This window comes from Phaseolus vulgaris, chromosome 6 (assembly GCF_000499845.2).
Source record: "Phaseolus vulgaris cultivar G19833 chromosome 6, P. vulgaris v2.0, whole genome shotgun sequence".
In the NCBI taxonomy this organism is placed as follows: Eukaryota; Viridiplantae; Streptophyta; class Magnoliopsida; order Fabales; family Fabaceae; genus Phaseolus; species Phaseolus vulgaris.
Window position 1 is genome coordinate 26,809,116 of NC_023754.2, and position 143,435 is coordinate 26,952,550.

The 143,435-nt window shown below is 31.1% G+C and overlaps 15 protein-coding genes across 28 annotated transcripts; 6 read left to right on the top strand and 9 right to left on the bottom strand.

Annotated features, from left to right (window-relative positions):
* Positions 1-5,508: 5,508 nt before the first annotated feature.
* LOC137832378 (glucan endo-1,3-beta-glucosidase 14-like) lies at positions 5,509-8,061 on the bottom strand. The gene is made up of 3 exons (XM_068640518.1): positions 7,626-8,061; positions 6,462-7,522; positions 5,509-6,087 (listed from the first exon to the last, which is right to left on the bottom strand). Exons 1-3 carry the CDS (start codon positions 7,687-7,689, stop codon positions 6,010-6,012), a joined length of 1,203 nt encoding a protein of 400 aa, XP_068496619.1. The 5' UTR covers positions 7,690-8,061; the 3' UTR covers positions 5,509-6,009.
* A 22,019-nt stretch (positions 8,062-30,080) lies between these two features.
* On the top strand, positions 30,081-44,848 carry LOC137832380 (cullin-4). The gene is made up of 17 exons (XM_068640520.1): positions 30,081-30,542; positions 31,554-31,669; positions 31,790-32,136; positions 34,387-34,567; positions 34,759-34,881; positions 34,969-35,256; positions 39,106-39,231; positions 39,381-39,482; positions 39,578-39,631; positions 42,745-42,851; positions 42,943-43,003; positions 43,105-43,236; positions 43,344-43,481; positions 43,588-43,668; positions 43,817-43,897; positions 44,404-44,484; positions 44,578-44,848. Exons 1-17 carry the CDS (start codon positions 30,311-30,313, stop codon positions 44,689-44,691), a joined length of 2,364 nt encoding a protein of 787 aa, XP_068496621.1. The 5' UTR covers positions 30,081-30,310; the 3' UTR covers positions 44,692-44,848.
* Positions 44,849-46,447: 1,599 nt separating this feature from the next.
* Positions 46,448-46,997, bottom strand: LOC137832382 (outer envelope membrane protein 7). The gene has a single exon (XM_068640521.1). The coding sequence runs from the start codon at positions 46,917-46,919 to the stop codon at positions 46,701-46,703; it is 219 nt and encodes a 72-aa protein (XP_068496622.1). The 5' UTR covers positions 46,920-46,997; the 3' UTR covers positions 46,448-46,700.
* A 979-nt stretch (positions 46,998-47,976) lies between these two features.
* Positions 47,977-50,230, bottom strand: LOC137832383 (F-box/kelch-repeat protein At1g30090). The gene has a single exon (XM_068640522.1). It carries the CDS (start codon positions 49,422-49,424, stop codon positions 48,207-48,209), a length of 1,218 nt encoding a protein of 405 aa, XP_068496623.1. The 5' UTR covers positions 49,425-50,230; the 3' UTR covers positions 47,977-48,206.
* Positions 50,231-56,608: 6,378 nt separating this feature from the next.
* Positions 56,609-59,569, bottom strand: LOC137832393 (pyruvate dehydrogenase E1 component subunit beta-3, chloroplastic-like). The gene is made up of 4 exons (XM_068640538.1): positions 59,219-59,569; positions 59,005-59,114; positions 58,855-58,889; positions 56,609-57,939 (listed from the first exon to the last, which is right to left on the bottom strand). The coding sequence occupies exons 1-4, from the start codon at positions 59,292-59,294 to the stop codon at positions 56,967-56,969; spliced, it is 1,194 nt and encodes a 397-aa protein (XP_068496639.1). The 5' UTR covers positions 59,295-59,569; the 3' UTR covers positions 56,609-56,966.
* Positions 59,570-63,730: 4,161 nt separating this feature from the next.
* On the top strand, positions 63,731-68,489 carry LOC137832384 (uncharacterized). 2 transcript variants are annotated; one of them, XM_068640524.1, is made up of 5 exons: positions 63,731-64,127; positions 64,527-64,638; positions 65,090-65,182; positions 66,470-66,670; positions 68,121-68,489. In XM_068640524.1, the coding sequence occupies exons 1-5, from the start codon at positions 63,811-63,813 to the stop codon at positions 68,346-68,348; spliced, it is 951 nt and encodes a 316-aa protein (XP_068496625.1). In that variant the 5' UTR covers positions 63,731-63,810; the 3' UTR covers positions 68,349-68,489. The 2 variants fall into 2 exon arrangements, with proteins under 2 accessions (XP_068496625.1, XP_068496626.1); XM_068640525.1 differs by lacking the exon at positions 65,090-65,182 and having other exon boundaries at positions 63,774-64,127.
* A 5,021-nt stretch (positions 68,490-73,510) lies between these two features.
* On the top strand, positions 73,511-75,100 carry LOC137832387 (protein TIFY 5A). The gene is made up of 3 exons (XM_068640528.1): positions 73,511-73,751; positions 73,847-73,964; positions 74,775-75,100. The coding sequence occupies exons 1-3, from the start codon at positions 73,681-73,683 to the stop codon at positions 74,967-74,969; spliced, it is 384 nt and encodes a 127-aa protein (XP_068496629.1). The 5' UTR covers positions 73,511-73,680; the 3' UTR covers positions 74,970-75,100.
* A 3,373-nt stretch (positions 75,101-78,473) lies between these two features.
* On the bottom strand, positions 78,474-80,414 carry LOC137832385 (receptor like protein 29). Its single transcript, XM_068640526.1, has one exon. The coding sequence runs from the start codon at positions 80,104-80,106 to the stop codon at positions 78,550-78,552; it is 1,557 nt and encodes a 518-aa protein (XP_068496627.1). The 5' UTR covers positions 80,107-80,414; the 3' UTR covers positions 78,474-78,549.
* Positions 80,415-85,696: 5,282 nt separating this feature from the next.
* LOC137832386 (uncharacterized) lies at positions 85,697-86,708 on the top strand. Its single transcript, XM_068640527.1, has one exon. It carries the CDS (start codon positions 85,753-85,755, stop codon positions 86,512-86,514), a length of 762 nt encoding a protein of 253 aa, XP_068496628.1. The 5' UTR covers positions 85,697-85,752; the 3' UTR covers positions 86,515-86,708.
* Positions 86,709-89,819: 3,111 nt separating this feature from the next.
* Positions 89,820-94,140, top strand: LOC137832388 (protease Do-like 5, chloroplastic). Of its 2 annotated transcripts, XM_068640529.1 has the most exons (8): positions 89,820-90,103; positions 90,225-90,374; positions 90,748-90,810; positions 90,953-91,042; positions 91,783-91,905; positions 92,188-92,275; positions 93,010-93,084; positions 93,922-94,140. In XM_068640529.1, the coding sequence occupies exons 1-8, from the start codon at positions 89,876-89,878 to the stop codon at positions 94,026-94,028; spliced, it is 924 nt and encodes a 307-aa protein (XP_068496630.1). In that variant the 5' UTR covers positions 89,820-89,875; the 3' UTR covers positions 94,029-94,140. The 2 variants fall into 2 exon arrangements, with proteins under 2 accessions (XP_068496630.1, XP_068496631.1); XM_068640530.1 differs by lacking the exon at positions 91,783-91,905.
* A 1,302-nt stretch (positions 94,141-95,442) lies between these two features.
* On the bottom strand, positions 95,443-96,610 carry LOC137832389 (uncharacterized). Of its 2 annotated transcripts, none has more exons than XR_011084570.1 (2): positions 96,457-96,610; positions 95,443-96,332 (listed from the first exon to the last, which is right to left on the bottom strand). XR_011084570.1 is itself a non-coding variant. In XM_068640531.1 (2 exons), the coding sequence occupies exon 2, from the start codon at positions 96,110-96,112 to the stop codon at positions 95,762-95,764; it is 351 nt and encodes a 116-aa protein (XP_068496632.1). In that variant the 5' UTR covers positions 96,113-96,188; positions 96,457-96,556; the 3' UTR covers positions 95,443-95,761. The 2 variants fall into 2 exon arrangements, 1 of the variants encoding a protein (XP_068496632.1); XM_068640531.1 differs by having other exon boundaries at positions 95,443-96,188; positions 96,457-96,556.
* A 1,415-nt stretch (positions 96,611-98,025) lies between these two features.
* LOC137832390 (uncharacterized) lies at positions 98,026-103,244 on the bottom strand. 3 transcript variants are annotated; one of them, XR_011084571.1, is made up of 9 exons: positions 103,010-103,244; positions 102,892-102,932; positions 102,735-102,798; positions 102,031-102,219; positions 100,360-100,431; positions 99,591-99,955; positions 98,611-98,789; positions 98,404-98,522; positions 98,026-98,250 (listed from the first exon to the last, which is right to left on the bottom strand). XR_011084571.1 is itself a non-coding variant. In XM_068640533.1 (8 exons), the coding sequence occupies exons 1-7, from the start codon at positions 103,172-103,174 to the stop codon at positions 98,405-98,407; spliced, it is 828 nt and encodes a 275-aa protein (XP_068496634.1). In that variant the 5' UTR covers positions 103,175-103,244; the 3' UTR covers positions 98,026-98,250; position 98,404. The 3 variants fall into 3 exon arrangements, 1 of the variants encoding a protein (XP_068496634.1); XR_011084572.1 differs by having other exon boundaries at positions 99,591-99,960; XM_068640533.1 differs by lacking the exon at positions 99,591-99,955.
* Positions 103,245-105,078: 1,834 nt separating this feature from the next.
* Positions 105,079-110,857, bottom strand: LOC137832392 (phosphatidylinositol N-acetylglucosaminyltransferase subunit P). Of its 2 annotated transcripts, XM_068640536.1 has the most exons (6): positions 110,414-110,857; positions 108,005-108,081; positions 106,412-106,607; positions 106,152-106,224; positions 105,575-105,693; positions 105,079-105,382 (listed from the first exon to the last, which is right to left on the bottom strand). In XM_068640536.1, the coding sequence occupies exons 1-6, from the start codon at positions 110,559-110,561 to the stop codon at positions 105,261-105,263; spliced, it is 735 nt and encodes a 244-aa protein (XP_068496637.1). In that variant the 5' UTR covers positions 110,562-110,857; the 3' UTR covers positions 105,079-105,260. The 2 variants fall into 2 exon arrangements, with proteins under 2 accessions (XP_068496637.1, XP_068496638.1); XM_068640537.1 differs by lacking the exon at positions 108,005-108,081.
* A 6,623-nt stretch (positions 110,858-117,480) lies between these two features.
* Positions 117,481-120,328, top strand: LOC137832391 (F-box protein At5g46170). Its single transcript, XM_068640534.1, has 2 exons — positions 117,481-119,048; positions 119,862-120,328. Exon 1 carries the CDS (start codon positions 117,899-117,901, stop codon positions 119,036-119,038), a length of 1,140 nt encoding a protein of 379 aa, XP_068496635.1. The 5' UTR covers positions 117,481-117,898; the 3' UTR covers positions 119,039-119,048; positions 119,862-120,328.
* Positions 120,329-126,878: 6,550 nt separating this feature from the next.
* LOC137832394 (transcription factor TCP2) lies at positions 126,879-137,945 on the bottom strand. Of its 8 annotated transcripts, none has more exons than XM_068640539.1 (7): positions 137,722-137,945; positions 137,472-137,572; positions 137,311-137,375; positions 136,969-137,080; positions 136,722-136,843; positions 134,463-136,395; positions 126,879-127,128 (listed from the first exon to the last, which is right to left on the bottom strand). In XM_068640539.1, the coding sequence occupies exon 6, from the start codon at positions 136,030-136,032 to the stop codon at positions 134,497-134,499; it is 1,536 nt and encodes a 511-aa protein (XP_068496640.1). In that variant the 5' UTR covers positions 136,033-136,395; positions 136,722-136,843; positions 136,969-137,080; positions 137,311-137,375; positions 137,472-137,572; positions 137,722-137,945; the 3' UTR covers positions 126,879-127,128; positions 134,463-134,496. The 8 variants fall into 8 exon arrangements, with proteins under 8 accessions (XP_068496640.1, XP_068496644.1, XP_068496646.1 ...); XM_068640543.1 differs by having other exon boundaries at positions 126,879-127,103; positions 136,722-136,848; positions 137,722-137,927; XM_068640545.1 differs by having other exon boundaries at positions 126,879-127,097; positions 136,722-136,848; positions 137,722-137,924.
* Between the last annotated feature and the right edge of the window lie 5,490 nt (positions 137,946-143,435).

The following is a 143,435-nucleotide window of genomic DNA, read 5'->3' on the forward strand; positions in this document are numbered from 1 at the left end:
TATTTTCTTGTGTATTAGAATATATATATATATATATATATATATAAACTAAAACATAATTAAAATAGAAAAGAAAAATTATATCAAATCAACAAATTTCAATAACTTAAAACAGAAAAATTAAATAGGTTAACATTGTTCTATTAATACCAAATTCAATCCTCTCAAATAAATCATCACATTTATGTTTTGTGGTTAAAAAATCATTATATTATTAATTTATAACATTGTGGAGCATTATTGATATACAACGTTGTCCAGTCAAAGATTCTTGTGGACAAGTCTGAAAAAAAAACTGAATCCAAGAAGAAGAAGAGCAGAACAAATGGAATTGAAAGAGATCCTTAGAATTTATCTATTGCCCAACCAAACCCAATAACAACACTGCAAAAGTCTTTCGGCAAAGTGAGTTATGAATCGTAATCTTCAAGAAATGGTCGGTTTGTTAGTTTCAAGGACAAAATCTTTGGCATGTTTCACTCAAAATTGGTAATTAAGCCCTTACTTTCTATAGCCCATCGAATTGAGACCGACCAAATGATGCCACCAAGAGTTGTTGCAGAGTCAAGAATTTTATCCATTCTTTCCCTGTCTGTAATTTTATCCAAATTGTTCCACTACTTTTCTCATGCATCATTTCATCATACCAAGTTCATTGAATTCTCGACTCACTCACACACAATCTTGCACCGCTTCACAAATCTTACCGTATTAAAAATCTTCAACGTTTCTTTATTAGTTCACACTTTGTTGGACAAGAAAAATAAAATAAAGGAATAACAAGGTTGAAGAAGTGGTAGATGATGTAAAAAATAAATGTTACGCACAGCATGACATATACAGTGTTTACTGAAAAAACTTTAAATAATCTATTTTAAAATAAAAGAGCATTTATAATTAATATCTCCTCACCTCTACTTATTTTTATTTTATAATTTATTAGTGTGGTGGAGAGTTGTGTGCTGTGATAGATAAGATCTAATTAATTTAAAACGTATATTAATAAGATGAATATTCAATTTGAGTATAAACTTAACAAATAAGCATTAAATAGAGTTATTCCGGTTTTTTTCCCTCTTGTTAAATAGCTTAAACACAAGATATTGATTTTCAATATATAATTAACAATTAATATTGAAAAAAAGACTTAAAAGAGAAGAGAGGGTGGAAGCATATAGATTATAAAATAAGTATAAGATAAAAAAAATAGAACATAAACTTGACTAAAAAAAATTTGTTTATGACTTGAACTAAATATTCTAGTTAAGATTTATCCTTTTATTAGAACAATTATATATATTTATTTAGTTATTAATATTTATGATTGCGGTTTTATATTCTAAAATATACTATATTGAAAGAGTTAAATTTATGAAAATAATAATAATGTTATATAAAGATTGTATTATGTTGAAAAAAACTCTCATAAAATATTGATTTCGAAGGAAGACAATTAGATTCAACTCTAATAAAGTTTCACAAAAATACTACAAGTGTGAATACCATACTTTGTCGTGTATCTTTTATGACTATTTAAAAGGAATAATAAATAGTAATAATTCTTTAAAATAACTTGCTGATGTGAATCCTAGCCTCGAGTTGTGTTTTTGTTCTTCTTTAATATAAGTTGTTTTTATGCTTTCTTAATTACCCTAACCTTTTGGATCTATTTGTCTGGGAGACACCGAGTTGGGTTAAGTTTATGTACTGAAGTCCAATTTACTTTCCTTAGTTTGAATTAGCCCATCAAAGGTTTTTTAGTTGATATTTACACTGATTTTGGGTCATTTGTTACTACCATTTAGTTTAGAATGGGCTGCATAATGATGAGACGAACCTTGACCTAGCCCATCGGCCCATCGGCCCAACTGCTTATAATTGAACCTTGGCTGTTTATGCACCTTCATAGCTTCTTGTAGCACCCCAGACATCTTAAATTATCAAAAATAATCTTTATTCTATTGATGTTTTTATTTTAGAATGGATAATCCAGAAAATTTCCAGATTATAGAATTTTGGAAAATATTTTTAAATTGAAATTACCTTCTGTATTCTATAATTTAGAATGAAATTCTTTAAAAAAAACAGAAATCTAGAAGATATTTTCAGAACTGGGAATACCTTATGAATTATGTAATCGGGAATGTATTTCTAAAATAATTTCGGAATGTATTTCTAAAAGAAAAAAATCCAGTTTGTGAATTCCAGAAGCCAGATCATACAATCTGGAAGGTGTAAATAGAAAAAAATAGATATATAGATTGTGAAATCTGAAATGTATTTTTTAACAATAAAATGGTTTTTCACCTTACTTATGGGGTACAATAGAAGTTATGGAGGTGCTGGAAGAAACACCTTGAACCTTGTGGGTTTTGGAACATTTTTGTCTTCATTTAATATTTTTGGATATTTGCTTTGGGTTATGTAATAGGGTTTAGAAAATAATTATTTGGACTTTTATTTTTGGGGCATGATATACATCATAACCAAATACATAAAAACAAAATATAGAAACGTTAATAAAAACAAATACTTATAAAAATAATTGTAACCTTAAAGCTTTCAATGTTCTCTCTAATAGTCTATTTATTATGTGGAGGCTTGTAATTAAATGATTTATGTACTACAAGTTAACATTGATTTTAAACCTAACACATGCAAAAAAAAAAAAAACCGAACAAGGTTGAGAAATAGAAAAACACTCATTCATGAGAGTCTATCAAATTATAAAACTCAATATATATGACATTTGTAAAACACGTGATCAAATGTCTAATTCAAAAAATATTTAATGAATTTTTAACAATTTTAATACGAATTTAACACAATTTTAAAAAATAAATTTTATTAATTCATTTCGATTAATAAATTCATCAAAAAGATTTCGTGCATCTTCAATTTTGTGACAAACACTAAAAATACAAAAGAGCATTGTTCACATCAACAAAGTCCCTAATCCCAGACTTGACTGTAACCCCCATGGATCCCTTGACCAACCTAAACCTTCGAAACTGGACCATAAGCCTTGAGCATAGTGATGAAAGAGAATTGATCCAACCCAATTCAATGATTATTGAGATCACTGAAAAGGGGCAAAGCTTTGTGGGAGCAATTGCTGATAGAGTAGCCTCTGAGCATTATGGTGAACATGAAAAGATTTGGGGTTTGAATGTAACTGAAAAGGGTAGCTGCAAGGAGCTTGATCAGAGTGAAAGGGACGTTGTCAAAACCGGTGTTGACCATGTGGCCATGATTTTGACAGATTTTGAAAGTGGTTTTGAATGATTTTATTTAGTGCGGGAGTGAGGTTCTGATAGAACGTGGGTGCATCCAAAGATAAAGTTTTTGCAGTGTTCTTTAGCCATAATGACCTCATTAATAACCATTCACTAGAAGCAGAACAGGTGAGCCAGGCTCACGAATCTAGGGTGTTTCTTCCATATTTTCGAATGATTTTTTGTCTTCTAAATTTGCTATTCCGAAAACATTCTTTACTTACAGAATCTTAGAAATACTTTTTGTTTACTGGAACTCTTAAGATTAATTTAATATATCCTAATGTAAATTCCATGCTATGGTATTTTAGTAAGTAGTTCATTGTTGCAAACATATTTTATTATGCTGAAAAATGAACATACTGTAAAGGTAAAATTTCACCTTGGATGAAGACAAACAAAGTTAAAGTAATATAAAAAGGAGATAAACACAAACTGCATGATGATTTCATATTTTAGATTGAATATGGAGTGAAATTCAAATATATTTGTAACCTATTGTGGGTAGGCTAAGTGGTGTAAATTTATGTAAACAGTTAAGTTTACTTTATGTTAATGAATTATAATCAAGGAGTGTCTGTAATTAATGAGTTCAGGATCTGTGGGTATCTATTGGAGACATTTGAAATATATATTAAAGGTGTTTGGGATGCTGAAAACCTGGTTATTTGTAAAAAAATGATAAGGAAGAGAAAAGGAAAAAGTTTGCACATTATCCATATTTTTCTAAGTCAATGTTGAAAGCTACTACACATTACAAGTTTTTAAATGAATATGACATTTATGAGCATTGCCTCCTGAAATTTGAGCACTGCCATGTTAAAGTTGTAACAAAAAGGTGATAGATTGATCTAGGGTTGTATAAAACTACAGTTGAAGAGATGAGAAAGAATAGAAAAACATATCCCGAAACATAGAAAATAGACAAAAATGATTTGATTATTGTTGAGTATAATTGAGCTATGAGTGGATGGGTTAGCAATCTGGCAAAAGAAAGAGACTCTGAAATAGCATAGCCTTAAGAATACAAGGATCACATTTTTTTCAGGTCCATAATAGACGAGCACTTCACATGCTCAAGTTTTATTCCATGGGACCCCTGTTTGGGGACACGTCTAATTATACTTTAATCATTTCACCCATCACATGTCTTTGGGATAAGTTTCAAATAAGAATGTTCAACTCCATAATACTAGAACACAAATATTCTTGCTGGATTCTTTGAAAATTCCCCTTTTTCTATGCCTCAAATGAAAAACAATAAATACTCAATGGCTTCATATGCACCATGTTAGCTGATGTCAAAGATCTACACCAATCTCCATCACTTTCTCATATGACTGAGGTTTGATTAATCTCTCTTTAAGACAAGGAAAATAGAAGGTCCAAAGAGAGAAGAAAACTAATCAAACAATAAATAAACCACTGATAAAGGCACCTTTGGGAAAGGGGCTGCAATGACCCTATGATGAGGCTTATTTAGCAGAGGGAATAAAGCTGGACCGCCCCACTGTCCTCCAGAAGATAATAGAAACAAACAAAGCCTTATCTTTGTGTATTATTATATAAGGTTTTCAACAGATTTCTTTTACTAAACTTTATATTAGAGCATACTCAAGATCGCAAAAGTGGCAATGAGAAGGAATCATAATCTTACGACATGTTAATCTTAAAAAAATGTACCTCTTTTAAAAATGTACCCCAGAAAATATATTCTTAGGACATGTTATAATTTCTTTATGTAAACACTCAAGGGTCCTGGATTCCACGTCCGAAATGCAGAGCTTTTCTTAGCAACCAATAAGGGTAGCCTCTGCGGTTTCTCGTCAAGGACTAGTTCTTTATTCATCTTTTCAGTAAAGAAATAAAAAAGTTGGAAGTTTAAACTTTTGGTTATGTATACTAAGCTCACAAGGGGATAAAGTTGGAAACTAACATAGTATTTAGCTTTTTATGCAGGTACATTAAAGAATATTACACTGTTTAATGGCTAAAAATAAAACTATGATAGAGTTGTTTCTCTTTAAGTCTCGATTAGAAAATTTGTTTCGTGAATAATTAAATCTTACATTATTTTAAAAAGGGTTTTAAAACCACAAAACTCTTTATAGAATAAAATGCATCCTATCAAATAATAATGATGTTATAGGACTTGATGAAGTTGGAATAGTTTTAAATTTTAAAGAAGATGAAACCTTATGATGTTGTGATGTTGAAGGAATATAGTCGTATCTAGTAAGCAAACAGAAGTGAAATTATAGAAATATATTTCGTATTTGATAATCAAAGCAACTAAACTGAAGCTAGAATTTATTCTTCTGCAACATCTTGCATAGAAAGAATGAGATGGCTTTTGTCCATTGTCTACCTAAAATAAGTTCAGTTTCTCGTCACGGCCACATGCATGCTAGTTGCTAGAATGTGACTAGTGACTAATGGTGGGGTAAGTGGACGTAAGCATAGCCACCTGGTTAAGCGTTGGGTAATATACCATTTTCTTCACCACTTCCATTCCTTTCCTCCTCTGTTCTATTGCTGGTTTTGCTGCCCAATTGTTTGGAAAGTCTGTTGCTCGGTCTCTATTTTCTGCAAAATAGTACCTTAACGTTCGAACTTGAGATTCCATAATGCCTTTGTTTAGGGGTGGATCTCTTTGGTCACTTCAAGGGAGTAAAATCCCAACTCTTCTTAATGAGGATATTGACATGAAGAATTCACACCATAGGGATATTCTTCATCCATAAAGCCTTGAAATCAGTACATATACAAATATCAAGTTCACCAAGCTTTTGCATTCCCATGGTGCTGCTACCTGTTTCATGGTTGAACAAAAAATATCAATACAAATATTATGTTGAAATTGGTTAATACGTGCTAACAATATAATCATGCACTGCAATCAAAATTCAAGTATGGTAGTTATGGTATAAAGTTCATTGAACTTTTATTGTACAGGATGATGTCTGATAGATTGTTATTGTAAAAATCATTTTAGATTATTAGTGCATGTATTATTTACGCCAATAAAATACTTTAGAAAATATATGCTTTAGTTGTAAATTTTACATATATCCCTCTTTACATTGATATGCATGTTCTATGGCTGTCGTGAAAGTTATGCATTATAAGCTAAGTAACTAATAATATGATGAAAACAAAGTTCATAATCCATGGTTTTAGTTTTACCTTAACCCTAGCGGCAGAGGAAGCAAGAGAAATTGAAGAGGAGGAGGAAGTTGATGCTGATGAGGTTGCAAGAGCAGACAAGCCAACATTGTACGTCATGGATTCATCGGGTCGAAAGAGACCGTAGTTTCTTTCTGAGGTTGGTCCAGGCTTCAAGTCTTCATTGAACAACGCAAACAAGTACACTTCCAACCTCATTCTAGGATTCAAAGGTGTCCCTTCACCTGCCATTTGCCTTCTCAACAAATTCCTGTTGTAAGTTGCTGCATTCATTGGCGTGGCACCAACCTCATCAGCGTCTCCCTTTGATGGCCAACCTGTCTCAGAGACCCTAACCTCTATCCCCTTGAAGCCCATTTTAGCGATGGCAAATGAAACAGCATCCGCCATAGCATAAAGCATGTTATCATAGCGGAGATTGGTGTAAGGGTCAACCATTCCTGCATTTGGATTGAACAGCACGTAGTTCAAAGGAATCCCATTAGGACTATCCTTGTAAGCAAAGTAGGGGTAGGCATTGATCCAAAAGGGGGACTTGGAGGTTGACAAGAAGTTCAAAAACTGGTACATGATCCCTGATATTTCACTTTTGAAACTACCAGCTGAAGGAGGGTATGACGCAGAAAGCACTGCCAACGAACTAGGTGTTGAAACTTTGATGTTTGAGTAGCCTAACTGAGCTAGAGCATTGTGAATGTTCACCACTGCTGGCACAAGGTGCTGAATAAGAGTGGTATCATCATCAGTGAAGACCTCATTCCCAACCTGAACCCCTGTGATCTTTGTCTCGGGTAGGTACGGTATGATGTGGCTGTTCACCCATTGAGCTGCTTGTTGAGGATCATCCAACTGGCTTAGTATTTCATTTTCCACAGTCACAATTATTTCAATGTTTGAGTTTGCAAAAGAACTCAAAATCTGAGGATTAGTATCATAGATTCTTGTTTTTGTGAGGTTAAGGGTGCTCAACAATTCAAGGACTTTGTCTGGTGGTGGCAAATTGTTAGCCACTTGACCATAGTTGATTCCAAAAGACTCAACACCTTGAAAAAGTCCAATACCTGTGATGGTACAAGTTATTAGCTAAGTATGATAATCAGAAATACATGAAGGGTAGGAGGCAAAAACAAAAAGTTGTATAGAAAAACAGAAGAAACAGGGTACCTGGTGAGAGAAAAACTGCAAGAAAAGCATAGCTGATAGCTAAATTTGGGATAAACGTTGCCATTATGAGTAAGGAAAAGAGTGTAGGATGGTGGAAGAGATATAGAGGTATTATTATACTGGGGAGGAATTCCTTTCTTTTCTTGTTTGAATATTTTGGAGGAAGAGAGAGACAAGGTAAATGAGAGGATTTGTGTTTGGTTCAGTTAGCTTGCCTTAGTAGTATTGCTATTACCCCTGGGAGCTTTTTTTGATTTGGCTTGGTTTCCTTATTTATATATTCTTAACGCTGCATTCTTTTGGACTGGGTTGTCTCTTTCCAACCCACGCCAACTTCCATTTTCCCTTTGACCTCAATAACTTTCTTCAGACAAAAGCAAAGGCAAATCCCACTGCTTGGTTAAATATTAGAGCCTTTCTGGCAAGTCATTGCAGAATCCCAAAAATTCAGGTAATGTGAAATTTAGAGGACCTTAATCATCACAGATTCCGTTTTAAACAAATGTGTGTATCTGTTCGGTGTGGGACTGAGGAGGCGTGTAGATTAGATATAATAGGTCTGCTGGAACTCATCCCTTTTGACTTGGACATGACTTCCATAATCAACATTTTTACCATTTTTATGCATTTTACTCCTTTTCTCCTCACTATACAATCACCTATCCCTGTAAATCTATCATTTTCAGAACAAAAGCATACATGGTGTACCTCTGACTTCACAATTCCATTTGCTCTTTAACTTTAATCATGCTTCTCATATCTTATGTATTATTAATAAATATTAATCCACATCATTCAAATGCTCGATACAAATTTAATGCTGATGAAAGTTTATTGTTTTAATCATTTTTTTATGGACCAAAACAAGAAAAAATATAAATTATTAGCAATCCCTTTTTGGTGGACTAAATGAGAATTGGGGTAAAACAGATTTTATGCATTCAATTTATTATAAATAAATTTTTTTATGAGTTTTATGAATATTTATAATATTATTATTCATAGTTTTATTATTTATAATATTATCCATTATGAAATTGAAGTATTTTTCTATTTTTTTACTGCATAATATTGATACATTATTTCATATAAACTAATGTTTTATTTTCTATTTATTATTTATGAAATATTTAAGATATTGTTGATTACAAGGTGTAACATTCTTTTTTTTTTCTTTTTTTTTTCAGCAATGTTATATAGAGTGTAATAGCTTGATAAATAGATAAATAATTACTTTTCAAAATTAGAGTTTTCTATGATTATAAAGAAAAATTTTAAAATATATAAATGGAGAAAAATGATGGATTTTTTTTTAATTTGTGTTAGAATGGTTTTCTTGTTCTTGGAATGTGTTGATGTGATTCTTCATAAACCTCGATTCTTGGTTGAAATATAGAAAATACTTACAAACTAATATTCAACACTTAAGTGTAATAAATACCTACCTTAATATGATACTAATAAACTTATTTATCCGAATGAATTTAAGTGATATGTAAGTGATTTGTATTAACAAAACTTTCTTTTTTTGTATTATTTTTAATTTTTCTTTAATTTATTATTAAGATGTTTAATTGTATACGACATAGAAAGTCTCAACCTCTATAACAAATACTTAATCTCTATAACAAATACTTAGTTTATATGGTCAGGATCACATTAACTTTTTATAAATAAATCATAGTAAATAGAACTAAATAAACATTAATTAAAGAAATATATTTATTTTGAAAATTTATTTTAGCACGGATAAACTTTGAATAATTAAAGTAAAAACAATAGTTTAATAGAATTAGGTGGTGAAAGGAAAAGAGAGAGGTCGGTTATTCGATTTTATCCATTTTTAATTTTAATTATTTTTATTAAATAAAAAATGTCAAGTCCAAGATATATAGAGTAAAGTTTAATTATTTTTTTTATCAATGCAAATAGATATCAGTTTTCATTTAAATTTAAAAAGTATTATCTGTCTCATCAAAGTCTTTTATCTAGCACATAAAGCTACTATCAACAGTTACATTATCTGTTTGGATTTTCTTTTACGCAAGCAGCATTGTATGTGTTTATTTAGCGTAATGTTGCATTTTATAAGTATTTAAACTTATCATAGTATGCATATCATAAGCATTCAAAACACATTTATATTGCATTGTGCTTGTTTTTATTTTTTCTGCAAAGAATATTCCAATTATATACATTCTCTATCCAACTGATGAAATATGAAGAAAAGAAGAAAAGACAACTACTACTCTTCAACGCATCTATGACCAAACCACACTTGGCACAAATAATAGTAAAGTGATAGTTGCAAAGAAAAAGAAGAAAAATATGCAACTCAACAAAACTACTTAATCAAATATATTTAATGCACCATTAAAAGCACGCATTTAATATTAATAATAAATAGTTTAATATTCGTCATAACAAATATGAAAAATAAAATAAATAAGAGGTATGCTGAGTTTGAAGTCATGATCAATTGGGTTGAACTGACTAAACCCCATGTGTCTAGTGAGTGAGCTTAATTATTATTAGTTATTATGTTCCCTTTCTAATATCTATTTAAAGAGATCATTGTACTGATAATTTGGGATGCAACAGAAAATAAATAAAACCTAATAGTTGTCCGTGTAGGTGTAAGTTGTAGTTGACGACCGAACCACATTAAATCTTGTGTCGTTTATTTTCTGACGTTGTTTCGTGATTATGTGTCATTTTCGCGTAAGTTTTTTTCATTAAGGTAATGAAGATCACAATTATTGAAAATTCTCTCAACATAAAAGGAAAAGAAAAAGAGATAAAAAAAATTATAAAACAAAACCCATTACAAATTTTTTTTTGCAATATTCTATCCCTTTCTATATTCCTCATAACATTAGACGTATTGAGCAAATCCATTTGTCCTTTGCAACGCAAACTTCTTAAGTCCATGTTAAGTATAATCTTGTTTTTCCTTTGTAAACACATACTAGTTAAGTAATTGCTTTAAAAAAAATAGTTATGTAAAAACTTGGTTAACTTGAAAAATTAATGAATAATATTCGCTTCATTAGTTAAAATTGAACTTTAATAATATTCGTGTCAATGAAACTTAACTAATTTTAGTCTAAAAATTGAAGGTAGGGGTAGTCTCACGTTTAGAAGTTTAAATAATCTTCTTCCGCAGCAATTTGAGTTTTCAAAATACAAATAAGTTTTTGCAAGAAAAAAAATACAATTCAATTTTGTGTGTGTTTTATGTGATTTACTACTAGAGAAAAAGTTATTTATTTTTAATTACAAATGGGTTTAAGTTATGAAAAAATATCATAAAATCTAAACTTGTATAATTTTAGTTATTGAAAGTACATACATGGAAAGTAATATAATTATTTACCTATTATTAATTTTATAGATAATTCTATCTTAATGTTGTATTTTAAGTATTTTTTCCAACAACAATTTTTAGATTGAAAGTATCTTTTACCATAACTAATTTTTAGTTATTTTTATTAATTGAATTTTTTGTAATTTGGAGGAAATTAAGCATTTACAATTACAAAATTTATTAATTGTTTTTCTATTCTATTGGTGTTTGAAACCTTCGGCGTGCATGATGATGGTTTCTTGAAGTTTTTACATGTTAGTTTGGTTAGTGCTTTCATCAGTTAAGTAGCGCGGTTCTAGGTAGAAATTGGTTACGGTGAGATATTGTGAAAGGTTGAATCATCCCTAAAGTGATTCTCATTTAATTATTGTTTATTACTGATAAAAAAACAATTACAAAATTTAAAATTTATTTTAAAAAATGTAAAAAATTCAAATTTGTGTATTTTTTTATAATAATATGAACTTCTCATATGTAACGAGATGTTATACATAAACAATACATATACCACCGAAGTCTTCATAATTGACTCCGAAGATTCATGTCAGACAAACAACCTCGGATCTCTAATATATACACAGGATCGATACCAAATATATTTTATTGAGAAAGGGATTAGATCCTTAATTTGTAAGTGATCACATGCAGAAAACTTGGACTATATATGTCGACAAGAATGATAATTATTTAACATTAGCAATGCTTTCAGTGAATTGGTATTATTTATGAAATGATATATACATTCCAAAAAACTTTGAGCTGAAAAGGAGGGGGACAGAATGAGAAGTATACCTGTATATATGAGGTGGAAGGTAAATTATTTTTTTTCTGGTTGAAGTGTCATAATATGTTAGATCTAAATCAGCAGAAAGTAGTGGGAAATGTGCGTGTCATTGCTTAGAAAAACATTGTCTGGTCGGTAGGTTGTTTGGGACTTTTCTGGGTTCATCCATAGATTTCTGTAACATGCATTTATAATGCTTTAGGGGTCATGGTCAGAGAGCCCTCCTTCTGTTTTTCATTGAATGAGTTCGATTTCGACAAAATATAGGTGGTCAAATTAATGGAATCTAAACAAGTGTTCATGTTCTCTTCCACACAAAAAATCTTGTTCGGATCAGACAACCACTCTAGCATAAAGTGTTTTGCCCCATCTATTGTGGATGTGCTTCGTTCGTTTCCTGTTCCATGCAAACGAAAGGACACAGTAAACCAATACAGACTCACAGTGTATAGATTACAATACTTTTCCCTTTACTGCATAAGATGTTACATACTCATGTATATATGCATGAGTTTCGCTATCAGATACTATTAATAACAGAAAAAATGAACTCTTAGACAGGTCATACAATTTTGTTATTTTTCTATACTTTCAAATAATGAAATATTAAATAGTGTGTTTTTAGTATTTTTCAAATATATGGTTGTAAAAACCTAAGCAAGTTAAACTTGAATATATGATAAAATAATTGCACATGTATGCAGTTATGTGTAGTTTTGTAATTTGGATGAAGTCTCCTAATCCTAGTTACAGCTTTTGTCTATATAAAAAATTGCTTAGATTTTTTTGTATAAAAGATTGGTATGACATGACATTATAAACTTAAACCATTCTCATTAGCCTAGGTACGTAAAGCAAAGTATATTCTAATCATTGGACTTATTAACTTCTTTCCTTTTTATATATCTATAAAGAGAGAGAGAGAGAGAGAGAAGCAATACTCCATTCAATTAAATTTCTGTGCTCAACAAAAAGAAAGGGAAGGAAAAAAATCACCAAATTTTGTGATGTAATTAGCAAGAATTCATTTGAAATTATTTGGAGGTTATTTGCTTATTTTCGAACATTTTTGCATATTCCTGTTTTGGATGAATTTTGAAAAGCTTTCCAAGGTGTTAATTAGGTTGAGTTAAACACGTTTCGAAATTCTATGTTACAAACCTAAAATTAAATTGTTCCCTGATACGTGTAAGATATACTAAGGATAAGTGTAGTTTATGAGGAAAGTAATGAAGAGATTTAAGTATATTGTGAATTATGGTATCCCCATAAATAAGTTTTGGTTATTTGGCAAACGGATTTGATCAAGTGTCAAGATCAATTAAAGCTCAGAGACAAAACATAACAACAACGTCAGGAAATGCAAAGAGAATTTACGAATGATTAGATATAAAGCTTCTGAAATCCACGTGCAATGGCCATCGATTATGATTTCTCCCAAACTAGACTAATGAGGGAAAATTCTTTAAGAGTAAGTTACCTCCATATCCTAAAAAAACACGTCATTATAATTTACTTACTTAATTATATATATATATATATATGGTTTCTTTTTTCATCTTAAATTTCTAACAATTTCTCTTTTAGGTTTGGTGTAAGTCTCTTCTATATTTGTTGAGAAGAAAAAAGAGAAAAGAAAAAATGCATTAATTTAAAATAGTGAAGCGTGAAAATGTGGAACAATTCAACAAATAATCCATGATATATACAATATATATATCCACCACCAGACATGCTCCTAAACTTAAAACATCTCGTCTCAATTCTCTTAAAATGCATACTTTTCACTGTTTATCTCTATCCTATATCCAAATTATTAGATAATATATATTTCAAGCAGTTAGAGACGATTTTAGGTGAAAACTATAAGAATTAAATTATTAAAATCACGATAAAATCCACTGAAAATCTCAAAATGAACGCAGAATTCATCCTTTCTAAACTCCAACCAAAACTATAACAAAATAAGTGTAAAAAATGCAAGTGAGAGTTTAATTACATCTTTCTATTAAAACAACTCTCCTTATATCTTATAATTAAAGTGCTAAATTAAAAAACAATGTAATATTAGAAAATTAAAATATTCTCTGTATCAAGGAATATTATTCTGATAATTAATTTTTTCTATTAATTTTTTCTGTTAATTTTTTTTCATTTTAACTCTTTGATGTCAATAATTTGTATTCAATGATGACGTGATTAATAGAAGTTAAAACGATAAAGTAACAAGAACTAAACTAAAAGTCTTCCAATATATGAAGAATATTATAGCTTTAGGGGATGTTGGAGATTAAAATATTATTATTATTATTAGATGGTAAATTTAATTTCATATGAATATTTAGTTTATGTAATGGATTGTTCTCAATATCTAAGGAATAATCTATAGTCAATAATGTTTAGAGAGAATATGTTATTTAGTATCACATTGTTTTATCATACAATGCACATCTTAAATAAGAGGAAGGAATGAAAATGAGTTTAATGAACTTGCATTATAATTGTTATAATTTTTAAGTTTAATTAAATTTTAATTTTTTCGTAAATTTAGATTTTTGTAATTTAATGTTTATAATTTTTGTTCTGTTTAACTTAAATCTTAAATCTTAAATCAAATGCTTACCATATATCAAATAACCACATATACTAAATTCAAAATATAAAAAAAAATAGATATTCAATAGAACAAATTTTTTTAATACAAACTAAATTACAAATATTTCTAAAATTTATGAGATATTTAAAATTTTAATGTAAAGATATCTAAAGGACAATGATATAAAATACGAGTTAAAATTATTTCAATTACATCCTAAAATAATTTTGCGTTGTGTCTAATCCAAGGTAAGTGGCAAAACTTTTTTTCTTTTTAGTGGTATCAAGTGGATACCATTTGTAGTTTAATCAGCCTAACCATATCCTTATCATCATCACATACAATTGGGCAATCTTCAAGTTTTGCATTTTCCTTCGTTAATTGGTTCAACTGTCAAATACCATTAATAACAGATAACTTTAGAACGTAAACCCTCGTAAATATCTTATCGATTAGCTTGCATGAATAGTTTGTTATTCTGTTTATATATGCTCGTTTGATTAATACATGGCTTGTAATAAAACTTGCATGCATGTATATGCTTGTTAGGTACTATACAATTCTCTCTCATTCTTACATATTTCTATCAACACATTCATAAAAAATTTAAATATTTCAAAACAACTAAAGCTAAAGATATTTTATGAATGTAAATCAATTTTATAAAATTGAGTTGGTCTTAAATTTTATTTTTTAATATGATATTAGAGTTTTTTAAAGTCTATTATAATCATAGTTTGTTGGTCTTATCCAACCATATATTATCGAACTACTATAAATATATATATCAATTAAAAATTAAAAAAAATTCATAATATATAAATGAGGACAAATCTTACTATATAAATTGATATATAGAATTAAGTTATACTTAAAATCTATTTTTTAATAAAAATAATATTTATTTTCTTCATATGCGTTATTGATTTTACATTCAATATCTCTACATACAAGAGGATCTGATTAGATTATATCATTGATTTCTTTGCTATTAAATATATTCAGCATGACAGTTTAAAATTGATAACTTATCACAATTTAACTTTGTGGTTGAAAGAACTTTTGACAAATACTCAACTGAGCCGTTATAGTGTAAGAAAAGAGTTATGCGTTCCTATGACAGTGAAAGTGTTTGCTTGTATTAAGAATTGTGTAGATTGGTGGTATTAGAAAATTGATGAGTTATGAGAATTATGAATTGGTGTGTCAATAATACATACTGGTACTGATTGGTTTTGTCCACCACAGACTTTACTTTGTATATTCACTACTGATCCTGAAGAGTGGAAAAGTTGGTGTGAAAAATCACTTTACTTACGAATGGCATCACCCCAACCACTAGCCATGACTTGCATTGCATGTGATCTCACTGTTACAAAAAGATAAAAAAAAAAAAAAAGGCTTACGTACCCTAAAGCTCCTTTCATATAAAGCACCTGCATTGTCTTTATCCGTAACAAAATTAACTAAATTTTCCTGGATACTTGATGTTTAAGGTTTTCTAAATTAATCTAAAAAAAATGTCAACACTCTCTCACCCTCATCGAACTACTCTCCATTTAGAACTGTCACAGTTTATTGGAACTCTTTCAAAAATATATTCTATGTGTTTGTGCAAAATTACGTAACTTGGTAAATAACTTTCTATTATTAAAAAATATAAATTAATATATTAGAGAAAGTATATTCAAGGAGAAGTAGTGTTTTTTTTATCAGTAATAAAAAATAAATAAATAAAAAAAAATTTAGGAACGATTAATCTATGTACAAAATCGCATAAAATAACATCTTTTCATTCTTGAACTTTGTCACTAACTTCTTATTAGAACAAATACAGTCTGACCAATCTAAATAAATTATTTATTTCTAATTGAATATATACAAATCAAGGGATTTATAACCATTCAGAAAATGAAAAACAAGTATAAGGAACTTCAGAGGTTATCCAGTAGTTGAACCATGAAGAAAAATTTAGAATGATCAATCACTCTACATTTGAAGATATGTTTATTTTTATGTCTCTAAATCTCACTTACCACCGCAATCCAGACATTTCCCAAAATTAAATTAACAGAAGTAACTGCTTCATATATTGTTGGAGATCTCACATCGACTAAGGATAAGGACAATTCATTGTATATAAGTGGGTGCAAACCTCACTCCATGAGCCGGATTTATGGGGTTGAGTTAGGCTTAAAATTCACTTTATAATAGGTTGACCTTATTAGGTCACCCGCTATCGAACCATTATCGGACCACCCATAATATGTTATCTCATACATGAGCTATCACTCTCGGTGTGAGGAGGATATGAGATAGAAGTGTGATGTACAACCGAGTTGAGCCCTTACCACTCGAAGTAGTGTTGTGTATTAAATAATTTGTTTATTTGTTGATCATGAGTGCTACTTTTTTTTCTCCCCTTGATGCATCCAATGGAATATGAATATGCATGTGTAAGAGAATATTTGAAAGTGGTTATTTTTTTTATAAAGGGCATGCTTTTTTGTTGAAAGACAGTTTAATATTTGTTGCAAAGATAGAGGGTATGGTAGGTAGGCTATACTCATACTAAAAAGATCATTTTAACGCACATCACATGTTTGTGTTTGCACAAAGACAACTTAAGTCACGCCCTATGTTACAAAAGCCATTCATTTCAATTTATTATCCCTTAATCTAGGGAAAAAGCTTCAGTGCCATATTTTAGATTTTTTTTTGCGTTACTTTTTTAAAAATAATAATTTTCTTAATAATCTGCGTAATGAAGTAACAACATTAAAAATACTGCACCAAGTTTTATTCTTAAATTAAAGCTTCATTAAATAAAACAAAAGTTTATAAAAAAAAGTTGATGATTACAGATGTTTGGCAGCAATTGCAAGCACGAAAATGAGGGAGTAAAGTATTCTAAAATTATATACTTTGTTTTGTATATTATTAAGGATTAGGAGAATGACAAACAAAACAACTGACATAGAAAAAAAAATGTAATTTCCGTATTCTTTTCAAATGCATAAGATATGGTGGATAAAATTTCATATAAATGAATCTAAATTTTATTTATGAATCATTTTATATAATTAATTTAGGTTTATAGTTTATTTATTAATATAATATTAGAGTTATTTTGAGTATGTAAAAAAGTTTTTCATAATTTTTGTATTACATTACATCTCACACAAAATAGATAATTATATTTTTTTAAGAAAAAAAATATTATACTGAATCTGTTTTTTATTCAATGAAGCAAAAGAGAAAGAACTCAAGATTCCATACATCCCTTTGGTTGGATGCAGTCTATATCATTGAATTCATCACCATTTGAATAATGCGTTTGACAATTTAAAAGATGACAAAAATCTACAATATTCTTGTGAAAAGGCATAAATATAAAATACATATAAAAAAAAAAACCTTCATGAATTTAATGCAGAGTTTATAGTGTTGTGGACCTTGGTAAAGGTGGAGACATCAAGAAATCATATTATTAGTTACAAATAATGATCTTGTTATGTATTATCAGATTCAAATATTACGTGATATTAGTGGATTTTTTTTTTCCAATTAGCACAAAAGTCAATAAAAAGTCTCCCACATAATTATCCATATTTACCACAATAACACGATTTATTGTGCAAAAATCAGGATTTTGTTACTGAAAAATCAAATTTCTAACATTGTTTTTCTAATACAACACGTTTTGTTGTTACTTATTAAGAGGGGTCAGAATTCACTTTCCTGATAACGGAATTTAAAGTTCCAATTTCTTATTATTATTATTATTATTATTATTGAATTTTATGTTACATTTATATTTGTTGATGAAATAAAGTATTTTATTAAATAGTAAAAAAAATATTGATTAAAAATGACATAAAAAAATAGTTTGAAAAACATTTACCATTTTTATATAATAGTATAAATCAATAGATAAAAATAGGAATATTTTGGTAAAAAAAACAGGTATATATATATAAAAAAAAAAAAAAAAACTTCCTCTAACTTTATTTAGTTCTTCCTTCTTCCTTTTTTTTTCACATCCAATTATCCCAATTCCAAACGTATGTAGCGTTAAAGTCACCAATAGCTTAGGACTGCCCTTCATATTTTATATGTTTTTCTCTTATCTCTATAAATTTTTTATTTCCAAAAATATTCTTTTATATTTTGGATTATGTTATTTAAAAGTCTTTTTTTTAAATTCATAATTAGCTTTCGGATTATACAATTTAGAAGTTTTTTTTCAATACATGATTAGTTTCCATATTACATAATCTGAAAGTCTTTTTTAATTTTTGAATTACATAATTCAAAAGTCTTCTTTCAAATGCGTGTCTGGATCACATAATTTATAAATTATTTTATAAAAATGGCACAAGAAAAATAAAAAAATATTTTCACGTTTTGTATGAAGGTGAGAAAAGAACATATGGAACTCATAGCTTAGTCCGAAATTAATGCAGTTGCTGGACCCTTGCATTTGGGCTCATAATCAAATTACCGTTTAATAAATTCTTCATGCACCACCGTGCCTTCTTCTCGCACTTCCATAGAAGAAACGAAGTGATAATTTTATTCTCTTCTTCATCTTTTCCATTAAGGACACATATTTTCCTTTTAAGTCACAGCAGCCCACTTTCAAGATCTACCATCACAGCAACTCAGCAGCTCCACCAGTGTCACCGTCGCAACAACTCCCTACCTCCAACGTCACTGAGTAGTCCACACCTCTAACATTATTGTCACCACACCTTCTACGTTCAGTGTCACCGCAACCCCTCACCTTCACCATTTAAGCATTTTTTTTTAATTGTACAAATTAAAATACAAATTAATAGATTTAATATACAAAATTTATATTTTGAATTTTACATTTTAGAATATAATGTTTTCGAATTCTAAAATTCATAATATCTATTTAGAATTCTAAAACAGTACATTATATTCTTAGAATATATTGTATTTTGAATTATAGAATGTATAATACAAACCAAAATTTATATTTTGAATTGTATAATTCAAAATACAAATTTCTATTATGAAGTGTACCATTAAGAATGCAAATTTTGTATTGTTAATTCTACCATCGATAATATAAAATTATAAAAAAAATTGTATTTTAGATTGTAGAATTTGAAATAAAAAAAAATTATTCTAAATTATACAATTCGAATAAACAATTTTGGTATTTTTGAAAATATGAAGATGTTAAAAGAAAGTATAGAGGTGTAGGAAGAATTTGCCCCGTTTTGTTCTGCAGTAAGATTTGGGCCCCTTGACTTGATTAAAATGAGGCAGTTTCTTCTTGCACCCCTACATTTTTCTTCCTGTATCCTCACAATTTTTTAAATTTCGAAGTTGACCCCCACAATTTCGGGATCTGGGAGTGTGCTACGGATTTATCAATCCGGAAGTGAATCATGTTGCATTCTGGATGAGGGGGTGTTCCAGAAGCAAAGTTTGCATAAATTATTAATTTCCAGATTACTGAATCTGGAAGCCTAATTTCTATTACGGATTGGTGGATCCGGAATGATTTTTTTCAATTATGGATTTCTGAATTCGGAATGCATATTTTGAATTATGGATTGGCGGATCCGGAATGGTTTTTTCAATTATAGATGTTTTGCATTTTTTTATTTTGGATTAACACTATCATTCATGTACTACCGGAAGCATCAATCCAGGAGATTACCGGATGCGCCAATCCAAAAATTTACCAGAAACACCAATCCAAAAATTTACCGGATTTCATAATCCGGAATACAAAAAAAAATGTAGAGTTTATATAGGGACAGTTTTGTCTTTGCGCAACCTTGTGGGGGTGTAGGAAGAAAAATGTAGGGGTGCAGAAAAAAACTCCTGCCTTAAAAGGATTATTGAGCCCAGCAAATAGACCCAGTGGAGCTTGACCTTGAGTCGGCACTCACTGGAAAGTTTTTTCTCACCCCTATCCCATTTTTCTTAAGTTCACCTCCTTACTTATTTTTTATGAAAATGTTGCTAAATAAACATGTTTACATTAAGTGTTTACAATGAAATTGTATTTCCAATAAGGTGTGATTTTCCAATATAAATAAAAGATATGTTTTAGCTATTGAAAAATTGAAACGCCTTTTTTCCCATATGATAAATATCATGGATACTAACACCTATATGAGCCTAAAACAATATCATTGTCATTCTCGATAAATATAAATAATACATTAAGAATACATGTGCAAGTATAAAATAAATCATAATAAAAATCTAACATGGAATGAGTCTAAGCTAACATACACAGTACATAATTCATAATAACTCTAAAATCCATAAAATCAATGTTGTCAAGTATTTTTTTTTTAATAGGTACACCAGTACAAGTATTTGAGTATGCAAGCGTCAATAATTGAGTAAACCACCAAAATGGTTGAAAATTACAGATTTATGTACATTTTTTAAAAAAATTGTATAAATGACTAAGTTGTACTCTAAGGTTTTGTTTGAATTTGAATGTAGAGTTGAATGAGAGGAAAATCATGAATTTAAAGGGGAAAAAGATTGGAAACTAATATAATTTTTATAAAAGTTTGTGAATGATAACTTTTTTAAATTGATAAAATCATAAGATATTTTTTTTATTGTTATTAAAATTAATTTTAAATAAAATATGATTTACATGAAATTCACTTGTCATTAAAACATTAATCCTACTACAATATGTGAACTTTGTTGAAAAAAAAAATCTAATATGATGGATACATACAAAATTGTTAAAAGTGAAATTTGTTAAAATTAAATGAAATTAGAATATAAATAATTGTAAAAACTTTAAGTGAAATTGTAAATTTTATAAAACTTCAACACCTATTTAATATTAAACATAGAGTCGTACACTACAATATGATTAAAAAAATAATTAAATTATATATAGTTAAAGCATTATTCTAGTACGATTAGTCAACTCAATTGAAAAAAAATACAAACTATCCAACATTATTAATATATCTAAAAATAGTAAAAGAAATTTTAAATTAATTTAAAATTAAATTAATATTATTATTATAATTGTTTAACTAATAATTATTTTATAATTTTATTATTATTATGATTATTATTATTTTATAATTTCATTATTTTTACTATTACAATTATTACTAATTATTTAATTATCATTTTATATTTAAATTATTATTTTATATATTTTTTTTATTTGTTAAAAAAATATATTCTAGAAATTTGTTTTAATTATCATTACTTTTATTCCAAACCAAATCAACCATATTCTTATTATATTTTTAACATTAATTTTAATTAAAAACATAAATAATTAAATATGTTTATAATAATAATAACGATCTTTTTCGCGACTATGAAAGTCACTATTTGTACCCAACAAAAACACATTTTCAAACCACCACATGCAACACAAAAACAAACAATAAAAAAAATCAGACAAATCAGGCTCGCATAAAAAATCAACACATATCAATTACTCATCATAATCAATTAATCCTCATAAAAAAAATCTCATAATTGATTATCTCTAAAAAAAAATCTATAACCAACTATTTCTTACTTCATAATCAATTATCACTTAAAATAAAACTCATTTTTTTCTTCCTCCATCAACCACCACCATTTCCTGTTGATGTTCTGTAGTGTTCCGATGGTAGCCATGAAAACTCTTCATGCATCAACTCCATGTTGTTGTTTCCTCTCCATAGCAATTTCAGCAATGTGCATGGAAGTTGGTTCTCCAACAAGAGAACATCCTGCAACACTAAAATCAGTTGCTCAAACTTTACATTCATTTTTTTTATTTTTTAAGTTCGTGTGTTCCAGGATTTGTAACAAGGCATAATCATCCACAAACAACATCAACTTATTCTTTCATTATCCAAGTCTTCTAAGCAGTTGGGAGCACCGTAATGGATGTAACCAACGATATGAGTTTTGAGAAAAAAGTACTTCTCATAACGCATTCTATCTCCCACAAAACGATGTGTACTCGTTGTATCTTAGGATTCAAAGCTATTTTTAATATTTGTAAGACGTTTTGGAGCTGCTTACTCTTTTTTGAATTCTTAGCCATTAAGGATTCATAGTGAGATGTTATATAATAAAACTTTAATTTACTTAAGCAGTGTGATGTTATATAATAAACTTTAATTTGTTTAAGAAGTGAATTCATTCTTGAGTGCATTTGCAACGCACCCGACATAAAAATGAAAAAAAAAATGACTTATATTCATTTATTTAATTTAAAAAAAAGTCATATAAGTAATTTTAAGTAAATTTGTTATTTTGATGGGTTGGCCTCAATAATTAAAGTACAAAACCGGAAAAATGGACCAACATGGATTATAATTGACTTCTCAAGTGTAAACGCTTATTTTAATCAAATTTAAATAGTGATATTATCTACCTGCATGATAAATTAATTTGAATACATCATAATTTTATACCAATAAAAAATTAAATAAATAACAAGCAATGTATGCATTTATTTCTGCTAACTACTGCATAACATCATCTGCAATTGATTTTTTTTATTAATCACAATAATTCTATCTAACTTGATCTTGATTGCTTATGAAAAATAGGTAGAATCGGTTAAAAGAACTCTGCAATATACCTACTTGTAAACACAACAGTAAGAGAGGAGAAGAAGATAAAAAAAACCAGAATCTACTTACACACACAGACATGTATAGAAAAGCACTGACCAATGTTTTCCGATTATGAAATAAAACACCTCATGCAGTTATATTGAATAAATATTACATGAATTGGATTCTGTGATGATAACAAAAAGGCCAAAAGAATGGTGATAATATGCTAATCGTTTTGTGATGCTAGGCATATGAGTATGACCATGGCATCGTCTCTATGGGAGGCAACACGAATCCATCAAAGTCTTTGAAGGAGACGTTGTTGTTCATCTGCGTTGAAGAAGGAAAAGAAGGAGGTGACAGAGTTTCATTTGTTGCAGCAGTTGCAGCAGCAGCTCCTATGTCCTTTGGCTCAGGGACTCCTCCTTCTGAACATGATTGAGCAGCATATTTAACATTTTGCCCTATCCAATCCGTGGAGGAGTTCTTCCCCGTGAGGCTCTGAACCACATCTCTGAAGTTGACAGCATCGGTTTGCACGTACCTGGTTTCGATTTGCACTATCTTGGGAGCTTGACCCATCAGAAGAAGAGTCTTGTTAATTTGCAGCACTGTGGTTTGAGTGAGAAGTAGTGTGGATTGGGTGTTACATATAGTAGTGATGTGTGGTCGTAAACGTAGGAGGGTGGGGCCTAATTTGACACTTCGAAAAGGGTTGTTTGAAATGTATGCAGAGCCATAGATAAAAGGACAGAAATGCAGTCTAAAGAGACTTGTGAGTTGAAACTTTCGGGGTCTAAGTCAAATAGCACGCAATTTGGAAAAGGAAAATCATCAAGTTGATTATTATGAAAATTAATACATGCAGTAACTAGGAAAGAGACTTTCATGCAAACAAAAACAGATTATTCCTGTCTCCTGCATTCCTCTCTAACCTCCCACCAATTTATAATTTATAATAACTTCAATAATTACTTAGGTTGACACATTTTCAAGAACAAAACATTCTAAATTTTAAAGCAATTAAACACTTTTTTTTAAGTTGGATTTTTGTCATATAAGATAAAAAATTTGTTTTGAGAATGTTTTCGAATGGAATTGGGATCAGAAAACTATTGAGAGGATTCTTTTTCTACCTTTGATGAGTCAGATTGCACTTCAACTTCCTTCTTCGTTAGCTCTTAACTCTTTTTTATTCAATCCACCTCTCGGTCTTCTCGTAGCTCATACTCTAATGGTACCTCTGCAGAAGACACTCCGACGTTCAAGTCAGTAAAGATATTCGACGCTCGGTTGTCAGAGCATTGTAGATGATGACGTACTTGAATCTTGGAATGTATTATTTATATTACTTTAATGAGTCTTTCTTATTGGGTCATATTAAGGAGTTTGACCATGTTTATAGATACATTACATAACTCTTAATCGTTGATTAATTTCACTGACTCTATTAAATCGTGATTGGATTTGTGTTTCCGGTCGGTCGACCATTGATGTGGGTCATATCGATCGATCCAGTAATGGAGACCGAGACATGACATAATTCGTACTACTATCACGAGTAAAAAAAATACTCTACAATTTTTAAGTTGTCAAAATAATAAGGATTTTTAAATGTTTTTTACACTATGTTGATTTTGAAATTTTTCACAATCGAAGCAAATACTTGCTAAAACTAATAAATAACAATAAGGGGTGACTTAGGAGATGACGAAAGCAAAAGTGATAAAATTTTAGAAACTTTGTTCGATTATATATAAGCTCTAATTGGATGATTTTTCAGGTGAAAAAATTAGCATTTTTGTAAATTAATATTAATTTATACATGTATTAAAAATTAAAAAAGTCATGTGAGGACATTTTTTACAAATTAAATTATTTACATGAATTAATTTTAAATTATAAAAACGCTAATTTTAATACATGAAAAAAAAAATATTTTTCCATGTTTTTTGGGAAATTTTGTAAAAACATTTAAATAAGAAGCATTTGTGATTGACGATTTATAGAACTAATTATTAATTATGGTTGAAATTTCGCTGACCGAAAAGTAGTACATACGTGGTCCTTTCTACGACAGTGACAAAAATAAATAAAAAATAATTAAAAATATAATGAGTGAAAAAAGTATTAGAAATTGAATGTCGTATAGTATTTAAAAAACTGAGAGTTAAATTTGTAATCCAAAATTTATTTTCTGAAAGTTCAAATTTGTAATCTATATTTTCTTTTCTGTATTCTGAAATACATACCTAACATTTTGATTTTTGCTTTTCGAAATATTTTTTATTTTAAAATTATTTTTAGATTTTCATTTCTGAAAAACAAAATATACAGATGCTTCTAGATTGTTTATTCTACAAGATCTTTCTAAAATCTAATATTTAGAACCCAATTTCATACTTATAAAAAAAATTGTACAGTGCAGTGTCAAGTATGGCCCATTTTGGTGGACTAAGACGGGTTTTTTTAAGAGGCTAAAAATCTTAACCCATTCTTTTTATATGATGGGTAGGAAAACTATCTTGTTAATTTATATTTTTATTAAATTTTACTCTTTTTTTAATTTTATTTTTTCATTTTAACACACATACATATATATATATATATATATATATTAAAATACATTTAATTATATAAATATTTTTAACTAATTATCTATTATTAGTATATTAAGAAGATCTTTAATAACGAAATTATATAAAGTTCTGAATTTTAAAGTATAAAATATCTTAATTAGACATTTTCCTTAAGTTGGATTTTCATCTCATAAGATAAAATTTGTTTTGAAAAATACTCGCAATTTTTATCTCATAATATCAAACCATAAATTATTAATCTTTTTTTTTAATTCTAAAATACATAACTAACATTTTGAATTTTGCTTTTCGAAATATACTTTTTATTTTAAAATTATTTTTTAGATTTCTATTTTTGAAAACTAAAATATACAAATGCTTTTAGATTGTTTATTCTACAAGATCTTTCTAATATCTAATTTTTAGAAACTTCATACTTTTTATAAAAAAAAAATGTACAGTGCGGTGTCAAGTATGAGACGGTTTTCTTTTTGGCAATTTCTCCCTCTTCCATATATTTTTTTTTATGTGTATCCAACATAATTTTTAAAATCTCATTTTTTTCTTGTTTTCTTTGTTTTGGAAAAAAGGTGTAGATGAGTTTGGTGTCTCTTTGAGGTACGGAGGAGGTATTGTTAGTGTGGTGATGGAGGAAATGTTTTACTTTTAGTTGTTGTTCACATTGTTATGAGGTAAGACAACATATGCATCTTCATTTTTTAGTTTTTTGAGTTGAGATGTTCTCGGATCACGATATTCAGAAGCCTATATATAAACTTATAAATGCATGAGTCTGAAAGGCAATGTCAGTAACTACGAATATAGAAATCTGTAAGTTAGTTTAATTTTCAGTTTAGGGTTCTGAATGCTCATGTCCGAAACTGTAATTTGAGTTCTAGATACCTATATCCGAAAGGAGTATTTGACTTATGGATATGAGTATCCAAAATTGTATTTTGGGGTCCGAATTTCTTCATGCAAGAGGTTATTTTGAGGCTTACAGATATTAATATCCAAAAGGTAACTTTGATGTTGTTGTTTTTTCAGTATTGCCAATTGATACATTATACTCATACGTGAGAAATTCATGGGAGATTGATGTGTGGGATGGATTTAACATCCATATCCATTTTAACTAGATTAAATTTATATTGGAATTTTTTTAATCCATTTAAAATAAATTAAATCTAAATTGAATTTACTTTATCAATTAGATTAAATTTATTTTGATCTGGACACAGGTTGACTCAACTTGATATGGGCACGACCTGACTCAACTCAACATGGGCTCAGGCCCACTCGGTTAGATTTGGGCCTGGACCAATTCGACTCGAAATAGGTATGAGTCTAATCAACTCAACATGGGTCTGAGCCCAATCAACTCAACATGGGCTTAAACAGACTCGACTCGACCTGGGCCTAGGTCGACTCAACTTGATATGGACTCATGCCGACTTGGCCCAGATCTACTCGGGTGGAATTGGGTCTAGGCCCAATCGGCTCGACATGAGCCTGTGCCGACTCTATTCAATATGGGTTTAGGCCACCTCAACTCGACATGAACCCAAACCGACTTGGCTCAACCTGGGTTTGGACTAACTTGGTTTGACTTGGTTTCAGTGCTAACTCGACTTAATATTAGACTGAATAAGCTCAATCTGGGTCTGAGCTAACTCAACTCAACATGGACTCGGGTTAACGCAACTCGACATGGCCTCAGGCACACTCGAATCAACATGGACCCAGACTGACTCAACTCGACATGGACTCGGAACGACTTAGCTTGACGTAGGCCCAAGTCAACTCAAAATCCAACCCAAAATCTATTTTGGATAATCCAAAAATATATCCAATCTATACCTAATTTATATCCAGTTAAATGGATTGAACTTAAAATCCAAAATATATAATTTTAAATTTAAGATAAATCCGTTTAAATAAACTTAAAATAATATGAATTTGAATAATTATGAATTGAATTTTGAAATTTATATTTTTTTTTCCACTCTTCCAATTTATTGTTTAATTTGATTAGCATTGGTAATCAACTTTTAATTGAATTGATGTGATGTGGTATAGTATATATATTGATAATATGAATAATCAATGTGGTTCCCAACCGTCCTCTCGCATGTATCACGTGTATTTTTTGTGTAATCAATATAATAAATGGATACTACATCAATTTAAACAAGACTCAATGTAAAAAAGTGTTTAAAAAATTATAAAAATGCGACTAAGGGTGGTGAATAAACCCATCTCCGTGTATATTGTCCATACTTGTTTTGATTTTAACGGGAACTCTGCATTAATCGGGTAGAGTAATACCTACATTTTTAAATCAGGGATAATGACAAGGTTGGGTATTTACGTATCCATCTTCTTCCCCCACAGTACTTATTTTTATTTTAAATTATTTAAACACTTATAACTCATTAAGTACTTTTTTTATTGTTCTATTTGATTATTAGTTTCATTTATTTCAAAAATTAATATTTCTTTCTTTCGCTTCATAAATTATTGTTATCTTCTTAAAATTATTCGACTTGTTCAATATCTACAATGTTCACTTAGATTCTCACTACTTTCTCTTTTATTACACATTTTGTTATTCTTTTGTGTGATTTTTGTTCAAATGATGTATGGTGTCTTTACAAACATAAACCTTAATTTTATTAAATCAAATCATTTTTAAGATACAATTTTATTATTTTTACTCATTTTTAATATTTTTATTTATTTTTTATATGGAAATGTATGACTCTCAACTTCAAATATTTAATCGTGTAAACTCTTAATTTATGGGTAACAGCAAAACTTATATTCTTTGTTTTTTTATCATAAGTTTCATTTCACTTGATAAAATTTTATTTCACTTTTTTTTTCCATTATTTTCTCATATATCCAAAATAATTTTTCTCTCACCAAACCTTTGACTATTATTTTTTTTATGAGATTTTATTCAAATAATTTATTGCATTTTAAAAAATCAATCTTCAATTTCATCAAATCAAATTATTTTTACGACACATATTTAATTATTTTCACTTCATATTTTTATTGGTTTACCTTTATTATGTAAAATTGTATGACTCTTAATTTCTAGCTACTATAATAAAATTGAATTGTCTATGGTTTATATGGCTCACCTTGAACCATCTCAACTTTTATATAATTATTTTCTCCTTTGCTTAGATTATGTAAAGGATAACTTCAATTTTTTTTCCTAATCCTTTCTCATAAATGTAGCTTTATCATGGATGGAATAAAAATGTTTATTTATTATAGTATAAAAATTTATTATCATGAATATTTTTTTATTAGATGTATATTTAAGTTCAAATAAATGCATATTTAAATTCAAAAAATAAATTTATTTCTAGATTATAATTATTATTATTTGTTCGATTTGATTTGATCTAAATGATATGTTATATTTATTAGTGTAAATGAAGAGTGAGGGAACGAGTACAAACAGATATTCAAATTAATGTATACGCGTTAAAAATGATGATGTAACACAAATTTAATAATCATTGAATACAAATATGAGAATGAAGATATGTATATTATCAATATCACTATACAATAAGATTATTAAATAGAAACAAATTTTATAGATAAAAAATAATTAGTTGTTATATTAACTAAAATTAAATACTATCTTAGAGAATGAAAAACATGTTAGTATGTAAATTATTTTCTATTATTGATAAATTTATCAATAATAGAAACTAATTTAGATATCTATAATTGTTTTAGTATTTAATTTAGTCAATATAATAATTCATTATTTTTTATTATTTTTAAAATTATTATTTATTTAATAATTTTTTAGTATTGTAATTTGTGTATAATTTTTTTTAAAATTAGTATGTTCCAAACATTTTTTCTTATTTTCATTCTTATTTTTTTTAAAAAAAAACTTTTTAGTTTTTTTTAACAATGGAAAACCAAAAACACAAAAACAAGTACTTAATTTTCTTACTTTTATTGTTTAAAAAAAGAAACAAGAATAAGTTTCCAAACAATACAATTTTTTATAATTATAAGAGTCAACAATAATTTTGTCCCTATTATGAGTTAAAATTGTTAGGACATTATAAAATAATAATTGAGATTTATTAAATAACAAACAAAAATCTCAAACATGTGTAAGTCATAAAAATTTGGTCCATAATATAAATATGTTCAAAACAATAAGTTAAAAGAATATGTCACGATCATTTCTCTTCCAAAATATATTTTAAATTTTGTAAGTAAATTCTTTTATCTCCATACTCTTAATCCACAAAACTAAAAGTTCTTTTATCCTTAACTCTTAAAAAGTTTTTTTTTTGTTCAACTTTGTTTAAAGAAATACCATTATGTTGTAGGAGAAATGAATTTCCAATTTCCCCTCAAAACTTTCTTCATTGAATTAGAGAAGAACTACATGTTAATTATTAAAACATTAATTTCAATTTCGTTCCCAAAATATTAGTTAAAATTAAGGAGAATAAAGAAAAACAAGATTAAAATATGACCTAATAAAAAAAAAATGAAAATGAAAAGGATATGCTTTGTGTGTAACCTATGGCATGAGAAGGGTGCAGGCTTCTCGCAAGCGAAGCTTTTAGCTTGGTGCGTGTGTTTGTTTGTTTATTTTCCCTTTCCCTTGCTCTCCTCTATAGTTTGGGTGACAACACAAACACAAACGCAAATAAACACAATGGTGTGTTGATCACTCTCTCTCTCTTCTCTCTTCCTCTCTCTCCATTTGATGTCTCTCCCCACCAAACGGTCGGGCACCGCTGGTTCCTCCCCGTCGCCGCCACCCCCTATGAAAAAGGCCAAGTCGCTTCTCCTCCGCGCCCCCTCCGACGACGCCGTTTTGGACTCTTCCCCCATGCCTCTCGACGACGATCTCCCCAATGCCCGCGCCGCCAATCTCTCCCGCAAGAAAGCCACCCCGCCCCAGCCCGCCAAGAAGCTCCTCATCAAGCTCCACAAAGGTCCCTTCCGATTCATTCCACTTCGCTTTTAACCCTTCCTCATCTTTTCTCGAGGGTTTCTCTCTCTCCGATTCCCCAATAACGCCCCTTTTCCTCTTCTCCAATTCTTCCTCGCTTCATTTCTGCTACTTAATTTTAGGTTTTTGCACTTAATTATTGCTTTTGATCTGTAATTGTTCTCGAACTGCTTCTCAAGATTCTACATTCGTTCTGTTCCAGCTTTCATTTCTGCCTCTATTTAGCTTTCTTTTGCTTTGTTCTAGCTTCTTGTCGTCGTATTGGAGTCTAGAGTGCCGTAGATTAGTAACCTTAGCGAGTATGAGTTTCAAACCCTTAGCGGAAGTAAAAACAGTTCTTGTTGTAAGATAATGGCCCTGTGCGGATGAATTTCCCAATAAACACTTATACGGGAAGGAGACAGGAAGCTGAACTTAACTTCTGCACTTCAGCGTTGCGAGAAGTTAGACAAGGGAACTTTAATCAATTGTATATGTGTTTTGTATTTATCGTGGATAATACTGTTTTATAGATGCTGCTGTGGAAAGCTCGGCTGTAAGAAATTACGGGAATCTGGATCGAGCTAGTGGATGTTGATGATATCCATTGTCTGCCTTTTTCTGACATGTTCTCCTAGTGGTTTTGAGTTTTGTTGGCACGATAGCATGCTGCCATTTCCAAGATAGTGATTGTAGCTTGGGTTACGGACTTACCGTTAGACTGTTATATCATGTTGTTTATTTAATTTTGAGTGATCTTTTGATCACATTTCTCTCTAGATTCCTGGTCTGAAACTCTTAAGTGCCTCGTGCCTGTCTTGTGATTATGTTGGATAGGCCTGTTAACTTGGCTGTGCTTTGAGTTTGTTTTTATTTAGCATATATTTCTATCTTCATTCTCTTCTGTTGAAAATTCATTGACGTTGTTGTATATATAAATAATATCTAATTTGTAGCTTATGAATAGGATGGCTTCTAAATTTCTATCTAATTTTTTTCTGTTCTTCTTTTGTAGCTAAGCCAACATTGCCCACGAATTTTGAGGAGGATACATGGGCAAAACTAAAGTCTGCCATTTGTGCTATATTTTTGAAGCAACCAAACTCTTGTGACTTGGAGAAGCTTTATCAGGTAATAATGGAATTTCTGTAATTATTATTATTATTTTTGCTATCGCGGTTGATTTAGACATGTGAATATTCATCTTTGACCAGCTGATTGGTATTTCATGTGAACTTATAATCTCCGTAGGCTGTGAATGATCTATGCCTTTATAAAATGGGTGGAAATCTTTATCAAAGAATAGAAAAGGAGTGTGAATCACATATATCTGCAGCGCTGCAGTCTTTGGTTGGCCAAAGCCCAGATTTGGTTGTTTTCCTGTCTCTAGTTGAGAGATGTTGGCAGGATCTTTGTGACCAAATGTTGATGATTCGTGGTATAGCCTTGTATCTGGATAGGACGTATGTGAAACAAACGGCAAATGTCCGGTCATTATGGGACATGGGCTTACAACTTTTCCGCAAACATCTTTCATTGTCTCCTGAAGTAGAACACAAAACTGTTACTGGTCTTCTTCGAATGATTGAAAGTGAAAGGTTAGTCCATTTTTGCAATCTCAATTTTGTAAAGACTGGAAAACTGTCATATACATGCTGCCTAATGTTTAAATGTTCCATATTTCTATCCATGTATGTATGGGTGAGGTGGGGTGGAGGTTTTGTTGGCTCTTCTCTCTCTCTCTCTCTCTCTCTCTATGTTTGTGCCTGCCTCCATTCCTTTAATTTTTTGTATGCAATTAATTGCATACATGCTGAATACACTTGCCAATAGTGATATCACTGATCACAAAATATCATTCTCCAAACTACAATTACTAATTTGATTTCTATTTAAGTTCACGACTAAACACATTCCTCTACCCTTATCTTTCTTAAGATTTTTGCTCTTGATATTAATTGGGCATGTTTTGCTAGTGGGTTTGGATATTCAAATGTGTATATAGTTCTAGGGGAGTGGCCATTTAAATTTTAGGTTAGCAAAATGACCTAGGATGGTTGCTTTTTATTCCCAAAAAGTGAGGGATAATACCCAGCCTCACCAGGTCTCTTCCTTTTGTGATGTAGTAGAGAAATTAGAGAAGTTCTTAATAGATATAACTAGTAATTATTTTACTTTTGGAATTGTCTCCTCATGAATTGAGATCTTCTCATGATCCTCCAACATTAGGTCAACACAATGTGCAACAAAAGGTGTCCATAATAGCCTTTTCCTCTTTGCCATCAACATTTGACCAACAACTTTGTAGTTTGCTACATTATCGGTCGCAACATGAATGACATTGTCTTCTCCCACATTTCCTTCTTCACTTCATCAGTAACATCCATGCAAGCTCCAACATCCTTTTGAGTACTACCAACCAAGTGATGCTTCAACCAATAAACTTCCCTTGTTATTGCCTTTTGACAGTATTTGCATTGAAGTTTCCTAGTATCCTGAGCACCTGAGATAAAATGCTTCCAAGATATATCATTCCTATTTCCTAGAGCATTTTGGGAGCAACGGGTATAAAGGAGTTTGAAGTTGGATTTGAAGTTATTTTAATGATTGAGGGTGCAGAATTGCGGTGCAATGGAATAAATAGAGGGAGCAAAATGGATTGTACTACACCTTGGGTGTAGTGCAATTTGATTTAAAAACAGTGTTGTACTGTGGTGGGATGGAAAAGAACAGAGGAAGTGTAATTGGACTCCATTTTGGTTTATTATAAACTGAAGAACAAAGTGGTACGGTGCGGTGGAAAAAAAGCAAAAAAAGCAAAGGGAGAAAGATGGATTGGAATGAGTGAGTGGAGTTTGAAAGTGAAAGTAAATAGTTGAAGAAAAAGAGGATTTTTTTATGTTTTAGGGAGAGGAGAGTCGTAGTCATCACATATTTTAACCAAGGGAGATCGGTAGTTGTTCAATGGAGCATGGCTCGTGGTTTCTTGATTTGTCTAGGCAATGACAGTTTTTCACTTATGGAAGAGAGGGAGTCACATTTTGTACCTCCCATACTTTATGGAAGAGAGCAATGCCATGATGCAATTGGGCTTTGAAAGTACAAATTGGGTCAAGCATCCCAACCCAATAAAATCCTAGATACTCACTGAAGAGATGCCATGAAGAAGTGTCACATGCATGGTGCAACGAGGAGCGTCGTCGAGGCTGCGAGAGGAGCTGCCATTGCAAGGTATGATGAGGCCGCGAGAGGCGCCACCGCAAGGTATGTCGAGGCTGCAAGAGGTTTTGTCGTGAGTAACATTAACGTTATTAGAAGCATTGCCATGAGGTATGTCGAGTCTACAAAAGGCGCTACTGCTGTGAGGAAGATTGCCACAAAGTGTCGAGCTCGAGAGAGGTGCCGTTGTGAGAGGGATTGCATCGCAAGACTCGCCGCTCCCACGCGAGTTGCAATTTACAATGTTGATCCCACACGATACACTGAAATCGCAACTTCTAGGTGATGCGAGATCGGAGAGGGAGAAGAAGATCGTAGAGTCGTATGATCTTATGGTTTGAATGAATCACGTTTTTGACTACCGGGGTAGTGACCTATGTAATCACTTCAATTGGGCATCCAATCAAAATATATTGGAATGTCAACTATTATTTATTTTATTTAAATCTATTGCAACTTTTGTATGTGGAATATGCAAACGGTTGGGTTTTATTAACATATGGGATCTTTGCATAAAATATAAGACTTCATTTTCTTATTACAATTATACTTTCTTATTGAGTTTCAGAAAGTTAGCTGGAAGATCCTTTTGTGCCGTGTGTTACATATTTTTTCTTTTGTCTTCTCAGAAAAGGTGAAGCAGTGGATAGAACCCTTCTAAACCATCTTTTAAAGATGTTTACTGCTCTGGGAATTTATGCAGAAAGCTTTGAGAAGCCATTCCTTGAATGCACATCTGAATTTTATGCTGCTGAAGGTGTAAAATACATGCAGCAATCAGATGTTCCAGATTATTTGAAGCATGTGGAGGTGTTTTCTTTTCCTTAACCCATTGTATTATTTTATTGGCTTTAGTTATTTGTCTAATTCTTTAATAAATGGATTATGTCAATCGATATTAGAGTTTTATCTACTAATAAAAGTTATCTTTCATTGTCAGTTCTTCCCTTGTCCACGTTGTGTACTTACTGCTGGTATGTTTTTGGCTGGACCTTTTGCAGATAAGATTGCAAGAAGAACATGAAAGATGTTTGATCTACTTGGATGCAAGTACTAGGAAGCCATTGATAGCAACAGCAGAAAAACAACTTCTTGAACGTCATATACCTGCCATTCTTGATAAGGTTTTGATTAACGTCAACTACTGGAGTTTGAGCTGGTAATTTTTTTTTTCTTTCCATTGCTTAAATGTTATTTTGTGTTTTATATAGGGCTTCGCAATGCTTATGGATGGGAATCGTATTGAAGACCTTCAGAGAATGTATTCACTCTTTTTAAGGGTCAATGCCCTTGAGTCACTGAGGCAGGCAATTAGTTCATACATCAGGAGAACTGGTCAGGGCATTGTTATGGACGAGGAGAAAGATAAAGATATGGTTTCATCCCTTTTGGAATTTAAGGCTTCTCTTGACACAACATGGGAAGAAAGTTTTTCCAAGAATGAAGCATTCTGTAACACCATCAAAGATTCATTTGAGTATCTCATCAATCTTCGTCAGGTACTTCTCATTTTGTGGTGTTAGTTTCCATTTAATAAATATCCCAACCCAAGATAGAAAGCCCCAGTCAACCTTCTGGAAATATCTCAACCTAATATGAGCATAAATAAGAATTCTTATCTGCTATATATTATGTGTAAGTGACTGGCAATCCTAATAGCGCAAAATGATGGCTGTAAAAGATAGTTGACTTGATTTTTCTGTTTTTATAATTTATTCAAAGCTAAGTTATTTTTTTGTTCAAACTTCCAAGTTTGTAGCTTTACTGCTTACACTGACTTCAATAACAGAATCTGTGAACTGTAAGATAGTAGTTTTAGAACGAGGCCTCTACCTAATTATACCTTCTATAGCTTTATAAAACCGGAATCTGCTAGTGATAGATGCCATTGCTGCATAGATCAATAAAGCTATTATCCTTTTCAGGCCATTGAACTCCTTTCATTCCTTTCCTTCTTTCCTATATGTTATAGCAGTGTAGCAGTCACCTTCATATATTTTTCAATGAAAAAAATATATTAATAGGAAGGAGAACATGTACATCAGTGCTTAGTATAAATCCTCCTAAAAAGATAAAGTAGAGTCATTAATTGAGTGGAATGAGAAAGAGAAATTCCCCTAAAAGAGAAGATCCAGACTAAATGTTTGAAGGAATTACAGAGCAGTCCTATTTCTTTGCACATTAGCAATTGAATTTCTAGTGATCTAGCCTTTACAAATTCTCCAGTTCTTGTCATGCCTCATTTGCATCATCACTGAACATTAGGATTTCTTTGCCACCAGGGCAATAACTTTCATGTGATAATACTGAGTATTGCTATCCCTACTTCTTATCCATTGGGTTCTGGCTTTCTGATGCCATGTTAATTCTTCTTGATTCAAAGTTCCTTGAAATTCATTTGTTGAATCCTTTTCCAGCTTTTCTAGGAATAGGTTCCTTGTGTTTAGGTTAGCCTGTTTCCTCTTAATACCCCCATTAACCTTGGGTCATCTATTCTTATATCACTGAACGTAAATTTATTCCATTTCCTCATGTCCATGTTCCTCAGTTCGACATTGATTCCTCCATTGGCTCTCCAACCTTTCTCGACCGTCTATGTATGCCTTATGTACCACCCAAGCCCTCTCAAATTGAAGAGGGTTTGTATATATGGGTCTTCTATAATAATCTATTCCCATCTTGCACAGGTTAGGTTTGTGGTATGAGAACTGAACCATGGGAAGAACCTCAAGAAATCTCCCTACACTACATTTGTTGTAGCTTTTACGGGATTGCATCCAGTTGGGATTTCAAAATATTTTAAGAGACTAGTGGTATTCAATCAAGATTTTTAAACTTTAAAAAAATCTTACGGTGTTCAATCAAAGACTATTAGGATTGTTTTAGAAGGCAACATAATCTAGTGGTATTCAGTTAATATTTTAAAAGACTAAAAAAAAATCATCTGGCATACAAAATCATACAAATTTCAATGGATTATTTTCTTTATTGGATTTTGTGATTTTTGCGACTTTTATTTGTACATAAAATACCATTCCTATGAAGCAAGCTCATCCAAATATGAGACTTTCTACTCTCATTCAGACTTTTGTCAATCTCAATAGTTACAACAATTGTAGAGTTCTCTCTGTCAGTTTTATATGTTTTTCTACATCCAAGTAATTGTTTTCTATTATTATTCGGGTTTATTGCTTCCTACAATCAATTTCTGGGTTACGACCATTACTATTATTATATATAATTTTTCAATCAATGAGAATAAGCTCTTTCATTTCTTAGTTGACTTTTATACATTATGTTGTTCTATGACTTACCGAGTCCTTAAAATTTTCCATTACCATAGCACTGAAATGCACTTTGATTCACGAAATTTTGCAAAATAGGATGATAGGTATAGATGTATTTCACTGTGAAAAGGTAAAAATATGAAGTTCTTATCATTTATTTTTTTAAATACTTGAAATAGTTTAAATTTTTTGTAAATCCATAGAATCCTTTCAGATCTTATGATTTCATATTTTATAAATTTTTTAGAATCAAAATTTCAAAATCCTAATCATAAAAGATTTTTTTAAAAATCTTCAAAAATTCATTACATTCTTACAAAATCTTTTAAAATCTACATGACTTTTTTTTATGTAAAAAAATATATTGAAATCCCAATTGAATGCACCCCCCTTAGTCTTTGTAAAGTCTTTCCAAATCTAGAGGGGGTGCTGCTGCTGTATGTATCCGGTTCCCACGGTCTAAGCCCACTGCTCTATATGCTTTCTCTTATAAATTTATATCTTTTTACAAATATTATTCCTCATACCTCTTTCCTGATTCATCAGCTATAGTATTTATTTTAGGTTTTCTGCCACCATCCAAGCCTTCCTTGTTTGCCCTGAGATGCTCTTCACCCTTTCTCAGAGACCTTTCTCCAACACTTTCTGGGATTGGTGTATATGGGTACATAGTAACCTTGATTCTCATTCCCATACATGACTTACACATGAATGAATTGAAAGACCTTCTCTAGTACCACCACGCCCACAGTATGAGACTTCCAGGATGAAATATTCAACTTTAAAAGAAAAGCCTCTTGTGTAGCTATAAAGCAAAAATATCCTCTCATATGTCATTTGTCTCCAACCAACTGTGAGAGAATTGCTGTAAAGTGCACTGCTATAGAAACACTTCCTTCTTTTTTCTGCTAAAGCCTTTTGAGTTTAACAGAAGAATATACTCAAGGGGAGAGAGTACATATCCTATCCACTGTTACATAATAATCTCAAACATGGTGGTGAAATTCCTCAATAGACTTTATTTAGTAAATACTGGGCCAAGGCTCGTCCAGAGCATAAAGCTCCTGCAGAATGCTTTACTTTACAAGAGACTTCCAGCCTAAATTTCAGAATACTATACACACCAAATCTGATTCCCTGCTTCTTCCCTGTAAACCATCCTAAAGTTCTAACATAATTGCCTCACATTAGTTATTGCACTCTACATTATGAAAAGACTGTCTGTAAAACTGCCACACTTCTTACAACAACTGCCTCATGCATGGTAATTGCACTCTATGCTCACCTCCTGAGTAAATGAACTGTATATTGTATTAAACATATCAAGATAGAGAGAGGTATGTTAGGTCTATGAATCTGGAACATTTCAGTGTACTATCACTGAGCAGAGATGAAAAGTGACTTGTGAATGGACCTCAAGAAAAAGGATGAAGTGGCATAAGGGTGCCTAAATTAAGTTCTCCCAGGGCTCAAGTCAATTTAGCCATTGGCCCTGTTTGGTGGGGGTGTTAACAGAAACCAACAATGGGAATTCTTCATTGTCTTTGCAAGCTTACCATTTACTGAGGAAACATAGAAAAAAAAAACCCATTAAGGAACACCCACATACTGTATAGATCATACTCTATATTCATAATTCTATAACTAATGGGTTTTAGTGTAACATTCATGTACATAATACTTTTATAGTCATGTAAAACCACTACAACCTAGGAAAACATTATTACTGTATAATTCCTTGAATTTTTAATATATACATATATAATGCTAAGCAAATTCATTGTGCTGTTTGTTTCTCACCTTGCGGATAGCTTGATTTTTGGCATACCTTTTACCTCGTGGCCTAAACTTCAAAATTCCAATTTTGGCCATTCTCATTCCTGTGATTGAGTATCTGTGCAAGCTGTTGATTAATAATACTATCTTTTGTCCATTAGAGGGCTTGTGAAGATGTGCTTTCTGGTGTTCGGCTTAGGTCTTTATTTTTTACATTTATGTGGGATTTATTTTACAAGTGATTTGCAATCAACTAACTGCTTTCCTATTTTTTTCCCTCACCAGAACCGACCTGCCGAGTTGATTGCCAAGTTTTTAGATGAGAAACTCCGTGCAGGTAACAAGGGAACTTCAGAAGAAGAGTTAGAGGGCACACTTGATAAAGTCCTGGTTTTATTCAGGTTCATACAGGTATGTTGGATGTTTCATTGGTGGAGTAGCTAACAACACCTTATTCCCTGTATTTTTTTGTTTATGCTCATGATGCTATCATGCACTTCTACAGATCTTTCTTTTCCATACTGATATTGGCAAGATTTCTTGGCATTTTGTTGTTACAGGGCAAGGATGTGTTTGAGGCATTTTATAAGAAAGATCTTGCAAAAAGACTGCTGTTAGGAAAGAGTGCTTCTATTGATGCCGAGAAATCTATGATCTCCAAGGTTAGGGATTTTCTTCCTTATTTATTTTCTGAAATAATCAAATGGTTTCTCATACAAGTTTTAGTAATATCAACAGTTTTCTTTTGTTAATACAGTTGAAGACTGAGTGTGGCAGCCAGTTCACTAACAAACTAGAAGGGATGTTTAAGGTACACATCTTTGAATTAAACCTCATTTTTGGCCAAAAATTTCATTGAGAATTTGAACATGGTTAGAATTTTTTGGTTACATTTTATATTCAACAGTACGGTTGAACTTGGATTTCGATTTTGTAAATTCCTTTTTAATCATGAGATTGTTGATTATTTAAACTATAGGCTGTTTCCTTATTATTATTCGTCTTGATCATTAGATGATTTATTATAATGTTTAGCTTTCCTAGTTTCTGTAATTAGGACAATGGTTTAAGCTTTCCTAGTTATTTTGATATAGGATCAATTCAAATTTGTTATAGCCTTTTTATCTAGAATTTAGTTGTATAAAAACATGTACATAGATTTGTGAATACCAATGGAAACTATTCATTTCACTAAACTGAAATCCTATTGCTTATTAAATTTATTGTAATTCTCATTTGAAAAGGCAATAAACTATATTTGACACTAAAAAAGGTTCAGAAAATTACTCTTCTCGCAAACTGTACTATTTTGCATGTATAAAATCTACAGCGTTGCAATAGTATGCATAAATTATTTAGTAGATTTCATTCGTCAATAAGCGTTTACCACCCACGTGACACATCAAATGACCCATCACTCATTTAAATGTATTTTTGAACTCTCTGAAATAGACAAAGATTTAGTATCTTTCTTTATGAAAGTCCATATATTAGGTTTTGGTTGGGTTTTGTTGAGTACTATGATATTGGTGAAATGCTATTGAGTAACTGAACACTTGGCAAATTATGAATTTATATAAACATTCTAGAACTAATTATGATTAAAAATATTAATGAGCAGTAGATGAAAAATCTCTAACTGATACATGAATCTGAACGTTCATGTATCCTGAACATTACAGTTAATAGCTAATTTGCTTCCAATCCATCAGGCTTGGTAGTTGGAATGAATTTGGGCCCTTAAGTATAAATTCACGTATATGGATCTGGGTCCTTAAGTGATTTTGTCAAGATCTCTGCAAGTTGATCATTTTAGTTTACTGACTCAATAATGATTTCTTTTGGCAGAATCTTCTCATTAACTTACTCACAGTTAATTTCCATGTTTGGTCCGTTTTTGAAATATTAGATTAGACGCAATGTGAAGGCTGCTTGATTATCGTAAAACAAAATCATTGTTTAATGTTATAAGACTTCAATTTTTGAAATAGTCCAAGCAAGTCTGCATGTAACAAGCCGTAACCCTATATTATGGGCTAGATCAAGCAGCATATTTTTTTTACTTTCCTGTGAGAGAATATCCACATAGTACCCCACAGTAGAGTGTATATCAATAATCTATTTAAGACCATGCCCAATCTGCATCATAGTGCCCAGCTATCTTCATCTATCATTCCCTTTGAAGTAGCCTTTTTGATGTACCTGAGAATAGAAACCAATGCATCCTAGTGGTCAGATGGGGGGATTGCATAAATTGATTCGTCACAAGTAGAAAAGAAATTTCAGGTCTAATAATTATAAGATAAATGAGTTTTTCAACCAGTCTTTGGTTTCTTTTTTTGATCTAAATATGGTTCTCCTTGTTTGGGCAACACCTTTTTATTAAGATCCGTGGGACTGAAATGGGTCTTTAAATGTGGTTCTCCTATATCATTGGCTAGATCCAAGCAACATTTTTTTCGTTGTACTTTTATGTGAGAGAATATCCACCAATTGACACATAGTACCGCAGTAGAGTTTATATCAATAACCTATTTTAGACCATGCCCAATCTGCATCATAGTACCCATTATCTGACATTATCTTTGAAGTAGCCTTTTTGATGTACCTGAGAATACAAACCACTGCATCCTAGTGGTCAGTATGGGGGGATTGCATAAATTGATTCGCTACAACTACAAAAGAAATTTCAGGTATAATAATTATAAGATAAATGAGTTTTTCAACCAGTCTTTAATTATTATTTTTTTGGATCTAAATGATATGCTTTATTGTGCTTTAGCCCAAATTTTTGCACAAAAAACGTAAGTGTCCAAATCAAACTCTTGGAGGTTGTTCAAGTCCATAAAGATATAGATTAAATCTGCAAACCAAGCTAGACTCCCTTTGAGCTACAAACCCAAGAGGCTGCTACATATAGATTTCCTCTTCTAGCTCTCCATGGAGATAGCATTTATAATGTCCAATTGATGATGTGGTAAGTGACAAATTGAAGCCATTGCAAGAAAGAGAATAACTAATCATCTTGGCCATGTGGGAGGTGTCATTGTGGTCAAGAACATATATCGTTTGTTGATTGAGTGGTACAAATTTATTTTAAGCCTTGAATATATCCAATAAAAACATTTGATGGATTGAACAAAGAACTTGTCTAATTCTGGAGACATTATGAACAAAATAAGTACACCGAAAAACGAGGAGGAATATAATAAGGAAATACATATAAAAACATTTGAGTTGACAGCTTGAACAAAGAACTTGTCTAATTCTGGAGACATTATGAACAAAATAAGTACGCCGAAAAACGAGGAGGAATATAATAAGGAACTTTATTATAAAGAGATGTAGAATACACACAATTTATTAGAAAACCAATACTTAAAACTTCTTCACCCCACTGATGATCAAGAACATTTGCCTAGAGTGTTACAAAAGCAAGAGGTACTTCCTAGCAAATGTGTATTTTTTCTTTTTCTTTTTGTTATTCCAATGTGTTGAAGTTTATGGGAACAAGCATAGTGTGAACAGTAAAAACAGCTTGAATCAGTGATTTATAGTGGACGATCCAGCTTTCAGGACTTGGATGAGTATGCATCGTGACATTGGAGAGCTCTGGGAAATTGAGCAGCATCGAACCTGTAGTGTTACGAAGTGGTAAATGCTCGAATAAAGAAGCACCCCACAGATTGTGTATTTATACACATTCCAGAGTTGATTATAATTAAAATCCTTACAGAGCAGTAAATAAAAAACTATAACTGATACATGGATCTGGATAATCATGTATCTTCAACATTAAAAGCTAATAACTAATGATCACATAGTTTTGTACATCTACTCTATGATGATCTGACAAACTTCATGCATCAATATAGCTTTTCTATCCATTGTTTTTTATAACTTATGTTTTTTTTTCTGATTCAGGACATTGAATTATCAAAAGAAATAAACGAGTCCTTCAAACAGTCATCCCAGGCTAGGACAAAACTCCCATCAGGGATTGAAATGAGTGTTCATGTCTTGACAACTGGGTAAACTGTGTTTTCCCTTTCTTTTCATTTATAATTCTTATGTGCTTCTGTTTTTTCAGTGAATCTAATTGGAATTATTGGATGAGTGTAGGTACTGGCCAACATATCCACCCATGGATGTTAGACTTCCTCATGAATTGAACGTTTACCAGGTTCAGCATACACCATAAATGTTCTTTTAAATGTTGGCGTCCTTGATACTTTAAGTGACTTTCTTTACACGGTTCTTTCCTTTCCATTATTCTTTCTTCAGGATATTTTCAAAGAGTTCTATCTAAGCAAATACAGTGGAAGACGCCTGATGTGGCAAAATTCATTAGGTCACTGTGTCTTAAAGGCAGAGTTTCCTAAAGGGAAAAAAGAGCTGGCTGTCTCCCTATTTCAGGTTGGCCTCTTAAAAACCATTATTTAATATGTTTTCATTTATAGTAGTCTATCTTGTGTTGCACACATTTTTCTCTTATTAATTCTGTATGTCTGGGTGTGCTTCAGACTGTTGTTCTGATGTTATTCAATGATGCTGAGAAACTAAGTTTTCAAGATATAAAGGACTCTACTAGTATTGAGGACAAGGAACTTAGAAGGACTCTGCAATCACTTGCCTGTGGGAAAGTTCGTGTCCTACAAAAGGTGTGTTTGTAATCATTTGCAGAATAACCAGTTTATGATTTTGTTTTTACAGTTATAAGTTATTTTTAATTTCTAATTTTGATTCCTTTTGTTGCACATGCAACAGTTGCCAAAGGGTAGAGATGTGGAGGATGATGACTCATTTGTTTTTAATGAAGGATTTGCAGCTCCTCTGTACCGTATAAAGGTACCATATCCAATACTTAGGAGCATTAATTAGTGAATCTCAAAATTTCATTTACGTTTTCTGGTTTCAGTTACCATAGTTTTTAGCCCTCCTCTAACTAATGATTATGAAATGCTTTTCCTAACTAATATGGTATTGGGGAGTGCAGGTGAATGCAATTCAGTTGAAGGAGACGGTGGAGGAGAACACAAGCACCACTGAAAGAGTTTTCCAAGACCGTCAGTATCAGGTCAATTTTCTTTTCTCAAAATCCCTCCACTCTTTGCTCAGATAACAGAGCACTAATGCACAAAGGAATATGACGGCCTTAAATCCATAAGAAACTTGTATGCGTGGTCGTACTGGATATTTTCATGAATGGCCATGTCTACACTTGGAATGAACATTAAACCTCCGAAGCATAACCTTTTAATGAGAAAAACATGTTAAAGTTTTTAATTTTTTGATATCATTAAAAGTCATAAAGTTAATTGTGATATAAATATAATATTTGATTTTTGGTTATGTTCACAAAATTGGGAAATGATAATTTAGATATCGGAAGTTGTATATCTAATTTTACTGACTGACCCATCGAAGGAAGATGCCTTGGTTGGGCATCGTATTATAGACACTCAATGTTTTCCTATATGTCCAGGTATCCAAGCTACCTAGGTGTTGCTACTGCCTATGTACTAGACATGTAATGATAATTACGATGTAACATATTTTCGTTGCTGGCTCGGTTCACTGCAGGTTGATGCTGCTATTGTGAGGATAATGAAGACTAGGAAAGTGCTTAGTCATACCCTTCTTATTACCGAACTCTTTCAACAGGTGACGCCATTTCCTTTCGGTTATTTAATTCAAGTGTTGTCTGTGAATTCCCCATTACTGATTTGAGGAAGTGATTTGTTTTTGTGGACACAGCTAAAATTTCCAATAAAACCAGCGGACTTGAAGAAAAGGATCGAAAGCCTGATTGACAGGGAGTATCTGGAGAGGGACAAGAACAATCCTCAAATATACAATTATCTGGCATAGTTTATTTTACTTCATTTCACATTTTGAAGTTTCTTTTGTTTAATGACCCTTGTCATATATGTACAGTAACGACGGATTCTCTCCACTCCTCTATTTTTCTTTCCCTTCATTTATGGACAACTGTACTTTAATTGTAAAGCATATTCTACCCCTTGAATTTCTTTTCATTTAGATCAAAATTCAAAATTCTTCCAGGAAATGATACAGAAATTCAAAAGAATTGGTCATTAACAACCTTCATTGACCGAGATCATACTTTTTCCCCGAGACATTGCCTTTTTTGTTTACACCTTTACTGGGATACATTATTCGTTAATCAACCATTTAAGAATTGAAACATAATTAAATGTTGAACAACAATTTTCTTGTACACCAAATTATTTGCTCAGCCGCAGGAACGGTGACAAAATTGTGCTGTTTGTACTGTTTTTATTTATTTGTTGTTGGTCATTTTTTCCTGAAAAGATTGATCAAAACAATGATCAAGAGCTTCCTCTTTCCTGTTAGAATTTTTTTTTTCTGAATTTTTATGTTTGATTTAAGACTGAGATGCTTATCAAAGTGGTTTAAAATCTTTGCTTTCCATTTCAGCTACATTTTATTTATTTAGGAATTCTTCAATTACTTTTAGCGGACAAGAAAATTGCCCGAGTTTAATTACTTGCGTGCTCCTAAACGGAAGAAGGAAATCAAATTACGATTCAGAAAGTAAAATAAACAATAATATATTGATGCTATAAAGTTTTCCTTATATCTATTTAATTACAATGTAATGTGTTGTCTTTTATAATTTTTTACTTGTATTAATTATTTTTTATTTTCTCATTAAAGGATTATTTCTAATTAATGACGGTGCAATAATTTGATATCTATTAAATCCTCTCCGGTTTCTGTCCATTTTCCTTTAAGTCAGTTATTCCAAGTGTAAATTGTGTTTTATGATCTAAATACGTAATCATTATAACTTCGAAACATTGTCAGATAAAATTGTTTTTTATGAAAACTTATGTGCTTCAATATTATAAATTGAACTCCTACTCTTGAAACAGCATTTCTAAGTTAATTTTTTTCCTCATTATGCCAAGATTTTTCTTGTATTATCTAATTCATTTATTTATAATTTTATTTTTTTCAAATACATTGCTTAATCTTACGTTAATTTAAATCATTTTAAACTAAGACAGTATGCTAATTTGACGATATCTCTCATTTGATTTACTACATTTGAATTTTTTTAATTAATTATAATTATAATTTTAAAAACTAAAATTTTAATACATTTCATCAATAAGTATGAACTCTTTATTTTCTAAAGCTTGAATCAGTTGTATTAGGGTTTTTACAGCTCAAACAAAATTTAAAGGAAATATGATACCTAGTATAATAACTATAGATTTTAAAAACTTTGAAAAGAAAAACAAACTGAAACTAAAAATGTCATCCATCTTTGACAATCTGAATATGATAGGTTAGTATCACCCTCTCCACAACTATTGAGAAGGTCCATCTGTATCTGTGCTAACAGGAGATAAATGCTGAGTTTCAGATCCAGTGAAAGGGGTACTTCAACATTGCCATTAATATAACTTAATTCTGCTTCTTAAGATGCTCCTTACACTATTATATCACCATTTTATTTCTCCCAACAAAATGAAGCTGGTTGGCAGTAGAACTAAAATAGTTTTATAAACCAACCATTTAATTTCAATTCTCACCAATTTATCCGATTCTGATCCCATTTAACAGTTGTATGCAATTTACACAATCAAAAGAAAACATTCACAGCCACGATGGTTGAGGTAAATTACAACATCCACAGTCTATTATTCAGTAACATCAAACCGAGTTAATACCCCAAACTCGCCATTTCATTCTCATATAAACTACACAGATCCACCCCAGATAAAAAAAAACAGTCTTTTCATTTACTGCTGTCAAAGAAGAAGAAAAAAACACTTTGGGTACAGATATTGAATACCAGGCCAGAAGATGAGAAGCGTCATCAAATTTCAAACGGCTTTGACGGTGGCGGAGGAAGCAACGGCGGGGGGATTAAGGGGGGCGCGAATGGCGGTGTCTTCATCTTCGTCGGGATCGAAATCTGGATTGAGACTTCGATCGATGGCTTGGCGACCCTTTTCAAGACAAGGTTTACACGCTATCTCTATTGTGATCCACCCCAAAATCACTCCCACCACTGCTATCACCGCGCTCGTTATCGCACCCATCTCCTTTCACTCTTATTCTCTCTTTTTCTCAAACTTCTTCTTTTTACACAGATTAATCATCATCATCAACTTCCCAAATGAAACTAAACTACCAAGTAAGGCATAATTGTTCTGCGGGTTCTTATTGGGCCACTACTTCGGCCCATTATGTTTCTTTTTCTTCCTGCATCTCTACAATTTCTAATTGCACTTTAATAAAAAAAAAATTATAAAAGCTTTCATGTAATTGCACTTTAATAATTTTTAAAATGATCATTATGATTTCTGGATTATTATGCAAAGAAAGTCCCTCAAAACAAGCAATTTTCTCCATTTTTCACAGTCCCTTAAATGTTGCATTGGAAGAAAGTTCATTGCATAGCATTAAGAATTTGGCCACCTAATTCAAATGAAGCTTTGCGTGCATCTCACTTACTCACAATGTTCACACACTGGTTACAGGTGCACCACTCCTTCCACTTGCACACCATTTGCAATGGATCAACTTCTTGTACATCAAGAATCATATTTTCCAACCTTTGACAGTGACTACCATCAAGAGAAGCGAGGTGATAAAGATAGACTGTGTTTTGAAATAGAAGATTGATATGAAACAAACAACTAAAATCTTTGTAAGGGACAGAATGAGGAAAGGTAACCACAGTGCACATACACAACGTTGGAACAGATACCAAAATTCACTTGAAAGTGACATCACATGTGTAGAACTATGTCTAGGTTAACAGAACAAGCCAATATGTGAAGATGTTAACACATCTTCTCTAATATCAGTGTCTTCAAGTCAATTCGGCCATCAATTTGGTCTCCACTTTTTAATTACCTGATATTAACATGTTGCAGAACAACACTTTGATTGAACATTTATCTTTGGATAAATTTCTATACAAACATAAGTAGGAGGAGAACATAAAATCGAAAATAAAACAATTTTTCATAAGATAAAATTAGCTTATGTAAAAATTAATTAGCTTATACAGAGTAAGTATTACCTGCTTTTATCCTTTGAAAGATTGCATGATACGATTTTGGAAACAAATAAAATTAGAATTACTGACAATGAAATGAAACTATAGAAACATCCATTAAGGAGAAAATAATGTAAATATTGATGTACAACTAGCACTGCCCAAGCAACAATAACAAGATACTATCACTGATATACAATTCAAAAAACTGATTAAACTGTTGCTTCACACAGCTATTTCAACGTTTAAACCTATAATAGTTTTAGTAGTTACATTTTATTCATACAACACTCGTAGCATAATATTACAGGGTAATGAAAAACTAAGCAAACAGCAGATGAGAGCTTGAAGGAGTCAGATCAGACAAATATTCTGGCGCATTAATTACATGCCATCGAACACCGAAGTTCCATTTTTCTTTACAACTTTCTTTTGGTTTCAGTCTAGAGATATGGCCAACAACAACCAGAAGATTTCGACCCACAACATAAATATGACTATCACAAGAACTCACAGCAAATGGCTTGCATATTTGCTCAGGCAGAGGAGAACCTTCTATTGCTTCCCAGGAATCGGTTTCAGGCTCATATACCTTTAGCTTCATTCTTTCAAGCTCAGAAACAACAAACAAGTGGCCGTAAACAACGACACTGGAGCCTGTCCACCCTTCTCTGAGTCCAACAGCCATATTTTCCCATTTATTAGTTCTAGGATCATAGACCTGGCCCCTTGGAGAGACATAAAAAGGCCACAACCACCCTTCAGTCACAAGAAGTTTCTCATTGAGAACAGCAGCGTCATAAGATGCCATATTTGTTCCCATGTTGGCAATAGGGCGCCAACTCCCATTGAGAGGATCCAGCACCTCAGCAGAATCTAGCTCATGAAGATCAGTACTATTTCCCCCAGCTATATAAATCATCCCATCGATCACTCCACTAGCAAAAAAGGACCTAGCAGTGATCATCCTATTCTTCACACTCCACCTATTCTTATGCATCTCATATTTCAACACCAAGTCAAGAGGGCAATCCACATCAGAGACCATGCCACCACAAACATACAGCGTACCATCACGGGGGATCGAAACACACCGAAAACCATGAGGGTAAACCCTGTCTCTACAAGGCATTGTAGGGATAGTATGCCAAGAAAAGTGTTTGAGGTCAAGGACCTGGCACTGGATCTTCCCAGTGCACTTATGGTAGGCAAATACAAAAAGCCAAGGGTCTTTCAAACCAAATTGCTTCTTGTTGGTGAAAAACCTCTCTTTGTTACCAAGTAGCATATGCCACCTCTTGCAGACAGCTCTACAAGATGAGTGGCTTTGAACTGGAATTCGGAGAAGACAATTGAGAGCAACATCATCAGGAAGGCTAGGAATTAAGGGTTCCTCTCTTAGAGAAAGCTCTAACTCAGGTGATGGATTTGCCAAAGAAGATTGGACCACCGCTAACCTAAACTTGGGAGATAATGTCATTTGAGGATTCCCTAGCTTGTGTACTGGTGCCTGTTGAGATGAAAATCTAACACGCTGCATCTTTAAATGTCAAATATACAGCTAAAACCCCCTGATAAATACTAAAACTTTTACCTTCTGTGACTGATTAGCAAACTTCTAGTTCATGCTTTTGTATTCTCAAATGGGTTGGAACAACAATATCCAACCAAATAGTGACACCCAATTTTCAATCTGGAGGTTAAGAATCTATTCCAAAGTTACTTGAAGTGATTCCCCTCGTAGATTTTTGGGACAAATAAAAGGAATCCCCCAAATCAAATCCACAATAAAGAAAAGAAGCACCAATTCCTCCACCACAATGATCTAAAAGCTGATGTAGGATGCAACTAAAACAAAAATCTACTCCTTAAAATTCCCAACTTTACAAAAGTACTTCACACATCACAAATACGTGGACATGCCCTCTTAATCAAAAGCCAACACCTTTACCAAATGAGATTCATCAAGATGTTAACTTTAGGTGACCCCAAAATTCTTAATTTACACCAACAACAAATTTCCCTATTCAAGGCCCACCAGAAACAACACCTCAGAGACAGCAGATAAAAATCTCAACAATATATGAAATTCCAGTGCAGAAGAATACTAAAGATAGCGATTACCCTTAAAATCTCTTACTAAGATAAAGACAACCCGTAATTTATGAAGGTGGTAACAAACACTGGAGACAAATAAACAGAGATAACACAACAAACAAGGGAAAAATGAAGTGGACAAAGAGAGATGAGATTGAGGGGGCACACTGTGATTTTTAGCACAAGAATATAGGGACAAGAGAAGAGGATGACCCGTTCGTGATGATTGCGTGATCAAACAAAGATTCGAGCATGTAAAATGATAATTTCACAACTTATATAGTGTATGGATTTTTTATGTTATTATTTTAGATAAATTTAAAATTAAATAATATAAAAAATATTAAAATAATAATATTTAGAATTGTAATATGATTGAATAAAAAATATGGATTGTAAATCGGACACGTAGTGTAGATTCATAGAGACAAAACCACGCGCTTTTGGTGTTGCTGGTTTCACACGCCATTTAAAAAAATGCAGAGCCACTACAATAACAACATGGAATGGCAGTGGTCACCACGCTCTACTGTTTCATCTAAACCTGAATTGCTTCAACTTACTCACAATGTATCAAACAAAATATAAAGCTTCCCAACCCATGTTCTTCTAGTCTAGTTAAGAAATTAATAACTACAATGTTTTAATCAAAAGTTATAGTGGATATGAATTGATAATTAAAAATTAAACTTTATAAAAAAATATTCTCTTTCCTGAAAAAAATTAATTCAGTTATCTTAAATTGGAAGAAATTAGGTTCAATTGGATAAATTTAGATACTACACTCTTTTCTTTAATTTCTTAACTTACTAGATTTTCCAAACAACAAGAATTAAATTATGTTCAATCGGAAGGTAATTTTCAACTAATTACGTTTTCAATGTTGGGAATTAAATGACACTTGGAATTGAAAACTGAAAAACCTTTATTAGAGAAACGGTGTGTTATATGATGTACACAAATGAACATAAATGCACACCTATTTATACACTCTTCTATTTAGCTTATTCCAACACTCTTCCTTAAGCTAAATTCTGCAACACTTCTAACTCCTAACCACTCTCTTAGTTCTTCAAATCTGTCTAGTCTAAGTGGTTTGGTGAAAATATCAGCCACTTGCTCCTTGGTGTTGCAATGCTTCACTTCTAACTTTCCTTTTCCAACTTGTTCCCTTAAGAAATGGAACTTGGTCTCTATGTGTTTACTCCTCCCATGTGAGATTGGATTCTTTGCAAGATTGATGGCTGATTGGTTGTCCACACAAAGTTGCACAGGCTTGACATGATCCAGTTTTAAATCATTAAGCACAGATTCAAGCCAAACACATTGACAAGCTGCCTCTGCTGCAGCTATATACTCTGCCTCACAAGATGAGAGAGCAACTACAGTTTGCTTCTTAGAACACCAAGAAATTGGTGCTTTCAAATATTTGAAAAAATATCCATAGGTGCTCTTCCTTCCCACTTTATCACCACACCAGTCTGAATCACTCCAAGCCTCCAAACAGTCTTCAGATTTATTCAAGCTTACTGGAAACAGTACCCTGTTGTCTCCTTAAGATACCTCAATATGTGCTTTGCTGCTGCCATGTGAGAGACTCTTGGATTACACATGAATCTACTTATTAGTCCAACTGCATAGCTTATGTCAGGCCTGCTGTTGCAGATGAACCTCAAACTTCCAACAATCTGTTTAAACAAAGTACTATCTACTGCAATCTCCTCCAAGGCTTCTGTCAGTTTCAAATTTCCAGCAGCAGGCACCCTAGCTCCATTGCATTGATTCATATTGAATCTGTTGAGCACTTCATTAATGTACTTCCTTTGATGCAGGATAATACCTTGATCTGTGTATACAAATTCCATTCCCATAAAATAGCTAAGCATTCCCAAATCTGTCATTTCAAAATCAGCCTTCAATCTATTTTTGAATTGCTCAATCTCTGTCATTGAACTCCCTGTGATTAACAAATCATCCACATATAGACATACATAGATTAAGCTTTGACTTTGTGACTCTCTTACATACACTCCATATTCTACTGAACACTTTGTGAAGCCTAGCTTGAGCAAAAACGAATCTATCAGTTTATTCCACACTCTAGGAGCTTGTTTGAGTCCATAAAGTGCTTTCTTAAGTTTGAACACTTTGTGGTTGGCATCCTTTGCTTCAAAACCTGGTGGCTGAGTCACATAAACCTCCTCTTCTAAAATTCCATTCAAGAATGCAGATTTAACATCCATTTGATAGATTTTCCAGTTTCTAGAACTGGCCACAGCAATCACCAATCTAATGGTTTCCAATCTGGCCACTGGTGCATAGACTTCAGTGTAGTCTATTCCATATTTCTGCAGAAAACCCTTAGCAACTAATCTTGCTTTATGCTTGGCTATGCTGCCATCAGACTTGAGTTTTATCTTGAAAACCCATTTGACATCAATTGGTCTTTTTCCCTTTGGCAAAGCCACTAATTCCCAGGTTTCATTTCTCTCCAGTGATTCCAGCTCTTCAATCATTGCACTCTTCCACTTTCTATCAACTATTGCTTCCTTCCAAGTGATTGGCTCAATGTCTGCCACAAATGCTAAGTGAACCAACTCTCCTTCATCAGTGATCAAATTATCCCTGTAAACTTCATGACCTGTTAATCTGGAAGAAGGAAATCTTTGCCTTTGTGATCTTCTAGATTCTGGCTCAACAGTATTTTCATGTTCTTCGTTTTGTTGTTGTCCACTGTCTTCTAAAAAACAATGAATCTGTTTTACAGATTTACTCCAATTCCAGGATGCATTCTCATCTACAACAACATCTCTGCTGATGAGAATTTGCTGGTTTACTGGGTTGAACAACCTGTAAGCACCTGTTGGATGATATCCAATTAAGATAAGAGCTTCACTCTTATCTTCCAACTTCTTCCTCTTCTCATATGGAATATGCCTATAGCACAAGGAACCAAAAATTTTCAAATGACTAACAGTTGGTTTAAGTCCAGACCAAATTGTTTCTGGTACAACTGCCTCCAATTTTTTTGTAGGACACCTATTGAGAATATAGGCTGCAGTGGTGACATCCTCTCCCCAAAAGCTATGAGGCAGCCCTTTGCCTTTAAGCATGCACCTTGCCATATCAAGCAAAGTTCTATTTCTTCTCTCTGCAATTCCATTATGTTGTGGAGTGTAAGGAGCTGTAACTTCATGTTCAATTCCTTTTGCAGCACAAAATTCTTCCATCTCTTTGGAATTGAATTCTCCACCTCCATCAGTTCTGAAAATGGTTAAGGCATAGCCTGATTGCCTTTCAACCTTAGCACAAAATTTTACAAATCTTCCAAACACCTCACCTTTCTTCTTTAATAGGTAGATCCAGATTTTTCTGGTGAATTCATCCACAAAAGTAAGAAAATACCTATTACCTCCAAGTGAATTGCTATCAAGAGGGCCACATACATCTGAGTATACAACCTCCAAAGGCTTCTTTGCTCTTTGCAGTACAGAGTTCTTAAAATTCTTTCTTGATTGCTTCCCAAATAGGCAACCTTCACAAGTCTTATGAGATAGGTTGATTGGTGGCAACCCTGTGACCATTTGTTTACTGCTCAGTTGGTTCAAACTCTTGAAATTCAAATGGCCAAATCTGTAGTGCCACACCAGATTTGTTTCCTCCTTATTCCCAATTGAAGACAAGCATTGTGCAGTTGATGTATTAAGATTAGTCTTAAAAGTCCTATTTTTAGACAAAGGTGCCTTAAGAACCAACCTTGATTTCTGATCATAGATCTTGATAGAATTCTGCTCCATTGACATTTTGAATCCCTTTTCCAGTAGTTGGCCTAAGCTGAGAAGATTATTCTTCATTGATGGCACATATAGGACATCATTCATACAACCAACTCTTCCATCTTTACAAGTGAATCTGACCTTGCCAATTCCTTCAGCAAAGATCATACTATTATCTGCAAATCTCACACTGTTTTTGACATTAGAATCAAAATCAATAATCCACTCCCTGTTTCCAGTCATATGATTGGAACAGCCTGTGTCTAAGTACCAACTTGAAGCATCTTCATCTTGATCTGTAGTGGCCATCAATAATACTTGATCTAAATCAGAATCTTCATCTTCTTGAGCTAGATGTGCTTCATCTTTCTTGGAAAATTTTCCAGTGTTGTTACTGTTATCAGCTCCCCAACATTCAGCTGCAAAATGACCATACTTTCCACAATTATAACACTGCAGTTTTCTTTTATCTTGGAATTTCTTGGATCCATGATCTTGACTCCCTCTACCAGCAGCCAATTTCTGCTTCTGCACACTATTTTGGCTCTGGTTCTGACTGCTTGAAGCAGGCCAGTCACTTGATTGACCTCCTCTTCCTCTTCCTCTTCCTTTCTTTTTCCAGCCACTTCTTCCTCTGCCTCTGCCAGCAGTTTGAGCCTGGAAAACTTGCTCTGCCACCTTTTCTTTACCTTTTCTTGAAAGTAACCGCTGCTCATGTGCTTCAAGAGAATTCTGGAGTTCTTCTACTGTCATTTCATCAAGATCCTTGGATTCTTCAATTGCCACAACAATGTGATCAAAAGCAGGAGTCAAAGTTCTAAGAATCTTCTCAACCACCTTTGAATCAGGCAGCTGCTCATCACAGCCTCGCATGGAATTTGCAATTGCTTGGATTTTACCAAAGTAATCACACACTGATTCTTGATCAGTCATGGACAGCAACTCAAATTGTCTTCTGAGTGATTGCAACCTCACCTTCTTAACCCTACCAGTATTTCCATAGGTTTGTTCTAGTATGTCCCAAATATGCTTGGCAGATTCAGCTTTTGAGATTTTCTGGAAAATGGCCGCTGAGACACACTGATGCAGTAACATCCGTACCTTGCAATCAATCTTTTTATTTTCTTTTGATTGCTTCTCAGACTTTTTCTTCTGCTCCTCTGTTTCAAGCTTGACAGCTTCTTCTAATTCTTGAAAACCAAGAATGGCTTCCATCTTCACAATCCAATCATCATAATCTTTCCCATCAAACACTGGAAGACTCCCTAGAACCACACCAAATGCAGCCATGACAGCTATCACCTACAGCAGTCAACCTTCAATTCTTGGCTTGCAAACCAGCAGATCCTCCTCTGCTCAAAGTTCCAGCAAGAGTCTTACCCTCACTGCCAGGAAACCACACAAGTCCCCTCCCTATGCTCTGGATACCACTTTGTTGGGAATTAAATGACAGTTGGAATTGAAAACTGAAAAACCTTTATTAGAGAAACTGTGTGTTATATGATGTACACAAATGAACATAAATGCACACCTATTTATACACTCTTCTATTTAGCTTATTCCAACATTCAAGAGAGAGAATCAGTTTCTTTTAAGTGGACATGAAATATTCTTTATGGTTGTTAATAATTTTGTTACTTTATTAATCACACTATACAATTTTGATTTTTTATTTCAATTGTCATAATTAAATTTTAAAATTAGAATAGCTTGTACGCATGTTATTTTAGCAAACAATTTTAGGGATTTGTGTTTACTCTTAAGAAGAAGGAGAAGTTCTTTTAATACATAGTTTCTTATTGAATTGTTTAACTATTTGTACATTAAATATTTCACATGCTTAGATCATCTTTTAATTGGGTCCTTATAAAAGACAAGATGTATCAAACCTACTTCAATACTTTTGTATTTTCTAGATTAAAACAGTAATTGGCAAAGCTATGTCAAAAACTACTGTTACCACTATTTTCGCTATATGTACGGGATTTTTAACATTTAGGTACATTTTCATAAAATAATTATTAAAATAAATAAAATTTTAAAAAATCACTAAAATAGGCAAATCGTGTTAAAATAGAACAATTTCTGTTAAAAATTGATTATATTAACAAATTTATCCAATTTCTGTTAAAATTTGATTGCACTAACAAATTTATCCATTTTTTATAAAAAATGATTTTTTGACACCCATTTTTCCTTTGCTCCAAATTACACCTTCGTGTTGAATTACTTATGTGATAGAGATATTTTTGTAAAATAATAGACATGAGATGGATGTAATTTGGAACATTGGTGTCAAATTGTCACTACTCTTTTTATAATTAAGATTAAGATATGAAATTGATAGGAAAAAATAGAGTGGTGATATGCTATAAACAGTAAAAAACATTGACTTTACACACCAATAAAATAATCTTTAATTTATTTTTTAATTTTTAATATTATTATAATGTGGTGTCAGTATATAGTTTTCCTGTATATGATGTGAGAATTTTTTTCCGTAAAAATATCATCATGTGCCATCTTCATTATTATCATTTCTATTATTCTCACATCATGGTTGTCATTGTTACCAACTCTCTTAAAAACCATCATCACCAATAGAAAAAACGAATGACAGAGTGGATAATCATTCTTATGGTTTAAGTTCAAAATTTGATAAATTTAGTTTTCTGAAAAACTTACAAACCTTAACATTGACGTGGCATTTGCAGTCATATGTTTTCTATATCATCTACAAACTTTGTTTAAATTCACAACCATGAAAACAAACCACCCATACAAGTGGTTTCAAAATGAGAACTGATAGTTGTAGTCTAACAGAGAGACGTGTGTGAGAAGATAGGTAATGTGATGAACAAAGATAGTGAGAGAAATATCATAAAAGTATGCTGTATAAATAATATCACTCTTACAAAATAGGCCTACGATAAGAATTTGAGGTGGGTTCAACGCATACTACAAATACGAGAGTTGATGGCCTAACAAGATCGTAGCCACTACAAGATGCAGATACCTCAGATTGGGTGATAATTGTAAATGTTTTATGAAAAAAAATGCAAAAGGTTATCCAAAAATAAATAAAAAGGTTTAGGTCATGGGGGGACTTGGAAGAGAAAGAAAAAGAAGGAAATGGGAAACTTGTAAAGCAGGTTCTAGCTATAGCTTTACCAGAACCATATCCTTATTGGGACTGGTTTTTTCATCAATTACTGGCAGAGCTGCTCGACTGCTGCGACAATCTGAGCAGGTTGAACCACAGTCCATTCCTCCAATGTTCCTGCATATGGCGTTGGCACATCCTGAGAGGATAAACATATAATAGGAGCATCCAAATAATCATTGAAATTTTCAGTAATAGAAGCTGTCAGGCTAGCACCAATTCCACCTGTCCGCATACACTCTTCAACAATTAACACGCGATGAGTTTTCTTCACTGAATTTCCAATTGTGTAAAGGTCAAATGGTTTCAAAGATCTTATGTCAATTACTTCAGGATCATACCCTTTGTTCACCAATGTCTTGGCAGCTTGCATGACATGATACCTCATTCTGGAATAGGTTAAAATTGTGACATGCTCCCCAGGCCTAACCATCTCAGCTTCTTCAAGTGATAATACATACTCCTCATCAGGAATTCTCTCCTTGAGGTTATAAAGCAACACATGCTCAAAAAGGATCACAGGGTTCTCACTTCGGATAGCAGCTTTCATCAAGCCCTTGGCATTGTAAGGAGTTGAGCAGGCAACCATCTGGATTCCAGGGATTGACTGAAAATATGACTCAAGTCGCTGTGAGTGCTCAGCCCCTAGTTGCCGCCCAACTCCACCAGGTCCACGGATAACAATTGGTATTTTAAACTGGCCTCCAGACGTGTAATGGAGCATGCCACAGTTGTTGGAGATCTGGTTGAATGCCAGAAGTAGAAAACCCATGTTCATGCCCTCAACAATTGGCCTCAGACCAGTCATGGCAGCTCCAATGCCCATGCCTGTGAAGGCATTCTCAGCAATAGGGGTGTCCAAAACCCTGAGGTCCCCAAACTTAGGTGCTAGGCCCTTGGTCACTTTGTAAGATCCACCATAATGACCCACATCCTCACCCATGACACATACACGAGGATCCCTCTCCATTTCTTCTTCCAAACCTTCTCGTAGGGCCTCAAAGAGGAGAAGTTCATGCCTGAGAGTCAAGTGCATACCTGGTCAATTTCATCATTATTTGGCACCTTCTCATCCTATTTCTACAACTAACACAGGCAATAAGAGCATACAACATATGCCAAAGCATGCTTTTAGAAAGTTCAACCAATACTCTGTTAACTACGATTCAAGATTAACTGTCACGTAAATATTACTTGCCAGCCAACCTTTATCATAGTTCCGAACTTATACTTTGGTTTTACGACTGCATTTCATCAGACTAAAAAAGTACAGAACAATGCAAAAAAGATTATTTTTGCATTAAAATCAAACACCAAAAACAATGAAGTAGCTACTAAATAAACACCCTTTTAAGTGCTCTAAAATCAACTACAAAATCAAATAAAATTACCATAAGTATGGGGTTGCGTAGTAGTTGTGGTACAGTATAGATGAATGCGAACACTTGCATTTTCAATGCAAAATGCACACCTATAACACATTTCATGTACAAGGAAAAAACATTTTATTTGAAAAACATGACACTAACAAAAACAGCCAACATAAAATTATTATCTGTTCCTAAAAAAACAGCCGCGTAAAATTAATATCTATTCCTAAAAGATGATTAGTAAACATGTAACAGCGCTCTGCCTTTTTACTGGTGGCTAAATAAACCCAAAATCATTTTGAAAGTGACAAGTAAGTCAATTTATTTAAGAAATGGGTCTTATGCAAACTGAATTAGACTGTCCTAATTATGATAGCATTAGCACCAGGATAATTAAATAAAGAGGTAAATTTACCAGCCAAAAAAGGATAAACATATCAACTTAGTCTCATCACATAACACACTGCATACGGTGTTGTAAGACACTACTAGTTTAAAACATTAAATAAATATAAAAAAAAAACATTTAAGAGTGACAGAAAGTGATAGCAGAAAGAAACTTACCCGGTTTGTGATGATGTAGAACTATCTGCCTTAGTCTGCAAACAACCCAGAAGCTAATCAACAGCATTATAACAAACACCTTGCACACTACATCTCATGAATCCTAAATTTAACTAAAAACAAATTAAGGGATAGTCACAAACAACTTACGGCAACTGCATTAGTAAGCAGCTTCTGAGTCCGAGACTTCTGAGCTCCTCTTGAGAGGAGGTGGTTCATCCGCGCATCAGATCTGACAACAAAAAACTCTCCTTTCCTCGCTGAACCATCAAAAAACAGAAAGATAAAACATTTCAGTGAGGAAAAGTAAAATAGTGAATAAAAAGAAAAGAGGGAGATTGAAAAATTGATAATTGGAAGAAACCTGAGATGGGTGATGGAAAGTGGAGTTTGTTGGAGGCGGAAAATGCGGTGAGAGGAGGGTTGAAAAGGGTGGCCATGGAGATATGGAGTGAATGAAGGAATGAAAGAGCGAATAGATCGAAGTTGGAGAAAGTGAGTGAGGGACGGAAGCGTTGGAATGAATCGAAAAATATAAATAAGAAGAGTTAGAAAGAGTGGGAGGAAGAAAGAGAAGGAAGAAGTGGCGGAGAAACCGAGAAAAAAAGGTTTGGTTTGTGTGTTGTGTGTTTTAACGTTGCTGTGGTACCCTTCACCCAAGCAACTTTTTTCGTCTATTTAGTTCTCCTACCAACACCTATCTCTCCAACACCTCATTTTATACTTCCATCTACTTCATAATTTGTGATGGTGTTTGCTAAAAGATACTATTACTATTTTCACTGCATTTTCTAGATGTATTATTTAGTATTACAAAGACAATGATTAATTAAAGAAGAAAATTGGAGTAGTGGTAATATTTTTTTACACAAAGAAAGGCTATATAAATTCTATTAAAACTGAAAATTAGAAGGAATATATTTTTAATGTTATGTAATGACATTTGAAAAAATATTGTGCTTTTTTTAAATAGAGGAAGAAACCATTAACCTCAGACAGAAAACAACTTAATTTTAGTGTTAAAAACGAAGAAATAAGGCAATTAACCATTGGTTATCTAGTAATATAGAACGATCAATTTAATTTAATGACCAAAATTTTAGAAACTAATTTTAGCTGTCAATAAATTTAGAGATGAATTTATGCACTTAACAAAAATTAAAATCCAATTTTAGATTCTGTTAAAGACGCAGTCGCTATTTCATTCATTACTGGCCCTCTTAAAGAGATTTTTATTTGATTAATTATTTTTTACCTGATGTAATATTTTCTGTTTATATAATACAAAGTATATGAAAAAATTATCGTTTCTTGATAACATAAAAAGTGCATATATCAATTTACAATATCATGTAAAAAAAATACAGACCATATTTTCGTAGTTAGCATTTAATATAAAAGTCCTATCCAATATAATTAAAAAATGGTTTATTTGGTAAGTAATATAATGTTAGATAAATTCAAGATCGAAGACATCTTATTCTCATCTTTGGCTTCTTCTACGGTTTATCATTCCATCCGCTGTTTTCTAGAAAAAAGGTATTATAGTTAGTTAGATTGGGAAATGAATTTCAAGTATATACTCAATTTTTTTTTATAGTCAATTGTTTTTTATATCATATTTATATTATTTTATATAATAGTTTTTTATTATAGTTTAAGATTTATTATTAGTATAGATTATAATAATAGAACATTTTAATGTCCATTATTTTTTTATCATACAATTATTTTGAAAAGGGATAATAATAATAATAATATTCAAAAAAGTTAATAGATGTATTGTTGAATACCTCTTCAATGTTTTGTAATAGGTGAAATACTTGTTTTAACTATGATGAAAAAATCAAGATTCAGAGTTTGAAAGGAATGTATTTGCTAATAAGTTTGTTAACTTTGACTTTATTCAAATAAAGTATTTTCATTGATATAATAAGCTTTTATCTAGTATTTTTTTATAGTTCTTTATTAATAGGTATAAATTACTTATGTACCATTTTTGTTAATGTATACTCTTCCTGTATATTTTTGTATTTTTTTTTTAATAATATATTTTTTTTTTCATGTGGTGGCAAATGATTGTTATTACTTAGATGTATTGTTGAAATGTAAGTTTTATAGTGATGTATAATACAAAAGCTTTTATGAAAAAACATATAAATAAATATATTTTGCTAATTGTTATTATCATTTGAATATAATCAATTATTTGACTTAAATAATTTTTTTAATAAGTAAATATTTACTTTAATATGATATTGTAATTTTAGTTAATACGTTATTTGTTATATTTTAATATTATATACGTTATCGAATGAATATTGAATATAGTTATATACTTATGTAATTAATGATTATTTAATAAAATATTCATAAATTATAATAATGAGTCTGTGTTTATAATAAAATTAAAACTTATGAAAAAAAAATGTTTTTGTTAAATTATAATGATTTAATAAAATGTGATATTTATTTTATATTTTAAAATTAATTCATACTGATAAATGATAGAAAATAAATATTGCATTGTTTTTTCTAATAGTTAGTGAAACTATAATAATATTATTTCATGTTATCTTAATATAAAGATACTACTAGATGTTTACCTTAATTAATTTATTAATTTAATCAAATATTATTACATATTAATTATAATTAAAATATAATTAATAAAAAGAAAATATTTTGTTTAAAAAATTTATTAAACTCTACAAACACTAAATAATATATATATATATATATATATGTGTGTGTGTTAAGTTGATCAACAAGTATGCATCTTTACTATCCATTATTCCTTTTATTTTATAAATTTAAATATAAAATAAATTATTTATTTTTTGCTGTCATGATTATCAATTAGTATCAGAATTATGGATATTTTATATTTAAATTGATTTTTGTCTGTTTTACTGTAAATGAGTTTTTTTTTTGGTTAAGTTTTACTGGTTAAACAAATTGTGTGTTGCCAATTGTTTTTATTTGGATGTACTATTCTATAAAAACAACTTATTCAAAACAAAAATCACTTCGATATGTTATATGGTTGTTTTTTAACTTTACATTATTAATTATATAAATTAAAGTGATATTTGTATATTTGATATGAAGTATTAAGAATGTTTATTGGGTTGGGTTGCCCTAAAATTCAATCCAATTAGATTAAATAGTGTTTCTTTTATGATTTAGTTAAATTTAATCTAATTTCAAAATTGAGTCACTCTTATATGAGTTTTATAATGGATTTAGTATCGATAATCTAACATTACACTCATCTTATTCTCGTTATATATATAAATATAATATATATATATATATATATATATATATTATTTTAAATTATTTTAATAGATTTATTATAACTTGATTTATTGATTTATTTAAAATCTTAATTTATTTTTTTATAAAAATAATGTTAATTTTGTATTAGGCTAATACTTAAAAATTACAAAATTTTAATATTTTTTTCAAGATCTTATCCAACTTTATCAAGAATGAGTTGAATTGGATTGCATTTCTGTAATTTTTATTTTAAATTCAACCCAACTCAATTTGTTTTTAGTGGATTTGTTGAAATCATATATAACTTAATCATACATAACTTAACCTGCCAACACCCTCCATCATATATTTATATATTGATATCTACAAATGAAAGTGTTTCTAATATTACTTTTAATATTTAAAATTTTACTTTTATAATAGATACGTATATAGTTGACTATGTTAGATAGGATTAAATTTAATTAGATGTAAATAGATTCACCTCACAACCTAAAAAAAAAGTGTTGTGACATCTAATATTAAAAGTTAATTACTTTTTTTAAGTTATTTCAATTAATGATGATACGATATTAAAATCACCTTTAAAAAAAAGACTATTTCCAATTACTTTTTTATTTTTAATACTAAGTTCCAATTAAGGATATTTTACAATAAAAAATTTATTCTTAAAATAATAAAGAAAAAGGAACAAGAAATGTAATAATGAAATAAATATAATTCACTTAAAAATTTGATAAAAGTATTTCATCTATGTTTAATAATGTAACTTATTTTAATAACTTTCATTTGTTTTAATAAATTTATTCATATTATATGACCTGTATGAACTTATATTTTATTACCTTAATTTTTAAATAATAATAAAAACACTAAGGCCCAATTCTTAATTATAATAATAATTTTTTAAATATTGTTTAAGTGATATTATATTTATATTTTGACAAATTTCTTTTTCATAATAGTTATATAGTTATTAAGTGATTGTATAAGTAACAGTGGTTCTCAGTATATCTAAGTTATATTGTGTTCTTGTTACAGTTTATTGATTTAAGGTTAAACGTGTTTACTGTTATTTTAATTATTTAACATTTTTTTAATTTTTAATAAAAAATTCAATTATTAAGAAAACCTAACTATTTTAAATTACAATAGATATTAAAGTTTACATATATATATATATATATATATATATTACTTTAAATTTAATTTATATAAAAAACAATTATAAAAAACTTAAAATAAATAAATAACTATATATATATATATATATTATTTTGGTATAAATATTTTGTATGTCCTGTTTATCTTTATAATTACCGTTATTATGCTTTCCTTACAATTTTATTTACACTTCGTCTACTATTTATTATATAATATAACTATGATTAGTATTTTTCTTTTTATTAAGTAGAAAGACCTTATTATTTTTTTCTTTTTTTAAAATAGAGAATAGAGTCTCCATTTTTTCACTAGCAATTACAAAAAACATAACTATTTAATATTAAAATTTGATTTATCAATTATATTTTTATTTATATTCTACATTTATTTTTTAAAAATTAACCAATTGTTTGGCTTTCAATTTTACATTACAATTTTTAAATATACTTTCTATTTATCTGTTCTTTGACAGAAGAAACTTCTCAAAGAAAAGTTGGAAAAAAAGTGGTAATGGAAATATTTTATCTTCTTTACTCTATCCTGTCCACATTCCTCACCTCTCTTATTCTATCCCTTATCCTTCCCTTTAAGGCGCTACTCCGGCGGCGGGAATCCGCACGCGCCGCTTCTTCCTTCTCCAGAGATGAAGTCGATTCTGTTTCTCTATACGAAGGCACAGTGTGGCACCAACGTCGTCACCCCATAAAACATTCCTTCCAATATCGGGTTCGCTACGCATTCATTGACCTTGACTGTGCATCTCATGCGCCTCGCGACCATCTTTCTCCCGACGAAGCTCGCCAAATTACCGATACCAATGGCCCCATGTAATTCATCTTCTTTATATCTAAATTTTTGGCCATTGGGTTTTGCCAGAGCCATGCAAAATTTCACATTCACGTTTCGATTTGTTTTTAGTGACTTTTAGCTTATGGCTATAACTTACGACTTTTTTGTTTGGATAAACTTGCATAAAAAGAAGAGATGAATTGAGCTTTTCTTAAAATCAGCTTATCTGCTCAAGCTTTTGCAGAAATTAGATAAGAGAGTTTCTAAAATAGTTAATTGCAATTTTAACTTATAAAAAATGTCAATTTATTTTATTTTGTTGTTATTGTTTTCGAATAAGTGGTTAGGAGGAAATTTATCTCTAAAGGGAACTAAGATGATTTATTTTTCTATGTTGTGAATTTTTGGTTTATAATTGCTTCAACCCAATTCTGCAGTTTGCTATTGACAATTCCCCCTAGTGTGGGTTATGAGCAGAATCCTTTGAGTGTGTATTATTGCTACGCTGTTGAAGGCTCTACTAAACGGTTGAAGAAGTGCATTGCTGAGGTGAGAAATATGCTCTCTCTCTCTCTCTCTCTCTCTTTTGTTTCTGTGACTTTTCTAATTTATGCTTCGTTCCCCACTCTGTCATCAGCGTCTAATCTTATCATTATCAATCCCATCAACTTTCTCAAATAAGACAGATGTAGGCTTATAATTTGTGTCCTTTTAAGCATTAAGTGATTGTCAGCACTTTAGCAGCTTCATGTCTTATTAGGATACTCTTTGTTAAATCAGAAGTAGTCTTTTTCTTCTTCTATAGAAGTGGGGGGATATGTATTTTGTAATTCAAATGAAAAATGTTCGTTACTTTTTCCAATTCTATCAATAATGTCCCTAAGTAGATATTAGGAATCTGCTGAAACGTTGTGAAAGGGTCTAGTTGTCTTACTATCAGGTAGGATTTTTTGGACCATATTTTGCTGTGTTGGTAGTACTGCTAATTTTTTTGTTTCAGGTTACAAATACACCATGGGGTGAAAGAGTAACCTTTGTTTTCGATCCACACTCTGATCTAGTGGCAAAGGCTTTGCATGTCAGTCCTTTTATGGTATGTAAGTTCCTTTTGCTTTAGAACAACATTTAGGAATCACGACATTGGTTCACTAAACTATTATATGTTCTATATTATTGTATTTTATCTAGATTGAAAAAACAAAAGTTACCTCCTCAGTTCCTCTCTACCCTTGTATTTTTTCTTTCTCTTCTGGTTGTTAAGAATTGGTTTATTTACACTGTTCTGCAACTTTTGTTTGGTGTTCATCTTCCTGAACTGAATATTGAGTCTATTTGCACTGAGCCAATGATATAAAAATCAAGAGATAAATTTTGTCCGTGTTTATAGAAGTGGTAGGGAAAAGAACTGTACTTTTGGAGACATCACATGGAATATTATATTCTGAGATGGCACTATAGCTCTGCAAGTAGTTAACCAATGGTTGATCAGTTGACAATTTTGCCTTTGCTTTTGGACTCCCTGTGTCTCTTATTCATGTGCCCAAAGTAGCTTCAAACGATGTTGCTTGTTGAGGTTCCAGAAAAGGATCAAGTTATATTTTATCACAGTCTGCAGTATGCTACTGTTATTTACATGGTTTGGTTGCCATGTAGTTGTCATGTATCTAAGAGGAAACGTCTCAGACTTCCTATGGGGTAAAATTGTTTTGAAAGTTGTTGAGAATAAAATTATAGTTATTGGCAAGAACCTATGGATATGATTTTGTAAATGCTCTGATGTGGTTTACAATTATCATAATTCACTACTGCCTGATATATTTAAATTTGGATGTGTTAAAATCTAACAAATATTTGATATCATTTTTATAGCTTAAAATATTTGAGTATATTAGAAGATCTCTTATTATGTATTATTTTTATATATGTTATGATTTGTTTTCCTTATTTAATTAGGGTCTATGTAAATTATAGGCACATAGTATCATGTAAATAGGAAAATTATCTCCTATATTTATTGGATTAAGTCTACATAGAACAGAGAACACGGTTTCAGCATCTCTTCTATCTGTTTTTTGTCTCTTTCAGCAGGTTGCAAATATGTGTCATTCTCAGAATATAGAGCCGATAAAAAAATCTCAGAATATAGACAGTAAATATACAACTAGTATGTTAGGGAAATGAAATTGGAACGAAATGATGGTAATGAATACTCTGCTGGACTAATAATGAACTTTTCCTATGTATACTACAATGTTTTATAGACAGCATGGTTTACCTCAAATACATGTCTACATGGTTAGCTTTAATTTTTAAGATAATCACAATAAGTTTATATAATTTTCCGCATTTTATTAACAATCAACTACCTGGGCTATGCTAGGATATGCTTGGAAGTTGGAATATCAAAGCAAGTGATCCTGGCGAGAATCTTACAATATCAATTTCAGTTCATCATCCCGAGCATGGAAACTATTTTACTGCCACTCTGAAAGCCAAAAAGCTGAGCTCATCCCCAGAGTTAGATCATGCAATTTTCTTTTGGTTGATGCCTCATAAAGTTGCCGTTTGGATATATTGGCATGTAAGCTTCTTTTTCATACTTTCCTCTTGCTGTGTTCTTATATAATAAGTATTCAGAGCAAATGCTGTCAGGCTACGATACTTTTTTTTTTTGCAAGAAATTTAAGAGGTTCAAACTTGAAATTAGTAAAATGTGATTGGAACTGAAATTTACTGAGAGCAGCTCCTTGCAATCAGAGGTAGCCCTCTGTACTGAACACAATCGGGGACAATAGGGACCAAACTGTTGATCATGTGATCATAGGGAATAGTACCATGTCAGGCCTGAAGTTATGTGGGTCGCATTTAGTGGGTCCATGTTTTTAAGTGGGACCAGCACAAAATTTACTCAATAATGAAAAGTTTATCAGAAAAAGGATGCAAAAAATATGTTTTTAGCATTTCTCACACTTATAACATGATTAGGAATAAATTGCTTTTGTTAACTGGAAAGTAACAAATATATCAGAAAAACAGCCCATTATCTTATGAAATGGTTTGACCCTTACATGAAATTGATATTCAGCCAAGTGAATAAAATTTTGCACATGTGATCCCTTTGATTTTAACAAAACAATCTAAGTGTAACGATTAAATCATAAAGTATAATCAAAATGTATTTGTGACCATGTATTGAAATTTTGGAAAAGGTGCTCAAATATCCATATGAATCAATTCAAATATTTTGGATGCTTTGCTGATGCTTGGTGTGTATGACAATATTCTTTGTTTAGCCAAATGACAATCTCACATATTTCATTGATAGAATTAGAAATAAAAGGAAATTGTTGGTGTAGAATATCTAACCTACTTGCAGACAAGTGTCCTTGTCTAAAATGCCAAATGTTTGAAGTGGCAATTGTAGTGGTAGTTTAATTCACAAAGGAAGGTGTTGGTGATGTTTTTAGCTGACATCAAGGTGATAAAGACCTTTTTGCAATTTACCCAAATCAATCATCTTCAGTGAGCTCGTTTCTTGGATTTTACAAATACTGTAAAATAAAGTGTGAGGAGATCTCACATGGACATGGTCTCAACATTACACAGCCCCAATATCAACGTTTACTTGCCATTTTGCAGCAGCAGGGGAGGACAGCACAGCAACATTGTAGATGTCTCTAGAATGTTGTAACTTGTCAGCAATAACAGAATTTGGAGAATTATTTGATTTCTTGTTGGGCCTTTTCTTGTGATATGGTCTGCTTGTCTTGAATGGGCTGTTTTTCTGATATCTTCATTGATACATACAGATAGACTAGTGGACTCGTTTTATCAATTCAAATCAATGAGATATCCTACTTCCTAACATGCTGTGGTTTGCTATTTTGCCTACTAAATCCTTTGCTTGCTTTAAATCAGCATGTCACCTTTTGAATACTATGAATCTGTTTAGGAACTGTTTTATGTTTTCAATTGATCTATGCTTGCACCGTGTTCAATATGTTGATCCTGCTCAATCTTGTTTTCCTCAGGCTATAAAACTGTGGTGGAAAAATGTGCGTGTTGTCCAACACCCTAGATATAACATTCCAGCATACAGGGAGGAAGCGTTGACACGGGATAAAAGACTGCAGTGTTGTGGATTTAGTGATGATAATAGGCATCTGCAGCAAAGAGAAAGCGACCAAAGTTGCTTGGATGAAGTTCCTTCCAAAAACCGGTGGTTTAGATGGAGAGATGCTAAGTGGCCATGGTCATAGAAATCATATCCTTGGAATATGTCATGATTACCCTGATTTCTCAAGGATTACTCATTTGTTAATAACATTATTTCATCTTCATGACAATGATTATCAGTATTTAAGGGTTTGAAATAAGCTTAATCTCTCTTCCACTTTCAACTACCGTTTCAATTTGGCTTGTAATAACTTGGAAATGTAGTAAAATCAAATAGAATAATTTTTTAACTTCTTAATTTGAAAAATGGATTCTCAAATTTTGTTGAAAATGAGTATGTTGGAAATAAATTTTCGCACAGTCGTTATTTATGGAAAATTTATTTATTTTAATAACAGCTTTAACTGTGATTATGAATAAGTTATAATTCATACCATACTATATAAATTCATAGACATGTAGGTGAAGAAATCGAGAGAAAATGAAATAAACATAGCCAAAGTCTTCCTTTTCTCTGAAATGGTAATAAGACAAAATTTTAGTATTTAACATTCTAGGATTGAGTGATGCTTGGTGCTCACAACTAACAAATTACCATCACAGATTTTGCATCCTTAGCTAAATAAAAACCTTGACAATGACAATTATAAATATGGAGTGCTTGTATAAAGTTTATTTACATAAAGAGGAAACAAAGTGTAATTTATATGTTTCAGCATCAGTCAAATAGTGGGAATATAATTTATTCTAAAATAAACCAATAGCAACTAAAATTGTTGTTTTTAAAAATATTAAATAATTAATTTTATAATCTTAAATTAATCCGTAAATCCTGAATTATTTGACAATTCTGATTTAGTTTCCTAACCTTTTTATTTTTGTAATTTTGAACTTGTAGTTATTTTTTAACTGAGACCTTTTGTCTAACTTTGTTAAGGAAAATTGATCACAGGGAACCTACTTAAAAAACAACTACTAAACTTAGGATCCAATTGAAAAATTTGATTAGGAGCTTAATTAATTTTTTTAATTAGTTAAAAATATCTGCTAAATAATTCTGAAATTTCCCTCGAATTTTCACACTATTTCAAACTTCTTTAGGCTATTCCTAATTTCTCAATCCAACATTGTCTCTCTTACACGTTTGGATTCGCTATTCCTATCTTTTTCATGTCAATATTTTCATATCTTTATGATTTTTTTTGGACGAACTTAATACATTATTTTTAATGCACTCTTCAATTAAGTGACAATTTTTAAATAATTTATAATTTATTTTGAATTACTTAATAGGTCCCTAAACTATTTCAAAATATAACTATATCCTAAACAATTTTTTGTTGAGTTCCTAGCTTACATTTATTTTTTAATTTGACTTCTCTGTTAAAATAAAATATCTAATTAAAATTTGTGAATAGTTGCTTAATTTTCACCATAACAGAAATTTAACATACATACAAAAATAATTTTAGATGAGTCAAAATTGAAAAGAAAAAAAATAACATGTAAAGAAAAATTATGAATTAATTAATCAACCTTTTTATTATTCTTCTCTAATTTGAGTTTCTCTTCTTTCATTGGTTATTTTGGGATCGAAAAGTGTGATGAATTGAGTTGCTTGAAATGGAGTGAAGAGAATGATTGAAATGGAAGTTATTTTATTTGATACGTGAGATTTGGTACGAGTCCTAATGGTTTAGACTTAAGTAGACTGAAAAAAGATATACAGCCTTGGCAAAAACATTGTTCTACGAAATATATGACTCATTCTCTTTTAAGTTCCTTAAATTCTGTGAGTGGCGTAGTTACAAATATTAATGCAGTAAATTATATTTCTCCTAAAAGTTGGTTAGCTACTTCTCATTTTGTTCTAGGATTCTTTTTATTTGTAGGCCATTTATGGCACGTAAAAAGAGCTCGCACAGCTGCAGTAGGATTTGAAAAAAGAATTGATCGTAATTTGAAACTTGTTCTTTCTAAAACTCCTCTTATTTGATATATAAGATTCAATGAAGTAGAAAACACTTTAATTTTACTATAAATATTTGATTAAGTGGAGCGAGTCGTAAAGACAATTTTTTTTTCCTGAGTTTCTATTGATTTTTTTTTATGTACCATAAAAAAATTGATTGAAACTAAAAAAATAAAAAACTTTATTTAGCAATAGAAATGAGAGAGAGATTCAAATTCTCAATAGTTCTTTATTTTAAAGAATACGATTTTCAAGAGCGAGGCTACCAACCATTCAATCATCTCTCCAAAAACAAATATCTAATATATTTTTTATTATTATTATTTCAGTGAATAGACAACATATGAAAAACAAATATCTAATATATATATATATATATATATATATATATATATATATATATTATTTCAGTGAATAGACAACATATGAAGTGATACGCTTTCTATTATCTAAAGGTATATATAGGTATACATCATTATATGTTTAGTGTATGCATCCGTAATTTACAGGTAAAACACGAGTGGAAAGAAACGAAACTAAAAGCTGTCCAAATTCTTCGAAAGTCATGTGCAATCCAATGGTCCTGACTTTCGAAATCGTAAAACAAAAAACCAAATTTGGTTGAACCCAGCACGAAGGATCCGAGAACCTTGAAGCTAACTCTTTGTCTCTTTTCTAAATTTGCACACGGCATGATACAGTTGACTAAATAATATCTCATGTTTCAAAAAAAAAACGACCAATCACGCACATGAAAAAGGAAAGCAATACACAGATGTCGACAAAAAAAGTTGCAAACTAGCATAATAATTGGTCACAACTTGATGAATTTTGAGATATTTGTTTTGTAAGGTAAAACATATGAAGGGGATGGGAGCGTAATTTGATAGTGTTGAAGTGAAGCACAGTTCCAAAATGGCAGAAACACGTTTTGGAAGTAAGAAGTCGGTAAACTAATTACGACAATTTCCAATGTGTCCAATCGAATGTCATGATTTTTTCTTTTTTTAGGTTAACATGTGTCCAAATGTTGTCTATTAATGTAATGTTTGCGTTGCGCATCTCTTTAGTCGGCATAACATAACCACCAACTTCTAATGTGTGAAACATACATGTGCCGTAAATCATTCCCGCAACTATTTTATAAATATTTTTATACACATTTTATTTGAATAAAACAATACTAATATTATTACTATATAATTATAATATTATAAAGTAAAAATATTCTTAAATTTTTTTTATGCACACATTTTTTTTAATCCAAATATGATTTTTTTTAATTAGCTTTATTATACTAATCAATTTTTAAACTTTCCAATTCATAAAAAAAAGTTGACCACAAGTTTACATGCGCATGTATTTCTACAGTATCGTATAATATAAATAATTAGAAAAATCTGAACTCAATAAATAATAATGCGGTAACACATAACTAGCCATATTATAATATAGCGTGTATCTTGCTTTCCGCATATTGTTAAAACTAAACTAAATAATTTAATTAAGACAATCTGCAATTGCTCATAAAAAGTAGTTAAAGCAATATTACTTAAAAGAGTTTGAAAATGACGTGGCTTTAGTTATATAAATATCAGTTCTTAAGAACTCATGTTTTAAATGAGAGAAATTAATGGTGATTACATTTAAGTATTAATGAGACTAAATCATAACAAAAGATCAATCAATATAATTGAAATTAAAAAAAAAACAAAAAAATGTTATATATATATATATATATATATATATGAAAATGATTTTGATTGTAACTACCAGACCTGGTATTTTTCACGCCCTTGCCAGAAGAAGAAAAAAAGCCACTATATTAGAAATTGTCAGAAGAAAAATGAAAGTTTTAGGCCATAACTTTTGGGGTCTACTTCATATCACGTTTTTTTTCTCTCTCTTTCGACATGAGGTTATTGACCTATAAAATTTAGCAAAATGAAAAACATGGATTAACAGTACACAAATACTGTTTAGAATCTGGAAATGATAAGCAGCAAATTTTGTGATACCATTTCCTAATAGTCTAATTCAAATTATGTTTGGACTGACTTTTAAGTCACTTATCGTAAAAGGTAATAAAATAATATTGATAATCGTGTACAAATATATTTTTTATTTTTTATAAAAAAAATTAAGAAAACTAATTAAAAATTAATACTTTTTTATAAGAAATAAAGAATACTAAAATCATAGAATAACAAAAATATATTACTATTTGTTTCTTATAAAAAAATTAGAGATAATGACTTAAATTAGTAATAATATATATGATTATTCTTCCTCTCTAAACACTCAAGTTGGGGTTTTTTTTGGATGAATTTCGTTCGCGTTTTAGATTTTGACCACAAATGAATTATGTGAAAGCATCAAATGCTTAATCGTGTAAATGGTAAAGAATTCGATTTATTTTAAACAAGAATTTATGATTAAATGTTACGAATGAAAAATGATTAAAACACATTTTGTAAAAGTTAAAATTTATATGTATTCCTTGACTTATACACTGTTAGGTGGCGTGACTAGTGGGAAAAGAACTGATAGAAAATCACGTGTCGTGTGTTCCTTTTTATGGTATGATATGCTATATAATCGTTTAGGTCCAAAATATGATAAAAAAAAACTACTTCCACAAGTTTTCACACCGTTATTTGTAATTAATTTTCCGTCACCGGAAATTTTGGAAGAGGCAATGACGTCTCCGATGCAAAGAAAACTTTTTATCACTATCCCCAAATTCTTTATAAAGCAACAAATCTTACTTAATTAGGATGAACTCAAGTGTATTATGTGTTCATCTTTCCTTTAAATGTATATTAATTCTAAATAAGAGAAGAGGATAAGTGTAGTATATAAAAGCTTTTAGAAGAGGATAATTATTATTTTTTAAGCAAATTCAAATAAAAATAATGGTGGATGTGTAATGAGGGTGAAATAGTGGTGGATGTGTAATTAATTATTAGTCTAAGGCTAATAATGAAGAAACAGTGCGGAGTAATAGTAAAAGAATAACGTTGAGTGCGTGGTGAGGGTGAAAAAATAGTAACAGAAGGAGTAAAGTGATGTTGGAATCGGTGGTTATAGCGTGGCAGTTGCAAGAAGGAGTCACAAGTGGTGTAGCGGTTTCGTGTGGGGTGGCACACAACCATGCACTTACACACATAACATAACACGTGATCCATGATGTTTTAAAATCGTGGAACACGTGCTGAAATTGTTTGCAGCACAAGACACCGATTTCTGTCCCTTTCGCACAACATCCATTACCCTTCCCCGCCGATAATATTTTTCCTTGTGCTTTACGTGTGTTCTTATGTACAAATACAAACCAAACTCTCTCTTCGCTTTCAAACATATTTATAATTCATCATCCTTTATCCCTTCTCTACCTCAACCCTTCGCTTTCTCTCTATCTCTCAACAATTTCAAACCCAAACATGAGGAGAAACTGCAACTTGGAACTTGCCCTTTTCCCTCCCTCCGATTCTGGCCCTCTCCACCACCACAGGTAACCGACCCACTTTCTAAATTCATTTCTTTCTCTTCTTTCTCTTTTCCATAACTGTCATTTGAGTATTCAATTCTTTGTTTTTCTTATCAAAGGGTCCAAGAAGGTACTCAGATCAGTCCATTCCATCACCACCACCGCCAGGAACACCAACAACCACTCACAATTTTCTACGATGGCAAGATTTGTGTTGCGGATGTCACAGAGCTTCAGGTGTGTATATTTATGTGCAATTTTTGTTTCTTTTACCATTCCTATGCCCTTTGTTTATGGTATATGTAGTTTTTTTTTCTGGAAATTCTCTCGGGTAGTTCCAATGCAATCAGATCTAGCGAATGGGTTGTAGATGAGTAATTGGATTTGCCTTCATTCGTAGTTAGCCTTATGCAAAACATAAATATCTGCATAGTTGGACCCATTAGATGATCAGATTTGGAGTATGATAGGAATTACAAAATTTACTGATTTAGTCTAATGACAGAAAGAGAGTTTGATCTGATCAAACTTATAATTAATGATCAAATCTGTTTTTCACTTATATTTAAAGGATGCAAAGGAGAGTTTACTTTAGAGTACCTAATCTACTTAGAATATTAATTATGATAAATATAACACTAAAAATATCAGTCCCTTTGTTGTTTTTTTGTTTGTAAATTTAAAAAATGAGATGAAAGTTGAAACGGGGTTGTATAGGGATATTTTAGCCGGGAGATGATAAGATTTAAAAAAGGATATTGTGGTTGCCGACAAGTTTGGTGTTAAAGGAAGAATGATAATAAATGATTTTGAGAAGGATAAAGGAAATGGTAGGTGACAATGGTGGATGAGAAACTGAGGGGTGTTTGGTGTTGCCAAGTGTCTCAAATTTCATTTCATACTTGTCAAGTTTCCTAGAAACTTCATATTCCACCCTACACTTCTTCTTTGACTTCCAAAATTGCAGCAACTTTTGTTTACCAAAACACACTCTTTTCTTTTTGTGAGTTTATTTTGTAAGGAATTAATTTGATAAATAATGTGCAGGCGAAATCTATTTTGATGCTTGCAAATGGAAAATTAGAAGAAAGAGATCGATCAGAGGGATGTTCAGCAACAGTTATGCAATCTCCTCACCAATTGTACAGTCCTGGCACTTCCCTTTCCATGAGAAAATCGTTGCAACGCTTCCTTATCAAGAGAAAGAATCGGGTCCAAGAAGCATTGCCGTACCATCACTAGTTTCTTATGCAATCTTTTTCTTCTTTTTTACTTTCTTTCACACCTTTTTAAATCTCCATTTTTGTCTTTTACACCCATATGTAAATACTTCTTTTGCAAAGTTTACTTCATTTACAACTCTTTTTAAGCTAGATCCACTTCCTTTATTTCTTTTCTCCTCCATGTTAAACTAATTAGACACATTTTTTTATTAATATAATTTTTTTTTTCCATCTCAATCATTCTTTTTATTCAACACCTCGATAATCTTCTTATTATTACTGAATATTCTGCATGCTATATAATTATTGAATAACTGTTATTTTAACATTTTAACTCCACTGATGGGTTAAGGTAGATCATATGTTTTGGTCATTAAAATAATCTCATTATTAAGGGGCAAGTTCAACATGTTTTTTTTTTAATTAAACTAGTTTATCTTTCGGGTTGACTTTAATTTAGCCTCTTATTATTTCAAAAGTTAAATTTAGTTTGAATATTTCAAAAGAATCCAAAATAGAAATTTAGTCGATTTAGAATCAGTGCTATTAATAATTTAAACAAATCATCACGCGACAACATTTGTTATTTGAACTTTGCCACTATAATTAAAACGTGTGAATTAGAAGACTCCTTGTATGCTTTCCCAATTCTTCCTCATCGTCTTCTTGTGTGTTTTTAAGATAGCCTAGAAATCTAAATTTGTGAGTAGTATCGATGAAATTCCAAACTCAATATTTAATTTATCATTTTACCTTTTAATATATAAAACCAATATAACAAGATGTTTTAAAAGTTTTTGTTGGTAAAAAGGAAAGTTACTAAAAGACAAGATATCATTGGAAGACGCTTTCGCAATTATTTATCAATATTTAAAAATTAATGTTTATATAATGCAAATAATTAAAGTGTAATTTATATGTTTGAACATCACTCAAATAGTGGGAATATAGTTTATTCTAATATAAACCAATAGCAACTAAATTTGTATTTTTTTAAATATTAAATAATTAAATTTATAATCTTAAATTAATCCGTAAGTCCTAAATTATTTGACAATTTTAAATTAGTTTCCTTTTTTTTTCTAATTGTTGAACGTGTAGTTATTTTTTAGCTTAGACTTTTTTAATAACTTTGTTAACAAGGAATGTAGTTAAAAAACAACTAGCACTAAAAAAAATCATTAAATAAAAATAAATTTTAGAAACAAAAATTAATTAGTTGCTATAGTGACTAAATTAGAGACCATTTTATAGTCTAAAATAATTTTTAATTTTTAAATTAGTTTTTGTTAAATAGTTTCTAAATTTGTATCTAATTGTTTTAACTACCAATTATTTAGATTATAAATTTGGTAGCAAAAACCTTGGTAGTTGATTAGATACCAATTTAGAAACTATTTAACAATAATAAAAACTAATTTATAAACTAAAAATTTTTTAGTCTCTAAAAAATCTCTCATTTAATTAGTATAACAATTAATTATTTTTTGTATCTAAAATTAATTTTTATTCAATGATTTTCTTGTATTAATTTTTTGTTCTAAAATTAATTTTTATTCAATGATTTTCTTGTAGTAGATTGAAAAATTTATTTATGAGCTTGATTATTACTTTTATATTACCTACCTTTTCTTCTCTCCCACCTCTACTTCTTCCATCTCTAATGCACCCATGTGTTTCAATGGTTCATTTCTTTCTTCTTCCCGTGGGAAAGGTTTACCGAAATTACATTGACCATCACTATATTCATTGAAGATGCAAGTCTCTATGTTTTTTTTCCTCACTAGTTATTAGGTGTTATTTGTAGTTTTTGGAATTGGAAATACATCTCAGAATGTATAATCCTGAATGTATTTATTAATTTAAAAAAAATATTTATTGTTTGTTATTTGTAATTTTTTAAAAATTATATCAAATAAACTATTTGTGTTTAAAATTTGTTTTCAAAATTAATTTAAATAAAATATCAAAACTTTAAAAAAATCTTTAAAATGATATATTTTAGAATGTATTTTGAAATGTATCTTTTATATTTTGGATTATTTAAATGCACAAAAAAGTATTTTGAATTGTAATTTTTTTATATTTTAAATTGTATATTCTGAAATATAATTTTAAGAGTATAATTAAATTATATAGAAGTGGTAGGTTAGATTATAGGGGTGCAGTAGGTAACTCCTTTAATTGAAGTAAGCAATTGATAAATTTCCATCACTGTATGTACGCAAAAAGAAAATCCCGTGAATGACTGTATTTGTCTGGAAAATTGTAGTCAAACCCTGACAATCACCGTAGGCATAGTAGCAGTACATTTATCTGCAAGTTTAACATAATCCTATAGTTATTAATTTAATATATTTCTAAATAGCTAACCACACACACTAATTAAGGCCATGAATAAATAAATAAAACTATATTAACAAAATGCACCAATTAAAGACCCGCTTGGTAGTTTTGTTTTTCTGTAAGAAAAAGCTTTTCAGGCATGATTATTATTTTTTTAAAATACACAAAATAATTTTGTTGTTTTTTTATGAAAAACAAATTATACTGCTAACTTTAAAAAAAAAAAAATCAATCTGAATGTTCTATGAGATGAATGGACGGAATTAAAATAAAAAAACAAAATGGTTCAGACCCACCCTTGCCTATAATAACTATCTTGGTCAGACAAAAGTTGCATGCGTACAAGGATGACATTGACAACTCTGTTCTTCTCATGGTACTCCCAAACAAACATTCATTTTGGTCTATCTTGTTAGCTTTTGATTATTAGCTCACATCATCTAAACCTCATCCATTTACATAGGACAGAGAATGGTTAGACCCCAAAAAAATATTTACAGAAGAGATTCACACTTCACTTCACGCTGCGTTCCCAAACAGTTAAAAAAGCAAAGCAACAGTTGAAACATGAAAATTATAAACTATTAACTTCTCAGAAACAAATTTTAGATGTTTAGATTCTAATGTGGAATGTGAAATTAAACACACTCATGCAGTGTTAAATTATATCATTTAGTATTGTTTGATATCTTAGATTGGCATTTAGTATGTGGTACACATGACATTGTAAGAGATTCACAGTGCAAAGTAGATAAGAGAGAAGAAGGAAATACGGAGCATGCAGTTTTTATTTTTATTTTTTCTTCTGTTGTGTTCTAGACTAGTACTCATTGTGTTGAAACTTTGCAAGTTGCAGGTAAGGATTGGGAATTTCTTACAAGATTCTCTGAGCCTCCCTCCCTACCAAAACAAGGGTGGTTGCAGCAAGGTCATTTATATCAGACACCGACAGTACTGTGTTCCTGCCACTCTTTCTAAAGGCTGCTACAGACAACAACAGCCGGGGATAGGACTTGGGAGTTAAGACGGAGCTTTTCCCAAAAGATACAAAAATCAAACACAAAAGTCCAAATGTGAATCTTTAACTTTCACCCTTGCATGCAACCACTCCCATTAGTTGAACCATTACACTGCATTAATTGATTTTTTTATGTGAATAATTTTCATGAACATCATCAACAAGAACACTACCTACGAATGAAGTTTTTAATGTAGATTTGAGTAAAGCATTTTACAAAATTACGTTCCAGATGTCACAAAAACAAATTCAGGAAACTTATAAGGATAAAATATAAAACCAAGGAAACAAACATGACTTGTACATCCAGCCATGATGAACTTGAACTTATGTTGCTTTGGTAGAATGATGGCTTGATACCTGCTGGATCTTCTGGTGGTCCTTCAGCAAAAGATTTGCCATTTCTTGGCTTGGTATTTACACAAGAGGGGATTTCCAAATAGGAAGACAGGTTCTTCTTCTTTGGCTGATCATTGATACAAAGTTCAGTGTTTCCTCTTACATCCAACCTTTTACCAAGTTTTCTAATGAACTCATCTGGGAGCTCAATAACTCCATCCAGCATGTTCTGGCTGATGTTCAGTTGATCTAAGTTAGGGAGCAAACCAAGATTTGGAGGAACCGGGCCACTGAGACTGTTGTTATCAAGGGAGAGAGCTGTAAGGTTCTTCAGAGATGACAAGGAATTAGGTATGGAGCCGATCAACCCACACCCTGAGAAGCTCACTGACTTCAGCTTGAAAAGGTCCCCCAAGAAGTGGGGTATCTCTGATTTGATGGGGTTGTCATCAATGAGAAAATATTCTAAAAGCTTTAAGTTTGACAAGGTTTCAGGAATCGGACCACAAATAAAATTGTGACTGAGATCAAGCAAGACTAACCTCTTGAGGGTTCCTAAATCAGGAGGTATTTTTCCTGTAAGCCTGTTTGAGCTCAAATCCATCTTCTGGAGAGCTTGAAGTTGTCCAAGTGAGCTAGGAAGGTTCCCTTCAAGTTCATTGCAAGTGAGGTCTAAAATGGCAATACTTTTCAAATCTCCAATTTCCATGGGGATTTGACCACTTAAGTTATTATAACTCAGGTCAAGTTGCTCCAAACTCACCAAACCACCAATCTGTCTTGGAATGTTTCCCTGGAAGCTATTCTGAGACAGGCTCAAGACTCTAAGACTAGTAACACCACCCAAACTTGGAGGAATTTCTCCAGAAAGTGCTGGATTAGACTGCAAAGCCAGGTGTTCTAAGGTGGAGAAGGGACCAAAGAGAGTTGAGGATAGATTGACAGGTGAAGCAACAAAACAGTTAAAAATTGAAAGTGTTTTCAAATAAGTAAGTTTGAGCAAGGACTTGGAAAGGTAAGCAGAAGACTTGCAAGGTGGGGAGAGTATATCAGGACCAATGTGGATCTTGGTAATATGAAAAAATGGTGGGTCATTGCTAACTTCACACTCAACTCCAGGCCATGGGGTGTCAGTACATGGTTGAGGGTGTGCTTGGGCCCAGTCAGGGTCATCTACAAGACCATCCATCACTTCAAACAACCCCAACAACTCCTCTTCCATTACCATTTCTTCCCCATGTACATTGCTTCTCATTCCAACCATTCCACAAGCAAACAAAAGGAACACAACAAGGAGAAGAGAGAGAGAGGCCATTTGAGAGAATATGTGAAGGTTAACAAACACAAAAAATGAAGTTGCAAAGTTTGATGGTTTGGAGGCACTTTGTGTATAAGAGGTTTCTTGAATAGTGTTGATGGCAAAGGGGAAGAATGTAAAGGGGACTCTAAGCATCTCATTTTTTGTGTGTCAGTAGTGAAGGCTGCAAAGAAAAAGCCAAGGCTGGGTGTCTCCTTTAGGTTCCAAATTTGCAATTGTGAATATGACAGTGTTAGTTTTCATGGAAAAGGGAGAGAGAAGGGAAAGACAAATTGATTACTATAAAAAGTAATATGTATTTCCAGAACAGTTTAATGGTTAATGCATAAAAGTGTATAATGGCATTGATAAGACACGACTGTGTAAGCCTGCAACAAAAGTAAAGTAAAAAGAGATGAACAAACTCAGACTCATAACCTACATTCTTTCTCTGTTCAATCAATCAACTTATGCAAGCCATAACCTTTTTCAGTTTTTGAACTACCCAAACAAAAAATATTATTTCTTTCCCCAGTTAACTCCTAATTTTTTATCCTTTTCTCACTGTACTATTACCAACTGCTGTTCCTCTTCTTCTTATACACTACCTAATTTATCAATTTTATTTATTATTAAAATTATCAAAGAAAACTTTTAACTTCAAATTAAACCAAATTCCCCTATGTCCTATCACCACTAGTAGTACAGTACCACTGATATTATAATACCATTAATATTCGAATACCACTACATATTTGGCATCCATTTCTTTATTCTTTTTTATTCTATATGTACGCATAGTTCTTTCTTTTTCTTTTTCTTTTTCTACAAATTTTCTCTCATACTTTAGATGTGAATATTCAATCTTAAATGAATACTTTCGACATCAACTCTCCCTTCCAATCAGCTTTGAAGGCATGTCACTTTCATTGTCCTTTGTATCTCACATTTATGCTTTTCCCATTTTATCCCTTGTATACTTTTATTTTTAATTTTTTAAATATTTGCATATTTCTCAAGAAAAATAGTTACTACAAATTTATTTTAATGTAAAATATTAAAATATTATCAAACTTGAAAAGGCTTGTATTTTGTTTGGGCTCCGATCTATGATGGACTAAGGCCCGAGAATAAGGAATGAGACAATATTTTTCTCCATCCCTCACATGAAATGATAATTTTGTCTTTTTTTAATTTTTTTTTATTAACATCTCTCTTTTCCTTTTCTGGATGTTATAATTTTAAAATTTAAAATTTGGAATACAATTTTGTATTATGAATTTTAGAGTTTACAAAGTGTTTTCTGAATTTAAAAATGCATTCTAAATTCTAGAATTTTGATTTACAATTTTGTTTTCCAGATTATGTTTTGGAAGGAATTTTTTAGGTCCAAAAAATATATTTTAAACTCTAAAATTTAGATAAAAATGCATTTTAAACTCTAAAATTCAGAATTGGAAAATTTGGAAGGAATATCTGAATTTACTTTTTGAATTGTACAATCAGATATGTAATTTAAATTATATTGCATTCTAAATTGTAAAATCAGTAGGTATCACCAGATTTGGGATTTACCTACCAAATTTTACAACCCAGTATCAACACAACAGATACAAAAACAAGGTGCAAAAATTGTGGTGAGGTTATTAGAGAATTATGATTTTTAATTTTTTTTTAAAAAGGCAAAAATAACATTTCACATTTCATATGGAGGTGCAGAGAGAAGCCGCCTTTACTTTGCATGTTTGAATCACTAGTAATTTGGGTTAGATATTGTATTGGTAATAGGCTTTTGCTTTCTAGACCCTTATAACTACTAACTTAACCTTCATACTAAGGAGAAAAAGACTAAAATACCTCCGACTACATCTCCGTTTTTTATTGTTGCGCTGCACTTCTTAAGAGGGTGAAGAAGAAATAAGAGAGTTATTTCAAAAAAAATTGTTAAAAAATCCTTGTTGTAAAAAATATGTTTCAGAACTAATCTTATATGTTTATGGGAGTTCATTTCAAAAAAATTGTTCTGAAAACGTTATTCTAAAAAATATCTTATATATTTCATAAAGTTTGTTCTATAAATTTTGGAAAACACGTTGTAGAATGTATTTAATATGTTTTGGATTTCAAAAGTTTTAAAAAAATTGTTCCAGAAGATTTTAGAAATAAATAATCCTAGAATTATCTATAAAAAAAATAAAAACATTGATTTTAAAAATTATGGAGTTTGAGGAAGAAAAAGTTTTAATTTTGTACTGATATGAATAGCATGCCGTGTTGTAGTTGTGTGTCTCCTTCTTCCATTTGAAGGGCATTTGTAATGGTGAAATCACCTTACTAAATACAATGTAATATTATTAAGGAATTAGAAATGATGATATAAGTATAAGTGAGTTTTTCCACCAACCACGTGGAAGCCCTGCAAATCTTAGTAGGGTCATACTGTAAATTGATGTTATACGACATTTAACATTAAAAAATAGAAATGAATAAACAATGAAAACTTGGTGAACCTTTTATACTCGTCAATCATATGTTTTAGTGCTCCACATTCACATTCGTCACTTTCAGTTCACCTTCAACCACCTCCATTTTTATCTCATGCCCATAGTATATTAACACAATCAAGTTAAGGAGAATTAACTAGAAATAGAAATAAGGATAATTTATTTTGTATAAGTGGGTGTAAATCTCACCTCATGAATCGGTTTTATGAGATTGAGTTAAACTTAAAGTTCACTTCGTACTATGGTATAAAAGTCATTTAAATTCTATCCTAACGAGTGTTTGGTGACCTTATCAGGTCATCCGTTATCGAGTCGTTAGCGGACTACCCATAATATATTTTCTGACGCATGAGCGGTCACCCTCAGCGTGAGAGGGTGTGTTGGAGATCCCACATTAATTAGAGATGAAAATATTTCATTGTATATAAATAGGTGCAAACCTTATTTCATAAGCCGATTTTATTGAGTTAGACTTAAAGTTTATTCCTTAATATTTCTGCATCACAAGTTTGTATGGTCATATCTTATCATTTCCATCATAGAAACAAACCCAAAATCAAGGTGTCCTTCTTTTCATCAGAGATATATACAGATAGACTAAACATCAATGAATGAAACAGACGAAACCACATCTTTATCTTGCTGTCCTTGGTCTGTTCCTCCAGTTACTACAAATTCCTATTAAATGTAGTTTTATAATTAATGCACAATCTTTTTGATGATTTGATTCCGCAAGAAAGAGATAATTAACCAATTCTAAAACGACAAAGCTTTTACCAATTCTTGCTCCCCAGCATTGAAGTAAATAAATGAACAACTACAACCTATTAATTGTGATTTTCAAAAGCAGCACCAAGCAGAAGTATTGAAGAGATTTTTAAGCATATGAACTATGAACTGAAGGAAGCTTTTATTTTAGAATTGTTTCAAGATACGTGTGCCACACAATCTAATGTCACCATCTTGATGTTGGGTGTAACTATATTTAAACTGGTGAAGCAAAGCAAAGGTGTTTGCGATATACGGTAATTAAATGACTAAGTCAATTGGGTCCCAAAACCTTGGGCTGCTCAAGGAGATTTTGCCACATGTTGGTCATTTTAAGGTTTCATGCAAGATGTGCTCTAACCCTCGAATCTTATAAAAACCAGAAGAGTTGTTGGAAAGGACCCACAAAAGGCATTATATTGCCCACGACAAGCATAAGTTACGCAGACTTTAGTCAATGATTGCTTGGATTTTGGTTTTTGTTTATTTGTCATAATTCAAGAGTTCTGCGGATAAAGATACACCTAGCTAGCCAGCTAGGCAGCATTTATAACTAGTCATCTTGTTTATCATTCATAGGAGTCTTAAAATCTCTTTTCATCGCACAAGTGTCTCTGTGGGTCATGTCATATTCACACACGTTCCAACATTTGGCTCTATCATTTCTCACTTTCACTTTCACACAGGATGGGGGAATATCTATTTCGGAATTATTTCTATTCTTCTTTTTTTAGCAGAAACTTTACTTATCTATGACTATTTTCTTTGTTAAAACAGACAACTATGGAAGCATCCACCATGGGAAACTAAGGAGAAAATGTTTTAAGAAATTTAATATTTTTACGGACAAAAGATTATAAGTGTTAATTGTAGATGATTTTGATTCTGGTTTACATTTCATGTTACTTTATGCAATGTTTCATATATATTAATGTTATTTGGAAAAGTGTTTGGATTTTAGTTATTGAAAAAATTTGAAGAGAAATGAATAATCACATAGGAAGAGTGATTGATATTTTAAAATCTTTTATTTGTTTCAATTAAAAGTTTGGTCTTGGATTACTTCTATTCTTGCTTTAATTTGTTTTTTTTTTTTTTCTGATGTCTTGATTTATGATCAAAAGTCTTTTGATAGCTTGTTAGTTTGTGTAGTCTGTTTTGTTATTGTTGGTCTCTCAGACGACTTCGTTGATTTTACGTTGGTAGGATATAATATGGTTGCAGAATCTTTCTTTTAAGTGAAATTGTTGGTATAGATTAAATCATTTTAAGTGATTCATATTTATTTATTTTTTTTCTGATAAAAAAATAAATAATAAATCATTGATAATTGTAAAAAAAACTTAACACAGGAGATTACATGAGAGAAAGATACATGAGAGAAAGAATACAGTTCTTTTTAATAACTTTTTTTTAAGATGGTAAAGCCAAATCCTTTTTAATAACATTAGATTTGCATATACGTTTACACACAACATCTTCTTAATATATATTATAAACTTTAATAAAAATCTAAAACAACATCACAGAGAATTCTATTATGATAATTAATAGATATGATATATGAACGAATTATATAATAAAATGCATAGGCTCATCAATCTCTTCCATGTATGTATGTATATATATATATATATATATATATATATATATATATATACACACACATTCTAGAGAATTCCTCAAGCTAAGAACTTCTATATCATCATACAGGTTTCTGTTTATTTTAATGTTCGGAAAACAATACATGAGCCCATGTCCAATGGTAATGAAACAAACAACATTATATTTACTTAATTAACTTATAAAAATAACTTTTCGGCTTGCCTTGTATAAAGTTTGGGTCTGATATCGTTCGAGTGTGAGGAACTATTAAATTAATTATTTATGTAAGAACCTGCTAATTGCTGAATCAACACTTGATATGGGGAAACCTTGTTATGCCTTTGAACAATCAATGCTAACTTATCATGCATGACGTTATGATATTGACTTCCTCTTGTTGCCAAATTCCTTTTTCATTTTCATTGGCAATAATTTTTAGTTTGCATCCTATCATGTTAAATAATTGAGAGAAAACTAAGCCGAATGACCTAAAACCAGAGGCCAAAGGGTACGCAGATATTGGTAGCTATTATATAGATATCATGCATTGTACCAATTTTTGTTACACGTGAGTACATTATTAAGTTTTATATTTATATAGAGTTGAATAACACATTCTTCTCCGTGAATTTAGTGCGTACGTATATTTGTCCATATTCAACTCAAACACATCATATGGTTTAAATTATTCTCCAAATTAGCTGGCACATTTTTGTTCAACATTTTTTTTGGATCATCATTCAAATGATCCAATGAAAACCAAACTCGTAACTAGAAGGGTATATTTGTATTTGTAAGAGATTAATCATTTAATACTTAATCAACATGAATCAAACACTATATGTATAAGTTCTACACAACTCATTTGAACTCCCACCAAACCTCAGCAAGCTTCACACTACTGTCACTTCCCTAAGACTCCTGCATGGCCAAACCACTATATCTAGAGGAAGACTACAAACCAAAACTTCATACCCCTAAAAGTCTATCTTTCTTTGCCTCTCTGTTCTCTCTTTTCATCTACATATGTGTCTTTTATACCTTCAACCTATCTCCCTATTCTCTCCTCAACAACAACATCTTTTGGTTTTTCATGTCCAACACCCTCATTCTCATCATTGCTGCTGACTATGGAGCATTCTCTTCATCCAACAAAAAACAAGATCTCTACCAAGAGTATGTGCGACATAGTCAAGCAAGAAACTATGCCTCCTCATACGTACCCAAATATGATGAACAAGTTCATAAACAAGAGATTAATGTATTGCTTAAACAATGCATTAATCCCAAACAAGAGCAAGGGTGTAAGGTGTTAGAGGAGAAGAAAGAAACTGTCTCTGATCAAAATATCCCAGAACGTGTACTTGAAATTGTGGCAATAAACCAGCCTAAGAAACCTAGTGAGTTCTCCAAAAGGCCAGCACTTCATTTGCATGATGGTAATGGAAAGATTGCGGAGAAAGCAACTCCTGCAAGAATTTACCAGCGAAGTAAATCTGATAGATCCAATAGAGTGAAACATGTAGTAGTGAATGAGAAGAGAGTGGAGGTGGTGCAAAGATCAGAGACTGTGAAGGTAAAAGCAAACGTTGAAGAAGAAAATGAGTTTTCTAAGATGTCAAATGAGGAGCTTAATAGGAGGATAGAGGAGTTTATTCATAAATTTAAATCTCAGGCAATTAACTAGAAATGTCTATCAAATTTAGAAGGTCTGAGTTAGAAATTCAGAATCTATGGACTATGTTCCAAAGAATTTTGCGTTGTACCTTCTGTACTTGTTTTAAATGCTGTCTTTATGGCATAGACCTGTTTCAAACGTTGAATAGCTTACTCATCGTTTTCTGTTGTGATACAATCTTAAATATTTTTATTGTCCCATTAGTTTGGAGTGTAACAGTGTACACCTTGAACTTCTTCTCACCATCTCCATTTCTTTTTCCTAGAAATAAGTTATTAGTGTAAAAATAACCTTCCATTAATTCACAGAAATGAAATTGTAACCACAAAATCACAGGTAGATATTTGTTCTTGAAGTTGTGCAAAATCATGAATAATAACATAGCATTTTTGAGAGATTATATTGATTGAGGTATTGTGGGATCTTGATTTCATTTGTGTAAAAGGTGAAGGCGACGGTTGAACAAACAATTAAGATTTGTATGCACTGTGTACACGTTGAAGACGGCTTCAATTATGACTTGTCAATGTATTGCTATTTAAAAATGGTTATTACTAGACTTTTGTTAGGCTGTTTTTTTATTTGACTCAATTACTCACCTACCAACCTTTTTATTCTTTAATTTTCCCTTCTCATTCTAAATTTTCATTTTTCTTCAATCATAGATAGCATGTTTTTTTAACACATTTTTTTAGAATAAATTAATTAAATTATATATATATATATATGTATTATTCGTGATTCCATATGTTTTAAACCTTTTAGGGTGATTGGAATTGATTAAGAGAGTTGAATTTGATCTTTTATACTCGTTTTCATATTAATATGATTTTTTTTTCTTTTAAAATTAATATTGTGAATAAGTTAAAATATCCAATAATAAAGGTGGAAAACAATTCTTCAATTAGCTTAAGTTCCATTTTGTACTATTTATTAGAGCTTTAATATTTAATTAATATTTCTTGCAAAAATTCTATTTACGAAATTAATCATGTATACAGCACACATCAAAATAAATTTTTCAAATAAAATATATTAAAATAAGAAATCGTGATATATAAGTAGGTAGATATCTTATAAACTGTTTTTGTAAAATTAATTAGAATTAAAGTTATTTTTAAGTAAATATGAGAAGAGCTTTTGATAATATATAGAACTCTCTCACTATTTAATAAAAACTTTTCATTTAATTATTTATTTTATAATTAATACTCTAAGGATGCCGATTAACATACTCTATAATTTTTTTTACAATATAAAATATTATTTGTAAAAGTTTGAAGGCACCAGATATAGTAATTTAGTTTTTATATAATTCTTATAGATAAAAGTTAATATCGTAACAACTTAAATTAATAATTAGTGCATTTTACATGCATATTCTAGTTTTTCCAAATTCAATAACTAGAACTAGGAAAAATCTACAATATGAATATTTTATTTTAACTAATAATTTTAAATTTAAATAGTTAATATGAGAGTTTTTTTCTGGTGGCATTTTATTCTATTATTTGGTGAAAATGTTTGAGCAGACTATACATTATAATCAGTAAAATAAAGTCAATCAGATCTATGATATTATGCAAATATTTGTAATTTCTCCAACGTAAATATTACACTTAAACATTACAATTACTATATTTTTTTCAACTAGTATTTTGTATTAATAAAAAAGTCAATTATAAAAATTAATTATTTTTCTGTAAGTCTAAGATATGAAAATTTTCAAATATATAATTAATCATAATTCTATATTTATTTTTTCAAATTTAATGTACCATAATAATTTAATTATAATTTTTCTTGAAAATAAATTTCCAAAATATGTTTTATCTGTCAGAAAATTTTTCATCGAATAATTTGAAAATTTTGTGATGGCCATTGTGATAAATAACTTTAATAAAGACAAATCCTTCCCAAACTTCCAAAATATTCTATATTTATTTAGTAGCATCCTAAATGCATCATTAGAAAGAAAATAATTTTGTCACACAGTCTATCACCAAAAACGTTTATAAATTTAGTGATGATAATTGTGATAAAATATTTAGATAAAAAAAATATTTATCACACTATGTCTCGAAATAATATAAATATATGTCCAAAAATTTATAATTCTGTAAAGAGATAAGGATGACTTAGCAAGAGATAACACTTTGACAAAATGTGTTCAGTAATAGTAATTTTATGGTAGTAGATAATGAAATGTTAATATATAAATTTTAATTAATAATGAATTCAAACCAATTATATTCTTGGGGAAAATAGATGTTACTGATTCTTAATAAACACAAATATTTAATCTCAAGTGATATAAAAACTTAAGCTTTTAAGGAAAATAATGGGACGTCTTTAGGAAAAGGAACCAATAATGACAAAACATGTCCTTAAAAAAGTCGTTTTTACAGATACATTATTTTTTGGAATTTTTTTTGTTAATGATTTAAATATTTGTATGTGTTTCTAAAAATTAAACATACCTTTTAATGGCTTTTCGCATGATCAATTAGTTTTCATCTTTTTTAAAATGCATTTAAATATAATAATACGTAACTCAATAATTGGGTAAACAAATCAATCAGATCCATAAAATTTTTGTTGGCATGCCCATGTAGGATCCTCTGTCTCATTGGCATGTTTAGTAATTTAATTTCTATATTTATCTAAATTATACGTTTCAATCCTTATATCCATAAATTCTATGGTGTAATAAACATTTTGTTTTATACTTTTGAGTCTCAGTCATTAATTATCAAATAACTTGATAACATCACAAAATCAAAATTGATGATATAAATTCATTGATAATTAATGATCAATATTTTTATCTCTTCCATACATTCTAGTAATATATATGTATTTGAAATAAAATTTATATGAGAATGATAAAAGTAAAATTTAAGTTACCTGATCAGTAATAAATAATCAAAATTTAAAACCATGTCACTATTTAAAATAGTCATATAAATTTTATATTTTGTTTGGATGATATAATTAAAATTGAGAAAATAAAAAATTAGCTGGATTAAATAAAATGAATAAAAATAAATAGAAAGTAAAATTTATTCATTTACTAATATATTTTTATTTTATACTTTAATTATTTATTTTATTATACTAACAATAAAAATATTAAAAAATTAACAACCTAATAGATTATGTTAAAATATTTATAATACATAATTATCATATTAATAAAAACATAAGTGGTGAATTAACATTAGATTGGATATTCCTAAAAAATAGTAAATTGGATATTAATATTTGTGAAAAAGTGTAGTTTATATGAAACGTATGAAAGAAAAGAAAAAAGAGTAAATGGAATAAAGAAAAGGAAGGTAAAGGAATGGTCTTATCCAGTGTCTGAGAGATGGCACTGTTTTCTCTGCAAAACAACCTCTTTCCATTGCCAATGCTAAATATTACTTTCTCAACCAAGACCCTTCCCTCTGTCACTACTCGTCGAACCACGATCTTCGGTTCCACCCTCCTTCTTCTCAATTTCGCCAATTTCAATTCAGCACCACTTGCACTTCCACAGCTTCTGCCAGATGACGAGCTTCAGCAACAAGAAGACCGTGTTGTGCAACTCTTTCAGGTCACCTCAATTTTGCTTACATAGGTTAAATACTCATGTTGTATTTGTTCAGTATAAAAGGTGATTACTTTTTTTTTCTTTTGTTGTTTTTTATTAAATATGGGAATTGGGATTGTCACAGGATACTTCACTGTCAGTTGTTTTTATTCAAGATATTGAATTGACTAAAGTTCCCAAGTCAGTTTCCAAGGGGGTCGTGCTGAATGAGGATGAAGATGCAAAAGTTGAAGGCACTGGTTCAGGCTTCATTTGGGATAAATTTGGTCACATTGTAAGATAAGTCTAATCAGAATAGGGAATTTGTTCGTCTCACTTGGATTTTATTCTGTTTTTCTCAATTTACTTTGGGAGTAGCTTTTGTTTGAAGTTTTTTAAGATAGTTACCGAAAGGACAAATTTTTACTTGCAAAATGGTGCTTTTAATTCAATGAAGATTGAAATATGGAAAACTATTTCATTGACTTTGAAATTCCTTTGATAATTTATCAACGTAATTGGACAGTGAATAACACATGTATGCATGGTTTGACACGATATCTTGATGAATAATAAGGAATTGTATACTCACGCATTCTATAGATATTGTCTTGGATTCTGGTTACCGATTGTTCAAACTAGTGATGTGTGTTTTTGCTGGTTGACAGGTTACCAATTACCATGTTGTTTCTAAACTGGCTACTGATACAAGTGGTTTACAACGTTGTAAGGTTTTCCCTTTCTGCTCTTAATTCCATTATATTTTTAATCAGAGAAGAATGATTATATTTTTTCCCACATTTTCCACCGTTTTAGTCTACTAGCATTTCTCTGGGTAGCAATAGTATTGCACATTCCTACTGCTGTCTACAGGTGTTCCTAGTTGATGCCAAAGGGAATAGCTTTTACAGGGAAGGCAAGATAATTGGTTTTGATCCAGCGTACGACCTTGCTGTTCTGAAGGTATACGTTCCAATCCTCTTCCTTTTTTTTCTTCATTTTATTCCTTTTCAGAACATATAGTTCTTTGCCACTACTGTGGCTTTTGTAGTCAAGTTCGGCAAGCTGCCTTACTAAGCACATAATTTATCTTAATTATATGGTCATTTGTGACCATCATAATGGGAAAGCCTAAATCTTCCAGCCCAAATTTTGTTTTGAGCATGGTGATATAGTGTAGCAAAATTATCGTAGGCATCAATTTTCCTTCTAAGATTCTAAAAAGTATCAAACAACTTTGATGTTCATCAAACTGAAAGGCCAACTGAGTACCTAAGTCAGTATTTGTCTGATAGAAAAGACAGATTTTGTTTATGGTGCAAAAGCCGTACTATTCTGTCGCATTAAAAAAAAAAAGGAAAAAAAAAGAGAAAAAAGCTCTGAATGTTTTTGACCATTAGTATTTTTAAAGTTAATAGAAATGAAGACTTAGTTATGAGCTCAAAGGATTTGTAAAGACAAGGAATTGGGAGTTTATAGTAGTGAAAATCGCTGACATAACGTCAAATGATTGTTGGAAGAAGTTGATGTCGCAGCTTCGCAGCTTGCACTTTACATTTTATACATGATAGATAGATTTTCATTTCTCTTCTTTTAATTACCCAATAAAACCAGTATACTGAGTTACATTTAACTTCTGCATTTTTCTTTCTGTTGTTGTGTGCCACTCTCAGAAATATGCATAAAAGTTATTCAATTATCAGGTTGATGTTGATGGATGCGAAATAAAGCCAGCTAATCTAGGCCAGTCTAATAATTTACGTGTTGGCCAAAGTTGCTTTGCCATTGGGAATCCTTATGGATACGAGAACACTCTCACAACAGGGGTAATTTTTTAATAATCTGTTTCTAACAGCTCTATCCATTCAGGAAAAATAGTTGTAGAAGAAGGGTAAAAAACTTGTTGATGAAATTTAGAGCAATTATTTATGCTTGCCTAAGTAAAGATTTTGTCATGTAGGGCTATAGTTTCCCACAGAACAAATTCGTTCGATTTTTCAGAATAATGCCTAATCGAGATGCACTAGGTTTGAGCAGTAATAGTAAGTTCAGATGCTCCAAAAAAGTATAATGTGATCATTGTGTATTGTCTGATGTAAATTATGCAGGTGGTCAGTGGTTTAGGCCGCGAGATACCTTCACCAAATGGAGGGGCCATTAGAGGTGCTATTCAAACTGATGCAGCAATTAATGCAGGTAAGCTAACCTTAATTAACGTTCATAGTGTTAGGACCTCAACCTCCTTTAAATCAAAATTAAGGAATGTGGGAAACTGTAATTTGTACCCTAATTCTTGCACATCAATAAAAATGGTCACTTCAATTTTTTCCCCTGTACTCTACAACTTTGGCATTGATGAGACTGCCATGATTTTTAAAATATGTTTTGTCCTTGTAATATCAGTTATTGATGTGATTTCGTTAGTTAAGCGAAATTCATTTCGAAGCTATCAGACCAGCTGCAACCTGAAACAAAATTGCTTTTATTACCCAATAGTTCTGGGTTAATTTACCCAATCTTCTGCAAAATATGACATGGGCATCAACAATGCTAGCCAGTTATCTCCATACCTAGTACAAATGGCTGCATCATTCTTGGCAAATATAATGCCTAGTGAGATCAACCTGGCAGATTCACTTCATTCTACCTAAATGGGGGAAGCAAATATATAGTTGTGAAAATAATCTTGGTTAAAAACGTTTTACTCAGAGAAACTACTAGTTCTATTTCAGTCCCTGTTTATGTCTATATGTTATATTTAAAACATGACTTTGCTGTTTACTGAAGTGCCAACTTTTAGATAGTATTGTTTGTTACAAACTTACAACTCTTAGGATTCACCAAATTATTCCGGAGTTCAGTATTTTCTTAACTTGCAGTCACACGAGACTATGTAGGTATATATCTTATATGTGCACGAATGTGACCAGGAAATTCAGGTGGACCATTGATCAACTCGTATGGCCGTGTTATTGGAGTAAACACAGCTACCTTCACTAAGAAAGGTAATAAGATACTATTACTTTTATGAATATACTATCGTAACACTATAAAGAGGGAATAAGAGACTCGTGCTTTTAATCTGAAATAGACAGGAAATTTTGTCTTAAAGAATGTTACTATTACTTCCTTTGCATAATTTTTGGTTGCAAAACTCTTGTAAATTATATTTATTTAAAAGATAGTCCGACAGAAGAAGCTGCAACAATTTATGTCTAGAAAATTGAGATGACCTTTTCTCCATCCTAGTGTCTTCCTTCCATAGAAATGGGTGTAGAGTAAGGTAACGAACTCACAGATTCATCATCGCCTTTACTTTTTTTCTTTATTTTCCAAAAGGGTAATCAGTTCTGAGAAATTTGTTCCCTTTTATTTCATATGTACATCCGCACAATTTAGGAAGCTATGTCTTCCATTGAACCTGCTAACAATGTCAATCTGAGGAATATGTATATGTTATGGTCAATTCTAGTTCTAGGAATTAACATGAAACTCAAAGAACATAGAGAAGAGAGGGAACCTTATGAAAGAAAGGGTTCCGAAAGAATTACTTGATTGTATTCAGTGTTTACAAAATATGAAAACTGCCTACGTATCAGTTAATTAATTGGCTACTTACAGCTACTAACTAACCATCTAATTGTAACCCGCTCCTCACCATACATCTTATTCCATATCAGTATACAATTAAATTGCAATTACTTTAACCAAAAGAAGAAATTAATTTGTTGTTCCTCTTAATTTCACCAGCATTATCTAAGCTCTATTGTTTTGGTGGAAAGCATCTACTTCTAGATTATTAAGTTTGAATAATGATTATTGTTCATTTTGATGCATTTCAGGGTCTGGAATGTCGTCTGGTGTTAACTTTGCAATTCCCATTGACACAGTCGTCAGAACTGTTCCATACCTTATTGTCTACGGAACACCTTATAGTAATAGGTTTTGATTGTTCATGTCACATTCTATAAAACTTGAACATTGAATATCATTTTTACATTCAAGTTGTACATGAAATACCATGTCTATTCTAAAGCAAAAGAAGTACCCTTGCTTCTAAATCTGTAAATTTTGCCACTACCTTTGTAACATTTTTTTTTGTGAATCCGGATATCTCGGTCTGAAATAAAGGATTAGTGTCTCAAAGTAAAAACAAATCATTTAAAGGACGAACCTATTTCGATACATGTTTTTTTCGTTGTAAATAGATATTAGTTGCTGACATCGGGTGTACAATGCACCTTTTTTTTTTGGAGACATTGCTAAAAGGACGACGGAACAAAGATTGTGGATTTTCTCAGCCTTCGGATACAACAAGTTTTGTTATTGTTCCTCCAATCAACAAAGCAAAATCATGCGTTTGTGTGTTTCTCAAACCATTCACATCAGATATGCGGGGTGCAATTGCAGTCTGTTTCTTCATTTATAGTGCACAATCAATCAACTTAACTTGGTTTATATCTTGTGCTATTGTTACACTTCCGCCATTTTTGTTGAGTTCAATTCATTCATCACCATCACAAACGCAAAACAGATGATAGTTGTTTCCAGTTCGTGCACAAATTCTCAAACGTGATTGATGAGAAGAAAATGTTCACTCAGTGCAGCAATCTACAGCGGTAATACTTCGATTTGAATATTTGTAACAAAAAGTAAAGATGCAATATATTATGGTTTGCTTTTGACAATCATAAATACAATGTAGTATTAGTATAAATCATTCTTGTATAGTGATGTTCCGCAAAATCTACCGATTAACCGGTACATGTCAGATAACAATGCTCTTCCAAGTCCTTTTTACCACAAACTTCATTTAAATACTTGTCTTTATGTTACTTTTGTTTTTTCTTTATCCAGCAGGTTTTAATGTTGCCGTTTAGAATATTTCATTTGCTGAAAATGCTTATCTCCCACTTTCTTTTGATTGTTGCACAACATTCACTTTTTCCTTGGAAAATCCTAGATTTATTCTTTTCGTCGGAACATGTTGATGTGATTGTCACATTTGGAGTTCTACAAATAAGGGTTTTCCTTCTATAGATCCTTTTCTTTTTGTCATTCGTACTCTTCTTATTCTGAATTTCCTTTATACCAATGCAAGAGGTTTCTGATGCACCTGATGGATTATGCATTGTACAACAGATAAGTGCACACATGAGGAAATTAGTTTGTTCGAGTAGTCAGGCTTTTCGAACTACAGACCCCAAGCATTAGCATGGCATCCATAAAACCTCTCTTACAACTATCAAGGATTACTAATTTGAGAAAATAATCAATGACCTCTAGTAGGAATTGTTTTATTAAAAACTCTTGATTTCAAAACACGCAACCAAAACAAAATAAAAAATCATCTGCGAACATGATTTCAGCTACAAATCAAAATTTATGAAGTAATTGCATCTGCAATGCAACCATAATTGTGTTTGAGATGTGTACATGAACTACATTTTCAGAAATATCAAGCAATGCCACAAACTGTTACCATAAAGGCAGCTTTAACAAAGGAAATTCACGTGTTCCTCACTCACATCACATCTGATAGATCATTTAGCATCTAAAAATATACAAAAACAAGAACATATAGCAGGTAATTTCAGCAGCACGCATATATTCTCTTTCGTTTCAATAACGAAACATGAGCAGTTGAAGAGGCACTCACAGTCGATACACAGGAAGCCCTAGCTAACTCGGTGGTGCTGGATGAAGCGAGAGGAGAGAGAAGTGTTCGTGGAGAGAAGAATCGACGTGACAAGAGGTGCGGCAAGAGGAGGGGATGAGAATAAGGCCGAGGCACCTCTGTTCCATGGGTGAAGGCGAGGATTGGCGCGTGCTGCGATACTCGACGGCGTCTTGGAGAATGATGTTGCCTTGCTTGTCGATGCAGTAGAAGGAGCCCAAGAAGAACCTTCCGTCTTTGATCCCCACCAGCATTCGCCGAAACAGCAGCTTCCGTGCCCGACTCACCGTACCAGAGCCACCGGGGATGCCTGCTTCTGCTTCTGCTTCGACCGGAAGAGCTTCTTCTTCTTCCATCTCACCTCGCCGATCAATTGTTTCCGCTCGCTTTTGGATTCCAAACCTACCGCACCTGTTCACCTCTCTAACCTAACTATACAAAACAACTATCTATATGTGGGACTGTAAATGTGTTTATAACTTCAAATGGATCTTGTTTTAAAATGTTGTTTTTTTCCAAATTAGTCACTTCATAGAAAAATTTAAAAAAATAGGTTTATCTTTGTTAATATTATCACTGATCAAGGAAGAAAATGAAAAAAAGAAAAAGAAAAAATTGAAATATGTAATTAAATATAGAAACAAAATCATGAAAACTTGTATTCCCATGTTTGAAAGACAATCTCTATAACAAGGCAAACCTTGATATACAGGATCCGATCCTATACTTGATGTTCGTTATATTCAGTAGGGACGCTTCACGCTTGTGATTTGCAACGACGCTTGATCGCAGCCACTTCACATGCGTGATCATTGATGCTTGATTATTTCAAGACAATTCGTTTACATAGACCTAAAGTGCATTTCATCTCAACATTTGTTATCCATGACTCTTACACTTTGTTTGGATTTAGGGTGACACTTTGCTAAAGTGTGTGTGTGTATATATATATATATATATATATATATATATATATATATATATATATATATATTATAGCTTTTGTGTATGATAAAAAGTTCTTTTGTCATGTCTCTAATAACTCTATTGTTACAATATATAAAATAGTTTTGCATTTGCAATGGGATGAGTTTTATTTTTCCATTTCCATCTCGGGCTAAACAAATTCATCTTCATCCCTATCGCTTTTAAATTTGTTTATCATCCGAGTAACATCGTCTTCTTAATGTTTCATATATTAATTAATATTTTATAAAATAAAAAAATCACAACATAAAAAACATAATATTATAGAGAATTCAATGTTAAAAGAGTATACACATTTTTTCAATAACAAATATAAAAAGAAAACACAATATTATAAAGAATTCAATGTAAAAGAATATATACTTTTTTTTCAATAACAAATATAAAAAGAAAATTATAAATACATAGATTTTAAATTAAAATATTAAATAATAATTGAATAAAGATTAAATAATTATATAAAGGAATAAAATGCTGAAATGTATATCCTATGTGTTATGCAACTAAAACCAAAGAAAAGTTAATAAAAATTTGATTAATTAACAAAAATATTTTAAAAAATTCAACAATTTAAAAGAGGAATAAATACGAGAATAGAAATAGGTATGCATAAAGACGGAGATGGAATATACTCATATGTTCGAATACAGAAATTCTAGTCAAAATCACAAATACGAAATCATGACTCGATTGAACTTATCAATCAAAGTTCAACTTAATAATAAATTTCAGTAGTTTTATTCTATTCGTATTTCTATTAAGGTTAACTTTCACGTGACAATAATTTTAAGTAAATAAACATAACTTTAAAAAAAATGTTAAAATAATGCATGTTTTTACTTAGGGGCAGATGGCTTTTGTGAAATTTAATTTAAAAATCGTTTATTGCGGCAGTGATGACATATATAGAATGGAATGAAGCTTCTCTGAAGAGGTAATGAGAGATGGGTTAACTAAGAAGGAGATATTATGTCTTTCTGAGTTGAGAAAGGTAGTATAAGGAGGGTTAAAGTCTGCCTTCTTACGAGTCTCTTCCCCCGTTCTTTTGAATAACAGGGTTGAATTTCATAACAACTTACAGTGCGCCACTGCCTTACGTACTTCCAAAGTTTGAATTCATAAACCCTAAAACCAACCTTCACCCTTCACCAGTGTATGCCTTTCCAAGTAGGTCATAGACAAGTTTACATCAAGCGTTGGTGCATAAAAGAGGATACGGTGACTCATTTAATGTTCGATCTTGTAAGGAACATTGCCAAAATTTAATATTTTACCAACTTCCTTGAATAAATCTATGGTTTTTCATAAATTTGTAAGTTTTCGTGTGCTTTTATTTGAACGAATTTCATGTATGATTAAAAAGAAAAATAGCACAAAAAATATTGAAAAAAATGTACTCTGCATATCATCACATGGATACTTCCTTGGTTTACGATTTTCGGTCCCCACAAATGTGTCACTAGTTAAAACTGCATAATCTCATCCATATATCCATCATACTCAATATCTGCAAATGCATAATATCATTGTAAGCACTAGCATAAAGAAATAATGAATAAATAAAATAGAACAAACAGTGATGGCAAGTGAAAATAAATGTTTCAAAAATAGTTTTACTAAACTGAAACCAATCATCAAAACAGATAAAACTAGCCCTTACCTCATTTCTCATCCAAAAGAAGTGATGTGCAAGAATGAAGAGAAGATAGTTCATCTTCTGTTGCCAATCCAAAGCCTTGCCATCTTACTCTACCGAAATTATCAAGTAGAAAGATATACCTGTGAAGTTGAAATGTTTAAAACAGTGTTGTTCATAACTAATAACTTCACTGGCTAAAAAATGATTGAATATCAAAAAGCTTTCTACCCTGTTAGAAGATTCAATATCTGAAGTTCTTTTCTGAAATAATAGTGGTCACCAAATGAATAGACCATCTGCTTCTGAAGTGTATCCTTGCTTTCATCATTAATAGGTTTTTTCATTGTCCACAGAAGGAACCGTTTTATAGGAGGCAGGCACAAAAGCCACGAATCTATAAATGATACCTGATAGGAAACACAATATAACTTCATTGAATAATTGTAGCTGGAGATTGAAACGTTGGAAATAAAGAAATAATCACTCAAAGTCTGTTTAAATAGTAATATTGGAATTACAATTTGAAATCCTAATTTAATCCAATTTTCTAGGAATTGGATTTTGTTTAGAATCGCATTGTTTTATGTTTGGGACAGACTTGATGAAAAGAAATACAATCAAAATTAAGTTGGAATTCTATTAAAGGACGTCAATGGTGATAATGACCAAAGAACACAGGAAACAATCAATGCTAATTGGTGATGATTGGCAATGACATGGCATGTTTCAACAACAATTATTGTCCACAACAATGATTGCTAGAGGAAGTCAATCGCAATGGCTTCTATAGTTGGCAAGAGAAAATGATAATGAACATTAAAATATGAAATATTGATTTTAACCTTCATTTTATGTACTTAGAATTCTTAGGAAAAAATATATTTGTTAGATATGATATAGTTTGAAGGAAAATACTGTATCAAATATTTCTTATTATTAAACATTCTGAGTGTTCTATATATATTCTTAGAAGTTTACATTTTTATGCAACATAAGTAATAAACATAGTTATAAATCCCAATCGATAGTGCAAAGCAGTCAACCCCAAAACCACTGACAACTCCAGTGTACGGCAGCTCACAGAATGACTGATAAAGTTCAGATATAGATTAAATCATTTACACCACAACACGTAAATGCTCAAAATTAAAAAATAAAGATGTAAAAAAAAAATGATCAGAACAGAAAACAAAGACGAAATAAAAGACCTGTACTGGATAGAGAACAAAGAGAGCCGTCGGAGAATAGAGAGAAAGGCCAGAACAGTCTTGAGAACAGAGTTGAGTTGGAAAGGAAACAATTGTGCTGTATTTTGGTCTTTCTTCTGTTCATCCTAATGACAGAAAGAGTAAATCTTGCACTCTAGGTCCATGTTTCAAATGAAGACCGAAATCCCAAAAAGTTTGTTCAGGGGTAAAGAGGAGAATTTCCCTATCAGCCATAGCGACCAAGATGGCCATGATTTTCTGGATCTGCAATAGCAGCCACAACCCCTGATACATGAAAAACTCTGGTACAGGTATGAAATGATGGCCAGGGGCTGCTCCGCGCCACTCCAACCTTCACCATTATACTGCCCTAGCGATAAAATTAGCAATAACTTCTTGAGTTTTCTTTCCCCGGTCTTTTTCCGTGACTTTTCAATGAAAAACCAAGTATGTAAACCCCTAAGGTCTACAGAGGAAGTGTTTTATTGAGAAACTCTCTTCAAGAAGCTAAACTAAGGATTTTCATCCTAGATAAATAGTAGCACAAAATGAAAAGACTTGAAAAAAATCAATTTGAATTTTCAAATTCCATGACAACCTAAGCACGTTTATAAATACTACCAATAACTTGTGACTAACACATGTAAAAAAGGCAAATGCATCACTAGTCATCTTTTTCTTTACAACTTATGTGCTTTCATATATGACTGATTAATATGTCATTATCAACAACAAATAGCATAAAACCTGAAAGAAACAAATAAATTACCTGATATAAATGAACACCTTTTGATTTTCTAAATGCTTCAAGAAAAGGTACACTCCAAGAGTTTATCATTTCCTGTCAAGGATATATAGAAAAGAATTTACTGCAGCAGCAGTAGGCCAGATTCAAGAACAAGAATTCAAGAAGAGTTAAAATAATTTAAGGAATGTAAGAGGAAAGATTTAAGAAAATGATTAAAGATTCCAGAAAAAGAATTCAAAAAAGAGAAAGTTCAAGCAGGAAAAATTCAAGAAGAAAAAATATTCAATATGCAGAAGATTAAAAAATAAAAGATTCAATTTCAAGAAAAAGAAGATTTAAGAAGACATGATTCAACAAAAAAAAAAAGAATTTAAGAAGAAGAATTAAAGAAAAGATTCAAAAGGACAAAACTCAAGAAGAAAAAGAAAAAAAAAATCAAGAAGAAGAAAAGAATTTAAGAGGAAGAATGTAAGAAGATGATTAAGGATTCAAGAAGAAAAAAATCAACAAGAAGAATTAAAGAGCAAGAAGGTTCAAAAAGACAAGATTCAAGAAGAAAAACAAAAAAAATCAAGAAGAAGAATTAAAAGAGGAAGAATCTAAGAAGATGATTAAGGATTTAAGAAGAAAAAAATTCAACAAGAATTAAAGAACAAGAAGATTCAAAAAGACAAGATTCAAGAACAAAAACAAAAAAAAAATCAAGAAGAAGAATTAAAAGAAGTTAAGAGGAAGAATCCAAGAAGAAAAAAATTCAACAAGAAGAAATGAAGAAGAATTCAAGAAAAAGAAGAATCAAGAAGAAAATATAAATATTCTAGAAAACCCTAAGAGAATATTATCATTTTACTTTGGAATAAAAGATTGGGAGAAAATTGTATTCTATTCAACTAAAGTTGTGTTCTTGTGATGATAAATTGATGTGGATTTGTATTGAAATAAACATCTGTGTATAGAATTTCCTAATCTTAGTTTAAATGTTTGTGATCACACGTTAGTTTGACAAAATTTCAGAAAAGAAAAGAAATTGTCCTTTTGCAGGATATATTCTTGTTTTAATGTTTGACAAAAGCAACTTATAGCTGATGAAAGGTTTCTTCTTTTAGTTGTTCTAAATCTCATCAAACTTCAAAATTGACTTAGAATGCCAAGATAAAGTTGGTCTAATACAATGGTGTTTAGTTTTAACCAAGGTGTCTAAGAAACTTAATATTGCTATCAGTGTATTTTGATACTGGTAAAGAAGATGGCATGACAGACAAAATATCCAGCTGCTGAAAAGATCAGCCTCAGATTTTACCACAAGATGTGAACCAATTTAAATGTTAGATGAAGTCATTATCTAGAAATGCGTTGAGGCAATTTAATGGATCTAAACTATTTTCATACAAAAAGACAAGCATCATACGGAAATTTCAGATTGTCAGGTAAAGTATCCTTCTTGTTTTCTTTTTTAATTCTCAATAACTTTGTTCACTGCGACACTTCTGAGTTCAAGTCAAATGATCTTTCAAGTCACCACGGTGATCACAATATCATTGGCAGACCTTATTACATGGTTTCAAATTCATAATTATCGGAATACTTTAAGTATTGCCATTTTCATCTGATGATACAATATAAATTTTGGTCATTATACAGAGTAAGAACAAATTACCTTCAAGAATTTCAGCAGACAAAAATATGAATTACCTGGGAGTTTGCTCGAAATGAAAGACAAACCAAAGATGCCTTGGGGACAGAAGATTTATCAGAATCAACTGCAAAATCAGAAACACGGATAGGAAGCTTCACTGTTTTACCATCCGAGAAGCTGACTTCAAAATCTGGAAACTTCACAGCTACCATTGCCGGTATTATCACTTTACTTGCTAAACCAATCTGCACAAATCACATGTAAATCTGTCATATTCTTACACACACACACATATATAACCCTAAACACACACACACACACACACACACACACACACACATATATATATATATATATATATATATATATATATATATATATTGATTCAAACAGTATACAGATAATTGTTTTGAGTGTAATTGGCCTAGCAGATAAGTAAAGTTCTAACTTCTAAGCAAGCTTGAAGAGACCAATTTAGACAAAACTGAGAGATATGGAGTTTGGAAAGTTAGTTTTAGTTTATGCATATGGTGTATCACCTTAATTGGAACATAGAAACAATAATTAAACAGGAGAAAACCTATGCTGATCTCGCATGAACGAGCTTCAACACATTCCACCAGAACAAATCACATGCTATAGAAACAAAAGAACATATAATGAAATAGTTGTTGCAACTAACAGTAAAATAAAGTAAATGCAATATTGTAAGTATATCTGAGCAAATTAGCACATTGATATTATAACTGCGATACCTAACCTTACCACCATGCTGTTTGAACTCAGCCATATCAGCGAAGTATCCCCTCTTCATTTCATCTCCACTGTACAAAAACCCTATCAATCAACATCACTCGCTCTTTCACTTCCCTTCATTACTAACTACTACACTTCACAAAACCATAAATTGAACTTACATTCGAGCGCGCTCCTCCGCAATTGCTTTCTTATTTACAAACTGCAAAGAAAAACGAACTCTAATTAAAACCAAGAATCTAAAAGAATTAAAAAAGAAAAGCGAATGGAAAACGCAACCTGATGAAGATCGAGGAAGCGTTTGGGGGTGAGGCGTGCCAAATGCTGCGAGTGAAGAGGACAGTGCCGATGATCCTTCTCCGCTACGGAACCCACAACGTAATCTCGGAGACTGGAACGCCTTCGTATCAGTCGTTTCAAACCGACCATCTTCGCCGATTCCATTTCGATCGGTCTCTCTCCCTCCCCTTCCTACTTCTACTGTTGCTCCAAGTTTATTATAAATTTATTTCACTTCTTAAATTCCAAACTTACATCTATCATAAATTTATTAATTTTCATAATAAATGTTTTCAAATTTCAATTTCTTCAAAATTTCATATGTACCAAAAAAAATTCTATGATTTTCTGATTAAATTAATATTAATAATAGATCAAAAAAGGATATATTTTATGTCAACCCAACTTCTTTTTTATCAAATAATTTCACTTCTATTTTTCAATTCAGCACCTTGTTTTTATTTTCCTAAACTTTTTGTCTCATAGTACTATTTTCACTTTTAAATATTTACAAAATTTAATAAATTTAAATATTTATAAAATTAAAATAAAAGAAAATTTTAAATTAAATATATAAAAAATTTATGAAAAAATATCAATATAAAGAGAATTAAATAAAATATTTTATAAATATTTTGATGTAAATAAATATTATGTATAAAATAAATGTAAACCCTAAACCCTAAATCCAAAATACTAAACCCTAAACGGTAAGAAATTATAAAAAATATTATATAACCGTATTTGTTATTATAATTTATGACATATATTATACAATTTATTATTTAAATAGAAAAATAAAAATAAAAGAGTGTTTCATGAAAAATAAAAATAAAAATAATGCTATTTGAGAAAAAAGTTCTCAACAAGACCATTATTAAAAAAAAACATTTTGTTGTAACTATTTTTAGTACATAAATATTTTTAAAGAAAAAGGAGGCGATATTCTAGTAAGAGGAATCGTCTTCAATATTAAAACTACTTATAAAAGAATTTATGTTTTTGTCTTATTGAAAGAAGTAGGAAATTGAGTTTCTTGGTAATTTATGCTTTCTTTCTTGATTGTGTTACAAGGAGGTCTTCCTGAACCAAAAAATACCGTCTTATGATAAGTTGTTTGTACATGCTAAGCACTAGAGGGAATTCTATTCACCATCTACGTCTTTTAAGCAATCAAAATGTAAGAAAAACAAATTCGGATCGTACACCATACATTGGACATGTGACACCTCTTGGCTATCACAATTAAAATTTGGCTTTTGCTTACCACACTCAATAAATTTGAATATATATGCATTGCACTGATGAAAAATGATAAAAATATCTTTTTTACTTTTTAAATAGAAGTGGGAGCAATTCAAAATATATCATGGATTTGATATTCCAGAATAAGATTTGGGTTTATGAAATACCTTTCAGGATTAGGTTTTCTAAAACAGTTATATGGAATAATCATTTCAGGAAAAAATGTTTTAAATTTTGTTTTCCATAATCTCCAAAATGAGATATTGTTTTTTCAATTCTATCCAAAAAAAAAAAATCCAGAACACAAAACAACCTATTCCATATTTCATTTTCCATAACGTATTTCCTAATTCTGGAATACACTGAAACGCACAAAAGTAGGAAGCAAAAGCTTTAAAAAAATTCTTTTCGATCATACACTCTGCCACATTTTAGACGTGTCAATATCATGTTCAGTGTCTATGTCAGATACAGTGCTTCATAGCATACAAGGTTCCCTAAATTATTCAATAAGACCGTGGTCTTATAATTCATTCATCCGGAAGTAGATCAATGGAGAAGATTTAAAAGAGAAGCAATATATATTTTATAATGAGATATGGAAAATTTATCCATATATTTTTATACTAAAAGAATTATGCATATTATGGCTGTTACCTCCACAAAGGGTGCCCATGTCACAAAGACAACCACAATTCTGGGATAAGAGTCGAATACATAATATTACTCCCATAAACAAAGAGGTTGTTTCCTTACCTATAACTCTTCACCACCAATTCATAAAGTAGCAAGGTTCAAAACTCTAAAATAAGCAGAGAAAGGCATTTAAAATCTGGTCCCAAAAAATAAACATTAAAAGGAAATTCTACGGTATAAATCATTCTTTAACAACATCAACTAAATAAATTTCACCTCTGTAGCTAAAACCTCTCCTACAAGAACCCAAATTAGCACACTTGTTTGGCAGCAATTCCCACCATAACAACATTGCAGATATGTGTGATTGTTAGGTTACATCATTAAACATAATATCATTGATTCTGTCAATGCCAATGTCTGAAATGGGCTCGATGGGTTTCTCATCTTCTAGAGAACACTCGTTACTCGAAGGATCTTTACTGAATTCATCTGAACAAAGAGATGTCCATATCAGTTATAAGAAAAATTGAAAACATGCTTTGGATTTTGGATTCTAACTGATAGCACAGCCTAAAAAAAGAAAAATCCAAATGAATTTGGCGTCAAGCTTGTTTTGCTTACTAACATGTAGCAATCAAAATTAAGCACACGTGTCATTGAAGAATTTGGCATCAAACTCACCAAAAATTGTGTTTAAAGATGCAGGGGAAGGTGTTGAAATGAAGTTCAGGCCAATGTAGAATCCCAGCATCAAAACAACGGTCACCATCACATATGTTGGTACTGCTAGAGCCCAATATCTGAAAAGCCAGAAGTTGTTTTGCTAACATTTTGTCACAAACAGTCTGAAAAGCCCAATATCTGAAGATCAATTTTTTTCCTACATATGAGAACTAAGTTCCCTGGTCCATTATCTCCAAAGTAAAAGCTGATGCAAAATTCACATTGTTTACATTAACAGTTGATTTTGAAATCCTTTTTACATACATATTCATTATTAAAGTCTCTAAAGAAAGAAGTTGGGCTTAATACCCTCCATCCCTCCCCAAAAGCCCTACTTAACAGCTAAATTGACAAACCCAATAAAACTTATTTCATGCACCATGACTGAGTTTACATTTGTAGACCTTAAAATTAACACTTCAGAATTTCTCACTTTAGGTTTTCTTGACAAAAAGAATCTTCTTTTGTGCACCCAAACAATTATATCTGATACTTTTCATAGGTTCAAATAACAACAGCAGTTGAGATGTCTAACCTGCTAGGATAGTACGAGATGCCAGCAGATTGTAGCCATGATTCTGGAACATACGCCCATATGAAGAAAATAACTATTCACAAAGAAAAAAATTAAAATACAATAAAAGTCAAAAATCCCATGAGTGTCACGAAAAACTTTGGTGGATAACTAAAAGTTACAATCATCACATACAATATTGCGCATAGAAAGTCATGTATAAGAAAGGATACACAGAAAAGGGTTACAATTCTGAAGGGCAAAATAGAAGGGAAGAAGACCTGTAGCAACAACAGTGGTAATAGAACCAACAAAACCATAAACTTCAGAAGGCTTAGGGCCATGATCGCCAGACAATCCAAAGCCAGAGGTTTTGTCATCAGGGTCAAAAACAGACACAGTTTTCCTCCGCTGCTTTGACAGACTGAGAGTTCTTCTTGGACTGTTCACAGAGTGGGGACTTTCCATGTCGCGTCCCTTCAATTACAGTTAAACTCTTAAAAAATGCTAGAGAATAATGCAAATTCTGTTTGTTTTAATATCAAATAACAGGTACCAATAACTACATTCACTAACACGCTTTCAAACATACAAATGAGTGCATTCATCATTATTTTTTTTTTATAAAGTTTTCGTGTTAGGCATCACTATGCAACTTGACATCTCAGCTAAGCTGACACCTCAAGTAACAACAATCATCTGCCATCACATGAAAAAATATTATTAAAAAAAGAAAAGAAAGAAAATACAAAAATATGGGGGGACTAGACCAAAACCCATATGTTAACACAAACGATACATAGGTAGATTATACCTATTCATAAAGAATTCTAAGAACAGACTAGCAGGGAGTGCATTCATCATTATGTTATTTATAATTATTTTAATATATTTTTTATTCGAAATAAACTGTTATGAATTTACAACTCTGAAGTTTGATGATCTTGATCAATTTAAGCTATGTTTAAAACACATTTTGCTAGCAGTATTTATTTTTGTGGTTTTATGTTAAGTGACAAAACTTAGTAAAATTGTGATTTTTATTGGACACTTAGCAACTTGATTTTCCTTAATTTTAATTATTAAGAAGTGAGTTTAAGCCCTAATTCAACCCTACAAAACTAACATATAAGGTGAGGATTGCCCAACTTATATATTATAAAATGATTTTATCTCTTGATGTGGGATCTCCAATACACCTCCCTCACGCCAAATAGCTGAAGTTCAACCTCAATACTTTTTATCATTCTTATCTTAGTTGTTCTAGTAGTACTTACTTTTAAAGCTAATTTTATAACTCAAAATCGTAGATAAATCTTATTGAAATGTCATTCGTTGCAAATTCTTAGTGAGTTAAAATAGATTATGATTACTGATGAATCTTGCATAAGTCCCTAAGGATACAATACTTGTTTAAGGTACTACATTGACTCAGTACACCTGCTGAAAGGGAAATCTTAACACTTCAGTCTTAAACAAACTCTTGTTGGAAGATCCTAATAAGGAGTACACCCTATTTCTAAGCTTCCTGGGACCTCACTGGGTATAAATCTATTTGCTCATATTCACTACCTAACGTTGCTAAGGGAAAACATATCAGATTAGATTCAGAGCTTGGATCCTATACAGCCCCCTGCCCCAGCTTATCTATTTTAAGAGGTTAAACTAGAAAGTCAGCAACACATTACAGATACACGTTGTTAAGCAAGACCACAATGTAAAAAAACAAACCCCGATAAAAAATTAATCATTAGCGACATTGACAATGGATGATACTACCAAACAGAAAACAATCATCAGAAAACATTACAAAAAAAAATCCTCCATTACAAACATATGGAGCCAGAACAATTTAATCAACAACCAGAAATTACCAGGAAATGACTTTGGCCAAAAGCTTGAGCTATAGTATAGACAGTCCTGCTAACACTACCAACCACACCCAAAATTACTGCAAAGAAATGTAACAATTATTATTAGTTGAACACTGATTTATCACAGAAGTAGGAATCACTTCTGTACACACTTGATGCCAATGTCAATCTTATCACTAATTAAGTGTTTGCTGTCTCTGATAGAGTAAGTCCAAATGATGGTACTTATAAAATTGGCAAGCAGGCTATTGCTTTTGAGCTACATAACTTATTTTCTCTAAAACCAAATAGTCATGCCCCTTCTCCCTCATCAACTATAATAATGTAATATTCTTACATCTCAAGACCATTGCATTCTTATGGCTATAATTGTGCAAGTCTTCTTAAAAAAAACTATCTTACCGAAAAACGATAGTAATATTAATCTGATAACTTACACAATTGAATTGGGTTTAACATAATTCAGCTCAGTGTAACTTGTTGAACTGACAAAATTCAACCTTGTTCAATTAGATCAAGTTAAAAAACTTGGACTGGATTAGTTAGTCCAACCCATGTACATCCGTACGAACGCCTGTCCTAACTGTTAACAGTTTAGAAGGCACAACTTATTATGATTCTTCATAAAATTACTTGAGTTGAGAATATGATTAAATGTCAACTAACATGCAACAAAAAATATGATTACTCAAACTGGAGAAGAGAGAGGGTAAGAAGGGCTACTAGGACCAAACCATAGAACCAATAGAAAACTTCCTTCAGATACAAGAACAATACAGTGAGAGACGCTGTCTACAACCCACTCATCCAACACAGGTTTTAAGTCACGAAAACATTTGAGCAATTTAACTAAGCTGAAAGCAAAAGCTCTTTACATAATCAATTGAAATATAGCAGCCTCGCCATACCAACAGATAACACTCGTACCATAAGTATTCATATTTCATGAAGATGCTGAGCTATTTAAAGTATAATAAAAATCAACCTCTCGAATCAATAACATTTTAAAAGAACTAAGGTTGATCGCTACATGCCAAATGATATGAAGAATAAAAGCAAAGTGCGAGCCATCTTCACTGTGATTTTTTTTTTTTTGTTGAGGGGAGGTATCAAGCAAAATCATATTCAATAAACAATTTGAGAAATAGCTAGGAGAGAGACAACAAACACAAAGGACAAACTAGCATCATATAATCACAGAAAGTCACTAGCAACCAAAGGTGAATAGAAACGTCATAGAAAGTCACTCCTCTCATCAGACAAAGCCTTGGCCATGGCTTCAAATTCAAGTCTTTTGCTCTCAAAGGCCAGAGAAGCCTCTTCTGCAGTGTTGTCAGTGCCCAACCAGACACGTGCACCCTTCAGTGATTTCCTCACAAAAATCCCAGAAGAAAAAAGAATCCCCTTGCATTTGGTAGTTTGTAGACAGTTTTAGACGCAACTCATCATGTTTCCATTTTAAACATGGCAACATCAAAATTTTATAACCAAAATTTCTGACTGCTAATTTTATCGAAGCTATTGTAAGGAAGCCTAACCAATCAAGAAAATGTAAAACTTCATAGAAAGATAAATCTCAAGCGCAAGAACAATGAAGAACTACAAAGGTATACAATAACTCATTCTCTATATTTAGAAATCATTCATAGTTTCATATAAGATTGACACGCACAACACAAAGAAAAGCAGGAAAGTAGAGGAAGGAGAGGACATCTTGCACTGTTTATCTAGAACCTAAAAGTTCAAGTTTTATTTTAAGCTTAACAAATAATTTGGATTTCAGGTTATTGAAGCAAAAGGTAGAAAGGAAGGTGTTGCAACATGAAATCCTCCGTGCACTATCACTCATGGATATGATATATCTGCTCCTATTAGTCTCAAGTTAAGCCAGCCACAGCCTTAACACAGTGAACCACCAGCCACAACAATGAAACTGGAGTATTCCTCAAATTAATTACTCCTTGGTCTATAAATATGTTTTATGCTCCCGATTAATAAATATACTAAATTTTGGTTTTCGATTTTCTAAAGTTGGTTTTATTTTGTGTTTTTTCTGAATTTTTAAAAGTGAACTAAATTGTAGTTTCATATTCATTACAAGACAAATATAACTAGCGCAATTATTTCTGCAATGTAGTTCAGGAGAGTCTAAAAAGCTTGATATCATAGTTAAAATCACTGTCACAAATCTTGTTCTCAACATACAAACGTGTTAAGGGGTAAGTGTTAAGAGGATTTTAAACACGTAAAAGATAGCCACTAATTTGAAACAGAGCAAAATACGTGGACGAGCAGATTGTGTAGATAGTCCTAGGGGTGACTTTTTCTACAAATAAAAAAAACAACACACTTAAAAACACAGTTGGAAATGGTTCAGCTGATGGCACAGAATGAGATTTAACAGCTTACCTTCACCAGGAACGCACGCAGAGAACGCCTTCCTAATTTGCAATGCCTTCCCCGATTTGCTCCAATGCGAAATTAAAACAAAGAATCGGTAATTTGTTAGTAAGAAGAGATGTATTGAAGTTAAAGGAGAGAAAATTGAGAGAAACATAAATATCAGGACGAACCCTAAAATGCTGAGAAGATGGCCCTGAGGAAGAAGAAAGAGAACTCAGGAGTGATAAATCCTAAGATGCCGTTAGATGATGATAACTGAGGAGGGAGAAGGAGCGCTATGAGAAGATTAGAAGATGTGGATGCTACTCCATTGCCGTTCGCACACCACCTACATGGCCTTTGCTCTGTTATGAAAACTTCTATTTCCATGCGCAATTGGTTTTACATTTTACCATGTTGGACCCCCACAAGGAGATTAGATTAGAACCAAATGATTAACAGTCAAAACTTAAAATTTTGTTATGGCTTCAGTTAGTGTTTAAACTTTGTAATTGAATTTTTTTAATTAATATTTAGTAAATTAAAATATAATACAAATTTACAAGACAAAAAAAAATAGTTTATAATTTTTTTAAAAATAATTACTCTAAAATCAGTATCTAAGTGTAGATAATAGTGATTAAAATTTTAAGTCTTTAATAATGGAATAATTAGAAACAACAAATTATTTTTTAATTTCTTACTTTTATTGATAGAAAATTATTCTCTAAAATAGATTAAAATATTAAAAAAATTATATTAAAGACTAAAGAGTTTTCTAAATAAACAAGTACTTTTGCATTTATTAATTACTAAAAATATGATATCTAATTATATTATTAATTTTAATCAATCGAAACTATTTCAAATATTAATAATTTTTAATTATTAAAATAGTATATATTGAATTACTATAATGATTCATTATTTTATATTTAATATTTTTATAGGGTTTAGTTCCTTTGTTTATATATGTAACATCATCTTAACACGTTTACAAAAATTGAAAATTGTAAATTTAGTTAATGATATAAAATCTGATGTATTGTTTTAAAATTATTGGAACTGCTGAACTTATAAATTTCACTCAATTACCATTCATTTAATTGGCTAATACTAGTTATATTCTCCTAACCCGAGAGAGATTGTCTCGTTAGTTTACGGTTTTTTATTATTTATCATTGATAAAAATTTGTAACGTGATTATAAAATATTTTTAAAAGATAAATAATAATAAAATTTGAAAAAAACTTGTGAAAGGGAAAAATAAATAATTTTATTAATTAGTTTACTTTCAGGGATCTTCATCCATTGAATTGGTCTTGATAATCCAAACAAAAAATAATAATTAATTTAATTTGAATCAATCTAATCAATTAATGATCAAATGGTAACAATATATATATAGAGAGAAATTAAAATATTTGAAATGAATATGTTAGTTTTGCAAAACTTAAAAAAGTGTTTACAAAGCATATGCCATGAATGCACACATGCCACATCGTGCGCGCGTGTTCTGGTTTAGTCAGTGATTTCTTGGATCCAAATCTAAATTATGAGAACAATGTTAAGTGCACATGCTTTATGATTCCTATTTGGGATACAAAATATATGCATTTTGTAAGGTTTATTTATAATAAGTTTTAGGTATAACCTACAAATAGACAAACCAATTACATCTTCCATTCGTTTGCAGATTTTCCTTTAACTTACTTCTTCTTTTCTTAATTCTTAAGTATCCATCACCACTGAAGATAAATTATTAAATATTAACATTATACTCCACTTAGTCGTTTGACATCATATAAAATCTTCAAAACAATGCACAATCAGAAAATTTCCTAAACAAAATAACCAAATATTAGTATAATCAGTAGATAACTATAATTTTTATAAACATTGTACAAGAATTCCATTTTGTGGTCGTGTGAATCGAAAGCCTAAGTTTGAAGTTTGAGAAAACTGTCTTTTAATATTTCTACCTAAACCATGATTAAATGGTTCTGAACTGTATGCAAAAGGCAGCAACAATTTTAAAGTAGTGTTTCATAGCAAATTGAAAGAATTTCTCAACAATTTTTAAAAGCTAGTTTTCAACGGATACCACTTGCAAAGAATAAACTTTTTTTCTTTAATGTTCCGGTTGTGTGAAAAAAACTGAACATCCTTCTGTATCAGAACTTTATTTTACTACAGCTGAACAAATTCCATTGATATAAAAAATAGGGATACCTTAAGAAGGGGATACGAATTATATAATAACCAACTTACAGTCATGATTCGTATGCATCGATCAGGTAACAGTTTCAGCTTTGTACAAATTCTATTTTCAATATTCGTTGGTGACAGAATAAAATAAAATCAAAGGAATAATCAGATTCATGAGATAAAAACAGGATGTAGGGAACCACGTTCATGAGACTAATTTTGATTGAATTCAAAACCAGCTTGTAATACTGAAGGCCAAACACTCGCATACACGCAAACATTCGTCTAGTCCATCTTTCGTTCATCTTGTTCCACATTTTATAGATAAATTAGTAATGTCATTAAATAGACATTACACGATAATCACATAGAAATCATGATTAATAGACAAATTGAATTTAATTGGGTTGTTTTAGTGTTGGAAAAATCATAACAAATTCTTCCTTTTGATGTAAATACAAAATGAACACTTGCAAAAACAATAAACAGATAAAGAAAATTAGAAAAAAATATAATAATGACATCGAGAATTTTTTAACATGGAAAACTTTCTCAAATTGAGAAATAAAAATTTACTTGACCTAGTCCAGGCAATGTCTCCAGTATAAAATATAATTACAATATTTGTTTCTTTCACATTGAGAGGATACCACCTAATTTCACCCAATAATGATTGATTACAATGTCTATCTAACATCTCACTAGGATTTCACACTATGGTGGATATCTATTATCTCATTTCTCTCTATGTTGCTCTTCTCTCTTGCTTGTATTTCTCTTTCTTACAAGTTCCATTTATATAGATGATAAGAGGAAGACTTCTTCCTAAAGAGATAGTGGATAATTAATGTTTATCACATTTTCAAGATACCTTGAAAATACCATTATTGAATATATTCAATAGATCAATTATCAAGATTCATTTATCATGGTCCCCATTAAATTAAGGAGGGGTTTCCAAAATTTAGTGCATAACACCCTAAGGCCTATAGTCATAATTATAAATAGAAAACTATCCATTAGAAAGAAAGTAATAAAACTCTTATCTTAAACATATAACACCCTTAAAATTAATTTGAGTGTCAGAGTATTCTTGCACGTAATCCCACCAAAAAGGTCAGAAAGATAACAAGACCAACAAAAAACTAGAAGAATACAGCAAACAAGGAAAATTACGTCTATGCAACCGTTAGTAACTTGTAAGAACACATTTCATACAAAGGAATGGATTAATTTGAACAAGTTTAGCCTGAAAATTTTGTAGATCTTTGATATTGTGTGACCACTTAAATGGTGTTTTTTTCAGATTTTTTTTGCCTTTCTACCAATTCAAGTTAGTTTTAGATAAAGTATTAGAACATGGATGATATAATAAATTAAGAGACCTAAACGAAGCCCGTTTAGAAATTCATTCAAAGCTCACACCAAACAAGATTTGTTGAGAGACAATGCATCCCAATAGATAATAACATTTGTAAACATTATTGGTTTGATGTAAATATGAAAGTTATGGATGAGTGTTCATTGGTGAATTAGCAACTTGTTGAAGACATTAATTATGACCAATTGGTTGTAGCTACAGAGGAGTCTCATCTCCAAAATATAACCAACTTGATAGCAATCCAATTTTTCATAATGATGGAAGAAACATTATATTAGCTGCATATTGTTGAACAAAATTTAAAGAAGGAGCAGTAATTATCATTATTCACCAACTATCACTCCTAACTTCCTTATCACATGCTTCTCTGTGTTCTACAATTGCATCCACAACTGTTTTAAACATACCAGTAGCTGTCCTTTATCCATTGAATACATCTATCTCCATCAGAAGTTGAAGTTAAAGTTCTGTCTCATCATGAATCCATTCAAGAGTTTATAACCCACAGAAAAGTGTAGTAAATTTGAGCAACAACACTTGCAAAACAAGGCAAGAGTTTTTTGTTTAATCAAATCTTTAGCCATAAATGATATTGGATGGATTTTTTATTTTAATATAAGTAAAATTAAAATATATAAATCATGTTACGATGAAAATTCATTACAGAAAATATATTAAAATACATATTTTAAATTTGTAAGGAATAATTTAAATGGTGGTGTAATGTTTTTAGTAATATGTAAATTTATAAATGAACAATACAATTTAATTTAATTAGAAAGAATAAATATTCAAGAAAATTAAATATATAAGAGATAAATTAAATATAATTGTGAGATATTTTGTTTAGTTACATAAATAACTTGGTAAAATCCTTATGTGGAAGAGTGGTGTATTTTGATTTATAAAGTGAAAGTTGTTTCAGTTATCATTTGACATAAGAATTATTAGACCTATCTAGTAGGGAGTTAAGGAAATGATGATTTGTATTTAGAAATATTTTTCATTTTCACGTACAATGTCAATGTTTCGACCTCAACTTCGTGACTTTAGAATTCAAAACTTTATCACGATTTTGTCTTTAAAATACGTATAAAAAAATCAAAAGAGAAAAATATATTTAAATTATCTTTGAACTCGATTCTTAAACAAATGTGAGATAAATCATTAGACGTATCGAAACAAACACTTGACCTCGACCCCTAAAAGATATGAGATTGTCAAACATACCAAAACAAGTCTTATCAATCATTGTTTTCGATGTATTATTCCCTTTAAAGCTCATAACTATTAGAAGAATATATAAAAATAAATTTATCTTGTTATATATCTTTTAATACTTTTACTCAAATTAAGTACATAAATTTTAAAATTGAAAAAAAAATAAAAATAAATTTGATAAGTACAAGTTGGTTAAATATTTTTTTATGGACGAGAAAACATCTTAGTATTTTATGTATTTTTTTTCATTTAGTTTTTTAAGATGTCTTTTAATAAGAGAATAATAAATGTCTCATTTTTTAACCTTTACTGTGTGTTTGTTTCTAAATATATGCTTTGTAAACGTGGAAAGAAGAACTATGACTGTGTACTTTTGTATTTATTGATTCACGAACAAAAACGATGATAAATTTGTAATAACATATGCATTTTTTGCTGGTTTATTCTCTCTCAGGAAAAGAAAGAAGTGAAAAATTACGTGAAATATATCAAATTATATAATTTAAAAATTGTAGTACATAAGATGTTATGTTATACAATATAACGTAACATGATTAATTACGTTATTTTATACGACTTAATATAATCGATTAAGTTATATAATATAATACAATAGAATAATAAAAAATTAAAAATTTAAAAGAATAATAATAATAATATTCATAAAATAATGATTATAATAAAAAATACTGATAATAATAAAAATATTATTATTAATAAACTATTAAGAATAAATAAATATTAAATAATAACAGTAGTAATAAAATAATAAAATTAGAAATAATAATAATAATAAACTTATAAAATAATAATTAAAAAATTAATAACAACAATAATATTATTATAATTTGATATTTAATTAAAAGTAATTAATAACATTAATTTGATATTATAATAATTATACTTTTTACTATATTTCCCTCAATTTATTTTGTTAGGTTTTGGATTTTTTTGTTATAAGGACTTCTCCTATTGGATCTCTAATCTCGATTGAAACATATAAGAAGTAATATTTCCAAAAACTCTTCTAACATTCAAATCAGCATTTTATATTTCGTGATTAAAATAATAAAATTTTATTTTTATTTGACTTGAATCCATGTATTTATAAGAACAAATGAATTTTTATGTTGATAGATTCAAACTAATACGAATAATTGAGTTAATTATTGTATTAGATAGATATTTTGGATATCTTAATTATGTTAGTTAAGTATCTTAAACAGTAATTTCAATTTGGTTTTTTTGATGTGTTCGATTATCCTTGTCATGATGATGTCGACCATGTATGTATCATTATAAAAAAAAACACAAATTTAAAAAATATGGATAATATTGATTTATTTACCTTTACAAATTGTGTTTGCAATAAAAAAACACACACGACATGGCTTCAATAACTATGACTTTGGTATGAAAAAAAGGACGCATGCATTTATAAATGAATCCATATTTTATGTGAAGAGAAATTAATGTCAATTTCTATTTCAATTAGCAAACCAATTGTCCAAACTGTGTTTATATTAATACATAGTTTAAATCACTCTCAAATAATGAATTATAAAATTATTAAAATTTTAAATTATTGATAAATATAATCTAAAATATGTTTTAAATTAATAACGATAAATTTTCTAACTTGTTAATTTTAGTAAGCTTTGGGTTTTTGTAATTTTTTTAATTGAGTCTGTACAAAGGAAGTTAAAACAGTTCACTGATTTATCTGTTTTAATATAAAAATTATTTTTTTAATATTAATTTGTGTTATTAAATTAACATTTTAAATTCAATAATATTTTCAAATTTTTTTCTAAAAAAAATCAAAACGTTTTTTAAAAGAAAGCAAAAACAAGTGAGAATTGGACTTTATCTCGCGATAAAAAGGCCTGTTGGATTGTGTAATTATACTGGCATTGTGTTGGATTTGGTATTTTTTTTCTGAAAAAAAAAAATCCATTCTCGAATTTTAAATAGTTTTTACTTCATATTTCTTAAAAGTATATTATTTTTATTATTGAAATTATAATTATTGAATAAGTTGGTTAATAATAAAGTTGTTGTGATTAAAGTTCTAAATATTAAATGCAAAATTTAGAGTGTAATAATGAATATTTTTAAAGTTTTATAACTAATATCAGTTTAATAAAAATAAAAATAATTGATATTTGAACATCACTTATAACATTAATATGATGGTAATTATTATTTTTTACAAGATATGTAGTGATTTATTATAAAATTGATATTTAAAGAATAAAATAATAAAAGAAAAGAGTTTTTAGGTAGAATAAAGAATAAGAAAAATGGAAAAGAAGAGGGTTAGATGGAGAAATTAATTGATGAGATTAGAGAGGAGAGAATAGTGTGGAGAGAGTGGAGTTAGAGGAAGAAGATAATGAAAAGGGACAAGAGAGGAAGAATGATGAAATGACACACAATCACAGCCTCTACCACTGATCCACCTTTTTCCTCGACGCGCATCGTATCTCTCTCTCTTGTTTCTCTTCTTCTCTCTCTCATATATGTAAAGACAAAACCAAAACCATTTGCAGTCTCATTTTCCAATCTCTTTCGCTCTCTCCCTAACCGTGTTAAGGCTTCACCCGTTGGTAGATCTGCATCAAACAAACCCCTAAATTCAAAAACCCTTGCGATCGGATCACCTTAATTCGTTTTCCCAATTTCTCTGCTCTTTCTCTACAATGTCCTCTCAGCGCGCAGATCTAGCGTGCCGGATCTTCCCGGAACCCGATGCCTACCAAATCGACCACTTCGACCGCCTCCCGGACTCACTGCTCCTCCTTGTCTTCAACAAGATCGGCGACGTCAAAGCCCTAGGCCGCTGCTGCGTCGTTTCCCGTCGCTTCCACTCCCTCGTTCCGCAGGTCGAAAACGTCGTCGTTCGCGTCGACTGTGTCATCTCCGACGACGACTCTTCCTCCTCCTCCGCCTCCTCCGACAAGTCCCGCGGTCCTTTCTGGAACCTCCTCCGCCTCGTCTTCGGCGGAATCGTCAAGCCCATCCAAACCCTAGGCCAGTTCCTCGGCCCTAAACGTCCCTCCTCCTCCTCCCCCTCCCCCTCCTCCTCCCTCGCCGTCGGCACTGATGACGACTCCGACGCCGGCGTCACCCACCACTCCCCCACTCAGGTACTAAAAAACTTCAACGAGATTCGCCTCCTCCGGATCGAGCTCCCCAGCGGCGAGCTTGGCATCGAAGACGGTGTCCTCCTCAAATGGCGCGCCGATTTCGGATCAACCCTCGACAATTGCGTCGTCCTCGGCGCTTCCTCCGTCTTTCACCCGAAAGATCTCACCGACAGCTCCGCTACCGCCACCAATTGCACAGACGACAACGGAAGCATACCCGACTCGTTCTACACCAACGGCGGCCTCAAACTGCGCGTGGTTTGGACCATAAGCTCCCTGATCGCCGCCTCCGCTAGACATTATCTTCTGCAGCCTATAATTTCAGAGCATGGGACTCTCGACAATTTGGTCTTGACCGACGCTGATGGGCAGGGAGTGTTGTACATGAACAGGGAACAACTTGAGGAGCTGAGGGTGAAGCCTCTTTCTGCGTCGTCTGCGTCTAAGAGGACTCTCGTTCCGGCGCTCAACATGAGGCTGTGGTACGCGCCGCACCTGGAGTTGCCCGATGGGGTTGTGTTGAAGGGTGCCACGCTTGTTGCCATTAGGCCCAGTGAACAATCCCCGAACACCGCCAAGAAGGAGGCTTCTGATTTGTCTTGGGTATCCACGGCGTTTGAGGAGCCTTATAGGACAGCTGCTACAATGCTTGTCAAGAGGAGGACTTATTGCCTTGAGATGAATTCTTTCTGATCCATTTCAGGTGCTTAACTTAATTGTTCATATATATTTTAATTTGTTGAGTTCCCTTTGATTTGGGATATATGGCCTTGTTTGTTTGATGTTTCCTTAAATTTGTTTGTCTTCTAACCACATTTTTGGATGTGTTTTGTCGCCTGAATACTTGAACAGAGCAGACCTAAAGCTGGAGAAGGATATGTGATGCCATTCAGTTTTGGGTTGGATAAAACCTACATGCATTTTCCTAGGTGCTTTTTGGTCAATTCTCTGATCAAACATGTAGTTTAATCTCGGTAATCTACATTGGTGTTTAATGTTAGCCTTTGTTATTAGATTACCGAGGTGAAACTCATTGGAATGGGAGAATAGAACCATAAACACTTTCCGAAACTGTATCTAAGTTTTGTTCTCTTTTGTTTTTGAAAGCAATTTTAAAAATTTGATAGAATTTGGATGAGAAAGTAATCATCAATCAAACCAGACCTGCTTTTCTTGTTTAGTTTTCTATGAAGGTTTCGAAGTCAAGGGCTCTTTACTGTTTGTTTCACTTCAGTTATTTTTATGTTAATTGATTTCCTAGTGACTGCTTGATTGTGTATGTGTACGAGGAATCTCTCTTGCTAATCGGTTTGGTATTTGGATCAATTGGAATGGAGGGTGTATAGAATGCATTTGCATGTACTTCTTCCCAGCTAGCTTACCTCACTACTGTTTAGTTTTTATGTTCTAATTGTTTCCTTGTTTACCTAATGAGATTCTTTTAATTCGATGTTATATCATTGTTTACTTTATGAAAGTTTAGAACTCTCATATTTGTTTGAAATGGAAATTTCAGGAAATGTAGAATCATTTAAAAAGGGGGAAAACTCAAGTTCTTCATAGAAGGAAGGAATCAGAAAACTCAAATTTTCTTTGGGCGGACATGAAGTGGAAGCAGCTTGGTTGCAGGAAACTTGCTCTTCCCGGCTTCAGAAACTGTGGCCCAGACTTGAGTAGTTACTGAGGGGAACTGCAAATCATTCACCTATCATGCTTAAACTGAAAACTGAATGCATCTGCTGGTTTTTTTAATTTGAGGCAATGCTTGTAAGAGTGCACACCTGCAACTAGGATGATCATGTAAGAGCTTTAAGTTTGTAGTCATCTGCCCTTATCAGATCTCTGTGAATATTCTAGGTATCAGTTTGGTTTGCCTTTGTGATATATTTTTCTCGAGTTAAATGAGCAATGTAATTTGCTTCTGTAATTTTAAATAACTGCTGGATGAGGTCAATCATGCGAAATGCAATACTTGTTCCTGCACTTACTTCTTTGTCGTCTGAAGGTTTTCGTGGGGCTGAAGCGAGTCAAATTGGTTTGCAAGTTACTTGTCGGTGTGAACTTGTAAACTGTTCAAACGAGACTCAAGCTAAGGAATGAAGGTGCAGCCGAAAATATTGGCTTGTTTATTAAATGAACCCAACTACAACTTTTTAAATATTCGGTTCATACTCTGATTTGGGGCTGAATTGAGTCAAGTTAATTGAATTTGTTAACAGTTCAGATAGCTATTCATACCACCACCTAAGAGTGGCTACCTACCAGCATAATCTGAAGTGAAGTATGAACTTCTCAGATCACACAAGCAGTATATTTTTTTTTTCGCAAAAACAAGTTGTACTGTCTGCGAGCTGATTTGATTTTGAATGAACACGTGTACGAACACTCAACGAAGTTGGAAAATTAATTAAAAAGAACGGGCTTTTTATTTATAGTTCGGCTAGTTAAATTTGTCATCCATCCAGTTTTATATTCTTACGTGTTTAAGTAATATAATTATATATTTCATTAAAAAGAAAGCGTTTGTTTTGATATAATTTATGTGTATTGGTTCAAATAATTTATAAATATAAATTATAGTCATTCTTGTCCATTTCGAAATAATTATATCTGTTTTCTAATTCTCGTTTATTTTTAACATTATTAAAGTTTGTGTTAGTATTTTTTTAACCAAGTTTGATCATTTATGTACTGAAATATATTTAATATGTTTAATGAAGACTTTTTTTTAACATCCAAATGTCAGTTACATGCGTAAAGGTAATAGTTAACATTAAAAAAAAGTGCAGTATTTAGATTTACAATAGGAGCATGAGATTGTTATAAAGATGATTAACTTAGAAGTAAGGATGAGTTGGAGAATTCCTAATAAAAAAAAGGTTTATACCTAAGTAGCTGAAATTAGAGGTGCCTACTTTGCTTAGCTTAGGTGTTATAACAGTTTTGTCGTTTTGGTTTATTATGTGTGCGTCGGGGGGACAGAGAACTGAACGTATTTAAAAGTAAAATTGGGTATTTAAAAAGAGTGGATGGCAATTTGAGTGGAGTGAAGGTAGAAGATTAGTTAGTTGGGAATTGATACATAGTATGTATGGGTTTATTTAAAGCTCACATGATGTCTTCATCACGCCCTTCATAGTTGTTTACATCGTGTCAAGACTGCAACCTTTCAACACCCTTTATTTTGGTGCTCAATGGTCCCCTTTTAATACACCACACTTCCACTTTCTTATTTCTTATTTCTTATTCACATACCTCTATTTTAAACTATGCCTTCACACTCTTCATAACAAACACTTTCACTCCAATTTTTCTTTTACTTCTTTTTTTCTCAATCAAGACTTTCGTACTATGTATTACAGATACGAATATGAACACTGATACGATACGGATACGGACACAGAGATACGTATAATTTCTAAAATGTAGGATACGGAGACACGAATCTATATATTATATAATTTTGAATTATATAAATTGAAAATAAATATTTATGTGTAAAAGTTTGTTTCAGATTCTTTTGGGAGCAGGAATATATTTTTCATGACTGGTTCAAAAGAATTTGTTCCTTATTTTTATAATCATAATAAAAATTTATATAATAAATTTGAGTTTTTAAAAAATTATTGTATTTATACTTTTTAAAATTATGTTAAAACCGTGCTAGAATTTTCAAAAATCCAACAAATATTTTTTAAATTGAACATTTCACCAATAAGTATCATGTCGTACGAGTGTCGACACAGATACGCCTATTTAAGAGAATTGACCAAGCTTCAATAGCTTTCGTAATCAAATCTGTCTAGGAAAACACATTTAATTTGTTTTTTCTTTAATAAATCTTAGGTATTTCAAAAGTTTAGTATAGATTCTTAGTCACAGATACCTTGAGTTAAAAACAAGTGGGATCAGTGCATGATTATCATCATTATGCAGGAAGATTCATTTCAAGCCTCCTTAATATCTTTTATAACTTTCTTAATCATTCAATATTTTGATATTTTTAAATGTTAGATTAGATGTATCTTTTTTATTCTTTATTAAAAGAATTATTTGGTGACGTAATTGAAACTGTGATTTTTGGACATTATTGGTTACTGATTCAATTTCACAGATCACCAGCCCGTGGACCGACCCACCCCTTATAATGAAAAGGAGAAAGAAAGAGGCAGAGAAGCCAAAATTTTGAGTCTTTCTTTTTTGTTTCGAGGTTGCAAATAAAAATCTTCAGCTGTTTGGTTCTAAATGCCAATAGCATCTTTTAGCAAATTCAAAATACTTGCAAAATTTTAGCCTTTTTTTGTTGTTGTTGATAATGATGTTCTTATATGATTGGGAAAATCACTCTTTTGTTATGTAAAAAGTCTAAAAGTAGATATCCTTTTGTTTATCATATTGATGGCTTGTAGGTGAGAACTTTATTTCTAATCATATAACTCAACAGCTGCCACCCATTTCCAAAATATCCAACTTCTTTTTCTTTTAACCCCCCAAAAAAACTTCTCAAACTTTAACTTTCACAACGACTCATTTTATAGCTTGTTCTATTGAACTAGACTCATCTGTGTAAGTAAACTACAAAACCACATTATTATTTTTTTCTTTTGTATTGTCTAAACATCATTCTTTTGTCCTTCCAACCAATCTGTTATATTATTACTACTTTCATGAAGAAAAATGGATGGAATTAGAAGAAAAAAAAGGCCATGTCTTGACCTAGAAATGGGTCAAACCACAGCCAAAATTTATGTATATTATAAAGCTGTGTTTGAATAAAGGTAGGATGAAATAAAGGGCATTCAAGTATGGTGCGTTATATAAACAAATGTCACTCTCAATGTCAGAATAGATAACCATTGGAGAACAACATTAGATTGAACAAGTATGGGAAGTTGAAGAAGGGTGGAGTTGATTCTTATGTTGTTTATTATTGAATTAGTCATTGTCTAAGCAGACAAGTTTCCATTCTATTACATCATGGGCAGAATGGATTAGGAGGAGCTGGTCATAGTTATGTTTTATCTTATCTGATATTACCACAATGCCTTTTCTTCCATTCAATCATCAATGTAGCTGCTTCCTAAAAGAGACATGGCCCATCTTGGCAGATGAGAGAAGCTACATCTATAATTCTTGTTTTATTTTCTTTACATCAATCATCTAGTGTTTGAATACGATTTTATGTCTGTTTAATTCAAACTAACCCATCAGTTAAGTTCTTTTGACTTCAACTCTGTTCATGCATAAAACTTAAATGCAAGATAAGACTTAGATTAAAATTGAATTTCGTGTTTTTTGTCTGCAGAAAATCTGTTTTCTTAGTTCTTGACTCAATCATTCAACTTTATAATTGATTTAGGGTCAACTAATAAATGTGCAATGTCCAAATCTACCATATGCCTATCAGTGAGTTATTACTGAGGACTGTGATGATTTGTTGAACACCCCCACAACTTTTTGACTCCTACTCCACAACTTTATTTTATTATTTTTATATTCTAATTAAATAAGGCAAGGGTGGTTCCAAGAAGCAAGCTTTATTTCGTGTGTGTTTTTGTTTCTCTAACAAAAATGATTCATAATAGGTGTTATTTTATTAGGTACTTAGCTGTTTCTGCTTCTAACATTATCTGTTTGTCACATGAGGTACCTTAGCTTTGCACGCATACAATCCACGTGAAATGAGGTATAGAGTTAGTGAGTGATTGAGCAGAAGCAAGAAACAGGTCTTGTTGCTCACTCATAAGCCTTTGTTTTTCCATAATGTTCCATTGATTCCTTTGTTTTGTTATTAAACATGATGCATTGGTGATTTTATATAGAATTAGGAGCCATATCCGATGTATTATAATTGAAGATGTCGCCTTCTATTTTATTCTACCCTACTGATCTTTAGCAAGGGTAGATGCATCCAAGTGGGGGAATAATATAGGACACAGCAAATGGTGAAGAAGCCCCCACATGCTAATATTTATGCCGGCAGAGTTTGTGACAATGAGGGACTGAACCACTGGACAAGATATAATTAATATAACCAAGAAGGGTAATGAAAAAAGGAAAATTTTATGCATAGGGTCTTTAGGATTATCTAATAATTGTACTGTTTTGCATCATCACACTAGCATTTTGGAGCATTTTCAGGTGGCACTTGCATCTTCCAAATGAAACTTGTCAACTTTTCTGCTTTTGGCCTTTAGTTCTGGTTTGCTGTCTATAGGACCTTCTCATTTGACCTTTAGGGTGTGAAGCAATTAACTAATATCTTGAAACTTAAATTATTGGGTCAGAATGAGAAGCAAACAATTAGATGGTGATTTCTAAATTCTAGATGTATATTTTAAACTTTGAAGCTTTAATTATTGTTGAATTCATTAGCACGTCCACGAGGGGTATCTGCTATTTTTTTTATAAGGGTTTCTACCCATTTATTTTTCTTTCATGTCATAGCAGGTTCTTCAGTTTATGTATTGTTCTAGCAGATCATGGAGTTTATTTTATTAACATCTGCTAAGATTTCTTATAATATGTCTCTTGGTTTCGTTTGAAAAGTCACACTCTAATTTTCTTTCTTTTCCTCTTTATAAGCTATAGTGGCTCTCATATCATATGTTTGGTCCTTTTAAACTCAATAATATTCATTGCTTCTCATTTTGACACAGCAAAAACATTGGACATGCTCTCATTTAACTCCTGTTTGTAACCAAAAATTTATTATATTTGCCCTTTTCACATTTTATTTCTTATACACATTTTTCAATCTTGTTATATTTCTCATTTACTTTTTCTCATATCTTTTTACTCTGAAAACTTAGTCCTAGAATAAAAGTGTACTCGAATAAATTTATCTACAAGGATTTCTTTGACAGAAAAATAAAATAAAAAACTTAAAAAAAAAACAGTTTATTTAAACGTTAGTTTGTAGAAGTTCTGTTATATAATTTTTCACTGTTTTTTTAAATTTAAAAATATACTAATTTTATTTCATAAAAACCTTTATCTTTTCTTTTTCAATTTTCCTTTTTAGAAGTTCTAAAATGGAATTTGTTCAATCTTTTATCTTCTAAATTATGCAATCTGGAATGTATTTATTTTAAAATATTTTGTATTGTAGAATTTGAACTTTAGGAGATTTAAATAGAAAATAAAATAAAATTTCAGATTATAGGATTCAAAATGTAAATTTTAAGAATGAAATGGTCTTTTCACCTGACTTGTGAGATTCTGGAAGAATATATGGAGGTGTAGGAAGAAACAGTCCTTGCAGGTATCAATCTAAATTTTGGATTTTTTTATTGGGCTTTTCTTCCCTGTCCAGGTTATTATTGACTAGAAAAAACGGGTAGTTGTTAAGTGCACCCCCTTACTGAAATTAATTTTAGATAAAAATAAAAAAGTCTAAAAGTACTTTTCAACTAAAAAGTTTAATAGCTTAAAACATTTTTTACTCAGTATTTCATTTTTTACTCATGTAAATAATCATGCAGACCGACCATCCACAGCTTGTTATTAAAATATGCCGGATGGACTCACTAATTACCTGCTTAGATATCTTCTTCATAATCTGTAGTCAGTGTGGATCAAGAGCGTTGGGTGGACTAGCCTGCTAATCCTGCTAATCGACATAAATAAAAAAAAATTATTTTATTTTTTTTATAAAAAAATTATATCTCACTTATTAATTATTATAGTGGGATCTTTATTTTATTTTAAAAATTTAATTTTAATATATTAAAAAACAATAATGTTTTATTTTAATTATCTAATAAATTAATATTAAGAGTGACAATAAATTTAATTTTAAATAAAATTTTATATTTAAAATTTGTTAATAAAATAATAATATAAATAAGATATTTTAATAAAATTCTCATTAAAAAATTCGACATCTTCATTAAAATATTTTTTAGCAAAATTTTGATAAGATACTTTGATACATTTATATATATAAAATAGATGCAAAACAAGATATATTAAATTAACTTTATTAATATAACTTAATTTTGAAAGTATATTTAATTCTATTTAAAACAAGATACAAATAAATGGTCCCCCAACCCACTTTAAAGCTTTAGTTGTATGGCAAATCAAAATAATAAGATTGTCCAATTTACAAAAGATATTAAGGATTTTTCATCCAAATTTCTAAAAAGCAAATAATATTAATTTTGTTGTCAAAATTAACATATAGGTGAAAAAAAATCAGATTTTGAAAAGCTAATAATAAATAACTTCTACAAATTGCTTTGTTAAAAGAAGTTTACCTCATAAAAAATTAAATTTCTCTTCCACGAGTATTTATGAAGAATTTCTCTAAAATACCTTAACTATTGGTATCAACACAAGTATTCACCAAAATCATAAACGAAAAATCATAAACGAAAGTCTCTAACAAATTAATCATGCTGAAATTGTCAGGGAAGAAAAGTATTGATGGTTGTCAAAAGAATTTTTTTCCTTCATAAAAAGTGTGCCATCAGAAAGGGCACTAGAAATTTGAAGTTTTTAGTTTCCTACAGCTCTTCCCAACCAAACGTTACAGGCAAATTCAGAATCAATATTTTAGAAAATGAAAATATCTTGAAACATTCTTACATTTATCCATAAATATAGTACTATGCACGCAGCATAACTTAATAGATATCCAAATACTCAGTGTAATTGAATGACTAAAATGATCCAACAAAAAACACCAATACTTCATCACAACAACTTATCCTCCATTTTGCAGAAGCCAAACGAGAGACACAGCTTGCTGCTCCTACAAAAAACAAATACCACAATCCCTGTCAAAATGTAACAAAACAAACAAATATCAGTAACCCTATATACATAAACAATTCAGAAATTTCAGCATGATTATGGAAAGTAGACAATGGTTAACCACACTGCAGAAGAGGGTTTTGGCCAATAACATATACTATGCATTACGTCAACTCTAACTTGACTCCTCAAGATCAAATTACACCTTAGAAAAGAGTGACTCACAACATAAGCAAATATCATTGAAGAAAAGCATGATTGGTGTGTAAGGTGCAAAACTTAACTGTTTATTTATCATAATTTAGAAAAATATGATCAGTAGAACAGTCTCAACCTGACAACCTTACAATCTATCATATCATTGTTATTTTTTTTTATCAAAATGAGTGACCTTTTTAAAGTATATGGCATAAAAGTTCCATATACTTAAAATTCAACCAGGAAGGCCAGTGAATCTAGTTATTGCAAGACTGCTCTGAATAAACAAAACCACCTCAAACTGAACAGAAATTTCTCCTATTCCCTCATCCTTCTCTCTTCAGCTGTCTATATTTTGAATCTATTGATTTTTGTTTCTCTTCATTTTATAATATAAAATGGTTAGGATTTCACTTCTTATGGTACTAGGAAAAAACAAATACTTTTTGGTTGCAAATTCCAATTTTTCAGTGTGAATCCACTTTTTTCTTGCTTCTATAGTGTGAAATTCTGAATCCACTCAGTCCCAAACTTTCCATTTGCTTAACCAATTTCTTTTACTTAAAAAATGACAACCTTCACCATTGCTTTAGTTCATTTGCTACTAGTGAACCACTTTCTTGCCCTGATCAATAAATTTTCTGCCTTTTTTCCAACACTGACTTCTCCAGAACACAAAATCCAAAATATCTTAAATATTTCTGAACAATATTTGAGGCTTTTCAAAATTGTTTTGCTTCATTTATTGAAAACTAATCTGTGTAAAACATCTAGTCCTAACTCATACTTAAGGTGAGGTAGGCAAGAGTAAAGATCTCAATCATCATAGTTACTTCTCCGTCCTTAAATTTTGAAATGAGACCTTCCAACTCTGAAAACTTTAAGGCTTCAAATTCCACCATACATTGGCTTTAACTCCCTCCCAAGTATGAGGCTGATGTCAATTGGGTCAAAATCTACAGCTATAGTTCACCTTTTTACTAAAAAAAACTAAAAACTAATAAAAAGTGAGAAAGAACAAGGATGATCCAACCTAAATACATCTTATAAGGACTAAAGCACCGCCACTAAGATGAAGGCAAAGAAAAAAATTATAGTTTATGCCTACACAATGATTATATACTAAATCAAGAAACTAATCTGTATAGAAGAATCAGTACCTTGAAGTGATTCACAACTTCAAGTTCCATTCATTTCAAAATGAACTCTAACTTTGATTATTTGTATAACTTCAGTTACAGTTCACTTAGCACTGTAACAAGGTTGTCGTATGAGAAGATTCCATCACCCAAGTACACAGATTGGTTAGTATATCTACTTGTATTGAATATACTCAGAATATACTACGGAATTTTATAAATGTTACTATTAATTGATCAGTTGATAATTATTCAGAGATAAAGCTTAATAACTCTGACTATCTCTTCTCATGTCTCTAATATGGTTATATCATTAACCAAGAGAAACATTCCCATAAGAGGGAGATTCACTCTTTCAATATTCATATCTACTTGCTCATTACTATTTTTTTTACCTATTGACTTGAGCGTCATTCATAAGTGACCTTCCATTTGGTTTCGTGCTCACTTTTCATTATCTAAGATCTTAGCTCATTAAGAGTTTGGCCCAAAGATGTTCAATTTTCAGTAAAAATAATTAGTCATCCTCATTCTTGTTGATACAAAGTGTATGCTCATTAAGATGTTATGGAAACTGTACACAATTTTGCTATTTCAAGCATTTGGTGCCTGCTTCAAAGCTCAAAGAGCATTTCATTTTGACATCAAATCCAATATGCTGTTCTATATATATTTTTCTTTATGAATATCTTGTAAAATTAATCTGTGGCTACTCACTCTCTTCTCTACAAATTTAAATGATAACTTTGTATTTTATTCTTAAAATATTTAAGAGCACATTTCATTTATTAAGTTACAATGTTGCACCCCTGGGTTTTTCCACCAAGATTACTTATCTTGTGCATTAACCACTAGAAATTAAGTTGATCAAGTTGTAATCTAACTTGTTGTATTATGTTTTACATTATTTTGCACCAAACACATCTTAACATGGTGTTTAGATGAAAAGAAACAGAGAAACAGTTTAGGGAAAGGAAACCATGATCTCTTCATTCTCATTTTTACCTTACCTCCAATATTAGGAGATTTTAATGGGAGGGTGGTGGGAAGCTAAGGACTACACTCCTCTAAAATACCTAAAAGACTGACATTAAAGCTACTGATAGCTAGAAGACAAACGTTCCTATTTTTCATTTCCCTCATGACAATCTTACAAGTGACAACATCTAATAAAGCAAACTACAATAAAACTAAATTATATTTTTTTTTAAAGTTTTATGTTAGACATCATCACTAAACTTTACATCTCAACCAGACTCAAAATAAATTATATTATAAATACTATTTTTTATATTTTAAGATCACCCTATAAAATCTTAAGTCATTTGGTTTTCATTCTTTGTGTTATTTAGCCTTGAGGACAAGGTTCCATTTAAAATGATAGGATGGGTCTAAAGAGACCCAAAAGAAAGAAACTAGATTGGCATAAGAATTTTATAGGATGTTCTTAAAATAATAAAAATAATATTCAGTTTTCTTTTTGCTCATTTATATTAGATGTGTTCACGGGTTGTTATTTATTAGGATGGTTATTCAATGACTATTCTTTTTATAATCTTACATAGTGGTCTTGGTTTAATTCAATCCTTGCACTTACTTAAACACTATAATTTAATTATATTTCTAATATTTTGAAATCTCTAACAAATTGAGAATTACAGATTAATTTTTCAAAATATGTCCTTCCATACACATGATCAACCAAATGACTTTATTTGTCTATTGTAAAAATAAAATATTAAATCGATCTCTCTCCTTTTCCTCTTCATTTGGGCTTAATTAAGTTTCCAAATCCCTCATAAATTTAGGTATTTTCAATTGAGTTTTTATTAAAAAAAATTGGTCTATTGAGTATACAATTTGTTTATATTTTTTCAATTGAGTTCCTACCATTTATTTATTTTTTAATTTGGTGACATAGTTATTATCTTGTTTACTAGACTTCACGTGTTAAGAAATATAAGATTTTGAAATTAATATAAAATAATATTATAGTTAATATAAAATGACAAGTGACTTATTATATTCAATGAAAACGTGTTGGATAACAAGAGATCATCACTGTCACATCAATGGTGTTGACAACAATGATCCTTTGGTCGTTATAGTTGTAGATGATGATGTGGAAGTCATGGGGAAGCAAGACAACCTCACACCAATGGTGTTGACCACAAAGATCCCTTGGTCACTAGAGGTGATGACGTGGAAGTCAACGAAATGCATAGCAATCTCGTTATCCTTATGAAAGCAATAAAAGTCACTTGTCATTTAGCAATATCTTTGTATTAATCACAAAATCTCACATTTCTTAACTCAGGAAGACAAGAAGCAAGATGACAAAACAAGAAAACAGTCACATCACCCAAATACCGGAAAAATTAAACAGCAATGCTCAATTGAAAAATATAAAAAATAGTACTCAAAAAACAAAACAAAAATTAATAAGGACTCAATTGAAAATAATCCAAAATTATGAGGGATTTGAAACTTAATTAAACTCTTCCTTTTTCTACTTTAAACAAAATAGTTCCTAAAGGTGACAAGTACTTTTTTCTGCATATCAAAAAACAAGTATCTATCTCCACTTACGTGCTAGTTATATCTATCTGAAAATTAACATTAGCAATTTGTAAAGCGATTTCAACTTACATCATTTCAGTTTAGTTTTCTCATCTCAACAATCTTGAGTAGCCTCACCTCAATGTAGTATTCTCATCATCAGAATGAGTGCCAGTGTGAATAAAAGTCACAATTGGACAAGAATTCACAAGTTGAAAGAAACATTATTAGAACAAATCCAACCATAAGATTTTGAGAAAAATATGGGGGGAAACTTAGTTGTATAATTTGCTTATTTCCAATGATAGACATATCTCCAGTATATTATATATTAATAAGACTTAAACAAATTTTAGAATACAATCGATTTTAGTATGGAGGGCCCAATAAAACATTTGTTTCAAATTCGGTACCTAATAAATTAAATATTTTAATTTAAGTCTCCTATATTACCTAAGTCGGTTCTACTGTTCACATATATATAAAGTTAAAACATTTTCACATGTCTACTAATTATGTAAATCACTATGTTATATATGACATGTCTATTTTTATGAGACCAAAAGAGAAATTATAAAAATATTTCAGATTTCAGTTCAGTTAAAAGGCTCAACATAATAGTAGGAGCGAAATATAAATAAATATTGTTTTCAATGACTTAAACCAAAATTTTATAATTTATTTGGTATCTAACTTAAAAATAAAATTAGATACTCAAAATAAATATTTGTAATATACTAAGGACCTTAAACATATTAAAATTGCCATATATCTGTTACTCATAACTTCAATTATCATGACAAGAAAGATATATTCAATAACTTGTTCTCAATTCTAAGTTTGATAGAAAATGTCCTAGGAATTAAGCTAAAATAAAATATTCTAGAGAAATGGATTTTTGGATTTGTACCATACCTTGAAGGAATAAGGTGTGGCACATTTCTTATTCATACTACCAAAATAATAATCACAGATTACAAACATAATTATCCTTTTGTCTCTTCTCTAACCTCACCAACCAGCCTCTAGATTTTTCTGAAGATAGTTTGGATAGGTCTAAAACTAACTTAAAAAATCCTCACAAAAATAGAAGTAATGTATTAGTAGCACAATTCTAATAAAACTTTATGCTAAATTCTTCATTCTCTCTTTTCATTTCTAAACTAATTATTCATTGTTCCAATGTATTATTACTAGTTCTTTGCCATCCAATAGTTATATATATCCATTATGCCCAGAGAATTAATTGCATGGACTTTCCTGCTAGATAATGATAATTATACTTGCAATTAAAATTACATTTGTTTCTGATTTTATGTATTATTTTTACACGTTGATATATGTTCTTTTATTGAAAAAATGTTACACTATCTATTTTATGTGTGGACAATGCACATAATACTTTAAAAAAAAAAAAAAAAATAAGGAAAGTTAAAGGTCATACCAGTATTGTTTTTCCATAAAAATATGCATGTTTAATTAGTGCTAACTTCAAAAGAAGTTAGTGTATCATAAAAAAGAATCAAAGTGTTAATTAGTATTACAATTCTAATAAAGTTTTATGTTAAATTCTTTAATTGCTTTTACAATGTTTTTTAAGTTGAATCACTCATTGGCCAATAATGGTGTGTTATTTCTGTTCAAATGAGTGCCAACAGTAACATACGGTGAATTTAATATAATACTGTAAGAAAACAACTGCAGTATATATATTCGGGTAAGGACACGATTTATAACATTCATGGATATGTCACCTACATATTTACATCCCTTTTTCTTAAAGTTAGCATTACTTAAACACACTCGTAATTATAGTTATACCTCCCCTATTTTTACACTACTCCCTATGTACTATATAATAGTATTTTTTAAGGAAAATTTGTTAATTTTTATGTCATTTTTAAAATTTCAAGATAGCATATTTTTTCCAATTCTATTTTTAAGGAAAATTACCCTTATTTTTTGTTTTATTATGCATTGAAAATTGTTTGGAGAGAAAAAACTGAAAGGGGTATATTAGGTAAATCACTTAACAATTGCACTAAAAATCAAATAATTAAATGTTTTTCTTGGTTTGGGTGAAAGAACCGTAAAATACTAGTATATAGCAACCGAGAGAGTGTGTGTGTATATATATATATATATATATATATATATATATATATTAAATTCTACTATTTTTAATATTCTTTTTCTAATAAAAAAATATTATAACAGTGTACTAAAAAGTCGGATAGTTTTTTTTCTTGAAAAGGGAGGTAGTATGTACTAAATATACTCTCAACATGTGTTATTAAGGTTAGTGTAATTATCCTTAAAAAAAAGGGATGCATGTGTTATTAAGGTTAGTGTAATTATCCTTAAAAAACAGAATGAATGTGATATGCATGTAGATTATTATTCCTTTTATGATTTTAGTTTATAAGTAAGTTGGTTTATGGTTGAAGAGTGAAGATGTGGGACGTGCATGGAGGTTTGAGTAGATGAAAAGGTTCAAAATGAGTGATTTTGTTATCGAACTGGAAGGAATTTGGTCGCAGAAGCTGACAATGGCAATAAGAAAGATGTGATGTGATGTGATGTGCAGGTTGGGTAGTGAAATATGAATTGGGATCTTAAAGGCAGTTAGTTTTGGTTTTGGCACAAAAGTGATTAAGCTACTACTATGCTACACATGGTGTTTGTTGCGTTTACCACAATAAAAAGTTACACTTGGCACGGACTCACCGATGCCAGAGAGAAAGGGAACCAAGGACAAGGAGAGAACAAAAAAGGAGACAAACAGTGGAAACGCTATTCACGCCAATCCATGCACCAGTAAGACAAAAAAAAAACAGATAGCATCCCATAAAACTATGCTCTCTGCCCAACTTGTTTATGCTTACCAAGAAAGCAAACGGCTCCTGGTATTGCACAATGCACTCATTCAACACATCAATTCATGACCACTCTTTCAAATTCATTAAATAAATAAACCAAACACTCTCTCTCTCTCTCCCACACACACACACCACACACCACACACATTATTAAATATCCTCAAAGGTTTACCAATGCCAAAGCATAAACATATCAACGGGTAAGAAAAAAAAATGACAGCTAAGTAACTGCTCCTCCTCTGTCATATAATAAGTATTATTTAAGACTAAAATAAAGTCTTGCTGTTGTTTTATTTTAAAATTAATATCAATTGCATTTTATTTATGCTTTTCAATAATGTTTTAATATATTATTATTGCACTACGTGGTTTGCAATAATGCACCGTAGTAATAATGTTAATTTAATAAAACTAGACTTTTTTTAGCAATGTTAAAAAACATGGAATGATAGGTAATATGGGAGGGAGGGAGGAGTATGCAGCAATGAAAACAATGACAGCAAAACAAAAACAAGAACAGAATAGAAAATGAGGAGACTGAGATGAAAATAAAAAGATGAGGGGAGTTTATTTTTGTCTTACCAGGAAGAAATGAAAGTGGCGTCCCTGGAGGAACTTAGTTCTTTCCCTTGCCCTTGTGGTCAGAATGCCTGGTTCCATCGCCATAGCAAAGTTGCAAGCGGCCATCGAAGACGGGAGAGAACTGAAGGTGGTGGTGGTTGTTATTGTTGTTGGTGTCAATGGTTGGAGGAGCAGAAGAAGGAGCAGGAGCTCCAATGAAGAAAGGTAGATTGGATGATCCGTCTAAAGGTTGAAACCTCTGGAGGTGAGGCAAAAAGGACGGAGAATTGGACTGAAGGGTCCCCCTATTGAAAGCAGCAAGGCCCGAAGAGATGCTGAAGTTGAGGTTGTAATTGTCACCCCCGCTGGGCTGAGAAGCAGAAGAAGAAGAAGTGACCACAGCTGGCATGTTAAGGTGGTCTGGCATGAAGGAAAAATGCTGCAGCTGATCCGAGTGGTTTTCTCCACTGAATGGTGAGATGGGAAGGGCATGTCCCAATTGGAACTGTCCTGAAGAAGATTGATGTTGATGTTGATGTTGGTGTTGATTTCTTGCAGATGATGAAGAAGGTCCCACCAAGAGGCCTCCTGGGCTGAAGTAGTCCATTGGTGTCACTGTTGAAGACCAATGTTGTTGTTGTCTTCCCTTGTGGAATAGATTGGCCTCATCATGACCCTCATGGATCTGATGAACAGATGATCCGTTAGGACTTGCTGTGGTGGTGGGGTTAACTGTTACTGTGCTCCCAATCCCACCAGTGAGAAGCTCAGTGAAGGAAGCAGTGTGAGACATATGGTTGGGGTTGTTCACATTGTGGTGGTGGTGGTGGTGGTGTGCAACGCCAGACTCGTTCTCTTTCTCTTTCTCTTTCTCCTTGTCCCTATCTTTTCCCTTCTCTTTTGCTGCTCTTACCCTTGCCCTCTCCCTTGCCTTCACACGGTTCACACGGATCTCAGACCTTGAGAGGGACAAGCCTGAACCCTTGCTTGTCTCGGAAGTGCTGCTACAAGCGGACTTGGAGAGAGAGAGGTTCTGGCTTTGGTTTTGGCTTTGCTGGAGGAAATTGGTGTCTCCATCTACCTCGTCAAAGGCCTGTGGTTGACCACCACGTTGACCACTAGTTGGCCTTTTCTCATCACTTGGCTGCTTAGGGGTATCAGGGAAGGGGTTGTTGAGAGAAGGGAGCTCTGAGATAGCATCTGAAGCAGCATTGATTAACCACTCCACAGCCTTACTAGGTTGGTCATAACCCAACCGATCTTGAAGGTCGTAGAACTGAATGGCTGTGGTCACCGAGAGCCTAACCCTTCTATCTCTTAACCCCTTTGAAGTCATCACCTTGCTGTGCCTGTCTTTGCCACCAGATGCACGAGAAACCCTTATGATTCTCGAAGAGTGGTGCCAACTGCTTTGGAAATGGTTTGTACTAGCATCACTTCCTCCTCCTCCTCCTCCTCCTCCACCACCACCACCAATACCTCTTCTTCTTATGTCTCCTTCTTCTTCCTCCTCTTGGTATTGCTCGCTCCTTCCATTTCCAACTCTAGGAAACTTACACACTGCCTGTGCTTGAATCTCATCCTCTTCCATATCACAGACACGCCTTTTTTCCAGGCTATACACCCCACTTGGTCTTCGTCTTCTCTTATCCCAGGGAGAGTACAGGAGAGAGAGAGAGAGAAGAGAAGAAAAATAGAGTCAAAGGTGCGAATGGATGAGAGAGTGCACAGAAGGTGGGGTTTCTGTTGTTGCTATGTGCTTTGCATTGATGACTATGATTCAGAATCAGAGAGTACTTTGGCCGCGTAGTGATAAAAAGGCCTTTTATTTACGCACCGATAAATCGCGGTCCAAGTCAGAAGCCCTTGATAAAGCTTTTCCCAATCGCAGAAAGAAAAGAAAGCCTTTCAAAAGCAAAAGACTGAGTAGGTCGCAGAGCCACAGCCTCACCTCCTGCAAACCAAAAGCAGCACCACACCCACAACAACAACAAAATTAAATTAAATTAAATTGAAATTATTACCATCATCCCAAAAACAAGAGAAGTTTATTTATTGTGTACTTGCTTATAAAAATAAAATAAAATAAAGCCATCAGAACATTCTCAGGTTCACTTATTACACAGCAGATAGGATCTGAGTCTGACCATGTTGCTTAACACTCAGCATCTTAAAAGGTATAAGCCTAAACGTTTTATTAAAAACCATCAAACTTTAAGAAAAGGGATAACACAAATTATGCTTCGAAACTCCTACATATATATGTATATATCTACCTACCTTTGATCCAACTCTTCGCGCTTTGTTTTCAAGCTAAACCAGCAAATTTTGCAAATAGGTTGCGGATCTGCACCAACCTCCTTTTGCCTTCAGCTTGTATTTGCTTCTTTACAGCTTTTTTCCTGTCCTTAAAAATAGCAGACATTACGAAATCTCATTAGAAGCCACAACAACCTTTTTCATTGAGGCGTAGTTTGGAAATTACAGTTATTGTTTAACATAAATTAAAGAGGTTGAGGCTTGTTACTTTGAACATTGTTGGATCGGGTTTTGAGGAAGGTGTTAAGGTCTGGAGAATAGAAAGGAAAAAGAAAACAAGGTCTGAGTTTGTTGTTCCCACACCTCACAGATCTGTGAACCTGGAGTTCCATTAATGGAACAAAAACCAAAAGGGAAAATTAAATTCAGAACCTGCAAATATCAACTCTTTAAAACACATTATTGCATTTTCAGATCAGTTCCACCGTTTTGTCAACAGAAAAAAACAGGCTTTCATTATTTACAAGAAATTCAGACTCATTAAAACAGTATAATAGGAAGAAGAAAAAAGGGTAGCTTGGGAAGGAAAAAGGCTGAGAGAGTAATAGACCTCTGTTGTGTTATTTCAGGAATTGCTGAATTTTCCAAATGGTCATGCTTGCTTCTCAAGTGCACCTTGAAATGTAAAGAAAGAAGAAGAAAAAAGTTAAGCTTTTTTGTTGTTGTTTTCCTCTATCTATCCGAAACAAAAGTTTGTGTCCAAGACAAGACCTTAAATCCAAGACCAGAGCTTATAAGCATGTTTTGGTCCTGAATTTTGAGCTGGGTTTACTCTTACACATGCTTTTCTCTCTCTGTGTCTCTGTGTCTCTCTGCACATGGAAACATAAAACTGGCGTTATAGAGTGAGTGAGAGAAGAGCGACACAAGAATGTTCCAAAGGATTGTTTGGGTGGTGAAAAAGAAAGTGAAAGAAAATTGTGGTTGTGCTAAAGCTAGAAGTACAAGGTCGAAGTTGAACCTCTAGTGAAAGTGGCTTAAGCTGAAACCTGAAACATGAAGTGAAAGAGGAAGGCGAAGAAGAAGAACATAGAAGAAGAGATTGTTCCAAAAATCACCGGGCTTATCGGGAAACGGCAGACACTGTGCCGTTTCACACTTTTATGTATCTATAGCTCCACTTCTTCCATCTTTGTCCCTGCTTTTTCCTCATTTTACTCATTTACCTCTCTGCTCATTCATTATTCTCATTAATTATACCATCAATTTTATATTTATTAACACGATATAATAATTAAAGTCAATATTAAAATCAGTTTCATTTGAATCATTTTGTTCTTATTCAAAGAATTCTGTTTGATTTTTTCTTCTCACCAGATTTGTGTTTGGGTTCATATAGGATTGTTTATGACTTTATTGATTATTGTTTCTCTTGCTTTTTTTTAGGTTTTTCTCTTTAGGTCCTTTTGTCATGTGCCATTGGGATTCTTTTAAAGTGGGTGACCTTTCTTTGTTCTCGTGGAAGCCTTTCAATTATTTACTTTTTTTCCTTATACATATAATTTGTAGCTCTGTGATTTATTTTAAAAAAACAATTTAGATGAATGTAGTATTGTTAGTCCTTAAATTATTTGAGGGTTTGTTTAAAAGAGGGTTTTTCTTTGTCAAATGCTTACATAGAATTAGATAGGTTGTGATTAAAAGCTATGGCAAAACCTAGTGACCCAAAGAGGGGACCCCAAAACTGATTTTTATGAACCAAATGGAAGTAAAATAAACTAACTCATTTATGTTTCGTACAACTTCCCTTTCCTTCACTCCAACTTCAATCAATTTCAAATTCAAACTATCAACCACAGTAAAGATAGCAAGGAATTTAAAAGGCTGCGCTGTATTATCAAAATTCTTATTTTCTTTTTTCTTTTTCTCTTCTCCCTTCTCACAACACCAACCACATCTAGTAATTCTTTTTCTAGCACCTTAATTTATGATGAAATGTTTAATTTAAAAAAATAATTTTTGATTTATGGAATTGGTTAAACTTAAAGTTCACTTCAGATTTTATAATAATTTTAATATAATTTCAATACAATATAATTTTAGAAAAAATAAATACATTAATTTTTTACTAACTCAAATTTATTATGTAAATTTTTATTAAGATTATAAAAATAAAAAATAAATTTTAAAGAAGTGAAGTTTTATGTAAAAAAAAATCAATCATACTAATTCACATAAATCTTAATTATCAATTTATATAATTTATAATTATATAATACATAGATTTATATTTCGTATCTTATAATTTAAAAATTACATATATAAAAACGTTTATATGGCGTGTTTAGTATCTCTGTCAGTAATATCAAAGTGTTTATATATATAAATTTAAACATCTTAAACTAAAGTATTCACTTGAAGATAATCTCATAAAAAATATTCTAAACTATGAACTTAAAAAAAAGTAATGATTTTTAAAGCATGGAAAGAAAATAATCACTCCTAGTGTAATAATGTAGCTTGGTTAGTTGTCTCCCAAGAGTTGAATAACCCAATTGCATTTCATAGATTCCAAATTGAATTATTAACCCCGTATCGAAGAGGCAATTGTCTTGTCCCACTTGCTTTTTGAAATTTCATGTCTCTCATTAAATTAAACTACTATCATTATCATAACTCAGCGAAACAAGTTTTTAGCATCTTTAAAACTATTTTCTATTGAAATACAAATTCAGTTTAATTACATGTTTATAGATTTGCTTCTACATTTCAAAAGCAGAAAAACTTATTTAATCGAATGTTTTTTGTCTCGTGTGACATGTGTCCCAAACTTCAAATGTAATAGAACAAGGATGTTTTTCGAACAGAAGCAAAATGGAACACTTAGTTTGTGTATTTTGTTAATTGAAGGGATAAATATGAGTGGTGTCTTTTAGCAAAAATATGAGAGATATTGGTGTAGACGGAGCTAGCAAGAGGGCGAAGTGTGTTTGAATTGTGAAACAGATGAGGTGGGTTTGCTCATGCATATCCACACACTCATTGGATACTCTTTTAATCTTAATCTTCCAAAAATGCTCATTTTATTTCAAATCATCTATAAGTAAAATTATTCACACTTACTTTTTTTAACTACTTCACTTTCAAATCACTTCTATTTTTAAACTCCTGTTTTAGATGCAAGTCTTTTGACGTGGCCCTTCACGGTTTTGTTTTTTAAAATGTTCACGTAGATTCAAGAATCAATATCTTTACTAAATTTTATTAGTAAAGGCCTTGCCTCTTCTTCACCTCAATGTTCCAGTTTCAAATTTGTTGTTATTAAATACACTGCACCTAATATTAATTATCGAATGTTCATACTCTTTTTTTTTCAATAAATATTTTAATTTTGTATATCTTCACATAGTATAATAATCGATTATTCTAAATTTTAATATAAAAATTAACATGGATTTCATCTAATCTCTCATGTTTTTGTTTTTGTTTTATTTTTATGTTATTTTTCATGGGGTGTTAATTTTTTAAAAAAAAAGCACTAAAGGAAAAGGTGTTTATAGATAAACACTGGTCTCAATTTCTAAATAATGAAACTTTTAAAATGCTAAAATAAAATATCATATTATATTAAAATTGAGTATAAATTCTGAACTGGTGGCAAGAGTTATATCTTTAACTTTTGTTGAATTTTAATATAAAATTGGACTTTATCTTGATGAACTAAACAATTGTTTTCCTTTAAAATGTGGATTGCAAATAGCTAACACACGATTGGGGAGGTCAAAGTTTTACCTAAATACGTATTAATTTGATTAGCCCCACATATTACAACATAATTATAGGTATCAATTTTGTAGGTGTGCCTACCTAAGATGCCAATTTTGTAGTTTCAAGTAGTGCTCAGTTTTATTTTTTTGTTTTTGAAAGAAAGTGCTAAGCCCAATAGCAACCAACACAACCAAAAATATCTGGAAAAAAGTAATAATAAATTTGCACAAAATAAATTAATAAGTATAATGATCTTCTCTAAAAGTTCACACTCATCATTTGTTGTACTATTTTTTGTAACAAGAGTTTCAATCTAAAAAAAATTAAAAAAATTAGTTGTTTCCTGTTTTACTTTATTCATTAAATACGTAAAATAAATTTTAAAAATATTTCGAAACCCAGTGCACTCAAGGAAAATAAAATAAAAAAATAGGAATCTAAAAAAAAATATTATCCCGTTAACAGATCATTTTAAAATAAGGATATAAAATCTACATAACACAAAGAGTCATTACATGTGAGTTTGTTATTCTACACAAATGATCAATATTAAATATTTTTAAAAAATATCACTAAAAACTATTTATATATTTTAGTTTGATCATAAAAATCTAATCGTAAAAGTTTATTCTCTCCACTCACGTTAAAAATTCCTTCACTAGATACCTCCCCTGATATAAGGTGCAATTGTTTATTTTTTTAGAAACAAGTTTTTAATAAAAATAATTATTAATTACGATTTTTTACATGTTTTAGTAAATTTTTAAAAAGTAATAAGCAGAAAAATTAGTTTTCTACTTTTTTTCAAAAAAATATCTTGGATTTACTCCTAAAGAAAACAGAAGATATAGTAGAAAAGGTTAAAACTTAAAAAAAAAGCTTGTTTTAACCATAACTAAACATATATTAATGTTTACTTATATAAGAATTATTTAAAATAAATTACTTTCTTGACTGTTATTTTGTTTGATACAAACAACCTACAACAAAATCATAAAATAGAAACAAATTTTTAGATACTAAAATAATTAATTACAATAGTAATTAAATTAGATACCATTCTACCAAATTTAGAAACTTGATTGCTAATTAGATACCAATTTAAAAACTATTTAATAAATAATATAAATTAATTTAAAAACCAGTTTTGTTTTTAGTTCCTATAATAGTCTCTAATTTAGTTACGCAACTAATTATTTTTATCTCTAAAAATTTTGTTTCTATTTCATTATTTTCTTGTAGTGCGATATGAAATCTCAATTTTGATAAAAAAAAAATGCTAGCATAGTGTAAAATTAAAAAATATCTCTATTTTCCCTTCATCTCAAAACACGTGTTCAATGCCAAGAAATAAAGACACTTCCATGTTTGAAATTGTGCACTATTTAACTTTGTTTATTTTTCAAGCAATAATAATTCAATAAATAATCAAATTATCATTTCTCCTTTTTACTTTCTATTTTCTTCTTTTCTTTTACCTCTACTCCTCAATCACTTTCCATCATGGTTAATAAAAAAGCACAAGTTAAATTCTAGTATCTTTAAACTTTTTAAAGATAAATTTTACATTCTTTATATTTCAAATTATAAAACTAATTAAATTCCTTGTTTTTCGTTTTTGTATTTTAAAATACTTACTTTCTTCTATGATTCTATTTTAAAATCATAAAGAAAAGACATATAATTGAAATTGTTGATTCCTTTATAATAGTTACTTCAAATTTATTTAACATGTATCTATTAATTTTTTTTACTATATATTTCAAAAATAAATATCATCATATAAGTATGATTATGTTACATAAAATAGTATTAGTTGCGTTAATAAGTCACATTAGTTTATAATAACTATTAAATTAATGTGAAGCGTGGAGTCAGACTGTGACTGTCTATAATAATATAATATAAACTCGTCTTCAATATGGAGCACTGTGTGTATTAATTAACTATTAAAAAGATACAGATTTTGTGTTACTTTTTAATCTCTTCAAGGGTAGCAAAAACTAAGCAGCTACATGCTATGAAAAGATAAAAGAAAAATGAAGAAAAATATTTATTGAGTATTCATTTCATTATAGTTTTAAGAAGTCATAAACAAACTGAATTTGAACAGTAAAATTTACACCAGAAAGATGAAGATGATTCATAATGTTACAGATTCAACCTTGTATAATGGAGGATTACCTTCACAATCCTACAGAAATTGAAAACTACACAATCTACTTTTTCCTTCACATCACAAGCTTTGAAAATTAGTGACAAAACTTGCATGCTTAAAAAAACATTGGAGAACCAATATCATTAGTTCTGACATCTCCATAAAAAATTGCAGGCTAATAGTACTGACATGTATCAGTGTTTATATGTAAAAAAATCTAAGTTAGTTAATTAAAATATTGTAATATATTATAAGTATTTCAATATGCTACAACATCAGTTTATGTAATAAGAGTTGTTGGATAAATGGCATAGGGATTAGACAGAGACACTGAACCGCAAATTACTTTGGATCTTAATTTTTTTCACTTATTGTTTTGTTCTTTTTTTTTTCATCTTAGTATTTGGTCCCTGTCATTATTAAACTCTGACGAGTTATTAGTGAAAACAAAATATTTTTTTTAAAAATAATAATTAACCAATATACACTACAAGACAATCATAAAAATATCAATTTTAGAGATAAAAAATAAATAGTTGGTATAGTGATTAAATTAAATATCATTTTAAAAAGTAAAAAGAGTTTTAGTTTATAAATTAGTTTCTATTATTGTTTAAATGGTTTCTAAATTGGTATCTAATTAGCAATCAAGGTTTTTTTATACCAAATTTAGAATCTAAATAATTGACAGTTAAAACTTTGGTAACTAATTAGATACCAATTTAGAAACTATTTAACAATAATAGAAACTAATTTAGAAATCAATTTTTTTTAGTTTCTAAAATAGTATCTAATTTAATTATTACAAC

What these genes read in the sequence shown, in the direction of transcription:
- LOC137832393 (XM_068640538.1), bottom strand. Translation starts at nt 59,294, where the DNA reads ATGGCCACCCTTTTCAACCCTCCTCTCACCGCATTTTCCGCCTCCAAC. An exon ending in CTTTCCATCACCCATCTCAG is followed by an intron (nt 59,115 to 59,218) that starts GTTTCTTCCAAT and finishes TTGATGGTTCAG; the next exon opens with CGAGGAAAGGAGAGTTTTTT. An exon ending in TCTACATCATCACAAACCGG is followed by an intron (nt 57,940 to 58,854) that starts GTAAGTTTCTTT and finishes CTTGACTCTCAG; the next exon opens with GCATGAACTTCTCCTCTTTG.
- LOC137832387 (XM_068640528.1), top strand. Translation starts at nt 73,681, where the DNA reads ATGAGGAGAAACTGCAACTTGGAACTTGCCCTTTTCCCTCCCTCCGAT. An exon ending in GGCCCTCTCCACCACCACAG is followed by an intron (nt 73,752 to 73,846) that starts GTAACCGACCCA and finishes TTCTTATCAAAG; the next exon opens with GGTCCAAGAAGGTACTCAGA. An exon ending in CGGATGTCACAGAGCTTCAG is followed by an intron (nt 73,965 to 74,774) that starts GTGTGTATATTT and finishes AATAATGTGCAG; the next exon opens with GCGAAATCTATTTTGATGCT.
- LOC137832390 (XM_068640533.1), bottom strand. Translation starts at nt 103,174, where the DNA reads ATGGAATCGGCGAAGATGGTCGGTTTGAAACGACTGATACGAAGGCGT. An exon ending in TCAAACAGCATGGTGGTAAG is followed by an intron (nt 102,220 to 102,734) that starts GTTAGGTATCGC and finishes TGATTTGTGCAG; the next exon opens with ATTGGTTTAGCAAGTAAAGT. An exon ending in CATTTCGAGCAAACTCCCAG is followed by an intron (nt 100,432 to 102,030) that starts GTAATTCATATT and finishes TATCCTTGACAG; the next exon opens with GAAATGATAAACTCTTGGAG.
- LOC137832380 (XM_068640520.1), top strand. Translation starts at nt 30,311, where the DNA reads ATGTCTCTCCCCACCAAACGGTCGGGCACCGCTGGTTCCTCCCCGTCG. An exon ending in ATTATTTGAAGCATGTGGAG is followed by an intron (nt 34,568 to 34,758) that starts GTGTTTTCTTTT and finishes GACCTTTTGCAG; the next exon opens with ATAAGATTGCAAGAAGAACA. An exon ending in TTACCGAACTCTTTCAACAG is followed by an intron (nt 44,485 to 44,577) that starts GTGACGCCATTT and finishes TTGTGGACACAG; the next exon opens with CTAAAATTTCCAATAAAACC.
- LOC137832392 (XM_068640536.1), bottom strand. Translation starts at nt 110,561, where the DNA reads ATGTTTCTCTCAATTTTCTCTCCTTTAACTTCAATACATCTCTTCTTA. An exon ending in TGCGTGCGTTCCTGGTGAAG is followed by an intron (nt 108,082 to 110,413) that starts GTAAGCTGTTAA and finishes ATTTCTTTGCAG; the next exon opens with TAATTTTGGGTGTGGTTGGT. An exon ending in TACCACTGTTGTTGCTACAG is followed by an intron (nt 106,225 to 106,411) that starts GTCTTCTTCCCT and finishes CTTTGTGAATAG; the next exon opens with TTATTTTCTTCATATGGGCG.
- LOC137832383 (XM_068640522.1), bottom strand. Translation starts at nt 49,424, where the DNA reads ATGCAGCGTGTTAGATTTTCATCTCAACAGGCACCAGTACACAAGCTA.
- LOC137832384 (XM_068640524.1), top strand. Translation starts at nt 63,811, where the DNA reads ATGGAAATATTTTATCTTCTTTACTCTATCCTGTCCACATTCCTCACC. An exon ending in ACCGATACCAATGGCCCCAT is followed by an intron (nt 64,128 to 64,526) that starts GTAATTCATCTT and finishes CCAATTCTGCAG; the next exon opens with TTTGCTATTGACAATTCCCC. An exon ending in TGCATGTCAGTCCTTTTATG is followed by an intron (nt 65,183 to 66,469) that starts GTATGTAAGTTC and finishes GGGCTATGCTAG; the next exon opens with GATATGCTTGGAAGTTGGAA.
- LOC137832388 (XM_068640529.1), top strand. Translation starts at nt 89,876, where the DNA reads ATGGCACTGTTTTCTCTGCAAAACAACCTCTTTCCATTGCCAATGCTA. An exon ending in GTGTTGTGCAACTCTTTCAG is followed by an intron (nt 90,104 to 90,224) that starts GTCACCTCAATT and finishes GGATTGTCACAG; the next exon opens with GATACTTCACTGTCAGTTGT. An exon ending in TGATGCAGCAATTAATGCAG is followed by an intron (nt 92,276 to 93,009) that starts GTAAGCTAACCT and finishes GAATGTGACCAG; the next exon opens with GAAATTCAGGTGGACCATTG.
- LOC137832385 (XM_068640526.1), bottom strand. Translation starts at nt 80,106, where the DNA reads ATGCTTAGAGTCCCCTTTACATTCTTCCCCTTTGCCATCAACACTATT.
- LOC137832389 (XM_068640531.1), bottom strand. Translation starts at nt 96,112, where the DNA reads ATGGAAGAAGAAGAAGCTCTTCCGGTCGAAGCAGAAGCAGAAGCAGGC.
- LOC137832378 (XM_068640518.1), bottom strand. Translation starts at nt 7,689, where the DNA reads ATGGCAACGTTTATCCCAAATTTAGCTATCAGCTATGCTTTTCTTGCA. An exon ending in TGCAGTTTTTCTCTCACCAG is followed by an intron (nt 7,523 to 7,625) that starts GTACCCTGTTTC and finishes GTACCATCACAG; the next exon opens with GTATTGGACTTTTTCAAGGT. An exon ending in CCTCTGCCGCTAGGGTTAAG is followed by an intron (nt 6,088 to 6,461) that starts GTAAAACTAAAA and finishes ACCATGAAACAG; the next exon opens with GTAGCAGCACCATGGGAATG.
- LOC137832394 (XM_068640539.1), bottom strand. Translation starts at nt 136,032, where the DNA reads ATGGAAGAGGATGAGATTCAAGCACAGGCAGTGTGTAAGTTTCCTAGA.
- LOC137832382 (XM_068640521.1), bottom strand. Translation starts at nt 46,919, where the DNA reads ATGGGTGCGATAACGAGCGCGGTGATAGCAGTGGTGGGAGTGATTTTG.
- LOC137832386 (XM_068640527.1), top strand. Translation starts at nt 85,753, where the DNA reads ATGGCCAAACCACTATATCTAGAGGAAGACTACAAACCAAAACTTCAT.
- LOC137832391 (XM_068640534.1), top strand. Translation starts at nt 117,899, where the DNA reads ATGTCCTCTCAGCGCGCAGATCTAGCGTGCCGGATCTTCCCGGAACCC.